Below are 142,023 nucleotides of genomic sequence, written 5' to 3'. Positions count from 1 at the left end.
TGGCAGGAGATGGAGGGAGATGGGGGGAGATGGGACGGAGGGCCAGACAGATATAATGACAGGGCCAATTGCATTGTGTAGGACCTCCGAGGGTCAAGTGGGGTCTGAGGGTACCACGGAAACGCCATGGATACACCACAGATACAGGGGCTTTGAGGGCATTAGGCAGGAATTACACAATGGGGTCAAGTGACCAAGGGAGGGGGAGTGGAGGAGGTGCACAACCACCTTGGGACCTGGCCCCCTCATCATCAGCCTGTGAGATGAGAGTGACATGGGATGACACCTAAAGAGGGGGAGGAGAGAGGTAGTAGGGAACCAAATCCCCCCCCCTATCCTTTCACTCCTGCTTAAACACTTCACCTGCTGATAGGTGCCGTTGACCCTTTCTAAATCTCATCATCGCGGATTGACGGCGGGGGAGATGGCGTGGGATTTTCTGTAACAGCTATGTCCCCTCTGACTCTCAGTCTCTTTTCTCCACCAAGATGCGTTTGTTCTCTCATTAGTATACAGACGCATATCCATTTATTTATCTATCTATCTAATGGTCGGTCCGGATGGGATGTCGCTGAAGATGGCAATACTCACTGCCTGATCCCCCCTTGGCTCTCCAGCAGATACAGTCCCTCTGCGCCTCCCAATGATTGATCAATTTGCCATGTTTGTTAAGATGGCTTTGCTCTCTAATTCGGCTAGCGATGCCTGCTCCTGCCTGCTCTGCTACACCTGTTCCATGGAGCCGTCGGATCCTGTTGGATCCCCAGGCCTGGCGACTGGAGCTCAGGGATACCGATAATGGAGCGGCCAGCGGGTCCTGACCTCCAGGCTGGCCAATGGAGTCCATAGATCTGGGGTTAAGTCATCTGGCCTGGCTCGCCCGGCTCGCTCCCCTCCACACCATAATTACTGGACAGACGGCCATAACTTTACTTTATTTTTTTCTTTCTCTGACATCAAACGTAAATCTTTCTCTGATTTCCTCCCCTCGTTACCCTTTAGGCTCTTACACACAACCTCTGCTCATAAACCCAAGAGAACAAAGCTATCTCACAAAAGCTATTACATGTTCAATAGCTTTGAACAAAATTATCTGTCAAAAAAACATATTACATGACCACGTATTTATTATTTATTATGAGAAGCGATTCCTGTAAATAGTAGGAACCTGGGCATCTGTTATAGTGCTATGTATTCCTATGTCTTCCTATTGTCTACATGTTTGAAGATCCTGATGAAAACAGATTCTGTTAGCCTACACTTGATGTTGACATACAACACAACATACAACACTCTAACAACAGAAAGCAGGGCCTTTGCATTCAAACCAGAGAGATCCCAACACAAACACCTTGTCGGGTCTGAAAGGTTGATTCTGACTGCCAAACACACACACACACACACACACACACACACACACACACACAGACATGCATATGTAACTAACTAATCCGAGGCAGATGCAAAACAACCTCGGACAGATCTCTCGATCCGCAGAGGAGAGAGACAGGCGACAGAGAGAAAGATAGAAGGAATGAGGGAGAGTGGGAAGGAAAGGTGTAGAATGGGATCTGTCAGTAGAGGACCTCCACAGAACAACAATAACTGTAGTGGCAGGCTGATGAGTCAGTGTCTGTTTAAATGGCAGGCTGTCAGGCCTGGGTCTGCAGCCACATCAGACCTGTCAGAGCCCCCAGGAGAGATTAACCACCTGACCCTTTCATCCCTAACATTGCTCCACCAGAGACGCTTCTGTCACTAACTCCGCCATTCTGCTTTCCAAGGTGCCAGAAAGGCCAAGCGCAGCCACATCTCAGTGTGGTTTATTGATTTCTGACCCGGCGCTTAATAGTTTTCCCAGCCCTCCATGAATGGCTTTTGTAAGCAATAGGGTTTGTACATCTCCCAGATCAATACCTTTTATACTTACAATAAAATTGAAACGGCTTCTTGTGAGGAGCTGCAGCACCCGGCATTTGTCATCCTTCTGCGTCATTATCTGAATTAAAACATTTATTTCTGATTAAGAGTGTGTCCTATCTCATTAATTTTTCCCTTTCCAATACGAGGGGAATGGAATGGTATTGATTTTTGTACTTTTTACACGTCTCCACTACTGGCTAGATAATTGAGAAGTTAGCCAGAATAAATGAAGTTTCTAGTCTAGCAGAGCAGCCAATACCTTGGAAATGGGAGGTGTTTTTGTGGGAGCACAGCTTTAATTTTGCAGCGGCAGAAGACAGAGGGACTGAACAAATTGGATTAAGGCTGGGGACAGGGACCAGGGGGTTTGGGGGCTGGGGGGCGCATGGTAGTGGGGTGGGTCCCAAGGCTATATATGCCCCCCTCGACATCACAGTAATAAGACAGTGTTAAAGAACTAAAAGGCTGGTGATGATAAGTCGGCCCCCTGAAGCAGCTTATTGTTGGGAAAGAATTGAAACATGGTAATCAATTGCTGAACTAGACCTTTCAGCAGAGTGGCAATTGATTAAATTAAGCATGATCAAATTAATGAGATTCGATTAAGCTGTGATTCTCGTTTTCTAATGCAGGCAACAACCAGTTTAGTTGTGCATATTTCGTTACGAATAATAAAACCATTTCGTTTAAAAAACAGATAGGATAGACAATTTGCACATTTTTTATTTCATTACTAGAAACAGAGAAGATAATGAAGATATTGTAAATATGTAATAATCATATAATACACAAAGTAGTTTGTAAATCCATTGCAAAGTCTTAATGACTTGTGTCTTGCAGGCAGTGGAAAAGAAGTGGACCTCTGACTTGAAGTTCCATGTAATTCTATACTTTACCAGCATGTCCAGTGTTACTGTATGGTCTGAGGAGAGGCTTTGTGGTCATCTCCAGTTTGCGTAGCATAGCAGTGGTGATATGAGGGACTGTGTCCCAAATGGCACCCTATTCCCTGTATAGTGCACTACTGTTGACCAGGGAACGATAGGGCTCTATATAGGTAGTAGGGTGCCATTTGTGACGGACCATGGGTGGTGGGAGGGGTGACTGAACACAGCTACTAGAGCTACAGGACCTCACTAACACTGAAGAGGTCTGACACTGCTAGAGCCTGCACTGGGACCACAGGACCTCACTAACACTGAAGAGGTCTGACACTGCTAGAGCCTGCACAGGGACTACAGGACCTCACTAACACTGAAGAGGCCTGACCCTGCTAGAGCCTGCACTGGGACCACAGGACATCACTAACACTGAAGAGGCCTGACCCTGCTAGAGCCTGCACTGGGACCACAGGACCTCACTAACACTGAAGAGGCCTGACACTGCTAGAGCCTGCACTGGGACCACAGGGCCTCACTAACACTGAAGAGGTCTGACACTGCTAGAGCCTGCACTGGGACCACAGGACCTCACTAACACTGAAGAGGCCTGACACTGCTAGAGCCTGCACTGGGACCACAGGACCTCACTAACACTGAAGAGGCCTGACACTGCTAGAGCCTGCACTGGGACCACAGGACCTCACTAACACTGAAGAGGCCTGACACTGCTAGAGCCTGCACTGGGACCACAGGACCTCACTAACACTGAAGAGGCCTGACACTGCTAGAGCCTGCACTGGGACCACAGGACCTCACTAACACTGAAGAGGTCTGACACTGCTAGAGCCTGCACTGGGACCACAGGACCTCACTAACACTGAAGAGGCCTGACACTGCTAGAGCCTGCACTGGGACCACAGGACCTCACTAACACTGAAGAGGCCTGACACTGCTAGAGCCTGCACTGGGACCACAGGACCTCACTAACACTGAAGAGGTCTGATGCTGCTAGAGCCTGCACTGGGACTACAGGACCTCACTAACACTGAAGAGGTCTGATGCTGCTAGAGCCTGCACTGGGACCACAGGACCTCACTAACACTAAAGAGGTCTGATGCTGCTAGAGCCTGTACTGGGACTACAGGACATCACTAACACTGAAGAGGTCTGATGCTGATAGAGCCTGCACTGGGACCACAGGACCTCACTAACACTGAAGAGGCCTGACGCTGCTAGAGCCTGCACTGGGACCACAGGGCCTCACTAACACTGAAGAGGTCTGATGCTGATAGAGCCTGCACTGGGACCACAGGACCTCACTAACACTGAAGAGGCCTGACACTGCTAGAGCCTGCACTGGGACCACAGGACCTCACTAACACTGAAGAGGTCTGATGCTGATAGAGCCTGCACTGGGACCACAGGGCCTCACTAACACGGAAGAGGTCTGATGCTGCTAGAGCCTGCACTGGGACCACAGGACCTCACTAACACTGAAGAGGCCTGACAGTGCTAGAGCCTGCACTGGGACCACAGGACCTCACTAACACTGAAGAGGCCTGATGCTGCTAGAGCCTGCACTAGGACCACAGGACCTCACTAACACTGAAGAGGCCTGACACTGCTAGAGCCTGCACTGGGACTACAGGGCCTCACTAACACTGAAGAGGTCTGATGCTGATAGAGCCTGCACTGGGACCACAGGGCCTCACTAACACTGAAGAGGTCTGATGCTGATAGAGCCTGCACTGGGACAACAGGACCTCACTAACACTGAAGAGGCCTGACGCTGCTAGAGCCTGCACTGGGACCACAGGACCTCACTAACACTGAAGAGGTCTGATGCTAATAGAGCCTGCACTGGGACCACAGGGCCTCACTAACACTGAAGAGGTCTGATGCTGATAGAGCCTGCACTGGGACCACAGGACCTCACTAACACTGAAGAGGTCTGATGCTGATAGAGCCTGCACTGGGACCACAGGACCTCACTAACACTGAAGAGGTCTGATGCTGATAGAGCCTGCACTGGGACCACAGGGCCTCACTAACACTGAAGAGGTCTGATGCTGATAGAGCCTGCACTGGCACCACAGGACCTCACTAACACTGAAGAGGTCTGACACTGCTAGAGCCTGCACTGGGACCACAGGACCTCACTAACACTGAAGAGGCCTGACGCTGCTAGAGCCTGCACTGGGATTACAGGACCTCACTAACACTGAAGAGGCCTGACACTGCTAGAGCCTGCACTGGGACTACAGGACCTCACTAACACTGAAGAGGCCTGACACTGCTAGAGCCTGCACTGGGACCACAGGACCTCACTAACACTGAAGAGGCCTGACACTGCTAGAGCCTGCACTGGGACCACAGGACCTCACTAACACTGAAGAGGCCTGACACTGCTAGAGCCTGCACTGGGACTACAGGACCTCACTAACACTGAAGAGGTCTGATGCTGCTAGAGCCTGCACTGGCACCACAGGACCTCACTAACACTGAAGAGGTCTGACACTGCTAGAGCCTGCACTGGGACCACAGGGCCTCACTAACACTGAAGAGGCCTGTCGCTGCTAAGCCTGCACTGGGACCACAGGACCTGACTAACACTGAAGAGGCCTGACGCTGCTAGATCCTGTACTGGGACCACAGGACCTCACTAACACTGAAGAGGCCTGATGCTGCTAGAGCCTGCACTGGGACCACAGGACCTCACTAACACTGAAGAGGTCTGATGCTGCTAGAGCCTGTACTGGGACTACAGGACCTCACTAACACTGAAGAGGTCTGATGCTGATAGAGCCTGCACTGGGACCACAGGGCCTCACTAACACTGAAGAGGTCTGATGCTGATAGAGCCTGCACTGGGACCACAGGACCTCACTAACACTGAAGAGGTCTGATGCTGATAGAGCCTGCACTGGGACCACAGGGCCTCACTAACACTGAAGAGGTCTGATGCTGATAGAGCCTGCACTGGCACCACAGGACCTCACTAACACTGAAGAGGTCTGACACTGCTAGAGCCTGCACTGGGACCACAGGACCTCACTAACACTGAAGAGGCCTGACACTGCTAGAGCCTGCACTGGGACTACAGGACCTCACTAACACTGAAGAGGCATGACACTGCTAGAGCCTGCACTGGGACCACAGGACCTCACTAACACTGAAGAGGTCTGATGCTGCTAGAGCCTGCACTGGGACTACATGACCTCACTAACATTGAAGAGATCTGATGCTGCTAGAGCCTGCACTGGGACTACAGGACCTCACTAACACTGAAGAGGTCTGATGCTGATAGAGCCTGCACTGGGACTACAGGACCTCACTAACACTGAAGAGGTCTGATGCTGATAGAGCCTGCACTGGGACCACAGGACCTCACTAACACTGAAGAGGTCTGATGCTGATAGAGCCTGAACTGGGACTACAGGACCTCACTAACACTGAAGAGGTCTGATGCTGATAGAGCCTGCACTGGGACCACAGGACCTCACTAACACTGAAGAGGTCTGACACTGCTAGAGCCTGCACTGGGACCACAGGACCTCACTAACACTGAAGAGGCCTGACACTGCTAGAGCCTGCACTGGGACCACAGGACCTCACTAACACTGAAGAGGCCTGACACTGCTAGAGCCTGCACTGGGACCACAGGACCTCACTAACACTGAAAAGGTCTGATGCTGCTAGAGCCTGCACTGGGACTACAGGACCTCACTAACACTGAAGAGGTCTGATGCTGCTAGAGCCTGCACTGGGACCACAGGACCTCACTAACACTGAAGAGGTCTGATGCTGCTAGAGCCTGTACTGGGACTACAGGACCTCACTAACACTGAAGAGGTCTGATGCTGATAGAGCCTGCACTGGGACCACAGGACCTCACTAACACTGAAGAGGCCTGACGCTGCTAGAGCCTGCACTGGGACCACAGGGCCTCACTAACACTGAAGAGGTCTGATGCTGATAGAGCCTGCACTGGGACCACAGGACCTCACTAACACTGAAGAGGCCTGACACTGCTAGAGCCTGCACTGGGACCACAGGACCTCACTAACACTGAAGAGGTCTGATGCTGATAGAGCCTGCACTGGGACCACAGGACCTCACTAACACTGAAGAGGTCTGATGCTGATAGAGCCTGCACTGGGACCACAGGGCCTCACTAACACGGAAGAGGTCTGATGCTGCTAGAGCCTGCACTGGGACCACAGGACCTCACTAACACTGAAGAGGCCTGACAGTGCTAGAGCCTGCACTGGGACCACAGGACCTCACTAACACTGAAGAGGCCTGACGCTGCTAGAGCCTGCACTGGGACCACAGGCCCTCACTAACACTGAAGAGGCCTGACACTGCTAGAGCCTGCACTGGGACTACAGGGCCTCACTAACACTGAAGAGGTCTGATGCTGATAGAGCCTGCACTGGGACCACAGGGCCTCACTAACACTGAAGAGGTCTGATGCTGATAGAGCCTGCACTGGGACAACAGGACCTCACTAACACTGAAGAGGCCTGACGCTGCTAGAGCCTGCACTGGGACCACAGGACCTCACTAACACTGAAGAGGTCTGATGCTGATAGAGCCTGCACTGGGACCACAGGGCCTCACTAACACTGAAGAGGTCTGATGCTGATAGAGCCTGCACTGGGACCACAGGACCTCACTAACACTGAAGAGGTCTGATGCTGATAGAGCCTGCACTGGGACCACAGGACCTCACTAACACTGAAGAGGTCTGATGCTGATAGAGCCTGCACTGGGACCACAGGGCCTCACTAACACTGAAGAGGTCTGATGCTGATAGAGCCTGCACTGGCACCACAGGACCTCACTAACACTGAAGAGGTCTGACACTGCTAGAGCCTGCACTGGGACCACAGGACCTCACTAACACTGAAGAGGCCTGACGCTGCTAGAGCCTGCACTGGGACTACAGGACCTCACTAACACTGAAGAGGCCTGACACTGCTAGAGCCTGCACTGGGACTACAGGACCTCACTAACACTGAAGAGGCCTGACACTGCTAGAGCCTGCACTGGGACCACAGTACCTCACTAACACTGAAGAGGCCTGACACTGCTAGAGCCTGCACTGGGACCACAGGACCTCACTAACACTGAAGAGGCCTGACACTGCTAGAGCCTGCACTGGGACTACAGGACCTCACTAACACTGAAGAGGTCTGATGCTGCTAGAGCCTGCACTGGCACCACAGGACCTCACTAACACTGAAGAGGTCTGACACTGCTAGAGCCTGCACTGGGACCACAGGGCCTCACTAACACTGAAGAGGCCTGTCGCTGCTAAAGCCTGCACTGGGACCACAGGACCTCACTAACACTGAAGAGGCCTGACGCTGCTAGATCCTGTACTGGGACCACAGGACCTCACTAACACTGAAGAGGCCTGATGCTGCTAGAGCCTGCACTGGGACCACAGGACCTCACTAACACTGAAGAGGTCTGATGCTGCTAGAGCCTGTACTGGGACTACAGGACCTCACTAACACTGAAGAGGTCTGATGCTGATAGAGCCTGCACTGGGACCACAGGGCCTCACTAACACTGAAGAGGTCTGATGCTGATAGAGCCTGCACTGGGACCACAGGACCTCACTAACACTGAAGAGGTCTGATGCTGATAGAGCCTGAACTGGGACCACAGGGCCTCACTAACACTGAAGAGGTCTGATGCTGATAGAGCCTGCACTGGCACCACAGGACCTCACTAACACTGAAGAGGTCTGACACTGCTAGAGCCTGCACTGGGACCACAGGACCTCACTAACACTGAAGAGGCCTGACACTGCTAGAGCCTGCACTGGGACTACAGGACCTCACTAACACTGAAGAGGCCTGACACTGCTAGAGCCTGCACTGGGACCACAGGACCTCACTAACACTGAAGAGGTCTGATGCTGCTAGAGCCTGCACTGGGACTACATGACCTCACTAACATTGAAGAGATCTGATGCTGCTAGAGCCTGCACTGGGACTACAGGACCTCACTAACACTGAAGAGGTCTGATGCTGATAGAGCCTGCACTGGGACTACAGGACCTCACTAACACTGAAGAGGTCTGATGCTGATAGAGCCTGCACTGGGACCACAGGACCTCACTAACACTGAAGAGGTCTGATGCTGATAGAGCCTGAACTGGGACTACAGGACCTCACTAACACTGAAGAGGTCTGATGCTGATAGAGCCTGCACTGGGACCACAGGACCTCACTAACACTGAAGAGGCCTGAAGCTGCTAGAGCCTGCACTGGGACCACAGGGCCTCACTAACACTGAAGAGGTCTGATGCTGATAGAGCCTGCACTGGGACCACAGGACCTCACTAACACTAAAGAGGTCTGATGCTGATAGAGCCTGCACTGGGACCACAGGACCTCACTAACACTGAAGAGTCTGATGCTGATAGAGCCTGCACTGGGACCACATGGCCTCACTTACACGGAAGAGGTCTGATGCTGCTAGAGCCTGCACTGGGACCACAGGACCTCACTAACACGGAAGAGGCCTGACACTGCTAGAGCCTGCACTGGGACCACAGGACCTCACTAACACTGAAGAGGTCTGATGCTGATAGAGCCTGCACTGGGACCACAGGGCCTCACTAACACTGAAGATGTCTGATGCTGATAGAGCCTGCACTGGGACCACATGACCTCACTAACACTGAAGAGGCCTGACGCTGCTAGAGCCTGCACTGGGACCACAGGACGTCACTAACACTGAAGAGGTCTGATGCTGATAGAGCCTGCACTGGGACCACAGGGCCTCACTAACATTGAAGAGGTCTGATGCTGATAGAGCCTGCACTGGGACCACAGGACCTCACTAACACTGAAGAGGTCTGATGCTGATAGAGCCTGCACTGGGACCACAGGGCCTCACTAACACTGAAGAGGTCTGATGCTGCTAGAGCCTGTACTGGGACTACAGGACCTCACTAACACTGAAGAGGTCTGACACTGCTAGAGCCTGCACTGGGACCACAGGACCTCACTAACACTGAAGAGGCCTGACACTGCTAGAGCCTGCACTGGGACCACAGGACCCCACTAACACTGAAGAGGTCTGATGCTGCTAGAGCCTGCACTGGGACCACAGGACCTCACTAACACTGAAGACGTCTGATGCTGATAGAGCCTGCACTGGGACCACAGGACCTCACTAACACTGAAGAGGTCTGATGCTGATAGATTCTTCACTGGCACCACAGGACCTCACTAACACTGAAGAGGTCTGACACTGCTAGAGCCTGCACTGGGACCACAGGGCCTCACTAACAATGAAGAGGCCTGACGCTGCTAGAGCCTGCACTGGGACCACAGGACCTCACTAACACTGAAGAGGTCTGATGCTGATAGAGCCTGCACTGGGACCACAGGGCCTCACTAACACTGAAGATGTCTGATGCTGATAGAGCCTGCACTGGGACCACATGACCTCACTAACACTGCAGAGGCCTGACGCTGCTAGAGCCTGCACTGGGACCACAGGACGTCACTAACACTGAAGAGGTCTGATGCTGATAGAGCCTGCACTGGGACCACAGGGCCTCACTAACATTGAAGAGGTCTGATGCTGATAGAGCCTGCACTGGGACCACAGGACCTCACTAACACTGAAGAGGTCTGATGCTGATAGAGCCTGCACTGGGACCACAGGGCCTCACTAACACTGAAGAGGTCTGATGCTGCTAGAGCCTGTACTGGGACTACAGGACCTCACTAACACTGAAGAGGTCTGACACTGCTAGAGCCTGCACTGGGACCACAGGACCTCACTAACACTGAAGAGGCCTGACACTGCTAGAGCCTGCACTGGGACCACAGGACCCCACTAACACTGAAGAGGTCTGATGCTGCTAGATTCTGCACTGGGACCACAGGACCTCACTAACACTGAAGAGGTCTGATGCTGATAGAGCCTGCACTGGGACCACAGGACCTCACTAACACTGAAGAGGTCTGATGCTGATAGATTCTTCACTGGCACCACAGGACCTCACTAACACTGAAGAGGTCTGACGCTGCTAGAGCCTGCACTGGGACCACAGGACCTCACTAACACTGAAGAGGCCTGACGCTGCTAGATCCTGCACTGGGACCACAGGACCTCACTAACACTGAAGAGGTCTGATGCTGCTAGAGCCTGCACTGGGACCACAGGACCTCACTAACACTGAAGAGGTCTGATGCTGCTAGAGCCTGTACTGGGACTACAGGACCTCACTAACACTGAAGGGGTCTGATGCTGATAGAGCCTGCACTGGCACCACAGGACCTCACTAACACTGAAGAGGTCTGACACTGCTAGAGCCTGCACTGGGACCACAGGACCTCACTAAAACTGAAGAGGCCTGACACTGCTAGAGCCTGCACTGGGACTACAGGACCTCACTAACACTGAAGAGGCCTGACACTGCTAGAGCCTGCACTGGGACCACAGGACCTCACTAACACTGAAGAGGCCTGACACTGCTAGAGCCTGCACTGGGACCACAGGACCTCACTAACACTGAAGAGGCCTGACACTGCTAGAGCCTGCACTGGGACTACAGGACCTCACTAACACTGAAGAGGTCTGATGCTGATTGAGCCTGCACTGGCACCACAGGACCTCACTAACACTGAAGAGGTCTGACACTGCTAGAGCCTGCACTGGGACCACAGGGTCTCACTAACACTGAAGAGGCCTGACGCTGCTAGAGCCTGCACTGGGACCACAGGACCTCACTAACACTGAAGATGCCTGACGCTGCTAGATCCTGCACTGGGACCACAGGACCTCACTAACACTGAAGAGGCCTGATGCTGCTAGAGCCTGCACTGGGACCACAGGACCTCACTAACACTGAAGAGGTCTGATGCTGCTAGAGCCTGTACTGGGACTACAGGACCTCACTAACACTGAAGAGGTCTGATGCTGCTAGAGCCTGCACTGGGACCACAGGGCCTCACTAACACTGAAGAGGTCTGATGCTGATAGAGCCTGCACTGGGACCACAGGGCCTCACTAACACTGAAGAGGTCTGATGCTGATAGAGCCTGCACTGGGACCACAGGACCTCACTAACACTGAAGAGGTCTGATGCTGATAGAGCCTGCACTGGGACCACAGGGCCTCACTAACACTGAAGAGGTCTGATGCTGATAGAGCCTGCACTGGTATACAGGACCTCACTAACACTGAAGAGGCCTGACACTGATAGAGCCTGCACTGGGACCACAGGACCTCACTAACACTGAAGAGGTCTGATGTTGCTAGAGCCTGTACTGGGACTACAGGACCTCACTAACACTGAAGAGGTCTGATGCTGATAGAGCCTGCACTGGGACCACAGGACCTCACTAACACTGAAGAGGCCTGACGCTGCTAGAGCCTGCACTGGGACCACAGGGCCTCACTAACACTGAAGAGGTCTGATGCTGATAGAGCCTGCACTGGGACCACAGGACCTCACTAACACTGAAGAGGTCTGATGCTGTTAGAGCCTGCACTGGGACCACAGGACCTCACTAACACTGAAGAGGTCTGATGCTGATAGAGCCTGCACTGGGACCACAGGGCCTCACTAACATGGAAGAGGTCTGATGCTGCTAGAGCCTGCACTGGGACCAAAGGACCTCACTAACACTGAAGAGGCCTGACACTGCTAGAGCCTGCACTGGGACCACAGGACCTCACTAACACTGAAGAGGCCTGATGCTGCTAGAGCCTGCACTGGGACCACAGGACCTCACTAACACTGAAGAGGCCTGACAGTGCTAAAGCCTGCACTGGGACTACAGGGCCTCACTAACACTGAAGAGGTCTGATGCTGATAGAGCCTGCACTGGGACCACAGGGCCTCACTAACACTGAAGAGGTCTGATGCTGATAGAGCCTGCACTGGGACAACAGGACCTCACTAACACTGAAGAGGCCTGACGCTGCTAGAGCCTGCACTGGGACCACAGGACCTCACTAACACTGAAGAGGTCTGATGCTGATAGAGCCTGCACTGGGACCACAGGGCCTCACTAACACTGAAGAGGTCTGATGCTGATAGAGCCTGCACTGGGACCACAGGACCTCACTAACACTGAAGAGGTCTGATGCTGATAGAGCCTGCACTGGGACCACAGGGCCTCACTAACACTGAAGAGGTCTGATGCTGATAGAGCCTGCACTGGCACCACAGGACCTCACTAACACTGAAGAGGTCTGACACTGCTAGAGCCTGCACTGGGACCACAGGACCTCACTAACACTGAAGAGGTCTGATGCTGCTAGAGCCTGTACTGGGACTACAGGACCTCACTAACACTGAAGGGGTCTGATGCTGATAGAGCCTGCACTGGCACCACAGGACCTCACTAACACTGAAGAGGTCTGACACTGCTAGAGCCTGCACTGGGACCACAGGACCTCACTAAAACTGAAGAGGCCTGACACTGCTAGAGCCTGCACTGGGACTACAGGACCTCACTAACACTGAAGAGGCCTGACACTGCTAGAGCCTGCACTGGGACCACAGGACCTCACTAACACTGAAGAGGCCTGACACTGCTAGAGCCTGCACTGGGACCACAGGACCTCACTAACACTGAAGAGGCCTGACACTGCTAGAGCCTGCACTGGGACTACAGGACCTCACTAACACTGAAGAGGTCTGATGCTGATTGAGCCTGCACTGGCACCACAGGACCTCACTAACACTGAAGAGGTCTGACACTGCTAGAGCCTGCACTGGGACCACAGGGTCTCACTAACACTGAAGAGGCCTGACGCTGCTAGAGCCTGCACTGGGACCACAGGACCTCACTAACACTGAAGATGCCTGACGCTGCTAGATCCTGCACTGGGACCACAGGACCTCACTAACACTGAAGAGGCCTGATGCTGCTAGAGCCTGCACTGGGACCACAGGACCTCACTAACACTGAAGAGGTCTGATGCTGCTAGAGCCTGTACTGGGACTACAGGACCTCACTAACACTGAAGAGGTCTGATGCTGCTAGAGCCTGCAATGGGACCACAGGGCCTCACTAACACTGAAGAGGTCTGATGCTGATAGAGCCTGCACTGGGACCACAGGGCCTCACTAACACTGAAGAGGTCTGATGCTGATAGAGCCTGCACTGGGACCACAGGGCCTCACTAACACTGAAGAGGTCTGATGCTGATAGAGCCTGCACTGGGACCACAGGACCTCACTAACACTGAAGAGGTCTGATGCTGATAGAGCCTGCACTGGGACCACAGGACCTCACTAACACTGAAGAGGTCTGATGCTGATAGAGCCTGCACTGGTATACAGGACCTCACTAACACTGAAGAGGCCTGACACTGATAGAGCCTGCACTGGGACCACAGGACCTCACTAACACTGAAGAGGTCTGATGTTGCTAGAGCCTGTACTGGGACTACAGGACCTCACTAACACTGAAGAGGTCTGATGCTGATAGAGCCTGCACTGGGACCACAGGACCTCACTAACACTGAAGAGGCCTGACGCTGCTAGAGCCTGCACTGGGACCACAGGGCCTCACTAACACTGAAGAGGTCTGATGCTGATAGAGCCTGCACTGGGACCACAGGACCTCACTAACACTGAAGAGGTCTGATGCTGTTAGAGCCTGCACTGGGACCACAGGACCTCACTAACACTGAAGAGGTCTGATGCTGATAGAGCCTGCACTGGGACCACAGGGCCTCACTAACATGGAAGAGGTCTGATGCTGCTAGAGCCTGCACTGGGACCAAAGGACCTCACTAACACTGAAGAGGCCTGACACTGCTAGAGCCTGCACTGGGACCACAGGACCTCACTAACACTGAAGAGGCCTGATGCTGCTAGAGCCTGCACTGGGACCACAGGACCTCACTAACACTGAAGAGGCCTGACAGTGCTAAAGCCTGCACTGGGACTACAGGGCCTCACTAACACTGAAGAGGTCTGATGCTGATAGAGCCTGCACTGGGACCACAGGGCCTCACTAACACTGAAGAGGTCTGATGCTGATAGAGCCTGCACTGGGACAACAGGACCTCACTAACACTGAAGAGGCCTGACGCTGCTAGAGCCTGCACTGGGACCACAGGACCTCACTAACACTGAAGAGGTCTGATGCTGATAGAGCCTGCACTGGGACCACAGGGCCTCACTAACACTGAAGAGGTCTGATGCTGATAGAGCCTGCACTGGGACCACAGGACCTCACTAACACTGAAGAGGTCTGATGCTGATAGAGCCTGCACTGGGACCACAGGGCCTCACTAACACTGAAGAGGTCTGATGCTGATAGAGCCTGCACTGGCACCACAGGACCTCACTAACACTGAAGAGGTCTGACACCGCTAGAGCCTGCACTGGGACCACAGGACCTCACTAACACTGAAGAGGTCTGATGCTGATAGAGCCTGCACTGGGACCACAGGGCCTCACTAACATGGAAGAGGTCTGACACCGCTAGAGCCTGCACTGGGACCACAGGACCTCACTAACACTGAAGAGGTCTGATGCTGCTAGAGCCTGCACTGGGACCAAAGGACCTCACTAACACTGAAGAGGCCTGACACTGCTAGAGCCTGCACTGGGACCACAGGACCTCACTAACACTGAAGAGGCCTGATGCTGCTAGAGCCTGCACTGGGACCACAGGACCTCACTAACACTGAAGAGGCCTGACAGTGCTAAAGCCTGCACTGGGACTACAGGGCCTCACTAACACTGAAGAGGTCTGATGCTGATAGAGCCTGCACTGGGACCACAGGGCCTCACTAACACTGAAGAGGTCTGATGCTGATAGAGCCTGCACTGGGACAACAGGACCTCACTAACACTGAAGAGGCCTGACGCTGCTAGAGCCTGCACTGGGACCACAGGACCTCACTAACACTGAAGAGGTCTGATGCTGATAGAGCCTGCACTGGGACCACAGGGCCTCACTAACACTGAAGAGGTATGATGCTGATAGAGCCTGCACTGGGACCACAGGACCTCACTAACACTGAAGAGGTCTGATGCTGATAGAGCCTGCACTGGGACCACAGGGCCTCACTAACACTGAAGAGGTCTGATGCTGATAGAGCCTGCACTGGCACCACAGGACCTCACTAACACTGAAGAGGTCTGACACCGCTAGAGCCTGCACTGGGACCACAGGACCTCACTAACACTGAAGAGGCCTGACCCTGCTAGAGCCTGCACTGTGACCACAGGACCTCACTAACACTGAAGAGTCTGACACTGCTAGAGCCTGCACTGGGACTACAGGACCTCACTAACACTGAAGAGGCCTGACAGTGCTAGAGCCTGCACTGGGACCACAGGACCTCACTAACACTTAAGAGGCCTGACACTGCTAGAGCCTGCACTGGGACTACAGGACCTCACTAACACTGAAGAGGTCTGATGCTGCTAGAGCCTGCACTGGGACCACAGGACCTCACTAACACTGAAGAGGTCTGATGCTGATAGAGCCTGCACTGGCACCACAGGACCTCACTAACACTGAAGAGGTCTGACACTGCTAGAGCCTGCACTGGGACCACAGGGCCTCACTAACACTGAAGAGGCCTGACGCTGCTAGAGCCTGCACTGGGACCACAGGACCTCACTAACACTGAAGAGGCCTGACGCTGCTAGATCCTGCACTGGGACCACAGGCCCTCACTAACACTGAAGAGGCCTGATGCTGCTAGAGCCTGCACTGGGACCACAGGACCTCGCTAACACTGAAGAGGTCTGATGCTGCTAGAGCCTGTACTGGGACTACAGGACCTCACTAACACTGAAGAGGTCTGATGCTGATAGAGCCTGCACTGGGACCACAGGGCCTCACTAACACTGAAGAGGTCTGATGCTGATAGAGCCTGCACTGGGACCACAGGACCTCACTAACACTGAAGAGGTCTGATGCTGATAGAGCCTGCACTGGGACCACAGGGCCTCACTAACACTGAAGAGGTCTGATGCTGATAGAGCCTGCACTGGCACCACAGGACCTCACTAACACTGAAGAGGTCTGACACTGCTAGAGCCTGCACTGGGACCACAGGGCCTCACTAACACTGAAGAGGCCTGACGCTGCTAGAGCCTGCACTGGGACTACAGGACCTCACTAACACTGAAGAGGCCTGACACTGCTAGAGCCTGCACTGGGACCACAGGACCTCACTAACACTGAAGAGGCCTGACACTGCTAGAGCCTGCACTGGGACCACAGGACCTCACTAACACTGAAGAGGCCTGACACTGCTAGAGCCTGCACTGGGACTACAGGACCTTACTAACACTGAAGAGGTCTGATGCTGCTAGAGCCTGCACTGGGACCACAGGACCTCACTAACACTGAAGAGGTCTGATGCTGATAGAGCCTGCACTGGGACCACAGGACCTCACTAACACTGAAGAGGTCTGATGCTGCTAGAGCCTGCACTGGGACCACAGGGCCTCACTAACACTGAAGAGGTCTGATGCTGCTAGAGCCTGCACTGGGACCACAGGACCTCACTAACACTGAAGAGGTCTGATGCTGCTAGAGCCTGTACTGGGACTACAGGACCTCACTAACACTGAAGAGGTCTGATGCTGATAGAGCCTGCACTGGGACCACAGGACCTCACTAACACTGAAGAGGCCTGATGCTGCTAGAGCCTGCACTGGGACCACAGGACCTCGCTAACACTGAAGAGGTCTGATGCTGCTAGAGCCTGCACTGAGACTGAGAGGAAATGTTGTCCAACTTCGAGAGGGCATCTTCCACCCCTCCACCCCTCCATCCTCCACCCCTCACCCGCTCACCCCTCCATCCTCCACCCCTCTGCCCCCCCAACCCAAATCTCCCTATCTCTCCACCCCTTTATCCATCCGCCCCTCTTTCCTTCCACCACTCCTCTCCTCCACCCCTCCATTCCTCCATCCCTCCACCTCATCCCTCTACACTGGACAGATGGACGTGTAGCTGATAGGCCGTGGAGTTGGAATGGGGCACCTGCCAAGCCCCTGCAGCGGAACAACCTTGACAGAACACTAATTCAACCTGCAGAACACCAACCCCATGAACTACACAGGAGACAGTATGTCCACCACGAGAGAAAGGGAGGGAAGGTGGTGGGGGGTGGAGGGAGGGAGACGTGAGGTGAGAAAGTTTGGGTACATAATAGATAAAGAGAGATTAGAGAGAAAAGGTGAGAAGGCGAGTGGGGATAGAAGAGAGAAAGTTAAGGCAAAGAGAGAGAGAGAGAGAGAGAGAGAGAGAGAGAGAGAGAGAGAGAGAGAGAGAGAGAGAGAGAGAGACACAGAGAGAGAGAGAGAGAGAGAGAGAGAGAGAGAGAGAGAGAGAGAGAGAGAGAGAGAGAGAGAGAGAGAGAAGAAAGAAAGAGAAGAGAGAGAGCGAGAGAGAGAGAGAGAGAGAGAGAGAGAGGAGAGAGAGAGAGAGAGAGAGAGAGAGAGAGAGAGAGAGAGAGAGAGAGAGAGAGAGAGAGCAGAGAGAGAGAGAGAGAGAGAGAGAGAGAGAGAGATAGAGAGAGGGAGGGAGATATATATAGATAAATAGATATAAAGAGAAGAACAGGGAGAGAGAGTGAAATAGTGAGGTAACAGAGGGGGGACAGCAGTGTCTGATGATTAGAGGAACATAATGCTTGATTGGTTGAAAAAGTGTGTTGCATCTCCGATAGCCACCAACCCAGTTTATGTAAATCACAGTGATGTGTAAAGAGGATTTAGTATGGCTGTATTTCAGAGGCTGTAACAGAAACGTATGAGATGAAATCTAAATCTAAGTTGTAACTGATGACATTTTAAAATACACTTCATGTATTCAAACTATTTATGATTTAATTGAGTAAGTAATGAAGTATAGAAAAGCAAAAACAGTCAAAAACATAAAATAATGGAAAATACTGTTTAAATGTTTTTTTAAATCACAACATTTGTTAGATAGGAAGAAGAGATTTTATGTATATTTTTACACCACAACACATCTTTCCATTTGTTCATCTGTATAAACGGACTCACGGTCTGGCCTCAGAGTTCAATGAACAGCTTAATTTGCAGTTGCATTTTAATGCCCAGAGTAATCTAAGGAGGGATGCAAAAAGGTTGGCTACATTCATCACAAACAGCAGTGTAACATAAGTGAAAAATTACAGGATTCCCAATGACCTTCCAAACAATCAAGCCTGGTAATTGCATTAATTCATTACCTAGGCCAGAGATGGAGGGATACAGAGATGACCCTTTAGCAAACCAAAATGTTTGGAGATGGGAACAAAGAGGGAAATGCCGATAGGGCTGTTGGAAGATTTCTAACACATAGAAGAGTTCAGTGTGGAACTGTCATTATTTTTTATCACAAAACAAACTATGCTTCTATAATATGTCATAGTGCGGGTGGAGGCTAGATGGCTATCTGGGTGGGTAGGGATATATAGCCATAGAAGATCCTACTAAATTATATGCATTCTAATTTCCTATTCTATGGGTATAGCAGTGAGTGAGGAGGGATCAGTGTGGAATCATTCCTCTTATTATGAACCACATCATCTATGATGTCTCTGCTGGTTCATCAAATTGAAGTGTCATTATACAGAATGTCAGTCTGAATTAATAAAGACACTGGCTTTCCGATGTCTTTACATGCCCACCCATAGTTGTATAGCTTGTTTCTCAATCCTGTAGCCCTTTCCTGCAGTCAATGACCTAAAGCAACCTCTTTGGCCTCATGGGTGGAATGTTATTAATATTTTTCATAATTTCATAATTTATAAAGTTTATTTTTTTTACGACGGAAATTCAGTGTTTCTATACCAAACGGTTTTGTTATATTTCAGTCTTCTGTGATGCATATAAAGTGTAATATTGGGATGCAAACTCAAAATTGAATACATTTTATATCTGACATGGTACAGGTGTCTTCTTTTTTTAAGCCCATAACCATGTGTGTGAGGTGCATACTTTTGTTTCAAAGTAGATTTGTTTAAGACTACCAAGAAACACTCTGTGTGACCCTGATTTAGACCACTGCAGTAAAAGGTTTTAAACATGCATTGTTTAACCACACATACGTAGCCTGCATATTGATTGAACATGTCTATATATTTAATATTCCAGAGGATGGTGCATATGCCCCTTTTTCCTATTATGTAGATACAGGTGTCTTTTCCTAAATATTTTTGACTGTGTTTGAGTGTCACTTGCTGGGAATGATGTTCTCATAGTTCAGTTTACTAGGCCAGTAATAAGATCACCTGTGGTATAACAAAATTAATATAACACATCATATTACCTCACAGCCAGGCCTGGAGAGAGAGAACACATCACATCACATTACCTCACAGCCAGGCCTGGAGAGAGAGAACACATCACATCACATCTCCTCACAGCCAGGCCTGGAGAGAGAGAACACATCACATCACATCTCCTCACAGCCAGGCCTGGAGAGAGAGAACACATCACATCACATCTCCTCACTACCAGACCTGGAGAGAGAGAACACATCACATCACATCTCCTCACAGCCAGGCCTGGAGAGAGAGAACACATCACATCACATCTCCTCACAGCCAGGCCTGGAGAGAGAGAACACATCACATCACATCTCCTCACAGCCAGGCCTGGAGAGAGAGAACACATCACATCACATCTCCTCACAGCCAGGCCTGGAGAGAGAGAACACATCACATCACATCTCCTCACAGCCAGGCCTGGAGAGAGAGAACACATCACATCACATCTCCTCACAGCCAGGCCTGGAGAGAGAGAACACATCACATCACATCTCCTCACTGCCAGGCCTGGAGAGAGAGACACATCACATCACATCTCCTCACAGCCAGGCCTGGAGAGAGAGAACACATCACATCACATCTCCTCACAGCCAGGCCTGGAGAGAGAGAACACATCACATCACATCTCCTCACAGCCAGGCCTGGAGAGAGAGAACACATCACATCACATCTCCTCACAGCCAGGCCTGGAGAGAGAGAACACATCACATCACATCTCCTCACAGCCAGGCCTGGAGAGAGAGAACACATCACATCACATCTCCTCACAGCCAGGCCTGGAGAGAGAGAACACATCACATCACATCTCCTCACTGCCAGGCCTGGAGAGAGAGAACACATCACATCACATCTCCTCACAGCCAGGCCTGGAGAGAGAGAACACATCACATCACATCTCCTCACAGCCAGGCCTGGAGAGAGAGAACACATCACATCACATCTCCTCACAGCCAGGCCTGGAGAGAGAGAACACATCACATCACATCTCCTCACTGCCAGGCCTGGAGAGAGAGAACACATCACATCACATCTCCTCACTGCCAGGCCTGGAGAGAGAGAACACATCACATCACATTACCTCACAGCGAGGCCTGGAGAGAGAGAACCCATCAGACCCACTGTCTTTTCTCTGCTACACGTTAGAGCTTGACATCTTGGCGGTCCGTAAATGGCTTTTCCACGGACGGGTGGATAGGATTGTGTGTGTGTGTGTGTGTTTGGCATATAGGCATGTCCATTCCCTCCCTATTTGTATTCTGTCCTGTCGGCCTCAGGTGCCATTATTCCATGTTCCACAGAGAAGTTATAGTTATCTGGAAACCTATCAGGTGGGCTGGACAACATATTGAGTTGATGTTTGGTGCTGTTTAAAGACAGTTAGTAGTGATGGAGTCAAAGTGAGTGAGGCTCTCTGGGAGCTGAGATCTGGTGCTCTCTCAGGTAGTGAGGGAGTCAAAGTGAGTGAGGCTCTCTGGGAGCTGAGATATGGTGCTCTCTCAGGTAGTGAGGGAGTCAAAGTGAGTGAGGCTCTCTGGGAGCTGAGATCTGGTGCTCTCTCAGGCCACCGGAGTAGCTGACTGAATGTGGAATAACACACAGAGAGAAAGCATTTGCATGGACGCACCCTTGCACGCGCGCACACACACACACACACACGCACGCACACCCTATCCTACAACCAGTTATCCCCATTCAGCCCCAACCCTATAGAAACACCCTAGGTCTCAGCCAGAGGTCTAATAACCAAAATCCCCTCCATCAGCCCTGTCTGAATCACTAGGAACATATTGAACTATGAGAGAGAACGATGACCTGAACTTCATATCTCCGCCTAATCAATCCCACTGACAAGTTGGCAAACTTCTAAATCCTTCTGGAACCAGTTAAGGCAAAGCAAGTTGTAAAGCCGTTTGTCATGAAATTGAGGTTATTACCTCTTTTCTATTCCAAATGGTCCCTACCTGGACCGAATGTGCCTGGTGGAAATGTCTCCATATGAAATGTCTTCTCATCTTTAACTGTCTTTTAAATCCATCTATATTTTCTATTACTCTGCTCAGAGAACCAAAACATTATCATCATAGCTCCTCGCTAGTGTGCACACATTCACCAGCCAGTTTATTAGGTACACCACCCCGTTCACGAAAATGGATCGCTCTTACAGACAATGGCAGTGGCTTGCTATATAAAGCAGGCAGACAGGCATCGAGGCATTCAGTTACTGTTCGATTGAAAGTTAGAATGGGCAAAACGAGTGACCTAAATGACTTTGAGCGTGGTATGATCGTCGGTGCCAGGCACGCCGTAGCCAGTATCTCAAAAACGGCCACCCTCTTGGGCTTTTCACAAATGACAGTGTCTAGGGTTTCCCAAAAATGTTGCAACAAACATCCAGTCAGCGGCAGTCCTGTGGGCGAAAACAGCTTGTTGATGAGTGAGGTCGAAGGAGAATGGCAAGAATCGTGCAAGCTAACAGGCGGGCCACAAACAGACATATAACGGCGCAGTACAACAGTGGTGTGCAGAACGGCATCTCGGAACAACTCATCGATCCTTGTCATGGAAGGGCTATTGCAGGGCTATTGCTGCAGACAACCACACCGGGTTCCACTTCTATCAGCTAAAAACAAGAAGAAGCGGCTCCAGTGGGCACACGATCACCAACACTGGACAACTGAGGAGTCGAAAAACATCTCCTGGTCCGCCGAATCACGGTTCCTGTTGCGTCATGCTGATGGCAGAGTTAGGATTTGGTGTAAGCAGCCTGAGTCCATGGACCCATCCTGCCTGGTGTCAAGGGACAGGCTGATGGTGGTGGTCTACCGCGGTCCAATCTGCAGCAACTTCGTGTTGCCATGGCGTCAGCATGGACCAAGATCCCTATGGAACATTTCCGACTTTTAGAATCCATGCCCGAATAATTCAGGCTGTTCTGGAGGCAAAGGGGGTCCGACCCGGTACTAGATGGGTGTACCTAATATACATATCAAACATGCTCATAATGTCAACACATAGGCTGATGGAGTAGTTCAGTACCATATTCATTTGAGGAGTCCTTGGCGGTCTTTGGAGGAAACTAGACAAAACTGCATGGAAACAAACAAATACCTAGAAACAAGCCTTCACTGTTTTGAAGTGTGTGTTTTTACCTGACTTGTATGCAGGTGGTGTTTGGGGATCAATGGTGGGCTGTTGAAGTCCACTGTATCGATAACTCACTCACTCATACAGACACAACACACTTCTCAGACAGAAACACTGGATCAATAACTCGATATCCCTTGCGTCAGGCCCGTGGCGTGGTGCGGTGCCATGCCCCCTGAGTGAGTAGCGTAGACGGAGGGAGCAGGCTGGCAGTAAAGGACAGGAGGACAGAGAGAAAAGAGGGGCCTGGCCTGCTGATGGCCCGTCACACCCTTCAATAGCTCAGCCCCCTGTCACACTGTCCTGCTCTGAGGGGACAGACAGACAGGCAGACAGACAGGCTGGAGGAGGAGGAGGAGAGAAAGGAGACAATGATGGCCATGTATGACCCAGGAGCTGGGGCTGGCACCGTCAGCTATTACCGTCTATCTACTATCTAACACCCAACCCTCACCCCTCCCCCCCATCGTCAGAATTCTGCCGACTCCACGGTAACGCTGGCTGATCCTTGACGACCCCACCCCAAACCCCCGTGGGTCCTGCCACGCGCCCCTCCAGGCCTGCGTTATTGACCCAAGCTGTCACCCCTGACCCCCCTCAGCACCGGCCGATCTATGGAAGAGCCACAGGTTCAAATGATTTTCCTCCCCTCCCGCCGCCCTGTTTTCACAGTGAGCTGATTGCTAATGACAACATAAGAAAGGGCATAATGGAGATTCCACAAACAATTTGCACCTCAGATTTGCAAACCTAAATATCTGCAGAAGTTCCAATGTTGTTGATGATTCTTGGATCTGTGTGTTGTTATGTTTAAGCTGGACTTGGGATCAGTGATGTGTTGGTGTGGGTAAAGATTGTACTTAAACCAACACAATTCAGAGACCAAAAATGTTCCTTTATGGGCCTTGAGACTTGCAGCAGTTTTTACTAGGAAACATAATAATTGAATTATTAAAGAAAGAGCAAACTGTTTTTTTTTTTTGTAATGAGATTCTTTGAGATAAATAAAGGACTTTATACCAACAAATTTGATAAGGAACAGTGGAGGCTGGTGGGAGGAGCTATAGGAGGACGGGCTCATTGTAATGGCTGGAATGGAAGGAATGGAACCGTATCAAACATATGGAAACCACATGTTTAACTCCGTTCTATTTATTCCATTCCAGCCATTACAATGAGCCCGTCCTCCTATAGCTCCTCCCACCAGCCTGCTCTGAGAAGGAAGCATATACAGTTCATATGTACAAAAACAACCACTGTTCAACACAAAACCCTTCCTCTGGCTTTTCCCCTCATCCCAGCATGATTAATGTTCAAGTTAGTATCTCGTGTTAAAGCGCCTATCCACTAACATCCTGCCAAATATCCCAAAGTATCCCCATAACACCCCTCTGATGCTCCTCCAATACAGCCCTGATAATACCTGTATGCTGCGCTAGATAGATATATGAATTTATATGGCATGGAAATAACATAACAGCAAATTGCCAAAACAACTTTATAAATCAGTCCTCCTAGGCTCTCGTTGCTGCGGCTCCAAGGTGCCTGGTGATGATGATGATGATAGGCTGAGGGAAGGTGGCATCCATCGCCGCGACGACGCCATACATAAGTCGTCAGGGAAATGGGCTCGGCTCGAGGCCGGCAGGTGCGGCGGGCCCCACGAGCAGCGTGTGTGTCCCCCCACTTCTCTTTCTCCCGCATCTAATGGAAATACCGGGTGGGTTCAAACCCATCCCAGCATCCCACCATTTCCCATCCCCTTCCTCCACAGTCCTCCTCGTTCTCAATTTAGAAAACCGAAAATCTACCATTAATCAAAAGTTACAAACAGACTTTGCCGTGTCATAACTCTTGGGATGGCTTTTCCCTTGATTGATTCCTATACACACATACTGTCGGATTACCATAATGTGTTCTTGTGGCGAAGTGCAGATGGGGGTGGAGGGAGGGAGGGAGAGGGGCGTTCGGGGGGAGACGGAGGAAGGGTGTGGAGCAGAACGCGCGCAGGGAGGGAAGTAAATAACAAATGGTCTGGCCTCCACCTCATCGGGAGTGATTTCAATCCAATGTTCCATCATAGCAACTGGAGAAGAGAGTGTTTGGGGTTTGGGCTATCAATTACAGATATGTAGGCAGGCAGACACTATCATTTGGCTGATTGTCACCAGTCCACAGCAGTGACACCAGGAAGTGATCCATCAGTCTATTTCCTGTGACAGGAGAAGGATGACAAGGTGTCGTCGAGGCCCCCCCACCCCCATACCAAGCTCTTTAACATGCTTGGGGACACAGGTTCTAATGCAGACGTTTAACCTTTCTTCTTCCAGCCATTTGTCTTTCTGCTCTTTGAGTCTGGGTAGATTGATGTATTTTGACAGGGAAAAAACAGAAGTTTCTGCTGTTGATTAAACTCACTTTGGGTGTGCACAGGGTTTGTCTGCTCAGTGTTTACTTCCTGTTTACCCCGTTAGTTAGGCAAAGGAACATCTTTTAAATATGCTTGGTGATATTAAATTAGTGTCACAAAGTATTGTCTAAGTAGACACCTGGAACAATGGTATCTGAGATAGCACTCAAAACCCATCTCAAACTACAACCAATGACACAACCTGTAACACTTCAACACAAACATATATAATGTAATCATTCCATACAAAATAATGATTACACAACGTACATGTTCATACGTTGAGGAACAGAGGATGTCTTTATAGTAGGTACACTTCTTTAAAGGTCAAGTCTCAGACAGCAACCCATCCATTTTCTCAGTAACTTGGATAATAATAAAGGAAAATATGCAGTCAATAGGTAACTGCCAAAATAAAGGGTGTTGGGCCCCCACGAGCCAGAACAGCGTCAATGCACCTTGGCATAGATTCTACAAGTGTCTGGAACTCTATCGGAGGAACGAGACACCATTATTCCACGAGAAATTCCATCATTTGGTGTTTTGTTGATGGTGGTGGAAAACGCTGTCTCAGTCACCGCTCCAGAATCTCCCATAAGTGTTCAATTGGGTTGAGATCTGGTGACTGAGACTGAGATGCCACACACACACACACACACACACACACACACACACACACACACACACACACACACACACACACACACACACACACACACACATACCCTTTAGACCCCCTTTTCCCCTTTGAGACCCCTCTTTCAAAGTCACTGAGATCTTCTAGCCATGGTAGCCAAAATAATGTGTGCACCTGCTTTCAATATACTTTGTATCCCTCATTTACTCACGTGTTTCCTTTATTTTGGCAGTTATCTGTACATGTATTATCATCATGAGACAAGACAACACATATTACTGAGTGACCTTCTGTAATCCTGTATCAAAAAATTGTCTGGACTTCGCTAAAGACCCATAGATCTCTACATTACTCCCTTTTTGTTTACACGGACCTACTTTACAAGGCCCTTGTTTTTCTGGGTGATTTGAGATGTTTTATTTGTGCTTCCCATGACTGTGTTTTTGTATTTTGATATATATATTTTGTGTATAATGTGTTGTTTATTTATGTTGTATTATACAGGGTGCATTTGAAAAAGAGACCTAGGTCTCAATATGTCTACCCTGTTAAAATAAAGGTTCAATCAAAATAAAAAATAAAAAATTGCTGATTTTATGCTGCCAAACATCATGACACACATCAAACATTGACGGAAAGACAAAAAGAGCAACATACATGTATTTCCTCCTACAGTCAGGGCTGGAACTGGAAAAATCCTAGGGATCATAATATCTACATGTCAAAATAATTTCACTTTGGGACCATTGCCACGTGTTCTCCCCCAATGTCATCCCTGTCTACATGATCCCTCAGGTCATTCTTCCATAAAGATGCCCACTGAACCTGGCCTTCCCTTGTTGTACAATAACCACAGATAACACAGAGAGAGTCAACTTTAGTCCTCTCATTGCAATCTCCGCCGTGAGCAGTGACTCTATCAATCTGGAGGAGTAGGGGAAGATTAGGCAATCTGGTGCCCAGGGAGACCTCATCAGTCTGGGGCTCGTTTAGTGTCTGACCAACCCGGCCTGGAGCCCGGGTCTGGCTCTGTGGCAAATTGATGCTTAATGCTGCACTGCTTAACATTATCACCCTCATCTGTAAACACAGTCATCCATCACCCGGCCCACACGGCAGCCCCCCTCTTATCCAAACAGATAAAGAAGGTGTATGCGCTTATAATTTGCTCATCTCTAGGAAAAGGAATAATAATAATCTCTACTTGATGAACAGTCAGCTCTCTCTCTCTCTCCCTCCCTCTACTACTCTCTCTCTCTCTCTCTCTCTCTCTCTCTCTCTCTCTCTCTCTCTCTCTCTCTCTCTCTCTCTCTCTCTCTCTCCTTCCCTCTACTACTACTCTCTCTCTCTCTCCCTCCCTCCCTCTACTACTCTCTCTCTCTCTCTCTCTCTCTCTCTCTCTCTCTCTCTCTCTCTCTCTCTCTCTCTCTCTCTCTCCCTCCTCCCTCCCTCCTCCCTCCCTCCCTCCTCCCTCCCTCCCTCCCTCGCCCCTCTCTCTCTCCAGTCATAATGTGCTGGTGTATGGTATATTAATGAAACAGCCTAATTTGACACCTTACCGCGGTTTAATGGATTAAAAGGCTGTGCCGCAATCCGTCTGGCCAGCACAAATAAACCAGCCAGCATAAATATTGTAATTCCTACCTGTGATAAGGATCATGTTACCGCCTCTCGTCTGCCTGATAATAATATTAACCTGCTGATGCCTCGCAGATTGAAAAAATCTGATGATGATGAGAGGGGGGTGGGGATAAGGGGAGGGAGTATGGGAGGTTGTGGCGCGAGCCTGTAGAGTGTGCATGTGTGTGTATCTACGCCTACAAGGTGTGGGTATGAACTGCAGATGAGACTAGTTGGCCCGTCGGACGAGCACTGATCTGGCAGAACAATCTAAGCAAATGGTAGTAGGTATGACATACCCTGGTAAACTACTGTTTCTGGATCTTCATCATCATCATCATCATGCGCCACCGTTTATTTCTGATGAGGTTAGAATTGTGGAAAAAGACGACAAGGTGGCCAGCTTGATGCAAAAACCTTTTTGAAGAATTTACAAAATTAATTACAAAAATACATACAAAAGTTGGAGCAGATCAGTTTATAGAATGATAATACAGATGGATTACTGAGGTTAGAGTCGGCCCTCCATCCAGGAGCAGGTGACAGCCACAGTAAGGCCCTCAGACAGTCAGTAGATTAGACACAGTCACACAAGGAGCTTAACTCCTTTGGTCAGTCCTGATAACAGCAAGGCATTGTGGTCCCAGCTGAGGTTGTTTCCAGAGATGGTATAGACCAGGGGTGTCAAAAGAATTTTGCCCCGGGGGCCGCATTCGGTCTTCAACGGCCAAGATTTGCTAAAGATAGTCTATCCATTGTTTGGGGAATTTTCTATGCTCCCTGACTGTCTAGTTTTAATTTCGTTGATTATTAGCGAGCTGGACACAGTCAAGAAACTGTATGAATGTAGGTCCATTATCATTTCTACACAGTCACGATTTCGTTTGAGTCATTTTGAAGTAGTTTTCCCTCTTTCATTTTTTACTCAAACCACCCACGGGCCGGATTGGACGTATGTTTGACACCCCTGGTTTAGAAAGACAGAGATAGTGGTCTTAGATAGGGATCTTAGATAGGGATCTTCTACAGGTTTATGAATGAATGGAAAGCCTTCTTACATTTACATTTACATTTACGTCATTTAGCAGACGCTCTTATCCAGAGCGACTTACAGGAGCAATTAGGGTTAAGTGCCTTGCTCAAGGGCACATCGACAGATTTTTCACCTAGTCGGCTCGGGGATTAGAACCTGCGACCTTTCGGTTACTGGCACAACGCTCTTAACCACTAAGCTACCTGCCGCTCTCCTTCTTGAGAGAGGATTGTGGGGGATCAGGGAGGGAGGCAGTCTGACCATGCAATATGCTCTATGGTTCTCTATAAATAGGGGGGTGAGTTTGCCGAAAGCCTCATAGCACGCATTATTGTCATAATCAATATAAATCAAATGATATTGGGTATCTACAACATTATGCTGACAAAGTGGGCTTTGCTTCCTCCAATATATTTACATAATGTACATAATCATATAAGACCGAACCCACAGCGTGTACTGTAGCATATGCTTTAGTCTACTCTACTGTACTGTATTGGGTCCTTGAGTGGCACTGCATCACAGTGCTAGAGGCATCACTACAGACCCGGGTTCGATCCCGGACTGTATCACAACCGGCCGTGATCGGGAGTCCTATAGGGCAGTGCACAATTGGCCGGGTCAGGGCAGGTTTTGGACGGGGTAGGCGGTCATTGTAAATAAGAATTTGTTCTTAACTGACTTGCCTAGTCAAATAAAAATAAAATAAGTAACTGTACCACTTATCTGTCCAAATGGTGTTAACATGCAATATATATATATATATATATATATATATATAAAGATGCTTATAGCAGTATATTGCTGATCACAAGATCTTGCATCTCCCTAACAGGGGAAGGAGTAAACCCATAGACATTGTTCAGTCCTCTGGTGGACTGTCTAATGTAACAGATCTACACTACCAGTCAAGAGTTTGGACACACCTACTCATTCAAGGGGTTTTCTTTATTTTTACTATTTTTTACATTGTAGAATAATAGTGAAGATATCAAAACTATGAAACAACACATATTGAATCATGTAGTAACCAACTTCAAATAGCCACCCTTTGCCTTGATGACAGCTTTGCACACTCTTGGCATTCTCTCAACCAGCTTCATGAGGTAGTCACCTGGAATGCATTTCAATTAACAGGTGTGCCTTCTTAAAAGTTAATTTGTGGAATTTCTTTCCTTCTTAATGCGTTTGAGCCAATCAGTTGTGTTGTGACAAGGTAGGGGGGGTATACAGAAGATAGCCCTATTTGGTAAAAGACCAAGTCCATATTATGGCAAGAACAGCTCAAATAAGCAAAGAGAAACTACAGTCCATCATTACTTTAAGACATGAAGGTCAGTCAATACGGAAAATATCAAGAACTTTGAAAGTTTCTTCAAGTGCAGTCACAAAAACCATCAAGCGTTATGATGAAACTGGCTCTCATGAGGACCGCCACAGGAATGGAAGACCCAGAGTTACCTCTTCTGCAGAGGATAAGTTCATTAGAGTTACCAGCCTCAGAAATTGCAGCCCAAATAAATGCTTCACAGGGTTCAAGTAACAGACACATCTCAACATCAACTGTTCAGAGGATACTGTGTGAATCAGGCCTTCATGGTTGAATTGCTGCAAAGAAACCACTACTAAAGGACACCAATAAGAAGAAGAGACTTGCTTGGGCCAAGAAACACGAGCAATGGACATTAGACCGGTGGAAATGTGTCCTTTGGTCTGGAGTCCAAATTTGAGATTTTTGGTTCCAACCGCCGTGCCTTTGTTAGACGCGGTGTGGGTGAAAGGATGATCTCCACATGTGTATTTCCCACCGTAAAGCACGGAGAAGGAGGTGTGATGGTGTGGGGGTGCTTTGCTGGTGACACTGTCTGTGATTTATTTAGAATTCAAGGTACACTTAACCAGCATGGCTACCATAGCATTCTGCAGCGATACGCCATCCATTTACATTTTACATTTTAGTCATTTAGCAGACGCTCATATCCAGAGCAACTTACCATCCCATCTGGTTTGGGCTTAGTGGGACTATCATTTGTTTTTCAACAGGACAATGACCCAACACACCTCCAGGCTGTGTAAGGGCTATTTTACCAAGAAGGAGAGTGATGGAGTGCTGCATCAGATGACCTGGCCTCCACAATCCCCCGACCTCAACCCAATTGAGATGGTTTGGGATGAGTCGGACGGCAGAGTGAAGGAAAAGCAGCCAACAAGTGCTCAGCATATGTGGGAACTCCTTCAAGACTGTTGGAAAAGCATTCCAGGTGAAGCTGGTTGAGAGAATGCCAAGAGTGTGCAAAGCTGTAATCAAGGCAAAGGGTGACTATTTGAAGAATCTCAAATATAAAATATATTTGGATTTGTTTAATACTTTTTTGGTTACTACATGATTCCATATGTGTTATTTCATAGTTTTGATGTCTTCACTATTATTCTACAATGTAGAAAATAGTAAAAATAAAGAAAAACCCTTGAATGAGTAGGTGTGTCCAAACTGTATGTCTACAGCCCGATGCTCTCTGAATAGCAAACAATCGCATTTGTAATGTAAATGGACGTATTCTTCTCGAAATTGAATTGTTTTCTTAATTGTTTCCTTTGTACTAAGAAGTCAATAAAACAGATTCTGTCTAAAGAGCAGTGGAAGTGCCAATGACCCCTCTGCTCAGCAGTAACATTAGGGCCTGCCAGAATTGAAAATACAGGGTCAATCACATTATCTCTGCTAACACCAACATTTTCTTTCTGATGAACAAGACAATTTGATTCTGGAATTTTAAAAAAAATACTTTAAAAAATAATACTTTTTAAAGTCCGATGGTATGCATGCATTATCATATAACTTGAGAAGCTATTTTGTTACTGCATTTGTAAAAATGCATGCAAAGATATATCTATGTTCTGTAATCTCATTGTTTTAAACTCAATATATAAAATATACCATTAAGATACTTTGTATATTACTGAACTGCAAATTATAGATGTAGAATAATGTGAGAATAGCCATTAGACTTTTTTTCCAAAATAAAGAAGCATAATTATGGTTTCTTAATGCATTGCTCTTTATAATATAGTTATCACCACCAAAAGACGAAAACAGAAAGATAAGATTGGAAAGAAACCTAATTGCCTTTCAAACCTTTGGTGGGACGTCCCCCACATTAACAATCTGCCTGTGGTTAAATCTGTGCATGATGAAAATCTATTTTATAAATATGTATGCAGCCAAGTCACAACATAATAGAGGACTTTAGTGGAAAACAGAAGGCTTGCTGGCTGGCTGCTTTCTGAGGGATGGGGAGTAGAGAAGAGCCCTGCAGAAAAGAATGTTCCCTAGAAATTGCTTTAATTAATAGCACATTTTACATAATGATTACACTGTAATTGCACCGACTGGCAGAGTGTCATTAAATATATCCTTGCTCTTTTACAACACCCTCTGGCTAAAAATAATGAGTTACATTGGAAATCACTATGCAACAGGTCCATAAATAACATTTAAACCCATACAAGGAAAGTACTTATAAATAATAAATATTTGCCTTTTGTAATTGAACAAAAAATGACTGGCTCTTTTTTCTCTGCCTCCCATCCCTGCCAAGCTGGCTTTGTCCTGTTATAGGCTAGTGGGGGAAAGGAGATTTTTCTTTTTTTTTCCTGCCTTGTAAGTACTGAATAATTTATTTGCTAGCTAGTAGTCAACACTGTCAACATGGGGTGGTTAAAATATACCTGTGTCCAGATAGATGCGTTGGCAGGCCGGGAAGTGATTATTCCCTGCTTCCAGATATTTTGTTGGATGCAGTCCCTGTATACACTGCAGTAAATCACTGCCTTCCAATTACACAGTTCCATAAAACAAGGCTCCTATTCAAATCAGGCCCCAAAACAGAGACAGCGACAGCGCCTGCCTGCCTGGGTACTGTTACTCAGGGGGGTGAGACGGGGGCGGGCGGGGTAGGGGGGCTACAGGTGAGGGAGGGGTGGAGGGGAGGGAAGGGAGGTGTGAAGATTTGTTTCTTGTTTATTGCTTGTGCCATTTTATTATAAAGTGGCTTGGGTTCAGGTTGGTCTAACTTGGTGGAAGGTTAGTTTGAGGTTCAGTTGGTGGCTATTTAAATATTTATGTTGGTCCTATGGCATAAGTACATTTAATTTTGTTCCAGAGGTCACTTTGAGAAATCCAATCAAAAATGTTTATCACTATAGAATCAAAACTGGAGAGAGGAGAACATGGAATTATGTATACACCTTTTGGAGGCTTGGTTGGAAGGGATCTTGAGGGGTCCTTGGAAGTGGAGACCCTTGGAGGCCCTGTTAACTTCTTGCTGTATCCGTTTGGAGCACAGAGACAGACAGAGTATGGATTCCCTGGCCATATCTCTACATTCAATTATCTCTGGATCCACAGGATTTGTAATGTGATTCCAGACATGACTCCATTCCCTATCTGACCTCCATGACACACTGCGTGTGTGCATACATGTGTGGCTGATGGTAAAGACCCTTACTCCTCTTCCCCCCTCTCTCACCCATCCCTTCATCTCCCACTCCTCTCTTCCCCACATCCTCCTCTTCTCATCCTCAGTGAACCAGCACCACGCTATCTACTGATGAATGTCTACTGGGGTGTCATCACACATGCAGATTCCCCTGCATGACATTCACTTTTGATCAGCTACCCGGTCGACGTGGCATGCTGCGGAACCGCGGCAGATAGAAAACACTCAGGTTTCTCTCCCTCTCTGCCGCTCGCCACCCTGCCTCAGAGTTTATTAAATACCCCCCTCACACCTCCGTATCCCCACATCACTCTAGCCCACCAACCATCCCGCCAACCAACGCCACCGGCGGATTGCATTTATGCAGAATGCATCAATAACCAGAAAAACTAAAAGGCCTTGTCAGGGACGGGGAGTTGTCACAGGCATGGGCGAATGATTCTCCACCGGCGCTCATCTGAGCTGCAATCAGCCTATAATCTGGGTATGCATCAGGCGCTGACATGGACATTTCCTGCTCCTCCGGTCTCATTCTCCGAGGCAGTAATCACGGTGAGAGGCGCTCAACCTCGCCAAAATGTATAAATAATTTTCATTCAAACATATTAACAGTCAAAATACGGGAATCCATCATGGCGGAGTATGGGGAGAGGCTTCTTAAGAAGCAATCAGGGCCTCGGCGTGTGTTCTTTGTCTTTGGCGGCTGAGAGACAAGGCGCAGATTACTATCAGCCAACCCTGTTCTGCATAATGGCCTCCCCCCTCTGTGCTTTTAAACTTTCCTGCCAATCCATTACGTTTACCAAGCAGCCTGCTGGGCGGGCTCACAGCTCCCCTGGTTTCTTCCTTTAATCTCATGCTTCCTTGGGAATGGGAAGGAGATCTGGACGAGGGTTTATATACCTTTTTATGAAGGCAGGCATGTGTGCCTCTATCCATCTTCCACCAACTAGCAGACACGTTTATGTTTCATGGACGGGTTATGTCCCGCCATCTTAAAGAGCAAAAACGTGCCTTTTTTACCTCATTGGGAAGAAGGGTTGTTGGAGATGTTGGGGGGATGGCTGGTTCCCTAAGACCAGCGACAGACCTTAGGCTTGACCAACAGCAGTGGACTCAAATTTAATACATCTTATAGAAACAAACTACAATTGCTGAAAATACATTTGCATTTTTTCAAAATTATTATCATCTTGTGTGTTTATCTGAGATCAGACATTAATCTCAGAAATGTTTAATTAATATTGTAGATTGATCATGCTAGAATCATTTCAGGGAACCTGTGACAACACAATGGCCATGCACACCCAGGCTTCCTATTGCCACTGAAATTGGTTTGTTGGCGGAGTGTGTCATCAGATCCGCACAAATACATAAAAAGATGCAAAATGACATAATCCAGTCATCCAACCATCTTACTAAAGTACATCAAAATATCATTTATTTTTTTCAAGCAGAGGAGAAAAGGATGTTAACGCTATCTATTCACAGGAGGTAAATATTAAGGCAGTTTCAGCCTGGAAGCCACCCAGGCTTGTCAGGACAAGGGCTGGGGTTTTATGTCACATCGTTTATCTGCAGTTTATATTTTCTAGAACCTTTGGAAAATATACACGCTGTAAAAACAACCACCTCTTGTCCGCGGCGTAACTAGGAAACGCCAATGTTTTTGTAACAGTCACAGCGTTCTAATGATCCACACACACATTTATTTTTTTAATTTCCGATTGAAATACCTTTTTCATAAATAACACAGATAACACTTAGAGAGATATCCATATGGAAAGGTAGGAGTAAATGGAACAATGGAAAGATTTGGGTAAATGACAAAAACCCACTGAGGGATGCCCTCTCTCTGTCTGCCATAAAGCACACTGAGGCAAAGCAACACCCATGGATCACAACCCTTTTCATTACAGTTTAACAGGCACCACACTTTCCATTTCTCACCTCAACGAAAACTTTGACGTAAAGTTCCATAATAAAAAGAATAATAATGGTTCTCACCATGGCCACAGGTTAATGGTTTGGATCTTAGATGGGGCTGAATGGATGACAGTGGAGGGAAGTAGCCAGAGGCCTGGTGGTCCTGTAGAGGTGGGTTAAGAGTATACTGTAATCTATAGTAGGCCTGTAAAAAATAGTTTTAAAAATCTGAATTAGTAAATGTTCGACATGGTGACCATCAGATCATAATGCAGTCACACTGTTGACCATTCTACAACAGGCTATGTAGAAATAAACAGAGTGAACACACACAAATACTGAGGCACAAAAATCGCTGACACCGTGTGAGTGTGTGCATGCTGTGAGAGTGTTTATTAAATTGCAAATCTGGGCAGCAAATTGAAAAACACTTGCTTTTGTCATCTCTGTTTTTTCCACTCCACCCCACCTTCCTCCCATCTCTCCCCCCATCTCTCCCCCCCATCTCTCCCCTGGCCTTTCCTAGTATGAGGGCACACAGCAGGAATTATAGCTAAGTGAAGTGCAGTGGCAAAGCCCTGGAGATTCATAGACAGTAGAAATGATAAAGTCCAGTCCAGGAGAAGCGCTACCGGTGCAATAACAGCCAGAGAGGGTCACAATAAAGTTTAGTTTAATGACAAGAACAAATAACTTGAACATTTGGCTGGGGCGCTGAACCCTTGCTCTGGGATCGCATCTGATATATCAGCGGGCAACTGGCCGTGACTGCCGGGCGATTGTGCTGCTCGCCACAGAGGCTTGGACCGTGGTGATACATGTGGGCCGGGTGGCAGGTGTCCATTTTATAGAGTTATTCAGTTGGAAATGCTGCTGGAGTGGACACTGGATGTTGGCTGGGCCATGGAGGGTGGAGGGGGCCTGGCTACATTATTGTTACTGCACAGCTCACATCTCCCAGGCTCTGGCCCTGTCCACACGTTCCCCGTTGGACCTCTGGTTGTTCAGCACCACTGCAGTACAGTGAAGTGCAGCTAGTCTAGTATGCTAAATGCTAGCAGGCTAGCAGATGAGGTTAACGTCTCTGAGGTGATAACCAACCTGCTGTGCTAGCATGCTAATGGCTAGTCTCTGAGATGCAGCTAAGCTAGTGCGCTAGCAGGCTCATAGCTAGTCTCTGAGGTGATAACCAACCTGCTGTGGATAGTGGGGCCTGGCTAGCATCCTGGAGGCTGGGTCACTTTGCTGCTAATCGTTGGTTAAATGACAGAGACCCAGAGAAAAATGACAGGGGTCCAGCTGTTGGTCACTGTTCCCTGGTCTGGTCTGTGTGTCTACAGAGTTAGAACCATTTAGACAAGCCTCATGTAACAACATGGCCAATTTGATGTTTTCACCCTGAATCATCTAGTATAGTCATCACCTGGTCACATTACCAGTGATGACTAAGTCTGAATCTGAACCGTAGATATACAACTAGAGGATTTATCTCTACGGTCTGAACATCCTTGCTTAAGCAGGATCACACATGATCATGTATGAGAAAAAAAAAATGGGACGTAACAATATTCAATTTGCACTGATACCCATTTATCATACCTCTTCTGTCAGCCTACTTAACTATAGTGAGTGACGATGTCTGCCTGGCCATGGCCTACGGTGTCGCTGATGGGCTGAGGGATGGAGTGTTGGCCAGCTGGTCCCTGGGTGGTGCAGTAAGGATCAGTGGCTCAGTGTTGTAAGGACCAGCGGGAGAGACGTCCACTGGGAGATGGACGATGGTGTGGCGCACCGGATAGTTTTCCCACGTATCAATCACCACGTCGTTGAGTGATAGATACCTCGATGAGCATCAGTTTGCTTGAACATTTTGGTTTAACAATATTGTGTTGTCCAGGAAATTGACAACACAATTCAGAATGGACATCCATAGACAGTGAAATAAGCAATGATAAAACCTTTGTATAATTTCTTTGAACTCTGCACTACAGACAGCAACCACCCACCAGACTCTCTACTTTCTGCGCTGCTAGTTGTTGCCACGTTTTCAGTTTACACAGGCTAAAAGAGCCCATTTAGGCTGGCCTTTGTTGAATGTGGCCCTCAATGCAGATCAATTTGAAGGGCCATTATCCAAGGAGAATGTCAGAGACAAAAGGAAGACAGCTAGTGACAAATGATCCACCCCATAATAGGGTATAAGACACACTTACCATGCTAACAACATGGCGGAGCAGAATGGACCCCACCCCCCGTGGAAAACAAACAATGTGCTTCCTGTTAATCATCGTTGATACGTGTCATCATAATCTGTTAATGAATGGCTATCCAGACCGCCCTGCGGACATCAACATGACAATGCAACATGCTGCAGCGCAAATCCACTGAGAGATAAATTAGAGCATATTTCAATTTCTAAATGGTAATGGACGCAAAATAATAAACGGATTGTGTCATGATCATCCTGTCCTCTGGAGGACTAGAAAAATAATGGCGGCTGTAGGAAATGGCGCCAAGTGGGGTGATGAGGAAGATGGTGGTGATGGTCTGGATAACCTTGCAGGTACACTGTTGTGCTAATTCTGGACAGGTTGGGATAATGTTGGGCCCTGGGGGAATTCTCTGCACTGATTGGTGATTAGAGATATAATTAACAGCAGCTTTGACACGGCCCCTGTCCCCCCTTCCTCCCCCTTCCTACTCTCCCAGTCTCCCCTGTGTCCCCCACCTCCCCTAAAAGCCCTCAAGGCCCCTTCTCATCGGTCTTTATGGCTCTTCACCCCATTATCCCACAACAAAAGGGGGCTTCGCCACACAAACCCCAACCAGCTGCCTGCCTGCCTGCCAGCCTGCCTGACTCCCTGCTACTGGCTACCGCCGCGGCCCGGGAATACACTGGTGCTCTCCAGTGACAATAAAAAGAAACTTGAGTTTAAACAAAAAAAGTTACACCATATTTGCTCAGACTAACTATGATGAAAAGCAATGAAGACAAGGGCTCCTCATGTAGGTATCAATATAAATATTACTGGAAGGTCAATTAATATGTAAATTAACTCCTCCATTTAATTAGCTATTTAACTATTTTCCGAAGCATGAACATATTAAATCATGCTTAAAGACCCCTCTAACTAGGCTCCTGACAATAGTGCCAGGGAGTCGCGGGCTCATAAACTACCGGCTTGACCTATAAAGAGCCGCGAGTCTGCTAATTCCATCTCAGGCTAATTTTATGACTTGTATAAAATAACCATAGTGCTTTGTGGCTGTGAAGAGGACGTGGGTGATAAAACTAGAGCCGGGGAAAGCATCAGAAATCTCATCTTTACTAGTGTCCTCATTTATTATTCTATTATTCTTTGCAGGGTACCGGGCTCCCATGAAAGACAAATGACCTTATTATATTAAATAATTTGTGAGGATATTAACAGTTAATCACACATAAACAGCATTTAAAAGGTATTGATTTCCCAGCAGCTCTCAACAGCTTGTTAAATTTATGTCCGATAACATGATAATAGATAATCAGAAGAATTCTTCTCGTCAACCTAGGAGACAAAGGAAAGATATTATGGGTGTTACCTGCCGTGACCTCACCCACTGATGACCTCTGTCTCAACAGGTTCATGACCTTGACCATTCCCAACACCCACAGAGAGAGATAAACAATGTGGACAACACGCCTACATCTGTATCATACCATATTACTCATCATGCAATGCTATTTCACATGTTCATATGGATTAAAACTGCTTTTGTCACCAAATGACATCGCGATATTATAAATAGTAGAAAATGCCTTATTGTCAAAGGTAGGAGAAGACATTATATACCTATAGGCACAATCTCTTTTGTTCACTGTAGCTGATCTGTGATCCTCTGTAGCTCAGCTGGTAGAGCACGGCGCTTGTAACGCCAAGGTAGTGGGTTCGAACCCCGGGACCACTCATACACAAAAATGTATGCACGCATGACTGTAAGTCGCTTTGGATAAAAGCGTCTGCTAAATGGCTTATTATTATTCACACTATCTGACTAGCAGTTTTTACAGTTGAAGTCGGAAGTTTACATACACCTTAGCCAAATACATTTAAACTCAGTTTTTCACAATTCCTGACATTTAATCCTAGTAAAAATTCCCTGTCTTAGGTCAGTTAGGATCACCACTTTATTTTAAGAATGTGAAATGTCAGAATAATAGTAGAGAGAATGATTCATTTCAGCTTTTATTTCTTTCATCACATTCCCAGTGGGTCAGAAGTTTACATACACTCAATTAGTATTTGGTAGCATTGCCTTTAAATTGTTTAACTTGGGTCAAACTTTTTGGGTAGCCTTCCACAAGTTTCCAACAATAAGTTGGGTGAATTTTGGCCCATTCCTCCTGACAGAGCTGGTGTAACTGAGTCAGGTTTGTAGGCCTCCTTGCTCGCACACACTTTTTCAGTTCTGCCCACAAATGTTCTATAGGATTGAGGTCAGGGCTTTGTGATGGCCACTCCAATACCTTGACTTTGTTGTCCTTAAGCCATTTTTCCACAACTTTGGAAGTATGCTTGGGGTCATTGTCCATTTGGAAGACCCATTTGCGACCAAGCTTTAACTTCCTGATTGATGTCTTGAGATGTTGCTTCAATATATCCACATAATTTTCCTTCCTCATGATGCCATCTATTTTATGAAGTGCACCAGTCCCTCCTGCAGCAAAGCACCCCCACAGCATGATGCTGCCACCCCCGTGCTTCACGGTTGGGATGGTGTTCTTCGGCTTAAAAACGACCCCCTTTTTCCTCCAAACATAACAATGGTCATTATGGCCAAACAGTTCTATTTTTGTTTCATCAGACCAGAGGACATTTCTCCAAAAAGTACGATCTTTGTCCCCATGTGCAGTTTCAAACCGTAGTCTGGCTTTTTTTTATGGCGGTTTTGGAGCAGTGGCTTCTTCCTTGCTGAGCGGCCTTTCAGGTTATGTCGATATAGGACTCGTTTTACTGTGGATATAGATACTTTTGTACATGTTTCCTCCAGCATCTTCACAAGGTCATTTGCTGTTGTTCTGGGATTGATTTGCACTTTTCTCACCAAAGTACGTTCATCTCTAGGAGACAGAACGCGTCTCCTTCCTGAGCGGTATGACGGCTGCGTGGTCCCATGGTGTTTATACTTGCGTACTATTGTTTGTACAGATGAACGTGGTACCTTCAGGCGTTTGGAAATTACTCCCAAGAATGAAACAGACTTGTGGAGGTCTACAATTTGTTTTTTGAGGTCTTAGCTGATTTCTTTTGATTTTCCCATGATGTCAAGCAAAGCGGCACTGAGTTTGAAGGTAGGCCTTGAAATACATCCACAGGTACACCTCCAATTGACTCAAATGATGTCAATTAGCCTATCAGAAGCTTCTAAAGCCATGACATCATTTTCTGGAATTTTCATAGCTGTTTAAAGGCACAGTCAACTTAGTGTATGTAAACTTCTGACCCACTGGAATTGTGATTCGGTGAATTATAAGTGAAATAATCTGTCTGTAAACAATTGTTGAAAAAATGACTTGTGTCATGCACAAAGTAGATGTCCTAACCGACTTGCCAACACTATAGTTTGTTAACAAGACATTTGTGGAGTGGTTGAAAAACGAGTTTTAATGACTCCAACCTAAGTGTATGTAAACTTCCGACTTCAACTGTAGTTGAGTCAATGGAGAAAAGAGGGCACAACAAAATTTGGGTGAAAAACTGATACCTATAGTTGGGTTTTTGACACCTCAGGTGAATCATCACACTTTATTTGCAACTATGGACAGCCATATTGTAATCAACCCGAGGAATTAACTTCAAATCACATTTTATTTGTCACATACACGTGTTTAGCAGATGTTATTGCTTGCGTGTGTAGCGAAAATGCTTGTGCTTCTAGCTCTGACAGTGCAGTAATATCTAACAAGTAATATCAAACAATTTCACAACATATACCCAATACATACAAATCTAAGTAAGCAATGGAATTAAGAATATATACATATATAGACAAGCAATGGCAGAGCGGCATGGACTAAGCTTCAGTAGAATATTATAGAATGCAGTATATACATATGAGATAAGTAATGCAAGATATGTAAACATTATTAAAGTGACTAGTGTTCCATTTCTTAAAGCGGCCAGTGATTTCAATAGGCAGCAGGCGCCTCTAATGTGCTAGTGATGGCTATTTAACAGTCTGATGGCCTTGAGATAGAAGCTGTTTTTCAGTCTTTCGGTCCCAGCTTTGATGCACCTGTACTGACCTCGCCTTCTGGATGATAGCGGGGTGAACAGGCAGTGGCTCGGGTGGTTGATGTCCTTGATTATCTTTTTGTCCTTCCTATGACATCGGGTGCTATAGGTGTCCTGGAGGGCGGGTAGTTTTCCCCCGGTAATGCGTTCGGCAGACCGCACCACCCTCTGGAAAGCCCTTCGGTTGCTGTTGGGAAGCTGGCTTGCCACAATAATACCTTTGCAGCAGGTAGCAGAGGATAGAGGCATGCAAATCTATCTTGGTGTCCCTCTGGGGCCAAGGCAGAGGAGAGCACAGGGAGAGAAAATGAAGCCGTGGTGCTCCAAACACTCTCTCCTCTCTCTCTGGGACCTGAGTTAATTTCAGAGAGGAGAGGATAATATAAGATTCAGGCTAGGCCTCTCTATCCTCTATCCTATCTATCCCCCGTTTCGACGCGCTGTGGCTCATAATATGGTATCAGAGATGGATATGTGAGAGGATAGACTCACACTTAACGCCTGACACAGGTCCAGATGATTCAGTATGACAGGCTTTTATTATCCTGTGCTTCCTATTTCAATTCCATCTCGTTGGGGTGGGAAAAAAAGGTGAATTTTCTCTGGATGAATACAGTTGATTTATTATGCATCCAGACGTATAGGCTATCCAGGTAATTATTATCATCCCTGTGTGTTCTGACAGGTGTGTTGAGTAAGGTATTATGTAGGGTAGGCCTATATGATATCAGGGTTAGGGTTAGTTAGGGTTACACTGAGTATACCAAACATTAGGAACACCTTCCTAATATTGAGTTGAATCCTTTTTCCCTCAGAACAGCCTCAATTCGTCGGGCATGCACTCTACAAGGTGTCGAAAGCGTTCCACAGGGATGCTGGCCCATGTTGAATCTAATGCTTCAAGTTGACTGGATGTCCTTTGGGTGGTGGACCATTCTTGATACACACAGGAAACTGTAAGAGCATGAAAAACTCAGCAGTGTTGCAGTTCTTGACACAAATCAGTGCGCCTGGCACCTACTACTATACCCCGTTCAAATGCATTTAAATATTTTGTCTTGCCCATTCACCCTCTGAATGGCACACCTACACAATCCATGTCTCAATTGTCTCAACGCCTAAAAATCCTTCTTTAACCTGTCTCTTCCCCTTCATCTACACTGATTGAAGTGGATTTAACAGGTGACATCAATATGGGCTTTCACCTGGATTCACCTGGTCAGTCTATGTCATGGAAAGAGCAGGTGTTCTTAATGTTTTGTATACTCAGTGTAGACTGACAGGGTGTAAACTCACACACCCGCTGTGTTCAGTAATGTAAAATATAGGAATTCTCTATGCAAAATACCAATGCAAAAAATATTTTTTTAAACAAGCAAAACAGGCACCATTCTAGTTTCTCTCGCCAGACTGCTGTGCGTAGAGACAAGCTCAGTACTAAAGTGATTTTCAGGTGTATCATTTTATTGTAGGATGAAGGGCTGGAATCCCATACATCCCATTTGCCAGTTATTAGGAGATTGCCATACAGTAAATCAATACAGGGTGGACGCTAGAGTAATTCAATTAGAGACCAACAGCATAGACCCTGGTTTCATAGTCTTCTTCCAGAGCCATGAAGAGAGAGAAGCTCAGCTAACCCCAGCTAAATGAACATGACTGAGTTTGGTACTCTGGTCCTCTCGGCTTGTTATTACAAGATGGCTTATAAACAGTGCCTGTAACGGTACAGTTCAGATCTGTCCGAGGAGATCTGATGAACATTTTAGGCATTTTATATAGCTAAGATTTCAGTCAATGCAGTTGAGTCTGATCTTCCTGCAGTGTAGCTTCTTTGTCCGGTGTGTGGTAGAAATCTTCAGTGTCTATAGTTCTGACCTCTATCAGAGGGAAAAGGAGAGATGGAGGTTCAGGGAGTCCAAGCAGTGATGATGGGGTGGGTGGTGAGGGTGGTGGATGTGCTTCGATGTGTGTGCTCTGGTGTTGGGAGAAAGGGACCAAACGGTATTGATTCTGATACTGTCTCATTTTTGTAAGCGGCCAGCGTTTCACACTGTGTTTGGGCACCTTTTTGATGGCCCCCGACAGGCCTGCTGATGCTACCTGGGAAAATTTGACAGGCCGGACGAGGCTGGGGGAAAGGAGGGAGGGGAGGGAGAAAAGGGGGGAGAGAAGGGGGTGGAGGCAGGAGGCAGGAGGCTCTGCTCAGCACCAGTGACTATCCTATCCTTTCGCCTCCTCCTCCTCCCTCAGCCTCCTGGAATCAATTCTGTGTGTTTACAGACCATTTACCTGTACCATCACTGGTGTCAATCCCATAAATACCCCCAGATATATAATGGTTGAATTAACATAATGGTTCAAACAAGGCTCCGACTACAAGCACCAAGGAAATGTCAACATGTTCTCTTCACTAAGGTAATTAGAGACCATTACTATGGCAGGCTTGGCTGGAAACATCATCAAGGTTAACATCAACATCCACAACAGTTTTTTTTACCACTAAGTCTCTAATAGTTGAGCCATAGAAATGTAAATGTTACAGAAGCACTAGCAGGGTTTCTTCCAGGTGAAACTCTAATCAGCCCACTTATTCAGCGTTCACAGGTAAATGGCAAGTTTATTTCTACCACTGTGGCTTTAACTGGCCAGACGAATACTCAGTGAGCTGGTCAGATAGAGAGCGTTTAGACTAAGGGTGCATCCAAAATGGCACCCTGTGTCCTATATAGTGCACTACTTTTGACTAGAGCCGTATAGGCTCTGATAGGGAATAGGGATCTGGTCAAAAGTAGTGTAGTATATAGGGGATAGGGTGCCATTTCAGATGCAGACTAAACCATTTAAACAGAAGGACAAGCCAGGAAACACACCACTGGCTACTACATGGAACACATGGATGTTTAGTAGGACATGATGCAATTTAGGTTAATTCCCATCACCAAGTTAATGAATTTAATGAATTACTGAACGCACGCTTAAACTGGTCAATTGAGTATTTGTGTAATTATATATTTCAAATGGGTTAAATGGTTTCACAGCTGAGCCTATTCTCATTTGAGAAAGCAAAATAAAGAAACACTATGTAGCCTACCATTGCTTACACTGGCAAATATATGATTGTCAAATAAATCAATTGAAATGGAATAGCATACTTACAATAATATATATCTCTATAACGTGTGTAACATGTGTTGAGTAGAATACGTTTGGGGAAAAACACACAAGTGCATTGTCTCAGGCGTCGAAGGGCAACAATGCAGGATTTACAAGAAAGTTTGAGTTACACGAACATAGCACCAGCCTGATTCCAACATATAAAAACTGAGCTACACTGGTGATGGTGTTGGGTAAAGGCCTTGGAAGTATTGCCTCAAAACTGCATATGCAAGCAAGGCCAAGAGACAATGGTACATGACCACACATCATCCTATCCCTTAAATAATGGCTATAGCTGTGCACAGGCCAGATTGGATAGGATCTCTTGCTCATTCGGAGGTTACTGTGTACATCCCAAAGGCCATGGCTTTTCAGTCCAGAGTTTTTCAACCTTCATCAAGGTGCTGATTTGACCAGACCACTACTGTAGTTTTCTTCTGAGGGAGCAGGGAGCACGAGCTAAGCAAATATACTGTATAGCAATAGTTGTATAGCGAGTATAAATTATTCCTCTGTACAGTGTTGAAAAGCATGCAGAACTCCATTACTAAGTGGCTACGATGCAATTACCAAAGTACTATGTAACAACATGTTTTTACTAGTGTAACTACAGTGTTACTACACAATTATAAGAGCAACTTAAAGTGTTGCCGAAAATTCATTTCTGAAAATTCAATTTCCATTCAGCAGTAGTATCCAGTAATAAGCCTGACTAAATCCTGTTTGTCCATAGAGAGCCAGGCTGGCCTGGCCGCAGGCCACAATCCTCACGTCTGCATCAGAACCGCCCGACTGCCTGCCCTTCCAACGCCAGATGATAAGTCACCTAGCCAGGCCATATTGATTGGGCTCCTAGAGCCTTACAGAAAGGAGAGGAGCTCCCTGAGTGATTGTGTTTTACAGAGAACATTATCACTCCACTCAATGACAGAGTGGCGAGAGAGAGAGAGAGGCCCAGCCGGACGGCAGAGGTTCTTTGCTTGCCCAGGAAATGGAGAGACCACCAGCTACGGCGGGAGGGAGTATATGACTTGACTCAGTGAAGCGCTCAGTCCAATTTGAAAGCCAAATTGTGGGGCTTTTAGAACATAAAGAGACGGCTACAGATTCTCCGGTGATTTTTCTCGCGTTGGTCTGGTCTTGACCAGATTTACAATACTATTACTATTTCTATTCATTGCGTTTTCTTCTATACATTTATAATAGCGCTGAAATGAATTACACTGTAGCCTACTGAACGTGTTTAGAATTTCATATTCAACTCCGTAGAGAAAAAACCTATGCCATTGTAACATCAGGTTTGATCTTATTCAGTGTTTTCATCTACAGTGGGATAGGCTTGTTGAAGATGACTGTCACAGGGACTTGGCTGTGTATAGAAGTGGGATCTTAATTTGATCATCATTATTTTGTTGCTGAGAATGAAAAATTGTAGTGTATTCAAGGTTTAAAAAGGCTTCTAAAGTTTATAATTTCCACTATAAAATGTCAGACTTAATTTGCCCTGAGGAAATATTGATCAACACCTACAAAACATGTCCATTAATTATAATCCACATAATAATTCAGATTTCCTGTTGCTGCAGGATACTTTTCCTGCTGTAGAAAACTGGCACAAATTAAGATCCTACATCCTACAGTGATCTGAGGCAGCATCTTTGTTGCACTTAAAACAGCAGATGTGTCCGTTATGGCAATTGAAATAACTTTTACAGTTTTATCTTGGTCTATTTGAGATGAGACTATATGAGATCTATGCAGGAGCCCAGGTCCTGTATTGTTTTATCAGTTCTGTCTGTTGATTAAATCTGGACCCTTCTGCCAAGAGATCCTAGTGATCCTAGTGAATGCCGTAATCCTCAATTGGAGATGATCTCGACGGCTAAAAAATGACCTCGTCGACGTTGCATGCAGGCGAATGAAAGCACTCTCCTTCCCTCTTTCCTCTCTCTCTGTAATATTTTCCAGTCAAGCTGTGCTCTCCATAGATAGTACTAACCTGGTAATCAGTGAAGGTATCAGAGCTCTAATAGACTCACACAACAGCTTCTCTTTACAGCCAGGTGCAATCTGGGGCCGCCGCGCTTAACAAGGAATTAAATATTTTTCCATGCTGCTGCCGGCACTTTAATTGATTGATGCAAAACATTTAAAAAATAAAAACCTGCCCGCCTGGCTTGTGCAGCGTAGAGCTGCTTCCCGGGCACCGTCGGCCCCACAGAGAGAGAAGGGCCCTCGATTGGAAGTGGCAGTTCGCATTCTCTGCATCAGCCGGCCCTGTCATCTGGCCCGGGATGTGTGTGTGTGTGTGTAAGGCCTGCCACTTCACACGAGAGCGGCGTCTGAAAGACACATGTACTCTAAATCAGGGAATCAATAGAACACTTAATGAACAATTAGGAGAACAGCTGTAGGGCTGTCAAAGGCCCATCTGTATACAGCTCAGAGAGAGGAAGGGTGAGGGGGGAGGGGGGGAGAAGGAGAGAAGGGAAGAGAGGGGAGAGAGAGAGGTGGGGAGGGGAGAGAGAGAGGAGAGGGGGAAGAGAACGGAAAGTGGGGAGAAGGGGGAGAGAGGGGAGAGGAGCGATGGGGAGAGAAGGAGAGAGGGGAGAAGGGGGAGAGAGGGGAAAGGAGCGATGGGGAGAGGAGAGAGAGCAGAAGGGGGAGAGAGGGGAGAGGAGAGATGGGGAGAGAAGGAGAGGGGGGATATAGGGAGAGCGAGAGAGAGGAGAGAGAGAGCGAGAGGGAGGGAGGGAGGGAGGGAGGGAGGGAGAGAGGGTGAGGGGAGAGTGGGGGAGAAAGAGAGAGGGGGGAGAGAAGGGAGAGAGAGGGAGAGGAGAGATGGGGGAGATAAGGGAGAGGAGAGATGGGGAGAGAGGGGAGAGGAGAGAGAGGGGAGAGAGGAGAGCTGGGGGAGAGAAGGGGAGAGAGGGGAGAGGAGAGAGGGGGAGAGAGGAGAGCTGGGGGAGAGAGGAGAGCTGGGGGAGAGAAGGGGAGAAAGGAGAGCTGGGGGAGAGAAGAGGAGAGAGATAGGGGAGAGAGGGGGGAGAGAGGAGAGCTGGGGGGAGAGAAGGGGAGAGAGAAGGGGAGAGAGGGGGAGAGAGGGGGAGAGAGGAGAGATGGGGGAGAGAAGGGGAGAGAGGAGAGCTGGGGGAGAGAAGGGGAGAGAGGGGAGAGGAGAGGGGGAGAGAGGGGGAGAGAGGAGAGAAGAGAGAGGGGGAGAGAGGGGGAGAGAGGAGAGCTGGGGGAGAGAAGGGGAGAGAGGAGAGCTGGGGGAGAGAAGGGGAGAGAGGAGAGCTGGGGGAGAGAAGAGGAGAGCTGGGGGAGAGAAGGGGAGAGAGGGTAGAGGAGAGATGGGGAGAGAAGGGAGAGAGATAGGGGAGAGAGGGGAGAGAGGGGGAGAGAGGAGAGCTGGGGGAGAGAGCAGGAGAGAGAAAGGGAAAGGGTAGAGGGTGTAGTCCCATAACACTGGGGCTATTGCTTCAGGACATATCCCTCCTCCTCCTCCTATCTTTCCCATAACAGCCATGCCTATTTAGCCAGCCGAGCCTCCCTCCATCTCCCTCCCCTCACCTCACATTAGAGAGAGGCCAGTAAAAATATGGAAATGGCTCAAGACATCCTTCAGGCTTCATGTCAGGGTGGAGGATCGATAAATTTGACAATCCATGGCATTTAATTAAAATGGCTGCCGGAAGCGAGGCAGTTTGTTTTTTTGTGCCGACTCGGCCCGTCGTTTATAGCTTAAATGAATACATAAGTGTATTCATAATCACCATTACATTAAATCCTCCTTACTCTTTTAAATAGGGTGGCGGACCATGGTTTCACCCCCGCCAGTTCCTACCTGCCAACCACCACGGACAGAAAATTAATATCTTCACCTCTATCTACCCCTCCACAGTGACTTTTAACGTATTATGCATAAAGAGATATCCCTCCACCTCAAGCACTGACAAATGAGCGTTGGCGACAGTGAGCTCTCTGATTCGCTTGTCACTGACAGTGGCGACCTGAGCTGCCAATCAGGTGGACAAGTAGTCAACAGTAAACGTACACAGAGGTGTTGGATCGGTTCGGCCTTCATGTGTGTAGTCTGTATAGCCGACATTTACTTGTGGAGTTGAATAGGACCACTGGCGTATGACTGACACATATTATGGTTAACTAAGCACCATGTAGAGTTTGGATGGTAGGATGGACAGAGTCTTGTAATTGACCTTGGACACCCTCCGTCGTGCTTTATTAAAACTTCATTTAAAGAAGAACAACCTTCTGGTGGAGGAGGGATGAAGACTCTCTCTCTCTCTCTCTCTCTCTCTCTCTCTCTCTCTCTCTCTCTCTCTCTCTCTCTCTCTCTCTCTCTCTCTCTCTCTCTCTCTCTCTCTCTCTCTCTCCCCGGCTGTAATGGATTAGATGGGAATCCATTATGCATTTCAGCCAGAGAAAAAGTAGGGCCTGAGACCTGCTTAAAAATATATTTTTAGTACCGAAAATTAATGTGTTCACACAAGCCACTGAATCATTTTAAATGTTCTTTTTTAGTATATTAGGTATATGTGTTGAGAAGACCTATATTTCAACGGAGTGTGGGGACCTAGTCTTAGAATAATGGGCACATTAATACATTAATGATTTTATCCAATGTGCTATCTGTGTTTTGAAGTTGTTATGGTATTCTTTTAGAACACACACACACACACAGTGTCTTCACTATGCTGTTGTTGTGACACTCTTCTCACCTCCTCATCAGAGTGGTGTAATGTGTGATCTTGTCACTACGCTATGTAAATAACAAACTCTTTGGCCCTAACTCCACGGGCGGATGCACACCAATAGCCACCAGAGACATTCCACTGTCCTGACATTTTCTTCCCTGACCTCCAGTCTCGCTCCGCTCCTCTGACCTCCTCTTTTAATATTTATCTTGGACAATGGTCCACTCATTGGTAAAAGTGTTTAGAAATCCAAGCGATTACCAGGCATATAATTTTTTATAATTCACATTTCTGGGGTATTAAAAAAGGTTAGATTGCACCATCAGGTTGAGTCTTTAACGGGTGCAGGTGCTGATTAAGTTGATTCACTGAGGCAATTACAGCCGGATCCCCTTTAATTAGTCTGGCTTTATGGCGTCTCTCTGTAGCACCAGGATCATGGAGCAGCTAGGTAGACCCTCCAGCCGCAGGAGGATAGTTGTGAGTGAGTGAGTGAATGAGTGTGTGTGGTCTTGCCTGTGTGCTTGCAGATCTGCAAGACACACATACACAAGTACTTACGCATGCAATCACACACAATTCTATTCACATACACACGTGAATGTATATGCATACCCACATTCTCAAACACATACACACGTGAATGTATATGCATACCCACATTCTCAAACACATACATGCACACATACACTCAACAGCATTGATTTACACAAATTCACAAACATACTCTCACAAACAAGCAGGTACCCATACAGCTTGCTGTCTATAAGGAGACGCGGTACTAAATGGACATGTATGTAGAGTGAGCAGGACTATGAAAAGCTTGTACGGGTGTGGCAGAGACTGATGCACCGACATGGCAAGGAGAGATAAGGCTAGTGGTTGAGGGAACCATGTGTAATATACTCACTCACTCACACACACACACACACACACACACACAGCACATAAAGTCTCACAGGCGCACAAAGTTTCTTATCACACACACTTGCCACCCCTCTCAACACAGAAGTGCAGGAGAACTGAGTCGACAGCTACATAGCAGGTAATATCCCGCACCTTCAGCCCCGGTGAGGTGCTGGCTCCTTTCTTCTCAGGCTGCGGATGCATCTGGTTAGTAAAAGCTGACAGATGGCTGGCCAGGACTGAGAGGAGATGGGAATGAGGCATTTTGGTGTTCCCCCACATCACCCGGGAGACGTGGGAATGCTGGAGCGCTCCCAATTCGCCTGAGATTCCCTGTCACCGGGAATGGAAATCGAAACCGGCACACACATCCGTTATCTAAATGTTAACTCCAGTGCCCTCCGTGTTGTCACAGCCAGGCAAGGTTAGCCAACACCGACTAGGAGGTTTTTCTTTGGGTTCCTGCCATGGCAGCGCTCAACAGAAAGAGGGGACACGGACACCTCCCATTCCCAACACAAAGACCCATTGTAGTGGAAATTGACCACATCTTAACTATTTCATTTAAATTCTTCAGAGTTTCCTTCAGGTCTTTGCTGGACATCTTTAGGCGACACCCCAAAGATCCCAAATGATCTTAGTGGGTGTTGATGCATTGCTGCATAGGGCCAGCAGAGACATGAGGCATACAACACCTCAGCACTCCTCAGGAGCCCAAAGAACTGAGACAGGATAGGACGGGACAGGACAGACAGTCAGGACAGGATGGGGGAGGAGAGAGAGACAGGACAGGATGGGACAGGACAGGATGGGACAGGACAAAACGGGACAGGGTAGGGTAGCACAGGATTGAACAGGACAGAACGGGCCAGGATGGGACAGGACAGAACAGGCCAGGATGGGACAGAACAGGCCAGGACGGAAGGGGACAAGGTAGGGCAGGACAAGACAGGGGTGAGAAGAGGGGACAGATGCGGATGTGGACAGACTTTGAACGGAGACGTCCGTGCACCAGGCAGTATTTATGTTCTGACGACTGCTAGAGCGAATATATTTAGCCTGCTAGACTTATCACGCCAAGATGAGATTTCAAAGTGGTGGAGGTACCTGTTTGAAGAAGCACTGCATTCCATTCCACAGAGGTGGATGAGGGAGGGGCGAGGGCCAGAGGTGGATAAGGGAGGGGCGAGGGCCGGGCGTAAATGTAACACCGCTGAACCTGGTGTAGGGACAGGGACGGTTTGGGAGGGGACGGGTCCAGACACCTGAGAGGAGGACTTCACACTAACACTGCATGTCAGTGTGTACATAGGTCACAATCCATGAATGAACACACACATACAAACACACAAGCATGCACACACACAGTGCATACACACACACTAAAGCTTACCGTATGCTTCACAGTCGAAACAGTTTGCACATATATTATGACATTTTGTGACGATTTTGTTAGTTTTGGTGTTCTGCAGGGTTTTTTTCAGGCTGTTCGTGCTCAATACATTTTTTCTTGAGGTGAGTCGATGTTCGGTAGCCGAAGTCTACGCCCCTTCGTCGGTGATTGGTCAACAGCATTACTCCTAGGAGTGGGAACTATGGACGGGATTCTTCAATGAAGTGCTTGTTTTCATTCAACGAGAGGCGACTAGTTTTCATGCACATTTTTTCACTTGAGAAATACTGCACCAAACATCTTAGCTTAGATAGATGTAAAATTGAACGAATAAGGCCTCCTTATAAAAACGTCAAAATTAATTACAGATTTCTTGATTTATCTAAGATCAGGGCTCTCCAACCCTGTTCCTGGAGAGCTACCCTCCTGTAGGTTTTCACTCCAAGGCTCCAACTCCTGTTGAACTAACCTGAATCAGTTTATCAACCAGCTAAGTATTGGAATCAGGTGTGCTAGATTAGGGTTGGAGTGAAAACCTACAGGACGGTAGCTCTCCAGGAACAGGGTTGGAGAGCCCTGTCTTAGATTGATTCTGACTATTTTGAGGAAGTGTATACTGGCTATGTTGTTGCTAAGGTTTCTCAAGAGGGACAAACAGTAATATTTTCAAGCAAAGGTATGCGAGCACAGACAAACCTACAGTGCCTTCAGAAAGTATTCACACCCCTTGACTTTTTTCATATTTTGTTGTGTTACAAGATGGGATTAAAATGGATTTAATTTTCATTTTTTTGTCAACGATTTACACAAAATACTCTGTAATGTCAAAGTGGAAGGAAAATTGTAACATTTGTAAAAAAAATAATATATGAAAAACAAAACACTAATATATTTAGATTACATTTACGTAGACACTCTTATCCAGAGCGACTTACAGGAACAATTAGGGTTAAGTGCCTTGCTCAAGGGCACACCGACAGATTTTTCACCTAGTCGGCTCGGGGATTAGAACCAGCGACCTTTCAGTTACTGGCACAACACTCTTAACCACTAAGCTACCTACCTGAGTCAATATGTGTTAGAATCACCTTTGGGAGTGATTACAGCTGTGAGTCTTTCTGGGTAAGTTGCTAAGAGCTTTGCACACCTGGATTGTACAATATTTGCACATTATTCTATTTTAAATTCTTCAAGCTCTGTCAACTTGGTTGTTGATCATTGCTAGACAGTGATTTTCAGGTCTTGCCATAGATTCTCAAGCCGATTTAAGTCAAAACTGTAAATAGGCCACTCAGGAACATGTGCCCCCTACCATCCATCATGTTGTGCTCTGGGCTGCAGCAGACCTGGCTGGGTATACACAGCTCTGAGTTCATGAAGATGGCCAATACCCAAATTAAACAGCTCTCTACATTATAAATGCAACATGTTTAATGGCACTGCAAGATCAAAGGTTATGCTGCACCGCAATGATATGAGGGTTTAACAAGTGCACAATTAAAGAAGGCTAATGTCAAACATCTACAGTAGAACAGTGGAATGTAACAGGGTTGGATTTACTATCATGTTTTGTGTGAATGTAATTTTTTGACACATTGTATTGAAGGGTCTTGCTCTAGCCCTCAGAGACTCTGTAGGCCTAGTCCCAAGAACTTGCGTGCTGCCGATTCTGCCAAAACCCTGCTTCATTCCATTCCCGCGCATTACACGACAAGTCGCCCAAGGGCTGCGTGACCAGCGACACAAGCCATTTCCTCCTGTGAATGACACAAAAATAAAATCTTTATTGAGCGTCTGTCTGTGAGCTCCAAACTCTGGGACAGAAGGATGCCTCTCATGGAGTCCCTTTCATGTGAGGAATGTGCTCGGCTGGGCAGATTAGATTTTCTGGAATCCACAAAGTCAACGACACTATTGGCAGCTGTGCTCTGTTAAACAGGAGGGCATGGTTGTGGGGGGTTAGAGTGTGTGTGTGTGGCTTTGTACAGCCGCTGCATGCCTACTTACTGCATTTCCCCCGAGCCCATCCATGACTCATTAATCAAATATTCATACATCCCTGTAAATACATGGTGAACACAGCAGTCCCTTACAGCACACAGTAGCCAGCCCCGTGCCCCCCAGCTAAACACTCTTTCATGTTCACCTGGGGCCTGACAAAAATCCACAAATTCTACCCTTCATAACATTCCCCCTCCCATGTCATTCCTCTCCACAGCCACAGCACCAAAACATTGCTGCATATTTGATAAATTGATGTCCATCTCTCCGTCCACACAGCCAGCCTGTTCGGCCCTAAACACAGCCTGTTATGTACTGATCAGACACATCCTCTAAAATGATGCTATTATGTCCTCTGCCAGCTCTCTGGTTCCCTTCTCTCTCTCTCAGTGAATGGACATGAGAACAGATCCCTGATTCTTCCTCTCGGTCTCTCTTTCCATCCTCACCCCTACCCTGGCATCCTCTCAGAAACTGGAACCCCCGACCCCCTAACCCAAGGCCAAGCTCCTCACAATACAATAATTTGTATTGTACGTGAAAACATGTACAGCATGGCTCAAACGATGGGGGCACAAGAAATATTACCCATGGCAACAGTGCGTCGTTGCACACAAGGATATTTTATTTTCCTCTGCGGGCGGACACAATCCCAGCCTGTGTCAGAGGGTCACATTTTTCCCGCCGGCTGGTTAATGGGCTGTAGAGATGGCTAGCACATACGATTAGTTTTAATCTAGTACATTTGACTGGGTAATAAACAGGATTTCAACACATGACACGTTTTGTATTATGCATTGCAAGATGAGACAAAACAAAAATATTTGTTTTTCCCATAGCTCTCTCTCTCTTTAATGCTTGTAAAGAGGTGTACAGATCAGATGAGAAAATCTAAAAGGTTTTATGACTTTATTCTACTTTGCTGCACAGCAGTGTGAGAATCAATATTGTGATAAAGAGCTGAATTTTGTGAACATTTGGCAACACGGGTAGAATGTAGCTGTCTTTATGCCTTTACAGTTCAGGGGCTGATCTAGAAACAGTCACACATAATCGTACAACATTTCAATTACATTCAACCCACATAACAAATTGTGGATTCTACAAATGTCACCATTTAAATGAGATGATTCAATTACCGCAATTAACTTAGTATGTGGTTATAGTGTATTTAAAGTTTGTAACTAGTGTAATTATTGTGAAAGTACAAAGAGAAGCAAGGTATTGTACCGGTCCCCTCTATAGATGGGTTTGACTGTGACATTGGAAAACCATTCCATTTAGACATTTAATTTGCTTTGAAATAAATAAATAACTGTTATGAACCAAAGTAATGTATCTTCTTGAAATGATTTGGCAACATAAAACTTTTCCCCCTAATGTAAATGTGGTCTCGAAATCACAAGAGTGTAACCCTAGAACATATTTTACCATTAAAACCTCCAGTACTTTTGGAGTATTGCTAAATACTTCTAATTACAGTATGTGAACGGCACTCTCCTATAGCACTTCACTTTGTTATAAGGCCCAGCTACAGAACCACAGTGATATCCTCACACATATCCTATGATGACTACCATCTACTAAAGTGCAGCAATGATTTCCTTACAAGGCAAATGTGTGTTATATTTGGCTGAGAGTTAGTCTTCCAATAAGCCAAGGCACCCAATTCTCCATCGGTATCAATAACGCAGTGTATAAGATACAGTACAGCGCATAACCCTCATTACAACCTCATACCCCTTACAGACCCATGGTATGTTTGTTTGATATTTTGCCCTATGTTACTGATTTCCATGGAACAGTCAAAACTAACAGCAACTATCTACAGTATAGGATAATTATAATATTTTTAGGTTTTGCGTATTAAGTCATGAATGCTGGTGTGAGGAAAATGTAATACTGGCTATGTATCTTCATAATTGTGTAATAGATACCAGATCCATGTCTGGGATGGGGTTGTGAGAGGTCCAGTTTGCAGAGTCCTGGCCTTGGATAAGCCTGTTTCAGTCTGTCTGGTAAAGTCACTTCGCCAGTCGTTGAAAAGTCTCAGACCATGACCTTTGACCTTGGCGTCGGCCTTCAGAGCAGCACGAAGTCTCCAGCTGTAGCGGCCGCTCTCTGTGGGTCACGGATAAATGGCCATTCCCTCTTCTCCGGGGTCAACTCTGCCGAAAGGTTGTAATCTTTTCCGTGACCTTGCATGAAAGTGAATGCTGGGTATTTCTCCTTCGCTGATGGCAGCAACACCTGATACACAGACAAACACAGACATAAAGAAAGTTATATAAAAGTCTAAAAAGTTTAATTGAGTTAAGATGCGAGCATCCTGCATGAAAGCAATAGACAGTTGTAGAGCAGGGACAAGGGACAGGAGAAGGGAGGGGGAAACTGCCTCAGATTTACAGCTAAATAGTGCCACCTGGTGGCCAGTTCATTGAACTTCTCTTAGACATACAACATACTGTATATATGTATAATAAGGTCATTATAGCAGACACTTTTATCTACAGTTAACACGTATATCCTTTCCTCTCACTCACATTCTATGCTTTCATATTGGGGTATTAATGATATCTGATGACAATTATTAAGAAATAAACTAAGATGATTTTGACCAAATCGTAACGGCTTTAGTTCACCCACCTTGGACAGTTCGTGGCTGATTGTCTGGTAGTCCTGGACACTTCTAGAGTAGAAGCCTATGGTACAACTGGGGTCCATCTTACTGAAAGGCATCTTCTTTGGCGACGGGCAATGATACGACTAAAAATACAAAACACAAATTGACAGCAATTGTTATTATTACTGCTTATCTAAAAGAAATCGATGGTTTAATTGATCGTGATAATACAGTAAAGTATTGAATATATAAGTATGAAATAGGTAGGAAAGTTTATGAATATAAAATGTTATGTTTTATGAATGCAATGAAATTCTAATTCATCTGTTGTCACACTCACAGACTGGTGAAAATAAAAATATAGCTCTGTTTCTGGTCTCTTGTCCCATTGTGTGCTGGCTCTACAGGCAAGTATCAGGAAAAGTTCCAACGCAGTAGTCAATGATAAATGCAGGTTTTTATGTGTTCTACTGCTGAAATATTCAGGATCATAGTATCTGAGCCTCTCTATATTCCCCATACTTCTCCTCCACAGCAGCCTCACATATCTGAGTAGCAAATAAATCAGCAGCCAGGGACTCAGTAATTGAACGGAGGCTGCTTTAGGATTCATACCCTTAAGTACTAACAGAAACTATTAAATTCCCATTACTGAGCCCCAGTCAGCTCAGTGTGATTTCCCATTACCTGAAGAGGGAAATGGTTAGTGCTGACATCCACAAAAGACTGACAGTAATGAGGGTCCATGTAAATCAAGCTGTCATCTGCAAGGACAAAACAAAAGACAAGTTATTCAAAAACATCTGATTATTACAAACGCTACCACACCGACAAGCGACGACGTACTCCTTCCCCCCCAATTTCTATGCAGAGTAACTCAAAAAGTCATTTTGCTAGGCTACTGTTAGCATTCTTACAGTCAAATACGCCTCCTGTTTTTTAATATCGACCAGGGTGGATTAAACTCTGCATAATCGAATGCTGTTGTACAAGCACATTTTTTACCCCCGGCCGCAGAAAGGGGGCTGTCATTAAATTTTTGTGTGGGGAAATTACTTTTACAAACACGCAATTATATTCGTCCATTTGCATATGATGTATGCAGGCCAGAGTGGCGTCTTGGCAGGGAGAATGTATGGCTTGTCATTTAGACATCATCCGGCACTGTATTTCAAATCGGTCAAATGTAAATGTGTAAATATTGACTGCCAAGATGTACCACTGAAGGTTCCTCCCGTCCGCTGAAGGTGATGGAGAGTGGCTCACTCTGGGGCCCCACTGGATGGATGAGAATGAAACGATATGCATAATGTCTCCTATGGAAATCAATTACGGACACAACTTGGAAGGTTTACCCATTGTGATAAATGAGTAGGGCTTTGATGGGTCAGAGAAAATAAAATAAGTGCTGTTTCTCCCACACACGCACCTCTCCTATACTCTCCTCTCTCCTCACAAACACGAATGCATTAACTTTGTCTCTTCATACAGAGAAGAGAAGAGAGAGGGGACAGTAGGGTAAATTATCTCCACTTCCCTCTAGTCTTTAGTCCTCTGGTTGGTTGCTGGGTAAAACACTAACCTTGAAAGCCAACGAAGTAGCAGGCCTGTTTGGGCTTGCCCCCGATGATGCCGATACAGTACTCCAGACTCAATATGCTCTGAGGAGGATGGAGGATGGAGACCAGGGGACACACGATCAAATACTCAGCCATATAGAACAGGTTTATGTACTGCTGTAAGAAATACTGTCTACGGTCAGATCTAAGTTAACTAATCATGAGCAGCTGTGCTGGTAAAGCCTTTTGTTTTATGTCAATATCAAATAATGTCTGGGTAACAATTAAGTACCTTACGGTAATTGTTTTAAATTAAAATGGTAAAAATGGGCACAAAAATAGCGTTTTCTCAAGCAATAATTTTGCTATGACTGTCTGGGAAAACTGAAAAATTAGCTGTTATTAGCAGAGAGGTTTGGAACTCTATTAACTAATTTACCACCTGGCCAAAACTCCTCCCACCAAAACAGGCTGAAATTTCAGGCGGTCTTCTCAAATAGCTCTTACACTAAAAGTGATGATCATAATTTTCACACTTTCACAGTATTATTCCAACCTCATTGTGGAAATATATATAAAACACAGGACAAACGTTTTTGACTGCACTGGGCGTTTAAGACAAAATAAATTAAAGAAATTCGCACACTATATGTACTTCCAACTATTTAATGGGGAAACTTCATCACCAACGTTTGCAACGCAGTGAAGAAAAAAATAAAACTCTGAAAAAGGCATTGCTGAAGCGTTGGTGATGAAGTTTACCCATTCAATCTATTTGAAACTTTTTATTTTCATCCACTTTATTCTCCGTTACTCTTCAAACCTTTCAGGGTGTGCGTCTGCTCATGCTTTTTATAGGACACTTCCCTGCAGACACAACTTTTCATCTGAATTCGGAATGCAAATATAGTACTGTATCTGTATTTTCCCTAACACACAGGCTCTCTGATTAGGCTACAGATCCCTTTTTCTGTCTGATATCACATTGTGCTAGTAAGTGTATGTGTTTTCTGTACATTCACAACTCCCTTTAGTTTAATTAGTGCTTTTCAAACCACAACTCACTCATTTCTACATTCTAGACAGGATCATCCTAAAAGGGTTATGCTATTGTTTTTCCCACCTTGACAAAGTTGAAGTACTCTGGGTTGGTCTTCTCTCCCCCCAGCCGGACTGGGATGAGAATGATGACCGCCCGGCTGTCCGTAAGGGGCGGGGCATCGGCTCCCCCAGCCACACACGACTGGTGGCTATCGATGACATCAGCACTGTACACTATGGGGGATCAATACCAGAGGTCAGACAGGGGTCAAACGTCTGCCTGGTCATCTGCCTGCCTCTAAACCCTGCAATTACAAATTGAAGGACATTTGCAATGATCATGAATGTTCTTACTATAAAGTGAATATTTCTAAACAGACGCAGTTGAGTGTTATTACACAGGTAGGCTATAGAGCAACTTCTGCTCTCTCACCCAGGTCTCCAATCATAAGAGTGTGTCTGCATTCTGTACAGTAGTGAGAGTGTAATCCACTGCTGCTGTCCACATCACTCATTCTTATAGTGCCCTATTATTTTACCAGCACTGATCTCCTCTAGATCCTGCAGCTCTCATCTTAACATTCTCCTCTCTCTCACACAACCAGTCCCAATCACTCGCTGTTGAGAAGAATGACCATTCAAAATCCAGGTTATTGGATGGAGGAGGATTTAGGATGGGAGGGTTGGAGGAGGAGGTTAGCCTCCTGTCACCTCTCTCCTGGACAGCTCTCTCTCTCTACCTATCCTCTCTCTACCTATCCTCTCTCTAGCCTCCTCTCTTTATCCTCCCCCTCCCCCTCTCTCTCTCCTCCCTCTATCCTCTTTATCCTCTCTCTCTATATATCCTCTATCTATCCATCTATGCTATCGCTATCCTCCCTCACTCTCTATCCTCTCTCTTTATCATCTCTCTCCTCCCTCTATCCTCCATCTCTTTCTTTCCTCCCCCCCTCTCTCTCTCTCCTCCCTCTCTCTCTCTCCCTCTTTATCCTCCCTCTCTCTCCCTCTCAAAATCCCTCTCTCCCACTAAAATCCCTCTCTCTTCCTCTAAAATCCCTCTCTCTCCCTCTAAAATCCCTCTCTCTTCCACTAAAATCCCTCTCTCTTCCTCTAAAATCCCTCTCTCTCCCTCTAAAATCCCTCTCTCTCCCTCTAAAATCCCTCTCTCTCCCTCTAAAATCCCTCTCTCTATCCTCCCTCTCTCTATCTCTAAAATCCCCCCCTCTCTCTCTCTCCCTCTATCCTCCCCCTCTATCCTCCCCCTCTCTCCATCTATCCTCTCCCTCCATCCTCCCTCTCTATATTCCAGCTCTATATCCACTGTCCTTCTACATTGTGTTTCTCTGTGTTTCTCCTGATGACATGCCCAGACCCTGGGCCCAGAGGAGGTTCATCTGTCATACCTGCACAGTCCTGGGAAACATAAGCAGTTATGCCCGACAGCCCAGGGTCTGTTGCCTCCTCTACAGCTTTTCTGAGTGAGAAAGAGAGGGAAAGAGAGAGAAAGAGAGAGAAAGAGAGGGAAAGAGAGGGAAAGAGAGAGAAATATTGTTATTTGGTGGCCACCAAGAATGGTTGAAACAGCATTAATATAACCCTAGAACCAGACCCACCTCAGGATGTGTGCCACCACAGCAGGGCCATACCAGTCCCCTGCCCGTTTCCCAGACACCAGGCCTAACCCCACCAGCCTGTGGATACCCAGCTGTGCCTGGGGGCTGTCCCCAAGCCAGGACACCAGGGTGCGGTGGTAGACCTCCCTCAGGTGGGTGTCAGCCTCCTCCGCTCCCCCAGGGGCCCCCAGAGCATGAAGCATTGGCCCTGGGTCCGAGGGCCTCTCCCCCTGCAGTGAGGCCTCCAGGCCAGCCACCAGACGCTTGGCTGCACTGGTGGTCCAGGTCTCTGTGTCCAGAGGCTGGAGAGCCAACGCCTCCGACCATGTCCAGTCTGAGGCACACAGACAGAGGAGGAGGGTCAAAGGGATTTTTTAACACCTGGTATATATCCCAACCAGAAACCATGGATTACAGGCAACATCCGCACCGAGCTAAAGGCTAGAGCTGCCGCTTTCAAGGAGTGGGACACTAATCCGGAAGGTTATAAGAAATCCCACTATGCCCTCAGATGAACCATCAAACAGGCAAAGTGTCAATACAGAACTAAGATTAAATACTACTACACCGGCTCTGACACTCGTCGGATGTGGCAGGGCTTGCAAACTATTACGGACTACAAAGGGAAAGCCAGCCGCGAGCTGCCCAGTGACGCGAGCCTACCAGACGAGCTAAATGACTTTTATGCTCGCTTTGAGGCAAGCAACACTGAAGCATGCATGAGAGCACCAGCTGTTCCGGACGACTGTGTGATCACGCTCTCCGTAGCCGATGTGAGCAAGACCTTTAAACAAGCCAACATTCACAAGGCTGCGGGGCCAGACGGATTACCAGGACGTGTACTCAGAGCATGCACGGACCAACTGACAAGTGTCTTCACTGACATGTTCAAACTCTCCCTGACCGAGTCTGTAATACCTTAATGTTTCTGGTAGACCACCATAGTCCCTATGCCCAAGAAAGCGAAGGTAACCTGCCTAAATGACTACCGACCCGTAGTACTCACGTCGGTAGCCATGAAGTGCTTTGAAAGGCTGATCATGGCTCACATCAACACCATCATCCCGGAAACCCTAGACCCACTCCAATTCGCATACCGCCCCAACAGATCCACAGATGGCGCAATCTCAAATCGCACTCCACACTGACCTCTCCCACCTGGACAAAAGGAACACCTATGTGAGAATGCTGTTCATTGACTACAGCTCAGCGTTCAATACCATAGTGCCCACAAAGCTCATCACTAAGCTAATGACCCTGGGACTAAACACCTCACTCTGTAACTGGATCCTGGACTTCCTGATGGGTGCCACCAGGTAGTAAGGGTAGGCAACAACATCTGCCAGGCTGATCCTCAACACTGGGGCCCCTTAGGGGTGCATGCTTAGTCCCCTCCTGTACTCCCTGTTCATCCACGACTGCGTGGCCAAGCACGACTCCAACACCATCAATAAGTTTGCTGATGACACAACAGTGGTAGGCCTGATCACTGACAATGATGAGACAGCCTATAGGGAGAAGGTCAGAGACCTGGCAGTGTGGTGCCAGGACAACAACCTCTCCCTCAATGTCAGCAAAACAAAGGAGCTGATCGTGGACAACAGGAAAAGGAGAGCCGAACAGGCCCCCATTAACATCGACGGGGCTGTAGTGGAGCAGGTCGAGAGTTAAGTTCCTTGGTGTCCACATCACCAACAAACTATCATGGTCCAAACACACCAAGACAGTTGTGAAGAGGGCACGACAATACCTTTTCCCCCTCAGGAGACTGAAAAGATTTGGCATGGGTCCCCAGATCCTCAAAAAGTTATACAGCTGCACCATCAAGAGCATCCTGACCAGTTGCATCACCGCCTGGTATGGCAACTGTTCGGCATCCGACCGTAAGGCGCTACAGAGGGTAGTGCATATGGCCCAGTACATCACTGGGGCCAAGCTTCCTGCCATCCAGGACCTATATACTAGGCAGTGTCAGAGAAAGGCCCAAAAAATTGTCAAAGACTCCAGTCACCCAAGTCATGGACTGTTCTCTCTGCTACTGCACGGCAAGCGGTACCGGAGCGCCAATTCTAGGTCCAAAAGGCTCCTTAACAGCTTATACCCCCAAGCCATAAGACTACTGAAAAATTAATAAAAATGGCCACCGGGACTATTTACATTGACCCCTCCCTTTGTTTTTATACTGCTGCTCCTCGCTCGCTGTTTATTATCTATGTTACTTTACCCCTACCTACATGTACAAATTACCTCGACTAACTTGTATCCACGCACATTAACTCGGTACCGGCACCCCCTGTATATAGCCTCGTTATTGCTATTTTATTATGTTACTTTTTATTTTATTTTTTACTTTATTTTATTTAGTAAATATTTTCTTAACTCTATTTCTTGGACTGCATTGTTGGTTAAGGGATTTAAGTAAGCATTTCACTGTAAGGGCTGTATTCGGCGCATGTGACAAATAATATTAGATCAGATGTATATATTTTCCACTTTGTTAGTTGAACACTCTGCTATTGAAGGAAATACTTTTAATTATAAAACATTTGTATGCGGCACGTATTATGTTCTGCAAATATGCCAATATCTTGAGAAAACAAAATGTAGGCTACATTCAGCACAAGAAAAGTTAAAGCTACAGCAAATGGTACTGGCATTCTGGCTCTCAGCTCGACTGTGGAAATGATCAAACTGAAAATATTTGGCCTGTCGTCTATGACAACGCCTCAGACACTGAACCACATTCTCCAGACCAAAGACTCTTAGAATAGAGTCTTTCAGAACTCAGGAAATAAAGTTTTGGCTTAAATCTTCTGCTATAACAGATTGTCCAGTTTGACTTTAAATAAGAGAATGAGAAAACCCTATGGTATAATAGTCCAATTATAGGCCTCTCAGTATGTCCAGTATTTCACTTTTACAGTGTTTTAGCCCTACAAACAGGGTGGGCACATGGGGTGTCGAGGGTGTGAGTGGCCAATGCCATAAAGGAGACGGACTAGGGCACCAGGCATTAACATAATGACCTTGCAGAGTGAATGAAAGAAGTGAAATTGATCAATAAATATCTTTAAGTGGCCATTAGTCATTTTATAGCTTAAAAGATGTATTTAATGACATACTGTATTTCACATTCAGTGGAAGAACAAGTTAAGGCTTAAATATTGTTTTCTAAATGGCTGCATTAAAATGGTAGTAAATGAGTTTCCTATTCTTTAGTGTGAATCTCAAGAGATCCTACTCTGAAGAACAGAGAAAGCATTTCAATGATGAAACTCATTAAATTATGAAATTCTCTGATTTTGTTTGACAAAGTACCCACAAGGAATGAGGAACCTCAGACTTTCCCTTTTTTTGTAAGAGATATAAGGTCATACTATAGACTTGGATTGCATTCATTAGGGCACGCAACAGAAAATGTGTTTATTTTTTAATTTTTTTGCAATGGAAAACTAAAATAAGTATTTCTTACTGGACAAGTACAGGGGTGTACTCATTAGTGCACAATGTAGCAAACCGTAGCAAGAACGCAACTGTTTAAACTGTAGCAATATAAATTCTTATTGGACAATTTCAGGTTAGTCCCTCACCGTTTCAACCCGTTTTCTTCCTTTTGGTTCCTAGTGAGTATACCCCTGGTAGTCCCTCCCCATTTCAAAAGGTTTTCTTCCATTTAGTGCCTAATGAACACGACCCTGGCCCACTGCCATCCCACTGACCTCTGCCCAGGAAGTGTAGTATGAGGGCCTGAGCCAGCATCATTTGTCCTGCCCTCAGCATGCAACCCCAGCCACAGTCAGAGGTTAGGGTGGAGCCTGGCAGGGCAGGGAACTCCTCTCTGTAGGTCAACCACACACGGGACGCAAAGTCCCTCCGGAAGGCATCCACGTCACCCCCTGTGGCGGGGGATGCATCACAGGCCTCAGTGCTGCAGCTCTCTGTTGGGCTATCCTCATCTGAGAATGAGAGGAGACGACTGATCAATGAAATCACATTCAAATCAGATCAATCACTTAAATCACATACTGAAAAGGATCCGGTGAGTATGAGTCTATTCGGAAAAGGAACACAGCAATGCAGACCGAAAATCAGTGTGTGTGTTACCTTACCTTCAGCCTTAAAATGGTAGCATTTCCCCAGAAGGAACACTGGGGAATTTCTGCTAAAGTAGGTTTTTGACTTCAAAGCCCAACCTAAAGATCAGAACGAAATAGTTAGTTAGTCATAGGGTGGGTAGTTGTGAATGAACTCTGTAGCTCAGTTGGTAGATCATGGATAAAATAATATGCTAAATGGCATATATTATTACGCTGAACAAAAATATAAAAACGGAACATGCAATAATTTCAAAGATTTTACTGAGTTACAGTTCATATAAGGAAATACAGATGTGCATCTGATGGTCAGACACCTTTAAAAAAAGGTAGGGGCGTGGATCAGAAAACCAGTCAGTATCTGGTGTGACCACCATTTGCCTCATGCAGCACGACACATTTCCTTCGCATATAGAGTTGATCAGGCTGTTGATTGTGGGCCTCAGGATCTCGTCAAGGTATCTCTGTGCATTCAAATTGCCACTGATATAATGCAATTGTGTTTCGTTGTCTGTAGCTTATGCCTGCCCATACCATAATCCCACCTCCACCATGGGGCACTCTGTTCACAATGTTGACATCAGCAAACCACTCGCCCACATGACACCATACATGTGGTCTGTGGTTGTGAGGTCGGTTGGACGTACTGTCAAATTCTCTAAAACGACGTTGGAGGCGGCTTATGGTAGAGAAATGAACATTCAATTCTCTGGCAACAGCTATGGTGGACATTCCAATTGCACCCTCCCTTAAAACTTGAGGCATCTGTGGTATTGTGTTGTGTCACAAAACTGCACATTTTAGTGTCCTTTTATTGTCCCCAGCACAAGGTGTACCTGTGTAATGATCATGCTGTTTTCGTGATATGCCACACCTGTCAGGTGGATGGATTATCTTGTCAAATGAGAAGTGCTCACTATCAGGGATGTAAACAAATTTGTGCACAACATTTGAGAGAAATAAGCTTTTTGTGCATATGGAAAATGTATGGGATATTTTATTTCAGCTCATAAAACATGGGATCAACACTATACATGTTGCGTTTATATTTTTGTTCAGTGTATATTATAACTACTGCTTGACAACACTGACATTTAAGGAACACAGATAGTATTTCTAGGGTCAGACAGAGGATCCGTGTAAAAAGGATATGGAGTATGAACACATGCTTGAGAAACTGCAGAGTCAGCCACAGTTGATTCTTATCACAATAATCACACATGCTCTGGGACCACCCATACACAAAAATGTATGCACGCATGACTGTAAGTCGCTTTGGATAAAAGCGTCTGCTAAATGGCATATTATATTATATTATTATTATTATTATTATTATAATTATCACATCTATCATGTGCTGAAGTGAATGACAACTCAGCTGACAGCTGTTACATCTTACAAAGCCTGTTTTAAATGGCCGTGGTCAATTACATTAGAAGGATTGAGACAACGACGTGTAGAGGATAACAGTAGCCTAAAGGGGTCTGGAATAACCATTACGATGCACTTACTGTACTTCACATTGTGCCATGCTGACAAGAACTTTGTCTTCAATTTCTCCACCTCATCAGTCCCTTTATTCTCCATTTTGACCACCAGGAAATTGAACTCATCCCAGCGTAGTTAACAACCGCACTGTCTTCCTGAAATGCTTCATTTGAATGGACAAGACATTCATTTTGTCATTTTAGTTAAAGACAAAGGCTTGAATCGAAACGGTAACGTTAGTGTTGCCGACTAGCAGTTTACAAACCTTGAACCCCCAGCTAGCTAACTAGTTAACTAACTAGCTAGCTAATCTCTACCCCATCCAACTCCTTGTGGAAGTGTCATGGCAAACATGTTTGGATTACAATGAAAGCAATGGAGTTGGCCAAAGCAAAGCGCAAACAGTTAGCTAGCTAACGTTAGCGAGCTAATTTACACATTGTTTAACTAGCTAGCAGTCACGCTAATAATTTAACTTTGCTTTTAGTCTCCGGTATAACAACATAGATCCGAGACTCGTTCGAAGAAATGTATACATGTAAAATAATTTAACAAAAAAGTTGGCATTTCAGTTTGATACTTACTGTGTATCTAGCTAGAAAACCAGCTCCCAGTGTTTACATTTTGAGGAAGCAAAACCACAAGCCAAGCACGCGACTCTCGCGGTGTTTGCTTCATTCTGCAACGTAAATGGTTCTGCGCGGCCACAGGCACAGAATCGCTTTTACATTTACATTCATTTTTACATTTTAGTCATTTAGCAGACGCTCTTATCCAGAGCGACTTACAGTTAGTGAGTGCATACATTTTTTCATACTGGCCCCCCGTGGGAATTCATTCATTCAATTAAGTTGTTGGTGATGACCTAATTTTTTAATTGATCCATTACTTCAATCAATCCACTCAATTCAATTCAAATCAATCAATTCACTTTTAGGGTGGCAAAACATTACATTTCCATAAATGCTTTATAGTCAGATAGTGTATTGGGACTTGCATGATATTCAATAATCCAGTGAGGTTGTGATAAACTATTTGAAAAAAATGTAATTTTATTCAACATTAAATATGTGCTAAATGGCATTATGAAACTTGTATTCATTAAGTTTTTGGTGTCATGGAACAACACTGTCTGACCCGTGGCAGGGTGTGTTCGTATGCTCCTGCTTTATGAGGTTTACGGTAGCTATTCAGTCTCTTTTTTCCAGCAGCTGAGAGTAGTGGAAAGCCTGGGAATCCAAGCACATCAGCGGCTACAGCTATGGCTGAGCGCCGCGCCTTCGCCCAAAAAATCAGCAGGTAAGGGAGTTACTTCTAACTTTAACAGTGATTGCACTGACAGAGTCCCCCGTTCAAGCTACGCTGTTTTCAATCTTTAAAAACCTATCGTCCTCTGCGCTCCATTTCAAGGCAAAGCCATTCGCAATTAAGGCCCAGCCAGCTAGCATCCATCCAAGCTAGCTGTCGTTAGCCATATCAAAAAGATGCCCCAGTGTCAGTCGTAGACTCGCCCATAGAGAACAGGGGTCTGTTTTTCGCAATGTTATTTTTTGTCTCGTGCGGTTGCATTCATACCGGTTTGAAATTTACGTTTGACATATATCGTACTATCAAACCCAACCATTATATTTATTTACAAGGATTTAGCTAAATATTCATTGGACTGCGTGTAGAAAATCCGTAGTAACGTTAGACAGCTGAGTTACTTTGGTGGCTACGGCTGGGTGGATGCCACTGACACATCGACGAGACTTCATTGACACGGTAGCAAACAGTACAGTACCTAAAATCGTCATGGAGAGCGTTAGTTAGTTTACCTGTAAAAGCCCAAACATTATCAAAGCTATATCTGCCCCAGTTCAATGTATGCATTCAGATCTAATACGTCTATTGAAACGAACAAAGGGCTTTGTGTCAATTTCAGTTGCTTGCTGTGCATGCCAGTGGAATTAAAGCTGGATGTAAAACAATGGAGTGGAAAATGGGTCATATCTCACATGTAAAGAAAGAGTTTGTTATATCATAAAAAATAGCCAAGGAGTAACCAATCGCAACATCCAACTGTTGATTGTAATTGTCAAACTGAAACTGCCAAAACATTATAAAGTAGTTAGCGAGATTATGTTGCCCAAATCACACTTAAACCGTATGTGGTAGATCATGTGAATAAGATGCCTTTAAGCCGTATTTAGTCCACCCATCAAACGTTTTACAGTACAGCAGTCTGTGCCAGGAGGCAAATTATAAGCCTATTCATAATGGTAATTGTGGCTGTGGGGTTGGTTTCAGTTTAGGAGTGACTAGTGTCTGCAGTATTTTGACATTTGCCAAGCCGTAAGTGTAAAAAGGAGGTTATGAAGCAGTTGTTGTCAACATAAAGTACATAGGCCTACCAAGAATGTCTGCACAAATAAAGAAGAGAGAAACAAATAAGTGATGTATGGACATAACCCTTCTATAGAGAATAATCACACACACACACGTCTTACTATACTTGAGGACTTTTTGTGGACCAACAATTGATTCCCATTCCAAATCCTATTTTCCCTTACCCTAACCTTAACTCTAAACCTAACCCCTAAGCCTAAAATAGCCATTTTACAAGTGAGGACCAGAGAAATGTACTCACTTCTCTGAATTTTAGTTGGGTTACTAGACTTCTGGTACTCACAAGTATAGTAAAATGTGTAGACACAAACACACACACACGGTTGATCTCAGACCTCCATGTTTGAGGAAGGAGCACCACCACCCCCAAAGGATTATGGTTTATCTTTGAGGGTTTTTGGAAAGCTCTGCCTTCAGTTTATTCACATCAGATCAGATGGATAAAGCAATGTGATGACATCTCCTGGTATTATTTAGAAATTACTGACAGAATGAGACTGTAAGAATAGCAGGTATTTTATCCATCATGTCTTCTGTTGTTGGTGTGAGTCTGGCTGTCTTTGTATTAGTAGGACTGGGGGAGTATGGCTCTGTTCTGCATATCGTCTGATCTGAACAAAAGCATTTCTGTTAAGTATTTTCTTCCCAAATGTCATCTCAGAAAGTCTAAACCTTTTGGAAGACTTTAGAGACAGTGGGGCCTGTTCAAAATCCCTTTCATCTTTGGAGTTGAGACTGAGGTTCAGTTCTTTCTCCTGAAGTCAGGCCAAAACAATGTCTGACTTGTGTTTTGCATTTAAACCTACAATATGTAACGTTTTGAGCGACCCAACCAAATTCACGTAGAAATGTGTTGTATAGATATCTAATTCTCATTGAAAGAAAGTCTAAAAAGCGGTTGATCTGTTCTATGAGCTCTTTCAATGCTTCCCGTTAAGTTTAGTTTGCTTTACTTTCAGTTTTATATTACTTTCAACTTTCAGTTTTGCATTACTTTTAATTACAGATCTATAACTCATATTTCTATGTGAATTTGGTCGGGTCATCCAAAAAGTTACATATTGCAGCTTTAAGTGTGTCAGGTGACCTTGTGTTCCTCCAGTGTTCCAAATATGCACTGCAGAGAGTGGTTATCTTAGTGCGATGAACAAAAAGGAGCGTGCTAGCCTTAATCACGTTGTCTGTTCCTCCTGTCCTGAGCAGTGACCAGGCAGGCTAAATAAAGGTCCTGAATATAAGCTCCAGCAGCAGAACAGTGCTATGTATTGTAGCTGGTTCAGTGCATCTGCCTGTTATCCAGGTGACAGCACTGCAGTAGCCACCGGTGGATCTAGGCCTAGGCCTAGCCTACATCATGTCTTTCCTGAGTTGGAAAGTTATATGCTTTATTTCCACTTGCCTGAGATTCAGAAATTCATCCCTCCGTCCATCTCTTCAAGTTCCCCTCACATGACATTTTTATAATTTAATTGTTTGTGCCTCCCTCCCTGGGTTAGTGCTGCGTAGTTGTTTTGTTCAAGGTTCAAGGGTACGGAGGGGTTTTGATGGTGGCTGTGATTTAAAGGGACACCGAGTGGTGCAGTCAGTCAGCAGCAGTTGCCTAGCCAAGCGCTTTGTGTTGCTGACGGAGGTCCAGGGAATTGTATTTGTTCTCTCTCCTCTGTGGTGTGATAGAGTGCCGTGTCAGAGGGGGCAGTAAGGCCACCAGCAGGGCCAGGGAGAGAGCGAGCCCTGAGCCACAGCAGGGACCATAATAGTCATGTTTGGCCCACAACAGAACTGCTGGCCTTGACTGTACTGTACCTGACCTGCAGAGTGACCAGACCACTGCAGTAAATGGCCTTCTCTATTAACGTATTCCGCTTACACACTGCCTTGTCTTTCGCTTGCCCTTTTCAAACCCAAGTGTATGAGATGGCTTTACCGTAAGCAGCCTGGAGGCATCGTCTATGACTGTGTTGTGTGTGTATATAAGCAAAACCTAGATCAAATAGATACAAAATATAGCCTCAAGCTATAGGCTTACATGTTTTATCTGAGTCTGTTAGCTGTTTTGCATGATGTAACACGACAGCTTGATATTCACTGCTAAGCTTCTCTCTCTCTCCTCCCTGCAGAACTGTTGCAGCCGAGGTAAGAAAACAGATCGCTGGTCAGTATGGGGGCTCCCCACAGCTCCTCAAGAACCTCAACGTGGGTGCTGCCGCCAGCAACACCGTAAGTACCTACCCACAATGCATCTGGGTGTTCGGGGAGAGGTGAAGAGGGAGGGAAATAGGGTTGGAGTGTATCTGCTAACAATTAAGGTCCATTCTTCACACCCTCTCACCCCTACTATAGTGTGGTCAGGGACTATACTGCCTGGCCCCTCCCACCAGTAAGTGTTTGCTGAGCCATTGACTTTTAGCGACCTTTAGCGCCCTAATGGCGTCCTCTCCCTAGTCCGACTACCGCTGACCTGAAGGAGCAAATACCCATCCTTAATTAGGCTAAAGCTGACTGTTTAATTAAACTGTGAACGGATTGTGTTTGTGTTCTAAATTCCCCCCAAAAGCTTTAACTGAACTTAGTGAGGAATTAGACTCCCCCTGGGTGCTTTGTTTTTAGAAATAGACAGAAGCAAGCCTATAAAGCCATTAGACTATGCCTGAGGTGGTTTGCTAGCCAAGACTTGCTTTTCCAGTTACTTCAGAGTTGTGAGCATTTCCTCAGTGATCCAAAGTGTCTGTCTGCCAATATAAAAGATAAGGTTCCCTGAGAATTTGATTTGTTTTAAAAAGGTTCTCGGGCTAGAACATGTCTCGTAACATGCATCAAGCCACAGGATTTGCTGACAGCTAAGTGTTGATATTTCTTTGCTAGTAATCCAGCTGGACTTCTTGGGGACAATTCTTTTTGGCAGCTAACCCAGTTTTTAATAGGTAGGCCTATTAAGAAAGTATTTGATTTGGCACTCACTCACACAGCCTTTCCTCTCTGTTTCCAGGTTCCTCTCACAGAGGCAGTGGAGCCGGTAGACTTTGAGGAGTACCTCATCACCCATCCCCCCATCATCGAGTCGGGCCCCCTGAGGGACCTCATCGATTTCCCCCCGGATGACATCGAGGTGGTCTACACCCCCAGAGAGTGTCGTACCGTGGGACAGGTGGTGCCTGAGGAAGGGTAGGTGCTGCTGGGGACGGCTCGACTGGTTGGATTAGAGTTGGTACTGAGGAACATCAATCAAATCAATCAATAAAATGTATTTATAAAGCCCTTTTTACATACAGTTGTCACAAATTTATTTTCAGTAGAAAGCGAAAGGGAAACAAAAAGTACAGTGTACTGCAAATGCTCATAACCCCTTAAATCAAAACCCTAACCAAACTGTGGAAAAACCCACTGTACCCCTCCACATCTGTCAACCTGCTGGAGCTTGATGGGGAGATACCATCATCACGAAGGCTGGGGAAAGCCCCATACAGAACCAGTAGAGACTGTATTATCAGTAGAGACGTTGTCAGAGCCCTCTAGGCTGTAGAAGTAGGCCTACAGTGCCTTGCAAAAGTATTCATCCCCCTTGGCGTTTTTCCTATTTTGTTGCATTACAACCTGTAATTTAAATGGATTTTTATTTGGATTTCATGTGATGGACATACACAAAATAGTCCAAATTGGTGAAGTGAAATGAAAAAAATAACTAGTTTCAAAGAATTCTAAAAAATAAATAACGGTAAAGTGGCATATATATATATATATTCACCCCCTTTGCTATGAAGCCCCTAAATAAGATCTGGTGCAACCAATTACCTTCAGAAGTCACATAATTAGTTAAATAAAGTCCACCTGTGTGCAATCTAAGTGTCACATGATCTCAGTATATATAAACCTGTTCTGAAAGACCCAGAGTCTGCAACACCACTAAGCAAGGGGCACCACCGAGCAAGCGGCACCATGAAGACCAAGGAGCTCTCCAAACAGGTCAGGGACAAAGTTGTGGAGAAGTACAGATCAGGGTTGGGTTATAAGAAAATATCCTAAACTTTGAACATCCCATGGAGCACCCTTTTTAAATTCATTATAAAAAAAATGGAAAGAATATGGCACTACAACAAACCTACCAAGAGAGGCCGCCCACCAAAACTCACGGACCAGGCAAGGTGGACATTAATCAGAGAGGCAACAAAGAGACCAAAGATAACCTGAAGGAGCTGCAAAGCTCCACAGTGGAGATTGGAGTATCTGTCCATAGGACCACTTTAAGCCATACACTCCACAGAGCTGGGCTTTACGGAAGAGTGGCCAGAAAAAGCCATTACTTAAAGAAAAAAATAAGCAAACACGTTTGGTGTTCGCCAAAAGGCATTTGGGAGACTCCCCAAACATATGGAAGAAGGTACTCTGGTCAGATGAGACAAATTTAGCTTTTTGGCCATCAAAGAAAACGTTATGTCTGGCGCAAACCCAACACCTCTCATCACCCGAGAACACCATCCCCACAGTGAAGCATGGTGGTGGCAGCATCATGCTGGGGGGATGTTTTTCATCGGCAGGGACTGGGAAACTGGTCAGAATTGAAGGAATGATGGATGGCGCTAAATACAGGGAAATTCTTGAGGGGGAACCTGTTTCAGTCTTCCAGAGATTTGAGACTGGGACGGAGGTTCACCTTCCAGCAGGACAATGACCCTAAGCATACTGCTGAAGCAACACTTGAGTGGTTTAAGGGGAAACATTTAAATATCTTGGAATGGCCTAGTCAAAGCCCAGACCTCAATCCAATTGAGAATCTGTGGTATGACTTAAAGATAGCTGTACACCAGCGGAACCCATCCAACTTGAAGGAGCTGGAGCAGTTTTGCCTTGAAGAATGGGCAAAAATCCCAGTGGCTAGATGTGCCAATCTTTATAGAGACATACCCCAAGAGACTTTCAGCTGTAATTGCTGCAAAGGGTGGCTCTACAAGTATTGACTTTGGGGGGGTGAATAGTTATGCACGCTCAAGTTCTGTTTTTTTGTCTTATTTCTTGTTTGTTTCACAATAAAAAATATGTTGCATCTTCAAAGTGGTAGGCATGTTGTGTAAATCAAATGATACAAACCCCCAAAAAATCCATTTCAATTCCAGGTTGTAAGGCAAGAAAATAGGAAAAATGTCCTAGGGGGGTGAATACTTTCGCAATCCACTGTACATCAGGTCTAACTCTAGTACAGCAAGCTGGATGTTTCTCCTCATATCCCTCTAACCTGATTACACAAATTGATTTACCAAATGAATAAAGCAAATAACTGATCTGTTTTTGGCGTGTGTCACATAGATGCGGTAAAGAGGTCTATCGAACTCGACCAAAACAATGGAATTGCCATGGAAACGTGTGGGGGAAATATCCCTAGTCGCCTCATTGCCCCTCAGCAAAATGGGCCTGCCTTTAGGCTATTGTTTGTGTATTTCACACTATGTTGAGGTACCAATCGGAGTATAATGCTTGTATGGATGTCAACACCAACACATTTATGTCATCGTTACCAATCAACTGCATTACAGTTAGAAATGACTACCACCTGGGGCCTCCAGAGTGGGCATCACTACAGACCCAGGTTCGATCCCGGGCTGTATCACAACTGGACGTGATCGGGAGTCCCATATGGCGGCGCACAATTGGCCCAGCGTCGTCCAGGTTAGGGGAGGGTTTGGCTGGGGGGTCTTTACTTGGCTCATCGTGCTCTAGCGTCTCCTTGTGGCGAGCCGGGCGCCTGCAGGCTGACCTCGGTCGTCAGTTGAACTGTGTTTCCTCTGACACATTGGTGCGGCTGGCTTCTGGGTTAAGCGAGCAGGTGTTAAGAAGCGCGGTTTGGCGGGTCATGTTTCGGAGGACGCATTACTCAACCTTTGCCTCCCGAGCCCGTTGGGGAGTTGCAGCGATGAGAAAAGATCGATATTGGGGAGAAAAAGGGGTAAAATTTAAAAAAGACTACCACCACGAATTTCAGTGTGCTAGCAATGCTAACCAGCTTATACGAACGGGACTTAGCATTTAGCAGTCACTTCTTCTAAACCTGAAAAGGGACCACTTCTACATGTTATGAAGCAAAAATAGCCAAATATATCAAAATCGGACTGCGCCAATCTGGTCAGTGGAACGTCTGTGTTCCATTGACTCCTTTACCACATCTATAGAATTGCCTCTCACTTGATAGGCTAGTAGAGATAAGATGTCTGTGGCTCATGCTGCTACCATATAAATAGAAAGAATAGAACGGGCGTCGGGAAAAGTAAATGATGGTATAATGGGTAGACTGGCGGCCATTGCAAGTGTACTCATAGAGGCAAAGCAGGAAGTAAAAGCAGGAAGTGTACCCATCAATCTGCAATATGATTTGTTGAATAAACTCAGCTGACATTAAAAAAATACATTCCATTGCATGAGCAACATCATTTTAGCATAATTTTCAATGAACATTCTACATTACCATGGAAATTATTGCATCACAATACCAGGCAGCCCATGAGTACCCATGAGTTTACCAGTCAAATTGCCAGGGTTTGAGGTTGCAAGCCAGTTTTATTCATTCTATTACTACAGCTGTTACTGCTACCATCCTCCATACAGACAGGACATTTGCTTCTAGTGATTTATTAGCACTATTGATTTGATACTGTCTGCTGATGGTGTCTGAGAGCTGCAGCCTGGGATCTGGTTAGATAGAAATGGATTGTCTAAACAGACATGAACTGACAGAATTGAATATTTGTCAAGTAAAATAGGTCATCGTGTTTGCTTTATTGATTGCATTTCTATCTGAACGTTTAACCTCAATGAATACACCCATGGTGTTGAAACTGTGACTGTGAAATGCTGTGTCTCTTTGTGTTCCAGGGACAATGACGCCCACGTCAGAGACTGTGTCAGGTCCTACACTGAGGACTGGGCCATCGTCAACAGAAAGTAAGGCTCCTCTCTCTGTTATTTAAGGAGCTTTTCCTTTTATAAGACCAATTCATTCAACCTTAACACCCCCAATGTAACACTTTATATATATATATATTTTTTTAACACATAGCAGCTAGCAACTAGTTATTTACCTTAACACTCACATTCTGTTCTGCTTATTTCAACAGATACCATAAGCTTGGTACAGGGTTTAACCCTAATACCCTGGACAGGCAGAAGGAGAGGCAGAAAGGCCTGCCCAAACAGGTGTTTGAGGCCGATGAGATGCCAGACGTTAGCACTTACCAGGACGACCAGGTAACCCATAGCAACGGGGCAGTCAACCAGGTAACCCATAGCAACGGGGCAGTTGACCAGGTAACCCATAGCAACTTGGCGGTCGACCTGGTAACCCATAGCAACAGGGCAGTCGACCAGGTAACCCATAGCAACGTGGCGTTCATCTTACGCTTCATCTTTTGTGGTATGTTTAGTCCCTGACCTGTGTTTTTCTGTCGTCTTCCAGGATGATCTGAAGCGTAGGTCCATGTCCATTGACGACACCCCGCGTGGCAGCTGGGCCTGTAGTATCTTTGACCTGAAGAACTCTGTCCCCGACGCCGTCCTGCCCCACCTGCTTGACCGGGCCCCCAACGAGGAGATAGACCGGCACAACGAGGAGCACCGCAAGTCCCACCGCCACCGCGAGCTCTTCGCCCTGCACCCCGCCCTCGATGAGGTATATACACAGAGAGACCCACACCGTCCTCTAGATAGTGCCTTTAGAAGTGTCAGGCCAGCTGTTGCTTTGGCATAGTGCATGTCTGTCTCATTACATTGTGTCATCATCCATGGTTATGCTTTCACCATAGTTACGTCTAATATGGATTTCTAAAGCGATGAAATGTCATGAAGCAGGTGCCACTGATTTCACACTTTGAATGTGAAAATAAATGTTTTCCTGAGATACAGGGCTCCTGCACAGTACATTCCAAGAACTGTTATTATGTTCATGGTTTTCCTATAACTATTATTTGTATGTGCGTCCTCAGGAGGAACCAATAGAGCGCCACTGTGTGCCTGACGTCCCTAAAGAACACTTTGGCCAGAGGCTACTCGTCAAGTGCTTGTCCTTGAAGTAAGTGGAGGACACACACAGCCTTTACAAAGCCTTTTAACTGTCTTTTTAACTGCCTTCTGCTGACCCAATCCTTTTTCCCCTTGAAGATTTGAGATCGAAATCGAGCCCATATTCGCCTGTTTGGCCTTATATGATGTAAAGGAAAAGAGAAAGGTAAGCTGTTGTTTTCCTCAATGCCACTTGGCCCTGAGTTGTTGGGTCAGTCTCTGAAAAACCATTAAAAGTCCATGTGAACTAAATGACTGGGCTATAAAAGTGTATGTATTGGACCTGTTCTCCTTGTGTGAATACTCTATAAATCATACCATATATCTATATGAGTGACTCTCCACTCAATCGTTTCTCATTCCCAACAAACACTAGAGGGTAGCAGTAACCGTTGTTAAAAAAAGTCAAAAATTTCTGCCCTCGAATTGCCTACTCTTCCATGTGAGTTCTCAGTCAATTTACAGTAAAGAAACAATAAAAATTTTGTCTTTTTTTTAAGATATGGTATTGGTAATAGATTGAGAAATAAGTTGCACTATCAGAACCATACTTCAGGACCAGCAGACAGTATGGTTGTTAATATTAGTCTGCTGTCTTTTACAGTATTTTAGTATAATGCTCACGTGTCTGTCGCCATCAGATATCGGAGAACTTCTTCTTTGACCTGAATTCAGAGCAGACTAAAGGGATGCTGCGCCCCCACATCCAGGCAGCAGCAATTTCTACTCTGGCACGCTCCGCCATTTTCTCCATCACGTACCCCTCCCAGGACGTCTTCCTCGTCATACAGGTAAGTCAGTGTCAATCATCACAGGGTCTCAACTGTCAATACACTTTACAAATAAATTGAGATAAAATCAAAATGGAGAAAACAGTCACACACATGACTTCCTCTCCCATGGGATCAGCATCACCTCTGTCTGTCTGTGGGATTAGTGACTGATAACCTCTCTCCTGTCTTGGGGACAGTGACTGATAACCTCTCTCCTGTCTTGGGGACAGTGACTGATAACCTTTCTCCTGTCTTGGGGACAGTGACTGATAACCTCTCTCCTGTCTTGGGGACAGTGACTGATAACCACTCTCCTGTCTTGGGGACAGTGACTGATAACTTCTCCTTTGTTGTTTGTCCCAAGCTGGAGAAGGTGTTGCAGCAGGGAGACATAGGAGAGTGTGCAGAACCGTACATGGTCTTCAAAGAGTCTGATGCAGCCAAAGTAAGATAATTCGCAACCTGATGGTCAAATGAACAATAGACTCACATTAGTGGTAGATGATGTTGATGGGTAGATCTCCAAACAGATGGAGGTAGATTTCTCTATTGTATTGATTCTCTCTTTCTATATATAGAACAAAGAGAAGTTGGACAAGTTGCGGAGCCAGTCAGAGCAGTTCTGCACGCGTCTGGGTCGGTACCGGATGCCCTTCGCCTGGACAGCCATCCACCTGATGAACATCGTGAACAGCGCCGGCAGTCTGGAGAGAGACACTGAGCTGGAGATGGGACTGCCAGGTGAGAACAATAAAGTTGGACTGAGTGGTATTGAATTGAACTACACAGAGGCAGGCCAATGCTGGGACTACTGTCTACTCAGTTCAACTTTTGATCAACTGTTGACCCCCCCCCCAGAGAGGAAAGGTTCGTGGTCTGAGAGGAGGAACTCGAGCATCGGTGGACGGCGCTCATTAGAGAGAACCACCAGTGGAGATGAATCATGTAGCCTGACCAGCTTCAGACCTGCTACCCTCACCGTCACCAATTTCTTCAAACAGGTCAATACTGACACTTCACGTCTACACACACACACCCCACATTTTCTTCCCGACTGAGCCACACTGTCATGACACACCTCCATACACACACCACACTCTGCTACTCGCCTCACAAACTGAACTGACTTTTGTTTTAGTGTGTTAATTTGTGTTTGTTTGACAGGAGGGAGACCGACTGAGTGACGAGGACCTGTATAAATTCCTGGCTGACATGAGGAGGCCGTCTTCAGTGCTGAGGAGACTGAGGCCCATCACAGGTACACTAACACCACCACCATCAGTATTTCAGCAAAGATATTCTGATTTATATTGTCATATACATTTATTATTATAAGGGAATTATAAATGGAGTTTAAGGGACTTTGTAGTCCCTCCAGACAGACTTAAATCTGAGCTAGCCAAAGACTGACTCTGGCATGAGACACTGGTTTTAGTTGAGGTCTGTGTGTTGATGATGTCGTGTCTATGCTGTCTTGTTCCTCCAGCCCAGCTGAAGATCGACATATCCCCGGCCCCAGAGAACCCCCACTACTGCTTGACCCCTGACCTCCAGCAGGTCAAGCCCTACCCAGACAGCAGGGTTCGCCCCACCAGAGAGATACTGGAGTTCCCCCCCAGGGATGTCTACGTACCCAACACCACCTACAGGTAATGAAACAATACCACTTACATTACATTACCCAACACCACCTACAGGTAATGAAACAAAACCACTTACGTTACCCAACACTACCTACAGGTAATGAAACAAAACCACTTACGTTACCCAACACCACCTACAGGTAATGAAACAAAACCACTTACGTTACCCAACACCACCTACTGGTAATGAAACAAAACCACTTACGTTACCCAACACCACCTACAGGTAATTACATTTACATTTTAGTCATTTAGCAGACGCTCTTATCCAGAGCGACTTACATATTTTTTTTATACCGGCCCCCCGTGGGAATCGAACCCACAACCCTGGCGTTGCAAACGCCATGCTCTATCAACTGAGCTACATCCCTGCCGGCCATTCCCTCCCCTACCCTGGACGACACTGGGCCAATTGTGCGCCGCCCATGAGTCTCCCGGTCGCGGCCGGCTGCGACAGAGCCTGGATTCGAACCAGGATCTAGTGGCACAGTTAGCACTGCGATGCAGTGCCTTAGACCACTGCGCCACTCAGGATTACACTTACGTGACCCAACACCACCTACAGGTAATGAAACAATACCACTTACGTTACCCAACACCACCTACAGGTAATGAAACAATACCACTTACGTTACCCAACACCACCTACAGGTAATGAAACAAAACCACTTACGTTACCCAACACCACCTACAGGTAATGAAACAATACCACTTACGTTACCCAACACCACCTACAGGTAATGAAACAATACCACTTACATTACCCAACACCACCTACCGGTAATGAAACAATACCACTTACATTACCCAACGCCACCTACAGGTAATGAAACAATACCACTTACATTACCTAGCATTACACAACACTACCTACAGCTGAGGTAACACAACTCTACCAATAACATAACCCACTGAACACCACTGCAAGAGAACATGATGACATGCATAGATATGTCTATTAAGCTCTATTCCAATACCACCTACAGGGCATTGACGTTGTTTCCTGACAGGTTGATGTCATTCCTAGTCCTTCAGGGTAATGTGACACAAAGAGAGTCCTGTTTTTGAGATGGTGTATTTCCACCTGCCTGTTCTGATCAAACAGCGGAGCCTGGAGGGCAACTCCGATGAACCGAAGGGTCTTTCTCCCTTCCACTCTCGCTGTCCTCTGAGCCATGGGGATAACACTACTGTAAGAACAGCAACACAATATACAGGCCTCCCTGACACTATGTAACATCACCCCATGTCCCGTGTGACTGCCTGCCTCACTGACTGACTACTGCACACGACCTTGTGTTGAGTGACCTCCTGAGCCCTGCTGCTATTTTATTCAAGGTCAAAGGGAGAGAGAAGGCTCTTATCGGAGGAGAGCGAGAGAGCGACTTTATGACATGGAAGGATGGAGAGAGGGAAAGAAAGAGAGAGGGGGCCCTTACCAGAGGCTGTTGACATGCTCTTCACCTGACATTGGGCCAGGGTTTCCTTTAGCCGGCTTTTAGCCGATTTAAAAATAAAATGAAAAGCCAATAAATACAGTGGGGAAAAAAGTATTTAGTCAGCCACCAATTGTGCAAGTCCACCATTTTCCATCATAATTTGCAAATAAATTCCTTAAAAATCCTACAATGTGATTTTTTGGATTTTTATTTCTCATTTTGTCTGTCATAGTTGACGTGTACCTATGATGAAAATTACAGGCCTCTCTCATCTTTTTAAGTGGGAGAACTTGCACAATTGGTGGCTGACTAAATACTTATTTTCCCCACTGTACAACTGTCGCCGGCCAATATGACCGGCCTTCCTAGCTGAGATCCTGACTGCTTTAGTAGTGACTCTGCTTTAGTAGTGACTCTGCTTTAGTAGTGACTCTGCTATAATAGTGACTCTGCTATAATAGTGACTCTGCTTTAGTAGTGACTCTGCTTTAGTAGTGACTCTGCAACTATCTGGTTAATGATGGAGTACAAACGCTGTGAGCTCTGGAGTTTATTTTCAAATGTACATTTACATGCTTGTTGATTGGATAAGCAGTAGATCTGGGTACAGTAGCCAACGCACAGTGTGGTCCCTGTATGTTGGGCCCTCAGTTGCGTAAGACCGTTAATGCAAATGATGACTGTTTCAGGAGTGTTGTCAAGTCATTGTGGGCCGATCAGACTCTGCTGTTGAGTTTATAGTTGGGCTGGGAATTGCCATGGACCTCATGATAGGATATTATCACGATACTTAGGTGCCGATGCGATATGTATTGCGATTATCACGATCCTATATGTATAGCGATTCGATACTGTGGTTTAATTGCGGTTCACCTTATGTAGGCTGCAGAGAGATGAGAGAGCCATGAGAAAACAAGTTTTGATCAGTCATGGAAATTAAAGTGCTGGGGGAAAAATGGGCTCCCTATTTAAAAGTAAGATGGAGAACAAGCCATGAAGGAAAAATAATGGAGTTTTGGTGCAGGTACAGCCAACTAGCAAAAAAAAAATATTGCGATGTTGTGAAAACGATAAGATTTCGTAAAAAATATTCCGATATGTAACTGTATCTATTATTTTTTTTTTCTTCCCATCTCTAGTTTAAAGGCCAGAGAGGGGTGTGAGGTCTGCATGATCAACCACAAGTCATAAGTCAGAGTTCCATTGTACAGTATTAGTTAACCTGCAAAGATATCATTAAGATCAACAGCCCAGTTTGTTTTCTTCCTTTGAACAGAATACAAAGGACAGACTTGGAGTATTTGTGTTTTGAGTATGTTGATTTTATTTGTCTTTATAAATATGGTATTATAAAGTATTAGTAGTAAGAAACATAAAATATGTAACAGCCGTTTAAATGCAGTAGAAAGGTGACTGAGTAGACAGGAGACGAGGAGTCAATATGACCCAATGATATGATCAATGGAAATAACTAAGCTTGCAGCACATTTAATACAGCATTATGAAAATTGTTTTAAATACAGTATAAAGTTCAAAAGACCGTGAAAACACTCATATCCTACTTTGGAAGACCTATGCATCATGTTGATCTTGGTCTAATTACTTGTGGATATTTAGTACATTCAGCAATACAACACAGAGCGATACATGCTTAGATAGTAGGGCTGTTAGGATTATGCCGTTGTCACATGCACTTAATTCATTATACCAAAGCAGAGTGGTGTGTCGGTTATATATTGCTTTGTAATCTTTTTTTTTCATCCGTCAGTTGAAAATAACTTTTCAGTGCTGTTATTGTGATATGGCCCAGACCAGAAAGTGTTGAATCATCTGACATTCCATCCTGACCAAACAAAAACGTGTCGGTTAGGAACCCAGACCACCCCTCCCAGGTGTTACCCAACTTTATTGGCGTTTCTTGAACAAATTTGTGAGGTCACTGACCGGCTGACTGCGGTTGTTGCATCACTCTGACGAATCGTCTTCTATTCTCTGACATAGATACGAATTGGTAGTTTTTTCTGCTGCCAACAACCCAGCTGCACTATCTGTTGTTACCATGACAACAATGTGTAACTGGGAGGGTGGGGTGGTCAATTTTAATGTTCTGGGCGAGGGGGGCATATCTGTCACCATGCCAACGAGTTGTAATGGAAGGAATAGAAGGGTTAGTGGAAACTTGAGGCGAGGGGGACGGGTTCAGGCGGGTCGTATGGAGATCTTGGTGGTCTTGAGGGAGTAGGAGGTGCCCAGAGGTTTCCATTGGATCCCTTTCCTCCTCATGGAACGACCCTTTGACCTCAGCCACATGTACCTGCCGTTCAGGTTGGTGTCACCACAGGCGTTGAACCACCAGCCACCTGCAAGGAATGGGGAAAAGAGTGTTAAATTCTATAACAAGTGTAGAACCCATAGTCACCCATCTCTGTGCTGTCTGCTTGGAAATGTATTTAACAGCTGTATGGTACCAGACAGTACAGTGTACCTGTATCAAGTGTGTAGTCAGTACCTGGAGTTGCATCAGGTGTGTGGTATATACCTGTGCCTGGAGTGTAGTAGTCAGTAGACCCACCTGTGTAGTTTTTGGCACAGTTTGAGTCCTGGTGGTTGTAGTTGTCTCGGTCCATGGTGGAGAACATCATGCTGGTGTGGTTGCCCATGGCGTCAGGCAGGTCACCTGACAGGTGGGTGAGGTGGAGGGTGTAGTGGGTCTGGGGGCCCTCCAGGGTGAACTGGTACTCTACTGACCTCCTCTCCTCCTTCCAGTCCTCCAGCTCAATACGCAGGATAGAGTCACCCTGACCAGCCAGGCTGTGGATCTTTATCAGGCCCAGCCAGAACTCTCCTACAATAACACAGATAACACACACAATGTTAGACACTCCGAACTCTCCTCTACAACTCACAGGAAACACACACACACCGTTGTGGAATGTTCACAGGGCTATAACAGACAGTCAACAAGCACTGAGGCTGTTCTTTGGAAACATACAGATAACAGACACCAACATTCTGTCATCAACTGGCAATCGATCTAAAGCTTTAATGGACAATAAAGTTCTGACTTTCTGATGCTGTACTTTGTTTTCATTGGCTTCAGCTGTTTCTGTATGCCATGGCCCATGACTCCACAGGAGGTTGGTGGCACCTTAATTGTGGAGGACGATCTCTTGGTAATGTCTGGAGCCCGATAAGTGGAATGGTATCAAATTAGACTTCTGTGTGTGTTGTGAATTGTTAGATATTACTGCACTGTTGGAGCTAGAAACACAAGCATTTCGCTACACCCGCAATAACATCTGCTAAACGTGTATGTGACCAATAAGATTTGATTTGAAATACATCAAACATGGTTTCCATTTGTTTGATGCCATTCCATTCGCTCCGTTCCAGACATTATTATGAGCCGTCCTCCCCTCAGCAGCCTCCACTGCCTGACTCGTGGTAAATAGTGTGAAAACAAGTTCCGACACTCGATACTCTTTTCCCCTAGCCTCTGGCTGTAGTCATGGGTGTGATGACATCATTAGCTAGTAGCAGCGACAGAAACTGACATGGAACAATTGATAGGCTAAAGGACCTGTGGCTCTGTTGGAATGCAGTAGTAGTGTAGGTCTATGGGCTGGGGTCCAAGCCTGGCTGGTGGAAGGGAAGTGCTGCAGGTGCTTTGTCTAGTCAGACAATAGAGGAAGTCAATCTGTCAACGGGACCTGATAATCTACAATGACTGTTTTCTGTCAGCCGTTCCTTCAGGAAGTACTTAAGAGCGGTGGAGGGAGTGGTTGTATTGGCTCTTTGTAGACCGGAAACTATAAAGGATTATTAAGGAAACTGGGATAATCAGGTATAGGCGTCTCTTTTTCTCTCTCTTTCTCTTATAACAGGACGTTTAACTCTGAATTTAGTTGAATTGAGTCATAAAGACATAACTTATCTTTTTCTTGTAATGTATTGAGCTGTATTAATGGTCTCTACATCACTGATAGAAAGAAATAGACCAAACTCACTTTCCAGATCCCCAAATCCGTTCTCGTACTTCTCCCATGTCTGGTCAAAATCCACGGACCCCTCCTCCCTGCGCTGGATGACTGTTGAACCTCCTCCTGTAGACGGGAGATGTGGTCAATACATGGAGAGGCAGAGGATCACAACAACAACAAAGTCCAGTTCCTTTCTCTAGACTGATTAGGGAAAGATGATGGCACTTATATCCTTCTGATAGCCTGTATGACCATTCTTCCTATAGAGGAGATTGTTTAGTCCGGTCTTTATTTAGACTGTCCATTGAAGGGATTTAGCCGATGTAGCACAGGGAAATAGCTTGACACATGGAATCTCTGAATTGTTTGGCTGTTCAGTCAGTTACCTTTTTAAAGACAATGTAGGCTAATTACTTTAAATAAAGTGTTGTCTTACCGGAGGTCAGTTCACAGTACACACTGAAAGGCTCAGACTGATTTGGCTTGATGGGGTACACCCCGCTGTTCCTCTCTCCTCTGTTAAAAAGATCACTGCAGTCCACGGGTAGGTCTGTGTCCTCACCAGTGGAGTTGCCTGTCAGGTACTCAAACATGTCTGGGTTCTCTGAGTCGGAACCCATTGCTTTGTCAGTCGTGTCTTGGAAATGATTGATGCTGATCTGGAATAGCAAGCAAACAAATCGTTATGGTGTTGTCTTGTTAAATATTTTTTTGTGTCCTTTCTATACACTGATTGGACAGGGATAAAATCTAACTCTAGTTTTCAGTAAATGGCCATTACCTTTGGTCTACTGTATAGAAGTGGAGAAGCTCTAAGCAGCAGAGATGTGTACCTTTTCCTCCAGAGTCTTGATCTTAGTTTTCTGGTGGTTGAGCTGATGGTGCTGCTCCCTCACGGCTTTCAGCAGGTCAGTGATGGTCGTCTCCTGAGCCTCAATCACGTCCTGAAACGGACCAGTTGACACTGTCTTGTTAATTCTCACATTAAAGGACATTTTCCAATAACTTGAAGTTGAAAGCATTATTACTCATTAAAACGGTATGTTTTCATTAGGCTAATAACTGAAACTTGCAACATTTAGTAGGAAGGAACTTTAAACGTGCTGAAATATGTTGAATACATGCGGCAGAAACACATCTTATTCTAAAACAAAGACATTTCACATTGAAACAAAATAAATTATACATCTTATTATTGATTAGGAAGAGTGACTGACAGCAGCGTACCTTGAGTGACTTGATCTCACTGAGCTGCTCTTTCGGCATCATGCTCTCAGACAGTCCCTTCAGCTTCTCCTCCAACCCCCCTACTTGACTCTGCAGCAGGCTCCTCTCCTGCAGAATACTATTGATCTTGGTGTTGATCTCCAGTGACAAGTTCCGGATCTCCTCGTTGTTGGCCTTCAGGAACGTGGTGGTCTTCTTTAGCTCCTCCTCTTCCTCCTTGATCTCTGAGGTGACCACGGAGAGCTGATAGAAGGAGCGGTCAAAGTTGGTCAGCTTCTGGAAGATTTCGTTAATCTGGGCCTTTGTCTTGTGGACGAACTCCCTGAGGCTCTGACCCAGCTGGAGCAAACCGTTGGCCAGGAGACGGACATCGTCCAGCATAGCGAAACGGGACTTGGCCTCGGCTGGAGGCTGCGTCTGGGGCTGGAGTTGAGAGGGTACGGTGGGATAGACCCTGGAGGAGTCCCGAGGAGCTGCCTGGGCTACAGACAGAACCACCAGGACCAGGAACAAGAGGCAGATGAGCTTCATTGTTAAATATCTCTGTGTGCAAGAAGACAACAAGAAGTGGTCTCTCTCTATTGCTTTCACTCTCTTCTTCCTCTGTTCTGACCTACTCTGTCTGGACTTCTCACTCAGTCTCTCCCTCTACCTCTCTCTCCCTCCCCCTCTCTGTCTCTCTCTGCTGGAAAGATGTCAGAGCAGCAGGCAGGTCTGTGTTATATACCCCCGTCCAGCAAGGGGAGGGGAGATTAGTTGATCATTAAGCCCTGTTATGCTTGAGCTACTGTGCCCCCTGAAATCCCATTGGGAGCCCCCTCAGACCCCACCCTCCAAGAACAAACAAATCATGCAGTGAGTGAACAGCAAATACACCCCTTCAGCACAACAGCACCCCCCTCCCCTTCCTTCCCTCTTTACCTCCCAAATCCCCCTCCACTCCCACCCTACTCCCATCTGCACTACTCTGCTTTAGCTGACCAGCAGAAAGCCAACAATGGAAGGCCATCAGTTTTGATGGATCATTCATCCCAATCAATCTCAGATCTCACCTCATAGCAGCCACACCTCACCGTGATTGATAATACAGCATCCAGTTGATGTCTCTGGGTTTGATTTAACATCCTGCTGAATCAGCCCGGCATTACTCTCCCTGGGGCTCTTGCCGGGTCTAGATGAGGTGTACTGAATGTACTGGTGGATTGATGTCATCATTGCTATGGGTTTTGCTGTAGTTTGCATTGGGGGGGGTGAAATGTGCTAAGTTTGAAAATGTATGAACTCATCATCTTGGTTATTATTGTTTCATCATTCTATTCTGATTTAATGTAGTCTAGTCTTTCCGATCTCTCTCTGAACATCTAGTGACTTCTACTGAAAAGAACAGGAGGAAAGGTACTGACTTCCCTGCACCTTTTTCAAGCACTCTTTGGTATACAGTGTGTCCGCTCGTAAAATCTATTTTAATGGGAACTCTTAGTCAGTGGTTTGTTCTTGGCTGTTTGTTCGAAAACCACTTTACCATTACTGTACATCCACTAATGATGATTACGAAGGTGGTTCTAAATTCATGTAGCCTTCTGTTGCTGTATTGAACTCCATTCTAGTTCTGTAATCTGACAGGCTGCGATCAGCGTTTCTCTTTGTGACCATCCTTTGTTCTTCCTACTTAGCCAAGATTATCTTAATGCTCTCAATAATCTGACTACGTTGAGCTTTTGGTCAAACTGTCTCGACAGCATGTTTCAATGTGGTTCAGTGACTCTAAATGATATTAGTCCTACTCTACTGTATATGCTATTGGGTGGTAGATGGAGAGAGTGGCGGGTCTCTAGCAACTTTGGCCTTTTTAGTTTGATTAAAAGTTTCAAATGAAACACCAGAAGATAATGAGAAAATAGTATTGGACAGCAACTTCCCTTCAACAGAGTTACTAGCTGACACATTGTGGAGAGGTAGCTAGCTTCTCCTTTGTCAGAGCGAAGTTTTAGCATTTGTTTCCTGTAATGCATGACTAAACTCACCATGCCGTTAGACGCAGGTAACTCCAGTTCATAGCACAGCAGATACACTGGGCTATTTGCTCATGTGTAAAGAGTACAGAGACCCTTGGCTGCAATATGTCGTTAGTAAGAGTGAGTTTCTGAGCAAACACATTTCATATCTGATTCTGAGCTGTTTTATTAGCTTAAAGCTGGCTACATGATTCCCTACTCCCTATACAGTGCCTTCAGAAAGTATTCACACCCCTTGACTTTTTCCACATTTTGTTATTAATTTTTGTCAACTATCTACACAATATATTCTGTCAAAGTGGAAGAAAAATTCAAACATTTGTATTTTAAAAAATACAAAAAAACAGGAACAATTAAGCACTGATATATCTTGATTACATAAGTATTCAACCCCCTGTGTCAATGCATGTTAGAATCACCTTTGGCAGCGATTAAGGCTTTGTCTTTCTGGGTAAGTCTCTAAGAGCTTTCCACAACCTGGATTGTGTAACATCTTCCCATTTATTATTTTCAAAATTCTTCAAGCTCTGTCAAATTGGTTGTTGATCATTGCTAGACAACCATTTTCAGGTCTTGTCATAGATATTCAAGCAGATTTAAGTCAAAACTGTAACTCGGCCACTTAGGAACATTCACTGTCATCTTGTTAAGCAACTCCAGTGTAGATTTGCTCTTGTGATTTAGGTTATTGTCCTGCTGAAAGGTGAATTCATCTCCCAGTGTCTGGTGGACAGCAAACTGAACCATGTTTTTGCCTGTGCTTAGCACCATTAAGTTTATTTTTTTATCCTAAAACTCCCCTGTCCTTAACGATTACAAGCATACCCATAACATGATGCAGCCACCACTATGCTTAAAAATATGGAGAGTGGGACTCTTTTATTGGATTTGCCCTGAACATAACACATTACAACTCTTTGTATTCAGGACAAAAACGAATTGCTTTGCCACATTATTTGCAGGATTACTTTAGTACCTTGTTGCAAAAAGGATGCATGTTTTGGAATATTTGTATTCTGTACAGGCTTGCTTCCTTTTCACTCCGTCATGTAGGTTAGTGTTGTGGGGTAACTAAATCGTTGTAAATCCATCCTCGGTGTTATCCTATCACAGCCATTAAACTATAACTGTTTTAAAGTCACCATTGGCCTCATGATGAAATCCTTGAGCGGTTTCCTTCCTCTCCGGCAACTGAGTTAGGAAGGACGCCTGTGTCTTTTGTAGTGACTGGGTGTATTGATACACCATCCAAATTGTAATTAATAACTTCACCACGCTCAAAGGGATATTCAATGTCTGCTTTTTTATTTTTACCCATCTACCAATAGGTGCCCTTCTTTAGGAGGCATTGGAAACCTCCCTGGTCTTTGTGGTTGAATCTGTTTGAAGTTCACTGCTCGACTGAGGGACCTTACAGATAACTGTGTGTGGGGGGGTACAGAGATGAGGTAGTCATTCAAAAATCATGTTAAGCACTATTATTGCACACAGTGTGTCGATGCAACTTATGTGACTTGTTAACCAAATCTTTACTTACTGCCATACCAAAGTGGTTGAATACTTATTGACTCAAGACATTTCAGCTTTTCATTTTATATTAATTTGTAAACATTTAGAAAAACATACTTCCACTTTGACATTATGGGGTATTTTGTGTAGGCCACTGACAAAAATCTCAATTTAATACATTTTTAATTCAACCTGTAACACAACAAAATGTGGAAAAAGTAAAGGGGTGTGAATACTTTCTGAAGGCACTGTATGTTCTCCTTCCTACATCTGTGGGGAGCACAGACAGGGTCCAGTATTCACATTGGGACATGTAGCATGCCTACAGTATTCCCCTGTAGCTCAGTTGGTAGAGCATGGCGCTTGCAACGCCAGGGTTGTGGGTTCGTTTCCCACGGGGGGCCAGTATGAAAATGTATGCACTCACTAACTGTAAGTCGCTCTGGATAAGAGCATCTGCTAAATTACTAAAATGTAAATGAGACAAGTGCTGTCAATGTAAATGGTCCTGGCCTGCCCTGGTGGCCTCTTACTTTGACCTCTGGCCGACCTTTAGAATGAGCCCAGGGGGCTTTAACTTATTTACCCTAACATGTTCATGCCATGGGTCGGCAAACGGCAGGATGGGCCAGTTTGGGTGCAGGCTCTTGTTCCAGCCAAGCAGTAATACACCAAATTCATCCAATTCTAGGATCCAGTTAAATTATTGATTGAGGACTATGATTCATTAATTAGTTGATTTGATCCCTCATGCCATGATTCATAACTACTACTGCAGCTAGTAGCTGCTAATAATAACCTATTATGTGTAACTGCTGTGTGTTGTCAGGGGGCCCCAGCTCTTTCATCACTCTCTCCCTGCGTGGCATGCTGTGTGCCCTCCCTACAGGCTGTGTTTCGCCTGGCCTGCCTGGTGTCCAGGACTTGGCCTTAATCCCTCAGTCTATACACAGTAAACAATGTACTGCTCCCTTTGTGTATCCATAGGGGGATGAGGGTGGTGGGGTTGTGTACCCACTGGTAAGGGGAGGTGGTAGGGGTTAAAGGGGGGCTGTGTGGGGGTGTGTGGGGGTGGGACGCCCAGGGGTTTTGAAACAGTGCTTAGGCATGGTTTGGTAACATACACAGCTACTCTGAGTCAAGTCATTGATTAACCTGAGATTAATCTGTGGAGGCTGAAGGACCAATAGGAGAGAATTGACCCTGTTGCTGAAAAGGAAGCTGTGCCCGGTCAATAGGTGTTTGTAAGAATGGCTTCTGCCTGGGGGTTAATGCAATTACATCGTTCTAAAATCAGAATGGATGCCTCAATAAAGAACGATCAAGTTGGAACAAATGACTCCTTTTTGCCTTTATGCCATGGAGACGCGTGACCAGCTAGTAAGAAAGGGAACAAAGGGAGGGTCGAAGGGAGAGGAACTGAGAGAGAGTGGATTAGGGATTCCCACGGTTTGACTGTTGTCATCACAGCTGTGGTCCTTGGTGACCCTCTCATGCGGAGGGATCTACGTAACTGTGGTCAGGCCACTGCGCTGCGGCTCTCTCTGACTTTCTGTGGATGTCACCCTGGAAACCCTTCACTGTGTGTGTCCAGCTCGTTGACTGAAGCCCAGCTGACTTAGGACATATAGGCTACCTCAATATTGTCCAAGAGACACTAGAGACACTTTTCTTTGATGGAAAATATCTATGCAAATTTCATCTTTCATCGGTTGTTTACAGTTGTCAAAGTCAATGATGAACATTATATCTCTGAATTTGAACAGTGACAGTGACCATATTGAACATGATACAGTTGGCCATGGCATTGCCCCCAGCAGTGTGTACAGTAAGGCAAAACATGCTCCCCTGCACCCTGAAGCGGGTCATCCCAGCAGAGAATTTAGGTCAACTACAGTTTGTGTGGATCCAGAGTGATTGACAGAACTAGCCTTCCTTCTCCGCCAATCAGTGCCCTTGCTCACTCCAAACACTGACCTATTGATGACTGTGCAGATCAGATACTACTGTACGAGTGTTTTGTACCATGGTCAGCTATGATATGTACAGTACATTATATGATGGATGTATGTAATGTCCTAAGGAGAATGGTGAGGTGACAAGGTTGTGAAATTCACTCAAAGACCTGTCAAAGTTGCTGCTATGTGGGTTGAGCTCATGTGTTCCTGTTTGGTTTCATAATGGGAATGTGTGTGTCCCCCAGGAACCTGCTGTATGTGAATCCACACAGCCTGAACTTCGCCAACCGTCAAGGCTCCGCCCGAAACATCACAGTGAAAGTACAGTTTATGAACGGGGAGGACCCCAACAACGCTATGCCGGTAAGCAATGATGTATTGTACACATGTAGGTACGTACGCACTCACGCACACGCTCACTCACTCACTCACAAAGTGCTGACACAGCTTTCAGAGAATACTTAGAGTTATTAGGGTATTTTAGTACTTACCAGGTACTGCTGCACAATCCTAGACTGAATTCTTGGAAATGGATTGTAAAGCATAATGAATGGTGTTCAAGTATTTGAGTTCTGTTACTAAAGTATTGTACAAATCGTTTTAAGACCTGTAGACAAACAGAAGTCTGTCTACTATCCACTGCATACAAACCCTGTTCGCTGTACTTCCTCTGTTTCTTTCTCCCCCAGGTGATTTTTGGGAAGTCCAGCTGTGGAGACTACACCAGAGAGGCATACACTGCCGTGGTATATCATACCAGGTGAGGCTCTCAGACCCATCTTTCATTTTGTATGAAGTCTGCTTAGGGCCTTTCTTACAAGCGGATGAACTGGTATAGAGTGAGCTGATGTCTTAGCTGGTCTAACACACGCCGTTCATGCCTCCTTTTATGATGTTCTGAGGCGTTCTTAAGCATCAGTCTAAAAAAAGTGATCACATATTTGGAAAGGTTCCACCTTTGCACTTTGGATGTTTAGGCTACAATCCCCCCGTCCAGCCAAGCCAATAATGGAACTTTCCCATTGGGGAAAAGGTTGCTGCTGCTCCAGTCCTGCTCCTTCGCTCCAGAGGATGTTCCTACCCTTTATCCACAAACAAACAAACTATTTTGTCTTCTCCATGAGAAAAAGGCTTGCTGCTTCTTTCTTTGGACTTATTAGGATGTTGTTTATTGCTATAACCCTCTGCCCTAACCAACCATGTAATTTAGAGCCTGTTCTCATTCCTATACAGCCCTAACCAACCATGTAATTTAGAGCCTGTTCTCATTCCTATACAGCCCTAACTAACCATGTAATTTAGAGCCTGTTCTCATTCCTATACAGCCCTAACCAACCATGTAATTTAGAGCCTGTTCTCATTCCTATACAGCCCTAACCAACCATGTAATTTAGAGCCTGTTCTCATTCCTATACAGCCCTAACCAACCATGTAATTTAGAGCCTGTTCTCATTCCTATACAGCCCCTAACCAACCATGTAATTTAGAGCCTGTTCTCATTCCTATACAGCCCTAACCAACCATGTAATTTAGAGCCTGTTCTCATTCCTATACAGCCCTAACCAACCATGTAATTTAGAGCCTGTTCTCATTCCTATACAGCCCTAACCAACCATGTAATTTAGAGCCTGTTCTCATTCCTATACAGCCCTAACCAACCATGTAATTTAGAGCCTGTTCTCATTCCTATACAGCCCTAACCAACCATGTAATTTAGAGCCTGTTCTCATTCCTATACAGCCCTAACCAACCATGTAATTTAGAGCCTGTTCTCATTCCTATACAGCCCTAACCAACCATGTAATTTAGAGCCTGTTCTCATTCCTATACAGCCCTAACCAACCATGTAATTTAGAGCCTGTTCTCATTCCTATACAGCCCTAACCAACCATGTAATTTAGAGCCTGTTCTCATTCCTATACAGCCCTAACCAACCATGTAATTTAGAGCCTGTTCTCATTCCTATACAGCCCTAACCAACCATGTAATTTAGAGCCTGTTCTCATTCCTATACAGCCCTAACCAACCATGTAATTTAGAGCCTGTTCTCATTCCTATACAGCCCTAACCAACCATGTAATTTAGAGCCTGTTCTCATTCCTATACAGCCCTAACAACCATGTAATTTAGAGCCTGTTCTCATTCCTATACAGCCTTAAGCGACCATGACTCTGTCTGTAATGGTTGTGGTCTTTCTTAGGTCTTCTCAATCCTTCTTTAGATGTTTATTCCTGTACAGCCCTAACCCCTAAACCCCACTAACCATGTATATAATTTTATTCCTATAACCAACCATTAAATTCGGTCTCTGTTGTGTTTCCCATGCAGGTCCCCAGACTTCCATGATGAGGTGAAAATCAAGCTGCCGGCCTCTCTGACTGACCACCACCACGTTCTGTTCACCTTCTACCATGTCAGCTGCCAGCAGAAACAGAACACCCCCCTGGAGACCCCTGTGGGATACACGGTAACTACAGCAGACACACGTGCAAATGCATGTACACGCGTGTGCACGCACATATGCACAATGATATGCGTGCATGTCACAGACAGACACACACACACACATACACAGGTGTGTGCATGCGAACGCACGTACAAACGTAACGCACACACACACACACACCTCATACAAGCACACGTGTATGAAAATGAACATGCCTTTATTGTTTTTCCGGCCCTAATCATGTTTTTCTCTCCTTCCTCAGTGGATCCCCATGCTTCAGAATGGGCGTCTGCGTACAGGAAGCTTCTGTCTCCCTGTGTCTCTAGAGAAACCTCCCCAGTCCTACTCTGTCCTCTCCCCTGACGTTCCTCTACCAGGGATGAAATGGGTGGATAACCACAGAGGGGTGTTCAACGTTGAAGTGACGTCCGTTTCCACCGTCCACACACAGGTATAGCCCATCACAACCGTACATTTTTCTATTTATGTAGCAAAATGTTTTGCTACAGTGCCCTACTACTGAATATGACCCAACTCCTTTAAGCAAGAAAACCCCTATGCCGTCCAGTCTCTATTCACTACCAGGCATACGGGTGCAGTACATGTTTCACAGTGTACCGAAACAGCTGTACTTTTTCGATACTAGAACATGAAAAACCGGTGCGGTCCTAGAATTTGTTACTTTCGGTACTTCTGTTTAATTCCTCACGTCGTTTACTGATTGAGAGAGGATCAAGTCGGTCTACCAGCGCAGCCGATGTCCCTGCTCCGTGCCTGCTCCACTTAGCCATTTCTAGCACTAGCCTGTTCTGAGGAACCACTGCACTCACTGGGAGTCTGGGCTGCATCACCACTCATGCTGCACAGAAGTTAACACACTTGAATAATGCAACACGGCATGTAGAAATGTTCAAACTGTTAATTACAGTTCGCAAAACAATGAAAGAAGATACCGGTAGCTTCCAGCTTTGTAGGCTAACTTTCCTGGATAGCTTACAGCTGAAACTAACATCAGTTCACTACCCTAGTACCTTGTTTGTGATAATATGCAAACCATAACGCAAAATATTGCTGATTTCGAAGTTGATTGTCACCAAATAGTTTTCATTCACTTCATCTTCCCTACCTCATGTCTCTCCCAGTCAAGACCTTCTCTGCTCAAGCCTCGAACTGACTGTGTGTGAATGATGTCATGGGGCTTAGAGACCGCGCACACACTTATAAAATAAGAGAGTGCTTCATGAATGCAAATGTTGTTGATCAGTACAATAAAATTAGAAGCCCCATGAAATCAGCCAAAACAATCTCAATAACTCAATGCATTCACACACTCCTATTGAATATGCACTCACCTGTACTGTGAATAGGCTTAGGCTACATCTTGATTTAATCAGTTTATTAATAGACTAGTGATTTATCTTTCAAATAAATTATTACCATTATGTTGTTAATGGTAAAAAAACGAAGTCAAATTGATTGTATAATTTTATTCATTAATGCATAGATTCAAAAATCTAAAATTTCAAATGCATAGTTTCTGTGCATAGATTCTGAGACTTTGGCTAATACGCCATATTTCTTTGCAGTGGTGTCGTTTTGGTATTGAGTATCGTGATACTAAACCTGGTATCAGTATCGAAGTAAAAATTATGGTATGGTGACAACTAGGGCTGTTGCGGTGACCGTATTAACGCCACACCGGCAGTCATGACTGCAGTAAAATTCTACGTGACCGTTGAGTCACGGTAATCTCCTCTTATGCACTCTGGACATTTGTTGGTAGAACCCAACTCACCAACGACCATCAGGTCGCTAATGGCCTGGGTTCTGTTGTCCCTCTAACCACTCTGACGCCATTGCAAATGCAATTGAAAATCCATCAGACTTATCAGTATCCTGCTTTTAATACTCACCTCACTGTGATTGATCAATTAGAAGAAAAAAGATCAACAACAGGTTGAAACTGAGTGGAAAACATGGTTGTTGTGGATGTTGTTTCAAAGCCTAACACAACGAAGTGGACAGCTCTTTCTAAGCTGAGGATTAATTCAAAACACCCATATGCATATTAGAGTTTCTGCGTCGGCATATGCCAAAAGTATGTGGACACCTGCTCATCGAACATGAGCTTGTGTGGCCTACCACTTCGGAACTGAGCCGTTGTTGCTCCTAGACATTTCCGCTTCACAAGAACAGCACTTAGTTGACCAGGGCAGCTCTAGCAGGGCAGAAATTTGACGAACTGACTTGTTGGAAAGGTGGCATCCTATGACTGTGCTACGTTGAAAGTCACTGAGCTCTTCAGTAAGGCCATTCTACTGCCAATGTTTGTCTATGGAGATTGCATGGCGGTGTGCTTGAATTTATACACGTGGCAGCAACGAGTGTGGCTGAAAAAGCCAAATCCACTAATTTGAACAAATTCAGAATAGCCTAGCAATAGGTCATTTTTAATAATGGCAGACACATTGCCTTTAGCTCCAGAATGTCTCACCACCGTGAATTTCTTTCTCCCCCCCTCTCTCCTTCATTCCTTTCTCCAGCGTGCAGAGAGAGGGGCTGTCAACAGTTTAATGAAATATGTTTCTTTGTGAAAACATGTTACTATTGATGTTCCCGAACAGATTTCACTTGGTTTCCCAAATCAAGCACTGGGTAGCTGCAGGAACAGGTTTGGAGAGCCCATGGCAGAATATCACCTGTCACTGCAGCGAAATTACCAGAGTAGCCTACCAACATGAGTGAAAAAACGTACCGGGGTGAAAGTTGCCTCCATTTGCTATTCCAGTGCATATGGATGACATGTACAGTGGGGGAAAAAAGTATTTAGTCAGCCACCAATTGTGCAAGTTCTCCCACTTAAAAAGATGAGAGAGGCCTGTAATTTTCATCATAGGTACACATCAACTATGACAGACAAATTGAGAATTTTTTTCCAGAAAATCACATTGTAGGATTTTTAATGAATTTATTTGCAAATTATGGTGGAAAATAAGTATTTGGTCACCTACAAACAAGCAAGATTTCTGGCTCTCACAGACCTGTAACTTCTTCTTTAAGAGGCTCCTCTGTCCTCCACTTGTTACCTGTATTAATGGCACCTGTTTGAACTTGTTATCAGTATAAAAGACACCTGTCCACAACCTCAAACAGTCACACTCCAAACTCCACTATGGCCAAGACCAAAGAGCTGTCAAAGGACACCAGAAACAAAATTGTAGACCTGCACCAGGCTGGGAAGACTGAATCTGCAATAGGTAAGCAGCTTGGTTTGAAGAAATCAACTATGGGAGCAATTATTAGGAAATGGAAGACATATAAGACCACTGATAATCTCCCTCGATCTGGGGCTCCATGCAAGATCTCACCCCGTGGGGTCAAAATGATCACAAGAACGGTGAGCAAAAATCCCAGAACCACACGGGGGGACCTAGTGAATGACCTGCAGAAAGCTGGGACCAAAGTAACAAAGCCTACCATCAGTAACACACTACGCCGCCAGGGACTCAAATCCTGCAGTGCCAGACGTGTCCCCCTGCTTAAGCCAGTACATGTCCAGGCCCGTCTGAAGTTTGCTAGATCTTTGGAGGGAGTTGAAAGTCTGTGTTGCCCAGCGACAGCCCCAAAACATCACTGCTCTAGAGGAGATCTGCATGGAGGAATGGGCCAAAATACCAGCAACAGTGTGTGAAAACCTTGTGAAGACTTACAGAAAACGTTTGACCTGTGTCATTGCCAACAAAGGGTATATAACAAAGTATTGAGAAACTTTTGTTATTGACCAAATACTTATTTTCCACCATAATTTGCAAATAAATTCATAAAAAATCCTACAATGTGATTTTCTGGAAAGAAAATCTCATTTTGTCTGTCATAGTTGACGTGTACCTATGATGAAAATTACAGGCCTCTCTCATCTTTTTAAGTGGGAGAACTTGCACAATTGGTGGCTGACTAAATACTTTTTTCCCCCACTGAATTTTTTGTCTTGCCCCTGTTCTTGGCCATTTTGAAAATGGGCCATTCTAAATTGAAACTAATTTAACATATTAGTAAAGACGAGATTAAATTGAGAATAGTCTGATTAGTGAAAATATGATCACTTGATGTGCAGCCCGAGGCAAGGAACAGAGCGCAAGCATTTTATTTTTTCAATAGCCTATTTATCTTTTGATTTCTAAGGTTTGTATCATTCACAACTAAAGTTGCCAAATAACTCTAAATCTAGTGTATATGACCTGTTTCAAATGAAGGTTTTATTTTAATTTTGGGGGTGGGGGTGTGTTTACCAGGGAAGACCTATTGAGACCTAGGTCTCTTTTTCAATAGAAATGAATGGTAAATCAATGTATTGTGTCATTTTGGAGTCACTTTTATTGTAAATAAGTATAAAATATGTTTCTTAACACTTCTACATTAATGTTGATGCTACCATGATTACGGATAATCCTGAATGAATCGTTAATAATGATGTGTGAGAAAGTTAGACGCACAAATATCATACCCCCATGGAATGATCACCTCTCACCATTACAATAAAAGGGGAGGTTAGTCTTTTTTGGGGGGTATGAAATTTGTGCATATGTAACTTTCTCACTAATCATTGTTCACGATTCATTCAGGATTATCCGTAATCATGCTATTCTTAATTACAATAAAAGTGACTCCAAAATGACACAGTACATTATTTACCATTCATTTCTTCTGGGCATAAAGTAATCTGAAACACAACCAAAACAAGCAGCAAATGCATCCAACAAATATGCAGAGTCACAAGCTAGATGTAGTCATTGCATGCTATGAAAATACCCTCAAATTAAAGCTGACAGTCTGCACTTTAACCTCGTAGTCATTGTTTCATTTCAAATCCAAGTCTAAATAATTACTGATTGCACTGTATCTGTGTTAGATATCAGACCATCAGGGACAGACAGACCGAATACCTCAGCATGGGAAGAGTAATGTGTCCCTCCCTCAGTTCATTAGTGGTTGAACTTCACTGGTGTTATTTAGTAGAGCCCACTCCATCTCTGTTCTGTTGGCTGTCGAGGAGAGGGAGGGGAGATTGGGGGGAGGGGGAGAGGAGTGGAGAGGGGGGGGGGGGGAGAGGAGTGGGTTGAAGAGGGTGAGTGTTTTCCCAGGAGCTTAGCCTGGTGCTAATGTGATCATAAATCACTGGGTCTATGTGGATGAGACTGAGCTGAGCTCAACTCTACTATAGTCTCTACACATGGGCTCGAACCACAGAGCACACAATTACAGCACTTTCATTGTGTAGTGGGGGCTTGCATTTCTTTCCTTTTTATCAAAACTTGATTTTCTTTGTGTCCTTTCTTTCCTCTCCTTTTCCTCTCTCTCTCTCCCTCCCTCTTTCATCGCTCCATCTCTCCTCCCTCCATCTCTCCTCCCTCCCTCCCTCTCGCTCTCACTCCTCGCTCTCTCTCCTCGATCTCTCCTCTCTCTCTCTCCTCCCTCCCTCTCTCCTCCCTCCCTCTCTCTCTCTCCCCCCCTCCATCAGGACCAGTACCTGGATAAGTTCTTTGCATTGGTGCATGCCCTGGATGAGCACATGTTCCCTGTGCGGATCGGAGACGTGCGCATCATGGAGAACAACCTGGAGGCGGAGCTAAAGTCCAGCATCGCAGCACTAAACTCCTCCCAGCTGGAGCCCATCGTCCGATTCCTCCACCTCCTATTGGACAAGCTGGTGGTGCTGGTGGTGCGGCCGCCCGTCATCGCAGGACAGATAGGTATACTATCCCCCTTAACCTACGCCTAGCTGTACAACTTAGGCCTCATGTCAACTATAATACAACCCTCCAATAATTCCAACAAATAACATTAAAAGGAAAAAAAGGTTACCCTAAAAATGTAAAAACCCCAAATGTCCAAACTGTGTTTGTAAGCAAGCCTATCGCACTGTATTCTAAACTGTACCAAACAGCAAGGGATTGCTGCCACTGACTGTACTGTCTCTTACTACAATGTACTGTACTGTCTAGTCCTAAGTATGTGTGTTCCTATGTGTCTGTAGTGAACCTGGGCCAGGCCTCGTTCGAGGTGATGGCCTCCGTAGTGAACCGGCTCCATAAGTACCTAGACACCAGTCAGGACATGCACGGCAGAAACAGCCTGCTCTCCTCTTATATATACTACGTCTTCAGACTGCCCAACATGGACCCCAACTCCCCCTCACCAGGTACACTGTCTGTTCTGGTTTACTGTCTGTTTTACTTCTGTTAAATTCATTACATCCAGGTGATAAAGACCATTGGCTACATCAGGTGACTTTACGAAAATAGGAGCAGCAAGTTTTCTCACCCTCCGTCCCTGACTTCTGTAGTTTTGTTCCATGTGTGTTTTTGTCTCAGGTCCTGGAGGGCTGGGTGGTTCAGTCCACTATGCCACCATGGCCAGATCAGCCCAGCGACCAGCTAGCCTAAACCTCAACCGCTCCCGTAGCCTTAGCAACAGTAACCCGGACATCTCCGGAACACCCACCTCCCCTGATGATGAGGTCCGCTCCATCATTGGCAGTAAGGTTAGAGACCTGGCCTACATTATGTTGTGTTTCTCAGTACTTTTAGGGTACAGTCAGTCCTTTATGCATCTGTGGTTTAGACCTCTACTTTCAATGAGAAACTATCTGAATTATACTACAGTAATCCCTCGTTTATCGCGGGGGTTACGTTCCGAAAATGACCCGCGATAAGTGAAATCCGCGAAATAGAAAACTTTTTTTTTTTTTTACAATTAGCAACTATTACATGTATACAAATACAGTGACTCACGTGTAGGCCGTTTCACTGCTCTTCAGACTGGGCCGCTGCATCCTGACTGCGCTCTGCAGTGTTCTCTTCTTCTGAAGCCCGCGGTGCAGGTGTGTTTGTTCGGGGAGAAGAACATAGTGATAGGCAGCTGTTGTCGCTCTTTTTTCTTCTTTGCAAAAGATCCTTGTACACCGACATGCCACCATCGATTACGTTGGAGAACTGTAACGAACGGCTCATCAAAGGGTCCCATTTCATTAGGAGATGTTCGAAATTACAAGATAATTTGGCCAACTTAATGTAAATTTGCCAAGCTGTTTTATGTACGTACACATAACTGCACGAGACGACAAAATGATAGCACAATTCGTAGCATGTTTTGATACAAGAAGCGGGAGTGAGTTTTTAGCGAATCAGAATGCAGAGCACAATGCACCAAAAAAATAAAATGCATTATGAAAATCCGCGAAATAGCGAATCCGCGATAAGTGAACCGCGAAGTGGCGAGGATCACTGTATATGGAAAATATTTTAGCATGGATTTGTATGTTTGCTAACTTCAAAGATGATTGGATTGGAAAGCCCCACTATTTCTGGCTCCACATAAGCGGTCACTGTACCCTATGAACCGGAGAGCAGTGTTTCTCAACTGTATGACATGCCAACCCTATAGCTGATTGACAAACATCAGCAGGAACACCTTATCTCTGTAACCCCTGTATCACCAACCTGACACACAGCAGAGGAAGGCCAACCTCAGTCAAGCAGTCTTCATCGCTCTGTTAGCAGAGCAATATCCAGGGGTAGCAGGGCTCCAGACCGTTTAGTCGCATTTTGCGACCCTTTGATTTGGCTGTGGAGTAACATTTTAATTGGTCGCACTGGTGCGAGTTGCACATTCTACCTGGTCACTTCAATTCAATTTTTTTGGGCTGATAAAACCATGATTTGATCAAACAGGAAAGTGCGTTATCCTCATGATTCCTGTAATGAAACTGTCTGCCCTGCCGCTGTGCCTGTTTCACTGGGGCCTGCTGCTATAGGTCTAATGAGTCCCTCACACTCTCTCTCCCCCTCGTGCACCCCTAAACATGCATTCTGATTGTATAACATTTCCAAATGCAATTGCGGGGGGGAAAAACACAACTTTAGAAGCAACTGCTGTTGTCCATGTTCAAGAGAGGAGGGTCTCGGCTTTCTGTAGGTATCATTTTGATTTCTCAGCTCTCAATATTGAGCTCAAAGCACACTGTTTTACAATCAAGATATCTGAAATGGCTTCGGAGTACGGAGTACGCAAAATGCGCATTGGCCATCGCATCATCGCGAGTGCACTATTATACCTAGGCTTACTACCGATGCAACGTTTTTTTGGGGGGGGGACTTTAAATGTACTGTTCGATTAATACATGGCTGCTAACGGTATGTGTTATATTTAGAGTTAGTGATTTAGCTAATGTGTTTTGAGTTTCCACTTTCTCAGGTGGTGAATTATCACCAATGGAAGTATGCCTGTATGTAATATTAGTGCACATAAAGATGAAGGCAAATTCATGGAGCCCTATTTTGACAGTAGAATATAACAAAAATAGCCAAATTCTCAAACCAAAAATCATGACAATCACTGGATTAGGTTGCATATCAAAATATCTTGAATCATGCATTCCTTCTTGGACATGTTAGATGTAACAACTTATTTAATATTATCTCAGTAGTCTATAACTAAATAAAGCACTTTGAAAGACAAAATATTTTTGGGTGCGACCAAATCATGGGCTGGTGCCACCACCTGAAAAAGTTAGTGGCACCAATGAGACCAGGGGAGAACGTTAGTCTGGAGCCCCGGGTAGCCAAGTGAGACCATGGGAAAACGTTAGTCTGGAGCCCCGGGTAGCCAAGTGAGACCAGGGGAAAACGTTAGTCTGGAGCCCCGGGTAGCCAAGTGAGACCAGGGGAAAACGTTAGTCTGGAGCCCCGGGTAGCCAAGTGAGACCAGGGGAAAACGTTAGTCTGGAGCCCCGGGTAGCCAAGTGTATTGCAGTTCAACTTTGTAAATGAGTTAATAACGTGGACTTGTTTCTCTAATACAGACATATAATCATACAATGATTCGGTACCATGATCAAATGACTTGTTGATTTGACCCCAAAAGTACTTGACAGATGAGTGAGTGACGGACACTCCTTCTGTCTTTCTGAATGGTCTGGTCTAACGTGATGCTTGGGATGGATGCTGCCCCCATAGAAATGGAATTACCACCGATCATGGCACATAAACTTGAATGGGGATGCACGCTCTAGTCATTACTTTAAATCTATTTCTATGGTTTCCCTGTCTGATGCTGCTACTAAACTGAACCGGTATAGATTGTCATGATGGCATACGCTATCTAATCTGTTCATGCATTGCTGTTTTCATGAATCGGTGTTGTAATGAAATGATTTGGGATCTTTAACAAGCTAACTGTATTATTCCTCATTGCTGCTTACGGTTAGATCCTCTTAACCTTTAAACCTCTATGCTGTTCTCTCCTCCCCTGTGCTGCTCCGTCCTCTCGCTCGTTGTTCCCTTGCTCCTGCCTGCCATGTGCCCTTTGACCTGCGACCCCTGACCTCTCAGGGTCTAGACCGCTCCAACTCCTGGGTGCACACCATGGGGTGTAAGAGTACCCCCTGGGGATCCAGCCCTGTCTCTGCCTCTGACACTGACACCATGCAGGTGCTTCAACAACAACAACTCTCTTCTCTACCCCCCTAAGAAATAACACTCACTGTCACTCCCACTCCCTGCCCTTCTTAACTCCAACCTTCACCACCCCTCACGCCCTACCCTTCTTAACTCCAACCTTCAACACCCCTCACTCCCTACCATTCTTAACTCCAACCTTCACCACCCCTCACTCCCTGCCCTTCTTAACTCCAACCTTCACCACCCCTCACTCCCTGCCCTTCTTAACTCCAACCTTCACCACCCCTCACGCCCTACCCTTCTTAACTCCAACCTTCACCACCCCTCACTCCCTACCATTCTTAACTCCAACCTTCACCACCCCTCACTCCCTGCCCTTCTTAACTCCAACCTTCACCACCCCTCACTCCCTGCCCTTCTTAACCCCAACCTTCACCACCCCTCACTCCCTGCCCTTCTTAACTCCAACCTTCACCACCCCTCACTCCCTGCCCTTCTTAACTCCAACCTTCACCACCCCTCACGCCCTACCCTTCTTAACTCCAACCTTCACCACCCCTCACTCCCTACCATTCTTAACTCCAACCTTCACCACCCCTCACTCCCTGCCCTTCTTAACTCCAACCTTCACCACCCCTCACTCCCTGCCCTTCTTAACTCCAACCTTCACCACCCCTCACTCCCTGCCCTTCTTAACTCCAACCTTCACCACCCCTCACTCCCTACCCTTCTTAACCCCAACCGCCACCACCCCTCACTCCCTACCCTTCTTAACCTCAACCTTCACCACCCCTCACTCCCTACCCTTCTTAACTCCAACCGCCACCACCCCCAACTCCCTACCCTTCTTAACCCCAACCGCCACCACCACTCGCCTACACGTTCCACCAGACTTAGGAAGTCACATGAACCCTGCCTCCATGAACCCTAAACCACAATCTTTAGTTCTCTCACTTGTCACCTTTCTAGTTTTTACACCTCTCTGTCCAGTTGGCTGGAGAAGAAACATCAATGCCCACTCTGAAGTTGTAGAGTTGTTAGTAACCACTTGAAGTCATGTCAAACAAGTGCAGAGCCCCCCCCCCCTCATTTCTCAGTCAAACAAGTGCAGAATGGCCCACCCCACTCATTTCACACCACTTTTTAATACACCCAGTGCAGGAGAGGTGTTGCAGCGAACCTGAGTGGCGCAGTGGTCTAAGGCACTGCATCGCAGTGCTAACTGTGCCACTAGAGATCCTGGTTCGAATCCAGGCTCTGTCGCAGCCGGCCGCGACCGGGAGACTCATGGGCGGCGCACAATTGGCCCAGCGTCGTCCAGGGTAGGGGAGGGAATGGCCGGCAGGGATGTAGTTCAGTTGATAGAGCATGGCGTTTGCAACGCCAGGGTTGTGGGTTCGTTTCCCACGGGGGGCCAGTATAAAAAAATATGTATTCACTAACTGTAAGTCGCTCTGGATAAGAGCGTCTGCTAAATGACTTAAATGTAAAAAATGTAAGACCCACCTCTAGCCAAGACCCACCTCTAGCCAAGACCCACCTCTAGCCAAGACCCACCTCTAGCCAAGACCCACCTCTAGCCAAGACCCACCTCTAGCCAAGACCCACCTCTAGCCAAGACCCACCTCTAGCCAAGACCCACCTGTACACGTGGCTCAATTTTAAATGGTTTATTTTCTCATACTTTTTTTTTTTAATTGGCGGTTCAGAGGCTAGCACCACTAACTTCATTTCCCAGTTTTAATTTACTGACTTCATCCTCTCATTCCCTGTCCTGTTTCCTCTTCTTCACCATGATCATTTAAACCAATGCATGACCTGCTGCTGCTACTAATCTCATTCACCACGTGGGTTGGCCATGATGTGGGATACTGCTGCATGTGGTGGTGTGGTGGGTGGGTCTGCGTGTGTGTGGTTGAGTGTGTATGTGGTTTTGTGTGTGTGTGTATAGGGCTAGGTGATGTATCAAATTAATTTGATTAATTCAAATGTATGTATTTGCGTGATATTCCAAATGCCTGTTTCGCAATAATCATTTTTATATACAGTGGGGGAAAAAAGTATTTAGTCAGCCACCAATTGTGCAAGTTCTCCCACTTAAAAAGATGAGAGAGGCCTGTAATTTTCATCATAGGTACACGTCAACTATGACAGACAAAATGAGGGAAAAAAAATCCAGAAAATCACATTGTAGGATTTTTTATGAATTTATTTGCAAATTATGGTGGAAAATAAGTATTTGGTCAATAACAAAAGTTTCTCAATACTTTGTTATATACCCTTTGTTGTCAATGACACAGGTCAAATGTTTTCTGTAAGTCTTCAAGGTTTTCACACACTGTTGCTGATATTTTGGCCCATTCATCCATGCAGATATCCTCTAGAGCAGTGATGTTTTGGGGCTGTCGCTGGGCAACACAGACTTTCAACTCCCTCCAAAGATTTTCTATGGGGTTGAGATCTGGAGACTGGCTAGGCCACTCCAAGACCTTGAAATGCTTCTTACAAAGCCACTCCTTCGTTGCCCGGGCGGTGTGTTTGGGATCATTGTCATGCTGAAAGACCCAGCCACGTTTCATCTTCAATGCCCTTGCTGATGGAAGGAGGTTTTCACTCAAAATCTCACGATACATGGCCCCATTCATTCTTTCCTTTACACGGATCAGTCGTCCTGGTCCCTTTGCAGAAAAACAGCCCCAAAGCATGATGTTTCCACCCCCATGCTTCACAGTAGGTATGGTGTTCTTTGGATGCAACTCAGCATTCTTTGTCCTCCAAACACGACGAGTTGAGTTTTTACCAAAAAGTTCTATTTTGGTTTCATCTGACCATATGACATTCTCCCAATCCTCTTCTGGATCATCCAAATGCACTCTAGCAAACTTCAGACGGGCCTGGACATGTACTGGCTTAAGCAGGGGGACACGTCTGGCACTGCAGGATTTTTTTGTCCCTGGCGGCGTAGTGTGTTACTGATGGTAGGCTTTGTTACTTTGGTCCCAGCTCTCTGCAGGTCATTCACTAGGTCCCCCGTGTGGTTCTGGGATTTTTGCTCACCGTTCTTGTGATCATTTTGACCCCACGGGGTGAGATCTTGCGTGGAGCCCCAGATCGAGGGAGATTATCAGTGGTCTTGTATGTCTTCCATTTCCTAATAATTGCTCCCACAGTTGATTTCTTCAAACCAAGCTGCTTACCTATTGCAGATTCAGTCTTCCCAGCCTGGTGCAGGTCTACAATTTTGTTTCTGGTGTCCTTTGACAGCTCTTTGGTCTTGGCCATAGTGGAGTTTGGAGTGTGACTGTTTGAGGTTGTGGACAGGTGTCTTTTATACTGATAACAAGTTAAAACAGGTGCCATTAATACAGGTAGCGAGTGGAGGACAGAGGAGGCTCTTAAAGAAGAAGTTACAGGTCTGTGAGAGCCAGAAATCTTGCTTGTTTGTAGGTGACCAAATACTTATTTTCCACCATAATTTGCAAATAAATTCATTAAAAATCCTACAATGTGATTTTCTGGATTTTTTTTCCTCAATGTGTCTGTCATAGTTGACGTGTACCTATGATGAAAATTACAGGCCTCTCTCATCTTTTTAAGTGGGAGAACTTGCACAATTGGTGGCTGACTAAATACTTTTTTTCCCCACTGTATGTATATATGTATGTATATATATATATATATATATATATATATATATATATATATATACACAGTGTATATATTATTATTTAATTTGTTTGTCCGCTTGTTCTCATGTTGTCTTTTTGGTCATGTTTCCTTTGCTCCTTCTGTGCTGTGTGCACTGACCGCAGGCTCAGACAAGCAGTTTCAACTCACTATTTGCATTTGAGGTTTGGTCCAACAGAATCGTTCACATGGACACCGAAACACATTAAGACATTCTTTTACTGTAATACAGGTGAAGTTAACCTTTCTAACGATACCCTTTTTATGTCTCAACTCCTCAAATTGCGCGCAGAGCAGACACTACTAAAACAGGAGTATCAATTACCATTGATTCTGGAAAATTAATGGTCAGTTTGTCGTACCGCTAGCAGCATTTTAGCCAAAGACTGTTATACTAGCTGTCAAGTCTGTGTTTTATAAATGTACAATAAGCATAAAACACAATTATATAAAGAATTGACAACTCTTTCTCATTCTGAGAAATAAGATATGCCACTTGATTTCAACATCTGAACAAAGTGGACAGCTAGCATGCTGTTCAAACAATTGGAGATGGACAGAAAGGTTTGTTCATAACAATTCAACTGTTTTATCTTGTTAGCTAGCAAATAGATCCAAGTTGGCTAAACTTTAAATATAACAGATTAGCTGGCTAGTCACTAGCACGTGGGCTTGTGCTTGAGAGATTGTTTATGAGACCTGTGTTAATTTTCTATAATGCCTGCTACAAGAAGTTAGTTATTATTAGTGAATGTGCATTATGCATGGTTCTGGTTACAGTTGTAACACAAAAGGGCATGTTCATAGACCGACCTGAAAGCAGATCAGTGATTATTGCAAAAAAGCAGGTTAAACTATTTTGATGAAATGATTAAATTATTAGTGGGTCTTATGGTTGTGCAAGGCTTATATTTAGCCTAGGTAGGCGCCCTGAATTCATTAGATTACTGCTGCCTGTTTTAAATGCAGTGTATTTGACCTTTTTAATTGTGCAACAAAGCTTATTTAGAGAAAACAATTACGAAATCTAGATATATATTGTGAATCGCCCATAAATTAGAAAAAATCTAGATGATTTTTAGGCCATATCGTCCGGTCCTAAGTGTGTGGGTGTGTGTATATGTGAGTGTGTGTATGTGTGTGTGTGTGGGGGGGTGGTGTATGTGGTTGTCTAATTTCTTTGTCTGCTTGGGCACTTTCTGTCTTCATCTTTTTTTCCTGTCTTGGTGTTGTCGTCATTGGTTGTCATAAAGGGTATTTTGTGGTTCTAGTCATGGCCAAACATTCAGTAAAATTAATTTAACTGAGGTAAGTTTCTTTTTTTCAGGTTGATACTGTCTACAAACTGCATATCTAGGGACATAGGGGCAGTTTCTGTGTAAAATATATCAACTTAGGTGTGTAAGAAGAAAGTAAAAAATGAGGGAACTCTAGCATTCTGTACTTCTCCATTGGTAACTCTAAGTGGAACTGTAATTAAGGTTGTATGATGAGGGCTGTTTTGTGTATTTGTGATTTTTGTGTGTGTGTGTGAGAGAGCAGACACATCTCCTTGCTACATCCCTAGCCTCTTGCCCCTCAATAACCTGTTGTTGTTGTCGCCATCCCATCCATCCCACCCATAGGCCATGGAGCGCTGTGGCAACCGCATGTCTTCGCACACTGAGAGCGCCAGTTTCTTGCAAACTTTAACAGGACGGTTACCCACCAAAAAGGTACCAGCCGCTGTCTACACCGGGGGAGGAGCCATACGGAGCCCCCTCACCTTATTCGCCTGTTTTATGCGTATGTCTGTGAATGTGTGCCTCTTGAACGGATGGTGTATTTGGTGATTGTTGGGAGTGTGTAAATGTCCCGCCTCTTGGCTGTGAGTTGAAGTGTGATGTTGACAGTATTGCACAGGAAGTGTGTGACGTACCAGGCACTAACTGTAGCACTCTTACCCTTGTTCAGGTAAACGGCACTCACTTGATGTTTCTATTTTAATGAAGCCTCCATTTTCAGTGTTACCACCAGACACAGACACACCAAGTGGAGTGTTGAGTTTTTTTAGAGTAAATATGACATATGCAAGATAAGATTAGGGGTTCCCTAACCGTCTTACACTCAAAAGCTGGCTGCAAGAGTTAATTTACACACTCTCAATATTGACTATATAATTGTAGTCATTATATAGTACTGATATTATAGATATCATCATAAAGGGGCAAAGGTTTAGGAACCCCTGTATTGAGATTGATTGTATACTTTGGCACATTCTATAGTGTATATATAATGCTAGATGGTGATGCAGATAGAATGTCTCGGTGCTCTGTTGTAAGATAGACCACCTGCCTGGGTAAAGGTGTTCTTGATTTAGCTTGGCACTTGGTCCATTGTACCGACCAACTAAATCCGGGCCAGGTTGAACCAGGTCTGATGTTCTGTACTACACGTGTCTGACTGTCTGGTCCGTGTGTCTCTGTGTCTCAGTTGTTCCATGAGGAGCTGGCCCTACAGTGGGTGGTGAGCAGTGGCAGCGTCCGGGAGGGAGCTCTCCAACAGGCCTGGTTCTTCTTCGAGCTCATGGTAAGACAAGACAACACTACACATAGCTGCTGCATCACTGGTGCCTGTTTCACACTGCAAAGCCATACTGCTGTGGCCTGGTTACATATCCACAATAGTTGCTGGAGCGGTGTTGGAAATGACAATGTGAAAAGTAAATATCCAGGTAAAGACAGTATGGTTCAGGTTGGCAGGATAGTGTGACAAGGGTACACAGTCGTGCTTTTCATCCTGGCCCCATGACTGCGATTCCCACTACATGGCCAAGCTGCAAAGTAAAACATTGGCTTTATCGGAAACATTTATGAAAACAAAAATTAGCTTCTTAATTTAAAGTTAGGGTTAGGCATAGGGGTGTAACGATTCGTTTTAACAACGATTCGATTTGTATCACGATTCGTGGTTGTCGATACGATTCAAGGACGATATTGGTTCATTTAGAACGATACGATCCGAAACGATTCAGTGACTTGAAATCGATTCAGTAACCTTTTAGCCAAAAATTCAACCAGTGTGACTGAAATAAATACCTGGATACTGGACAGTGCAGGTGAAGTTTCCTAGATTCCTGTTTCTTGTAAGGACCGCAATGGTGGCTTGATAATTTCTCGCTCGTCGGCTTCTCCTCTGTCGTCCGCCATGCTATGTTTTGTTGTCTTTGCGCCTTTGCGCTGCTGCTGCGGATAGGCAGACTGAATTGAGTAATGTTTAAAGCCTTTATCATTAAAAGTGCTAAGAAAAAACATCCATATAAAGTCTGACGTGCTTAAATCCAATGGGTTATTTCCTAGTATCGATACAATCGATTTATTACATTTTAAAACGATGTTAGATTGATATATGTTGTCCAAAAGGCCAACTCGCCGAGCACAGATCGATGTAGTTGGATCATAGGAATATAAATCGATACATCGATGTAGTAGATGGATCGTTACACCCCTAGTTAGGCATAAGGTTAGCAGTGTGGTTAGGGTTAGAATTCAAATAAGATTTTAAGAAGAGATTGTAGAACTAGGTGGGGCTTCCGACTTTGCAACTTGGCCAGATAGTGAGGACCAATGACTACTACTACGTGTTGGGCCCTGTCTCACCTTGATGACCTCACACCCCCAGGTGAAGAGCATCATCCATCACCTGTACTTCACCGACCGGCTGGAGTCGCCCAGGAAGAACCGTTTCCCCGAGCGCTTCATGGATGACATCACAGCCCTGGTCAGCACCATCGCTGGGGACATTGTCTCACGCTTTCAGAAGGTAGGAGTGAAAATTGTTAAACGTTATTGTCATCGAGACACACAGGGACAATACAGGTGGGGCCTACATAAACACAGCAGTTTCTAATGCCACTAACCACACAGATACTGCCAATACAGTGAATGGTCTGAAGGGACCTTTTCTGGTTCTAAGTAAACCAGAGTGGGCAGTGCTCTGTAGACTCAAACCTGACATCTGACTAGGGCTGTTACGGTGACTGTATTACCGCCACACGGGCGGTCACGAGTCAATGAAGCAGTCAAATTCCACGTGACCGTTTAGTCATGGTAATTAGGCTTCTCCAAGCTCTGATGCTGCTGGTCATTAGTAGCCTAGCAAACTTGCTAACTGCCTCAGCACTCTATTGTCCCTCTAATCACTGACATCAATGCAAATGTATCGAAAATCTAATCAAACACTTCATGAGAGCCCCATGAGCTCATGTTGCACAACATTTCCATAGGATTTGCAATTGCGCGAGAAAACAGAGTGATGGCCTCTACTAAAAAGAGGAGGATCCCATCAGCTTTCTATAGGCTAGGCCTACTATATTTATTTCTCAACTTTCCTAATATTATGCACATTGCTTATATTTACAACAGGAGTATAGCCTACCTGGCTGGCATGAAAATGAACCACAAGAAAAGTGTCCTCCATTCGCAACTTAAGTGCATAGATTACATGTCTTTTTTTCCCGCTGCCCCTGTTTTTCGATATAGGTGCATGATAATGGTCCATTCCTAAATCAAAATAAATTTCACACACAGTGACAGTCAAAAGTTTGAACACACCTTCAAGGGGTTTTCTTTATTTTTACTATTTTCTACATTGTAGTATAATAGTGAAGACATAAAAACTATGAAATAACACATATGGAATCATGTAGTAACCAAAAAAGTGTTAAACAAATCAAAATATATTTTATATTTGAGATTCTTCAAATAGCCACCCTTTGCCTTGATGACAGCTTTGCACACTCATGGCATTCTCTCAACCAGCTTCACCTGGAATGCTTTTCCAACAGTCTTGAAGGAGTTACCACATATGCTGAGCACTTGTTGGCTGCTTTTCCTTCACTGCCGTCCGACTCATCCCAAACCATCTCAATTGGGTTGAGGTCGGGGGATTGTGAAGGCCAGGTCATCTGATGCAGCACTCCCATCATCACTCTCCTTCTTGGTAAAATAGCCCTTACACAGCCTGGAGGTGTGTTGGGTCATCGTCCTGTTGAAAAACAAATGATAGTCCCACTAAGTGCAGACCAGATGGGATGGTGTATCGCTGCTGAATGCTGTGGTATAAATAAAACACAGACCGTGTCACCAGCAAAGCACCCCCACACCATAACACCTCCTCCTCCATGCTTTACGGTGGGAACTACACATGCTGAGATCATCCGTTCACCCACACCGCGTCTCACAAAGACACAGCGGTTGGAACCAAAAATCTCAAATTTGGACTCCAGACCAAAGGACAAATTTCCACCGGTCTAATGTCCATTGCTCATGTTTCTTGTCCCAAGCAAGTCTCTTCTTATTGGTGTCCTTTAGAAGTGGTTTATTTGCAGCAATTCGACCATAAAGGCCTGATTCACACAGTCCCCTCTGAACAGTTGATGTTGAGATGTGTCTGTGACTTGAACTCTGAAGCATTTATTTGGGCTGCAATTTCTGAGGCTGGTAACTCTAATGAACTTATCCTCTGCTGCAGAGGTAACTGGGTCTTCCATTCCTGTGGCGGTCCTCATGAGAGCCAGTTTCATAATAGCGCTTGATGGTTTTTGCGACTGCACTTGAAGAAACGTGATGACAGAAGAAAAGTTCTTGAAATTTTCCGTATTGACTGACCTTCATGTCTTAAAGTAATTATTGGCTGTCGTTTCTCTTTGCTTATTTGAGCTGTTCTTGCCATAATATGGACTTGGTCTTTTACCAAATAGGGCTATCTCCTGTATACCACCACTACCTTGTCACAACACAACTGATTGGCTCAAACGCATTAAGAAGGAAAGAAATTCCACAAATTAACTTTTAAGAAGGCACACCTGTTAATTGAAATGCATTCCAGGTGACTACCTCATGAAGCTGGTTGAGAGAATGCCAAGAGTGTGCAAAGCTGTCATCAAGGCAAAGGGTGGCTATTTGAAAAATCTCATATGTTATCATTTGTTGAACTCATTTTTTGGTTACTACATGATTCCATATGTGTTATTTAATGTCTTCACTATTACTCTACAATGTAAAAATAAAGAAAACCCCTTGAATTAGTAGGTGTGTCCAAACTTTTGACTGGTAGTGTATTATTTAGTATATCTAAAGATTAAATCAAGAATAGTCTGATGGGTGACTATTAGCTTATCACTTGTGAATTATTTATCACTTGTGAATAATGCCCAGCATAAGAAACAAATACTTTTTCTAATCATAGTCGCACACCTCATGTAGCCTAGCCCATAGGCATATATGTTTCAATAAGGTTTGTATCACAACTAAAGTGGCCAAATAACTTCCTAAAATTAAGCACATGAATCCGCTTTACAACGGGTGTAGAGCCTAACTGGCATACATAAGCAGCTCGTTGGTTTCAAGTTTGGGGAAGATAATTTCCACAATAAAAATGTGCCTTTATAATAAAAGCATCACATGCATAATTGCATTTGCGTTCACTTTTGATAATGGTGTTTTCTGCTAATGGAACATTCGCGCTTATAGCCTACTACCATGTGATTCGAAGCGCGCAGCACTCAGGGAAAAGGGCACAATGGCCACTGGCCGCAAAAGGCATGGATCTTTTTTAGGGTGCATTACGGCCACACAAAGGGGATGCCGCCATGAAATTCTAGGCATTATCAAGTGCTTGTCAAATTGTGAATGAGTGACTGATGTAGTGTGCACAGCCTGCGCAAAAAACAAAGCAGAGATCATGCCTTTTCAAGCGACTTTTTTCAAATCATCATTAGTCGCATCATGCAGCCTTACAATGTATTAAAAATCAAAACATATAGCCCAGCGTTTGTAGAACAAGTAAAGTTACATGAATAACTCTAAATTAAGCATATAGGAGTACCTGTTTCTTTGTTAACCGCTCAACACAGAATAGTCGCATGTGCGCACTCCCTCAAATCTTTTGGCGAAAATATCCTTTCTATTTTATTCAGCTATGTTCAATTGTATTCTTCATACTGTAAAATAATGCCACGGAATTCTAAGCAAATCTTGTCTGCTAAATGAACTAGTGTGTCCCACAGCCATTTGGCATAGCCAGATCAGGACCTAACGTAAGGACAACTCATTTAGAGTATGCTATTCTGTTCTTCTGAAATTGACTACAATGTGATGGTGTAGGCTATATTACAAAATGTAGATGTTCCAAAGGTCTGCATCAGTGGCTTGTAGGCTATGTGTGGAAGCCAGGAGATGCTAAATGTGTTTATGTTAATTAACGGTAAATTACCGTGAGACCGACAGTTATTTGCTTGACAATCACCGGCTGACAAGATTTTGTGACCGCCACAGCCCTACCTCTGACCCTGTGTTTGTGACCGCCACAGCCCTACCTCTGACCCTGTGTTTGTGACCGCCACAGCCCTACCTCTGACCCTGTGTTTGTGACCGCCACAGCCCTACCTCTGACCCTGTGTTTGTGACCGCCACAGCCCTACCTCTGACCCTGTGTTTGTGACCGCCACAGCCCTACCTCTGACCCTGTGTTTGTGACCGCCACAGCCCTACCTCTGACCCTGTGTTTGTGACCGCCACAGCCCTACCTCTGACCCTGTGTTTGTGACCGCCACAGCCCTACCTCTGACCCTGTGTTTGTGACCGCCACAGCCCTACCTCTGACCCTGTGTTTGTGACCGCCACAGCCCTACCTCTGACCCTGTGTTTGTGACCGCCACAGCCCTACCTCTGACCCTGTGTTTGTGACCGCCACAGCCCTACCTCTGACCCTGTGTTTGTGACCGCCACAGCCCTACCTCTGACCCTGTGTTTGTGACCGCCACAGCCCTACCTCTGACCCTGTGTTTGTGACCGCCACAGCCCTACCTCTGACCCCGTGTTTCTGTCCAATCAGGACCTGGAGCTGGTGGAGCGCCTAAACACCAGCCTGGCCTTCTTCCTGAATGACCTGCTGTCTGTCATGGACCGAGGCTTCGTCTTCTCCCTCATAAAGACCTACTGGAAACAGGTACTGGGAGTGGGAGCCAACCGCTTTAGCACCCCAACAGCACCTCAATGACAACATCCCTGCAGAATCTGCTTTCATTTGAAAGACTTTTGATGAAACCACTATGATAGATGACAGAATTTGTGTACATGATTTCAGCCTTGACACTACAGTACTCTATCCTGCTCTTTGCCCATTGGGTATCACTTACCTGACTTGGAGTAAAGGGCCTCAACAGTGCCTTTCCATCTAACCATGTTTTGGGCAGTTTTCTAGACATCATTCCATGTGTCTCCCCAGGTGTCCGCTAAGCTGTACATGCTACAGAACCCCACTCTGGAGTCTCTGAGACTGGACTTACTGAGGATCGTCTGCAGCCACGAGCACTACGTTACCCTTAACCTGCCCTGCAGCCTGCTCACGCCCCCCGCCTCGCCGTCTCCCAGTGTGTCCTCCGCGACCTCGCAGGTCAGATATGCACAGTACATACACACTGGACAGACACAGACTCACCGGCTACACAAACACAGAGGATCACACACACACTGGACACACACATCCACATCCTGGATGAGTAAGAGATGTGTGGAAAACGTATCTGAATCATCCCCCACTCGTCTTTCTTTCCCGACCTCTTTCCATCTCCACAGAGCTCAGGCTTCTCCACCCATGCGCAGGACCAGAAGATAGCCAATATGTTTGAGCTGTCTGTCCCCTTCAGAGAGCAGCACTACCTGGCTGGACTGGTGCTGGCTGAACTGGCTGTCATCCTGGACCCAGAGGCCGAAGGGTCAGTACCCATACACACACAATTTTGCACGCATGACTGTAAGTCGCTTTGGATAAAAGCGTCTGCTAAATGGCATATTATTATTATTTACACTGTGTTAATGTCTTTGTGACAGAGAGAGATTGTCATTTGGCCCCCATGTCCGTTTCTGTCTCTCTCGACCTTCTCAGCGCTAAGGGGTCTGTATAATGTGTTACTGTGTTTGTGTGAGACGGGTTAGGTCATTGGACCCCTCTGTCTTTCTTGACCCTTTCAAGGCTGATGGTCAGTACATGAAGGGTGTTTTCACAAATAGTCCTCTTTAAAAGAAAGGATATCAGTCCTCTTTAAAGTGAACTCTGGGGTAAAGAAAGAAGCGTAACAGCTCAGTTCTTTGTGTTCACACTGCCCTTACCTTGGAATGAGGACGCAACTGTTTTGCCAGTTAATTTCACCTATTTTGTGGTCTGAGTCCTCTTTGCATTCACATTGCTATGTTCAGAAAGGAACCAAGATCTTTTTCCAACATTCACTCAATGCATTGTGGATTTTAAGAAAGTGCAGGACAAGCCATTTCATCAGAATGTGTTATCGGACAGCTAGATATACCATATGCCAACCTACATTTTGGAAGCTAATAGATTACAATTATTGTGTATCATCTTTGAACTAAATGCGATCAGAAGATACTATTAACATGTAAATATTATTGGAAACAGAATAAATAGCAGAAGAATAACTGCAAATTAAATAATGCTGTAACTGAAAATTGTACACCCAATGTAGGCTACTGCCCCTTTAAGAGCTAGAATTGTTTTTGTACCCTGTGTTGTGATTCTCACCAAACATGTTTTCATCTTCTCTCACTGTTCAAACCCCTATAGATCACATATTGCAATCAAATAATCTGAACTAAAAACTCCACACATATTTTGGAATTTCTGTGCATCCTTGACAATCGCTAATCAATATCCAAAAACTGCACAAACCGGAACCGGGCCGCGGAATTCAAGTGAACCGAACTCAGACCACCTCTCGAGATGGTCTGTTCGCTTTGGGGGCTCTTTTGAGGGGTCTGAGTTCCTTTGGAGTGTTCACACTAGGGCTGTTATGGTAACCGTATTACAGCCACACCGGCAGTCAAATTCCACGTGACCTTTTAGTCATGGTAATTAGGCTTCTCCAAGCTCTGATGCTGCTGATGGTCATTAGTAGCCTACCAGACTTGCTAACTGCCTGGTACTCAGCACTCGATTGTCCCTCTAATCACTGACATCAATCTAATCATCACTTCATGAGAGCCCATGAGCTCATGTTGCGCAACATTTCTATAGGCTATGCAATTGCGAGAGAAAACAGAGTGATGGCCTCTACTAAAAAGAGGAGGATCCCATCAGCTTTCTATAGGCTAGGCCTACTATATTTATTTCTCAACTTTACTAATATTAAGCACATTGCTTCTCTTTAAAACAGGAGTATAGCCTTCCTGGCTGGCATGAAAATGAACCACGCGATAAGTGTCATCCATTCGCTATTTAAGTGCATAGATTACATGTATTTTTCCCCCCTGCCCATGTTTTGAGACCGGTGCATGATAATGGTCCATTCTAAATCAAAACAAATTTCACACATATACAGTTGAAGTCGGAAGTTTACATACACCTTAGCCAAATACATTTAAACTCAGTTTTTCACAATTCCTGACATTTAATCCTGGTAAAAATTCCCTGTCGTAGGTCAGTTAGGTTCACCACTTTATTTTAAGAATGTGAAATGTCAGAATAATAGTAGAGCGAATGATTTATTTCAGCTTTTATTTCTTTCATCACATTCCCAGTGGGTCAGAAGTTTACATACACTCAATTAGTATTGGGTAGCGTTGCCTTTAAATTGTTTAACTTGGGTCAAACGTTTCGGGTAGCCTTCCACAAGCTTCCCACAATAAGTTGGGTGAATTTTGGCCCATTCCTCCTGATAGAGCTGGTGTAACTGAGTCAGGTTTGTAGGCCTCCTTGCTCGCACACACTTTCAAATCTGGCTTTTTATGGCGGTTTTGGAGCAGTGGCTTCTTCCTTGCTGAGCGGCCTTTCAGGTTATGTCGATATAGGACTCGTTTTACTGTGGATATAGATACTTTTCTACCTGTTTCCTCCAGCATCTTCACAAGGTCATTTGCTGTTGTTCTGGGATTGATTTGCACTTTTCGCACCAAAGTACGTTCATCTCTAGGAGACATAACGCGTCTCCTTCCTGAGCGGTATGACGGCTGCGTGGTCCCATGGTGTTTATACTTGCGTACTATTGTTTGTACAGATGAACGTGGTACCTTCAGGCGTTTGGAAATTTCTCCCAAGGATGAACCAGACTTGTGGAAGTCTCCAATTTATTTTCTGAGGTCTTGGCTGATTTCTTTTGATTTTCCCATGATGTCAAGCAAAGAGGCACTGAGTTTGAAGGTAGACCTTGAAATACATCCACAGGTACACCTCCAATTGACTCAAATGATGTCAATTAGCCTATCAGAAGCTTCTAAAGCCATGACATCATTTTCTGGAATTTTCCAATATGTTTAAAGGCACAGTCAACTTAGTGTATGTAAACTTCTGACCCACTGCAATTGTGATACAGTAAACAATTGTTGGAAAAATGTACTGTCATGCACAAAGTAGATGTCCTAACCGACTAGCCAAATCTATAGTTTGTTAACAAGAAATTTGTGGAGTGGTTGAAAAACGAGTTTTAATGACTCCAACCTAAGTGTATGTAAGTGTAAGGCCCTGTGTAACTCAGTTGGTAGAGCATGGCGCTTGCAACGCAAGGGTTGTGGGTTTGTTTCCCACGTGGGGCAAGTATGAAAAATTTATGCACTCACTAACTGTAAGTCGCTCTGGATAAGAGCGTCTGCTAAATGACTAAAATGTAAACTTCGACTTCAACTGTATATTATTTAGTAAATGTAAAAACAAGATTAAATCAAGAATAGTCTGATGGGTGACAATATTAGTTTATCACTTGTGAATGATGCCAAGCTTGTGTGCAGTAAGGCAAGAAACAGCGCATGCCTCTTTTTTTTTTTTGCGACTTTTTCAAATCATAGTCACACAATTTTTTTACATTTTAGTCATTTAGCAGACGCTCTTATTACATTTTTTTACATTTTAGTCATTTAGCAGACGCTCTTATCCAGAGCGACTTACAGTTAGTGAATACATTTTATTTTTTTATACTGGCCCCCCGAGGGAATCGAACCCACAACCCTGGCATTGCAAACGCCATGCTCTATCAACTGAGCTACATCCCTGCCGGCCATTCCCTCCCCTACCCTGGACGACGCTGGGCCAATTGTGCGCCGCCCCATGGGTCTCCCGGTCGCGGCCGGCTACGACAGAGCCTGGATTCGAACCAGGATATCTAGTGGCACAGCTAGCACTGCGATGCAGTGCCTTAGACCACTGCGCCACTCCAGAGCGACTTACAGTTAGTGAGTGCATACATTTTTCATACTCATGTAGCCTAGCCCATAGGCCTATATGTTTTGATAAGGTTTGTATCACAAATAACTTCTTAAAATGAAGCACATGAATCCGCTTTACAACGGGTGTAGAGCCTAACTGGCAGACATACACAGCGCTGAGTTTCAATTTTGGGGAAGATAATTTTCAACATAAAAATGAACCTTTATAATAAAAGCATTACATGCATAATCATCAATTCAATTTGTGGTCACTTTTGAGAATGGAACATTTGCACTTATAGCTTACTGCCGTGTGTGCATTGCTGCGCTTATAATGTGAAGAAATAGCCTAATTGTTGATCAACATTTTAAGCTAAACGTTCTGATCTGTTGTGTCAGCCTCATTGTACTTCTATGAGCATTGCACATATTTTTTGATGCTAGTGGTTGTATTGAGTTGGGATTTATCGCGTCCCACAACTGTCCCAGACTACTATATTTATTTCTCGCACAGAATAGAATAGGTTGACTTTTGTACTATGGGGATAGTAGATTGACATAGGCTAGTGCTTTTGCTGTTCGTTAGGCCTACTCATCTTGTTGGCTGACAAAGTAAATGTGGACAGTTCTTCCAATATCTTCAATATGCGCCTTGGAATTGGATAAGGACTTGCGCAGCTGATCTGATGTGTCTGTCTTTACTTGTAGCCTGTGAGAAAGACCCGGTCACATGACGGAGAGCCATGTGAGTGAGAGTTGCTTCGGAGCATGCAGCCGGGAGAAGGGAATTATAATTCTTATATTCACCCCAAGGGCCCAATGGCCGCTGGCCGCAAAAGGCATGGATTTTATTAGTGGGCATTACGGCCACACAAAGGGAATGCCGCCGGAAAGTTCAAGGCATTATCAAGTGCTTGTCAAATTGTGAATGAGAGACTGATTAGTAAAAAAAATTAAAATATGTATGCATTCACTAACTGTAAGTCGCTCTGGATAAATAAGCGTCTGCTAAATGAAAAAAAAGTTTTTAAAAAGGATTAAGTGTGTACAGCCTGCGCAAAAAACTAAGCAGAGCTCATGCCTTTCATACAACTTTTTTCAAATCATCATTAGTCGCATCATGCAGCCTTAGAATGTATAAAAAATCTAAACATGAAGCCCATCACAACTAAAGTTAGATAAATAACGTGTAGCTCAGTTGGTAGAGCATGGCATTTGCAACGCCAGGGTTGTGTCACTTAACTGTAAGTCGCTCTGGATAAGAGCGTCTGCTAAAATGACTAAAGAAAATAAATGAAAAACCCTCTAGATTAAGCATATAGGAGTACTTGTGTCTTTGTTAACCGTTCAACACAGAATAGGTGCTCACTCCCTTAATGTCAGGAGAAAATATCCTTTCTATTTTATTCAGCTATGTTCAATTGTATTCTTCATACTATGAAATAATATAAAATAATGCCACGGAATGCTAAGGAAATCTTGTCTGCTAAATGAACTAGTGTAGCCCACAGCCATTTGGCATAGCCAGATCAGGACCTAACATAAGGACAACTCAGAGTATACTATTCTGTTCTTCTCAAATTGACTACATTGTGATGGTGTAGGCTATATTACATGGATTTATTCGATTTTTTTTATTTTCTATGTAGAAGTTCCAAAGGTCTGCATCAGTGGCTTGTTGGCTATGCGTGGAAGCCAGGAGATGCTAAATGTGTTTATGTTAATTAACGGTAAATTACCGTGAGACCGGCAGTTATTTGCTTGACAATCACCGGCTGACGAAATTTCATGACCACCACAACCCTAGTTCACACTGCACAAAAAAATAAGCGAAGCGCACAAAAATTGGCTGAAAGGGACTGTTATTGAGACAGGTTCTTTTAACCCCTCTCTCTCCTTCCCTCTCTCTATACTGTAGGATGTTTGGCTTACATAAAAAGGTGGTCAGTGTGGTACATAACCTGCTGTCCAGCCATGACTCTGACCCCCGCTACGCTGACCCCGAGGTCAAGGCCCGCGTTGCCATGCTCTACCTGCCACTCATCGGCATCATCATGGAAACGCTTCCCCAGCTTCACGACTTCACAGGTAAGTGTACATTCTAAATGTAGTCCTCCAGGGTTAGGCAGTAGCTATGTGGATTTAGTCCAGACTTTAATGGTCTGTGTGGTTAATATTTAAAGGAAGATGAAATGGCTTTAGAAATCAATGGAAATCACACTGGTTCAGGTGCTGCTCAGGAAAAGCACATTGGAAAAAAGTAAACAATGTCTGCGACTCTAAAGTTTTAGTCCCAACAGTGATTTGTTTTGTGCTGGTTGATCCTGATTGGTTCCCCCCCCCACCCCCCTCTAGAGTCCCATAACCAGTGGGGTCGTCCCGGCGGGGCTCAGGGGGCTCCGGGTGGGGCCGGGGGGGACGAGTCTGGAGAGGATGGCAACAGCATGATCAGTCAGACCGTTGCCATGGCAATAGCGGGGACATCCGCTCCGATATCTCGTCCCAGCAGCTTCCTGCTCAACCCACAGGTAACTTCCACTTCCTGCTCAACCCACAGGTAACTTCCACTTCCTGTTCAACCCACAGGTAACTTCCACTTCCTGTTCTCTTTCTCCATCATCCCTCTCTTTGTCCCTCTCTCTTCTTCCTGAGTCTCTCTCCTTCTCCCTCTTTATTTTCTCTGTTTTGCTCACCTCTTTTCCCTTTCTCTCTCTCGCTCTCTCCCTCCCAGGCCAGTCGTCAGCATGGCACCTTCTCAGCAGAGTCCAGTCGCAGCCTGTTGATCTGTCTGTTGTGGGTTCTGAAGAATGCAGATGAGTGTGTCCTACAGAAGTGGTTCTCTGACCTGTCTGTCTCCCAGCTCAACCGTCTGCTGGACATGCTCTACCTCTGTGTCTCCTGCTTCGAGTACAAGGTAACGTTGCACCTGGAGCACAAAAAAAGGATGCATGTTGTACTTTGTTTAGATCATTTGCATTAGTAGTGTAATGCCTCAATTCAGTAGAAGCACGTCAAGTGTATTGCCTCACCGACAGTCCTTTATTTCATTCCTGGATAAGACTGGATGGAAAGAAACGACTTTCAAATGGTTCTTTTGAATTTGTACTTCTATGAGTATGTTCTATGAGTTGGTCTTCAAATCTGAGAGCTTTCCTTATTTTTACAGGTTTCCTACTCTTTACTCTGTACTACTCCACATGCAGTGTTCCACCTACTCTTATATAATTTCTAATCCATTTTACCTCTCTTGGTGTGGTGCAGTAACCCTGTAACTTTTCTCCATCCTCATCATGGAAAAAGGCCCATGTTGTGTTCACCATGCAGGGGAAGAAGGCCTTTGAGCGCATGAACAGCCTGACCTTCAAGAAGTCCAAGGACATGAAGGTCAAGCTGGAGGAGGCCATACTGGGGAGCATCGGGGCGCGCCAGGAGATGGTCCGCCGCAGCAGGGGACAGCTAGGTACACTAGGTAACACGGAGTGCACACACACGTTGGGAAAAGGGATCTAAAAATGACCATTCAATCTTTCTCTCCTTTAACTTATCTTGCCCTTTCCCTCCCTCCCTCCCTCCCTCCCTCCCTCCCTCCCTCTCCTGTAGAGAGGAGTCCATCAGGCAGTGCCTTTGGCAGCCAGGAGAACCTGCGCTGGAGGAAAGACATGACACACTGGCGCCAGAACAGCGAGAGGATGGACAAGTATGCTTACCTTTTTACTGTGTGTGTGTGTGAGAGTTTGAGAAAAGTGTGAGTGTTTAGGCTGCTATCGGCCAGCATCATGTAATCAAAGGCAAGACGTCACAATACACTATGATAATCGTTTCTGCACAAGATAATGCATACCTCGCCATCTCACAGTCCACTCAGGCCCTATAGTGGGCTTCTTAAAAGAAACGAGAATCTAATTGAAATGAACAAGCCCACACTGAGAGAGCATATGTTTTGGAGTCCTGATCCTACAACAGAACAATGCATGCTGATGGATCCTATCCTATTGTATTTGGGTGATGATTGTCAGACACCTGTGCCTTTTTCCTCGGTCTCTGTGTGATTCTATCTGTGCTGTTAACTCATTCCTCCATATGTTCTCTGCTGTGTCTCTGTGTAGGAGCCACAGATCACTCAGGTATTGTATTGAATGGTGTCAACCTGGAGTCAGTGTGCTGCAGTGCTTTGAGTTCCTCCTGCTGCTTCAGTGACCCGAATCCTGACCCATTACCTCCGAACCCTGACCCCTGACCTCTCCTGTAACGGTGCTTGGGGTGTTTGTCTGTCTGGTGCCTGCAGTTGGCCTGCTGTGCTTTTAACCAGTGTGCTTCTCCTTTGGGTCCTGACTGATGTGTGTCTGTCTTCCCTATTCTGGGGTTAGATGGGTGAAATCAATGTGATTCTGACGCAGCTGGTAGGGTTAGTGAAGTTGTTCTCTTCTCAATGATTTGATGATTAGTATCTGTGACAATTCACACAGTAGAAAAAGGTAGACGATTGTACAGCATGTGTACTTTCCCTTATTAGAATGAAGTCTCTTCTGAAACAGTTCGACCGCTGTTTGTAACACTGACGTCATTAGTCAACTAAGATGCAGATACTACAACACTACCTAGAAGGACCCTCCAGCCTTACCCCTCTCCATCCCCCGGTGCCCCCCGGCCCTAACCCCCTTCTACCCTTACCCCTCTGCTGCCTAGCTCTCTCCCCCCGGTGGGGCAAGGGATGGAGGTGCGTTTGGGTCCCTGGTCCCCTGCTCTCCTCTGTGTGCTAGCTATGCCATTTCATGCAGTGTGTAGCTACCGTGTTTTGTGGACTCTGTGGTGAACCGTGTGAGTACCGTGTACTGTGCAGGTTTAGAGACAGTGTCCTACTACGCAACCCAGGGAGTCGAACCAAAACCCAAATCCAGGAGCCTTTAGTTGTTAGGTGTGTAACTCCTCATCAACAACAACTGTAACAACATAATCATAACCCCCCCCACCACCACCATCCTACTCCTCAACCCCTCCATCCATCCATCTATCCATACCAAGTCCCCTACAGTACTTTGCACATGGAAGACCTTCTTTCTGTGTGCAATGGCTTGAATGTGACTGACTGGCATGATGAGTGCTGTGGCATTCAAGGGGACCTCATGAATACGGAGCTGGCTGGCGGCCATTTTGGAGTGTGTCTGACCATCTGTCACTTCCTGTTTCCTGTGACAGGACCAGAGCGGAGCTGGAGCACGAAGCACTTATTGATGGTAACCTGGCAACCGAGGCCAACCTGATTATTCTGGACACTCTGGAGATCATCGTTCAGGTAGAAAGACACACACACAACATTCAGGTTGGACAATTGAGACAAATGTAGCTTCTGGGGACAATTGATTGATTGATGTATTATAATATGTGTATCTGCTGTCCGTCTGTATAGACGGTGTCTGTGACGGAGTCTAAGGAGAGTATCCTGGGTGGAGTGTTGAAGGTGCTCCTCCACAGTATGGCCTGTAACCAGAGTGCCGTCTACCTTCAACACTGCTTCGCTACACAGAGAGCTCTCGTCTCAAAGGTCAGATAAGTATATGTGTACGATCATGTAGTTATTCTTCGAGGGGTTGCAATTTTATGGGATTTTGTGAAATCATTTTGTACAATGTCTGCATACTGTAATTGTAATGTCTGTTTTTATATCTTTGTCTGTCCTGTATCATCCATTTCTCTGTGCGTACATGTGTAGTTCCCGGAGCTGCTGTTTGAGGAGGAGACAGAGCAGTGTGCTGACCTCTGTCTGCGTCTACTGAGGAACTGTAGCAGCAGTATCGGCACCATCAGGGCCCATGCCTCCGCTTCACTCTACCTGCTCATGAGGCAGAACTTTGAGATCGGCAACGTGAGTACAACATCAGGACAACACATAGCAAACACGGATACATAGAGTACTGTCTACCTGCCAGCTACGTTGCTATTTTCAATACAACTATTGATTCTCCACATGGGTTCCTTTTCAGGACATGTTAATGTACCTTTAGGTGTTCCATGTTCTCACTCCTACTGTCCCTGGTCCTTCTGTAGAATTTTGCGCGTGTCAAGATGCAGGTGACCATGTCCCTGTCCTCCCTGGTTGGAACGTCTCAGAACTTCAACGAGGAGTTCCTCCGACGTTCCCTGAAGACCATCCTGACCTACGGAGAGGAAGACCTGGAACTCCGGGAGACCACCTTCCCTGATCAGGTAACGCCACGGAGATATACTGGAGATCAATAGATCACTGACTTACTGACATTAAGCCTTTTGTTATTGTAGTACAAAACATTAGAACTACTTGTACAATATATTAAAGTACTACTTGTACAATATATTAAAGTACTACTTGTTCAATATATTAAAGTACTACTTGTCCAATATATTAAAGTACTACTCGTTCAATATACAACACAATGAAAATGTGTCAGACCTCCCAGAAAATGGATGATATGATAGGAAGTACCTTATCCAATCATGTGAGATGATGACACCTTGTTAAACACGCTTCATGTCTTAATCTGTATTTCAGGTCCAGGACCTGGTGTTCAACCTGCACATGATCCTGTCTGATACAGTCAAGATGAAGGAGCACCAGGAGGACCCAGAGATGCTCATAGACCTCATGTACAGGTATGGAAGACACACACACACACACACACACACACACACACACAGTGAGCTTTCCTTGAGTGTGTTGCTGTGTCTTTGTCCAGGATCGCTAAGGGTTACCAGACGTCTCCAGACCTGCGTCTGACGTGGCTGCAGAACATGGCGGGTAAACACTCTGAGAGGACCAATCACGCGGAGGCAGCCCAGTGTCTGGTGCACAGCGCCGCTCTGGTGGCAGAATACCTCAGCATGCTGGAGGACCGCAAGTACCTGCCGGTCGGCTGTGTCACCTTCCAGGTGAGGCCATGGGAGAGGTCTATTTTAGAACTGTGTAGATGTGGGTACTTTGTTTGGACCAGGCAGTCATCCTCAAACCTGCTCCTGGGGAGACGTAGTACTGCATGTTTTGTCCTAGCTTAGTGCCATCACAACTGACTCAACTAATGAATTGATATACAGAGTAACATGTTCTAAAGAAAATGAATACCATGATGAACCCATTACAGTATTATGTCCATGTCTAAATAACTTGTCTCTCTGCATCAGAACATCTCTTCCAACGTGCTGGAGGAGTCAGCGGTGTCTGATGACGTGGTGTCTCCCGATGAAGAGGGTATCTGCTCGGGGAAATACTTCACAGAGGCTGGTCTGGTGGGGCTGCTGGATCAGGCTGCTTCCTCCTTCTCCATGGTGAGTAGCTGCATATGGATGATTCAGGATGGGCAGATTATCAAGCCTACATTTGGATCACATTACAAACCTGCTGACAAATTCACACGTTTCTTTCACTCCCAGTCAAGTATTTAACCTCCAGACTCCACCAATCCCAGTATTTAACTCTAAAGCTGTGCAGTGTGCATAATACTAAACTCCCCCCTCCCAGGCTGGTATGTACGAGGCGGTGAACGAGGTGTACAAGGTCCTGATCCCCATCCACGAGGCCAGCCGGGACGCCAAGAAGCTGGCCACCATACATGGTAAACTACAGGAAGCCTTTGGCAAAATCGTGCACCAGGTAAATCCACATGCTTTTTCCATCTCCTGTATATACTGTAGGTATAGAGAACAGACAGGACTGTTACGTGCCCAGCAGACACTGTTACGTCAATGTGGAGGTTGTGTAGGACTGCCTGTCTATCTGGGATTCTGGGACCGTGTGTTTCAGACATAGAAACAGGACTTTGTCATGTACTGTGACTCCTGTACCGTGTGTGTTAAGCTCAAGGACCCACCAGTACAAGGACCCATTGTCTGTGGGTGGCATGCTGAAACTAACATGCCAAATACGTACACTTCCAGACAGACGCACGGTCACAAAACCCACTCACACACATTCGTACTCTCACACACATTGTTTATTATCACAAAGAATCACTGCACCGTTTTATAGAGGTCTCATAGACCCACAGACAAACATGAATTCACGCCACACTTCAGATACAGTCATTTAAACCCACACACTGCTCAATTTGTTCATATGCACACATAAACACACAATTACCAATGACCTGAACTGCTTTGCATGAAAACAATGATTTGCTGTTTTTCCCCAATGGAACTTTTATTTCCCCCTGGGAATTCAGAAAGAGGACCTGCCTACCCTGTCCTATAGATAGCTTTAAAGTGGCTATTCATTTAAATACAGTCTGCATGGGGTGACTATAGCAGTACAGCATGGCCTGTCCTAGAGGGGGGCCGCACTGTACCAACGTGACTAAACATGTGTTTTCATATTGTCCTGTGTTCTCTTTGTCACCACAGAGCACTGGCTGGGAGGTAGGTCGGTCGCTTAGTCATGGTTCCTGCTTGGCCCGCTCATTTACTTTCTGTCTACTTCATATGTATTATTTGCTAGTCCTGAGCCGTTATTGCTCTCGGCTGCACTGTTACTTTATACTGTACCATCCATTAACATCTACCTGCCTGGACTGGATGCTGTCCATCTGTCCCTCCGTCCATTCAACCAACTGTGGGACTGCTGATGCCATGTTACAGGCAGCAACCCCCCACACTTCTCTCCTCATTCTCCTCTTTCTCTCTTTCTGTGGAAGAGGAGATTGTTTTTTAATGCGACTGTTTTGGCAGGCCATGCATGGGAGCCCCAGTGTGACACTAATGACAAGTGTTGGTGAATGAATGCTTCACCTGTCTGCACCCCTGCCTTGTCAGACCATCTCTCTCATCAACGACAAACTGGTCATCTGCTCGCTCGCCTGTTGTCACAACTCATCTCATCTCCAGCCACAGGGTTCGATTTTAGTGCAAAGGATACACTCCCCAGGTTGTTCTCTAAAAACACACTCACACAAACAAATGAACCACAAAATAACAAACTATTTTTCTAAACTTGCATTTGCCGTATGCAGTTCCAACTGGATCCACATTTATTGAAGAGATAGAACATTTCTTCAAGAGGGTGCAAGTCAAAGTAATCTGGATTGTTTAATTTGTCCGACCCTTGATTTTGATGAGTTAATTTTTCTCCCTTTTTATTTGAAAAAGACAAACTAAATCGACCCCTGAGTTCTCTCGTTCATACGGCTGGTCTTCTGTTAACTGGTATTAACCTGGTCTGTTGCATGATAAGGATAGAGCACTCCTCCCTATTCTTCACAGAGGAAACTAAAGCACTGGGAGTACAGCCCCCTGAATAGTGTGTTTCTAGGGGCTGTGGAACTCACCACTTCACTACGCCTGCCTTTCTCTCTCTTCACTTCCTTTTGCTTCACTCTCTTTTCCTTGCATGTTTTGGATCCTCCACGTTGAGTTTGTGTTCTTTCTCAAAGTCAAAAGGAATGATATGTTTTTCCATTGGTGGTTGCTGTCAATTCTTTTTGTCTTGGTTTATGTTGTTGTTTCTGTTAGTTTCTCTAGTGAAGTACCTGAATCCTGATTTAAAATGTATTCTGTTTTCTCCTTTTGATTTCCCCGTTTGCCATGCCGACCCTTCCTTCCCACTTTACTTATTGTGTGTTGTGGTAAGTTCCTAGTCTGAGGGTTACTTAATTTCTGTTACATTTGAAAGGGGAACGTAATACAATGAACAATGCACTGACAAGGGCTGAGCCAAATGGCAGCGCAACTGATCACAAAAAAATATATACATTGTATTTCACTGTATACCTATACAGTATGTTGTGCTACTGTAAGGCTGTGTAAATAATTGTGCAATACACCATATAAGAGCAGTATTGGGAGCCTGAACCCTTCAGCCTTGAGTTGACCTGGTTTGGCTCAGTCCTGGCAGGTTTCTGTACACTTGATGCCACGTATATCCTCCAACCTCCCCCTCCTCTTCACACACCTGCCGCACGCACGCACACACACACACACACACCACACACACAACACACACACAACACGCACACACACACACAACACGCACACACACACACAACACGCACACACACACACACAACACGCACACACACACAACACACACACACAACACACACACCTATTTCCTTCCCACGGCTGTACTCCTTCCTGATCCTGAACAGCAGAGCTCTGTCTGCTAGACACGTGACTCCTGTTCCTTCCTTTTTCGCTCGCGCTTTGTGGATTTCTCTGTCCATCATCACCATCCCTGGCCTTCTATATGGTGTCATTCAGTTAGGCTTCTGCCTTAGCTGCTCTCAATGGCCTCTCACTCCCCTTCCATCTCTCTGTAAGCCTCCTCAAGGCATTGAGCTCAACCTGCCTCTGCTATTCTATGTCTCTCTCACGTGGATGATATGGATGTACTTCATGTTTACAACCTGAGCTTCTGTTCTGGTTCTACCTCTTGAATGCCCATTTTGATCACCAATCTCTGTCTATGCTGTCTCCATATTATAAACCACTTCTCAACAAAGTCTCTTTACTCTTTGGTAAAACACCTGGTTCCATCCTGAAGCATCATGGGTTAGTTATTCTAGTGCAGAATCAGGATTACCCAGGAGCTTTTCTGAGGGCACCAGATGGGCTCTGGGCCATGGGGACCTTAGATTGTGACACTCTTTACACACGTGTACATACACATACACACACACAGTTTCTGGGTCATTGCACATACTCCAATCTGATCAGCAATAACATCACTGGTCAACAAGGTTATAAATAGTACCTCTGAAGGTTGTTGATCAATTCAAACATGTATATCAGTATCTATTATGCTGAAGTTTGTATGTTTGTTTTATATTTGGTGTTGCAATTGAAGTGTTTGCTGATGATGAGAGAACTTAACCTCTATGGTTGAACTTGAACTCTGGTTTCCCTGAGTTGGATGGATTCCAACTAATGTATCAATAGTCTGGCTCTGACATAATCAGACTCTGTCACCACAGAGTTACTACCGTGTTTCATCCTTACAGTTCCGATGACATTCTGTGTAAAAGCAACATGTTTCGGCCATGTACTATGTATGCGCTCGTATTACATCTGCACAGAGTAAAACATGTTTTCTGTCTCACAGGATGGGAAGAGAATGTTTGGTACTTACTTCAGAGTCGGATTGTACGGCTCTAAATTCGGGGACTTGGATGAGCAGGAGTTTGTATACAAAGAGCCTGCCATCACCAAGCTAGCTGAGATCTCACACCGACTCGAGGTAGATGGCAGTTTGGAGGAGTGTGTCTTTAGGAATGGTCTCTTCTTTGTGAAATGGTGATGCTCTGCGTGTGTCCTGTGCTGTGTTGACTTTGTGTTCTGTGTGTTTGTTCTCTTAGGGGTTTTATGGCGAGCGCTATGGAGAAGACCAGGTGGAAGTCATTAAGGACTCCAATCCCGTGGACAAGTGCAAACAGGACCCAAATAAGGTGTGTGTTTGTGTGTTTGGATAAGGTTGGGGAGAGGGTTTGTGGATAAAGATATGATTCCAAATAATCACTTAATTGAATACAAATTGAATCAAAGCATGATCAAATAAATAGCCTTTTTGGTTATTAGAAGGTTATTGGTTATTAATTGGTTATGTGTATTTTAGTTAGTGTTGGTAAAGCATCATGTTAACCAGGCGTCACTGCTGTGTGTCCAGGCTTATGTCCAAATCACGTACGTGGAGCCGTACTTCGACACATACGAGATGAAGGACCGCATCACGTACTTTGACAAGAACTACAACCTGCGGCGGTTTGTCTACTGCACGCCGTTCACACTGGACGGGCGGGCGCACGGGGATCTGCACGATCAGTTCAAACGCAAAACCATCCTGACCACATCCCACGCCTTTCCCTACATTAAGACCCGTATCAACATCATCCACAAAGAGGAGGTGAGGCCCTAGGGTTTCATCTGACTGGCATGCAGCACCACAGGCAACACATCACTAGTACATGACCTCTACAACCTAACTCCTAGAGGGATCATCCACAGGTCAAACTACTCTCTTTTAGAGAAATCAACATATACAGACACACATTCATAAGACACACAGCACACACTTCTTTGTTTCTATACGTTCTATATAATCAGTGTTTCTAATTGTCTGATGTTCTCTCTCTGGTCCTGTTAGATCATCTCCATGCCCATCGAGGTGGCCATAGAGGATATGCAGAAGAAGACCCAAGAGCTGGCCTTCGCTACCCACCAGGACCCGTCTGATGCCAAGATGCTGCAGATGGTGCTGCAGGGGTCAGTTGGGACTACCGTCAACCAGGGACCTCTGGAGGTGGCACAGGTGTTCCTGTCAGAGATCCCCAGTGATCCTAAACTCTACAGACACCACAACAAACTACGCCTCTGCTTCAAAGACTTCACCAAGAGGTAAATGACACTGTTATTTTACAGTTAGTTGGAGTTTTTAAAGTAAGATTATGGACGCCCAATTTCCTGGGCATGAATGAATGTCAAATAAAAGAATGCATTAATTTCGATCCGAATGTGCAAATTGTCCAAATAGATACGCAAGGTAGATGGATTATTTTAAATATGGTATTGGACCATAAACAGATATGGCTCATTAACCTTTACGGACCAAATAATGATGATCCACAATTCTTTGACAATATATATAATAAATTATCAAGCCTGCAAGCAACTCAAGACAATATTATTATGGTGGGGGATTATAATACTGTTTTAAATAGCTCAATGGACCGAAAAGGAAATCACACCACAAACAATCACCCACATGCTCTTAAGGAAATTGTGAATGTCATGGATACATTAGAACTAGTAGATATATGGAGGCTTAAATATGCTGATCTAGTGAGATATACATGGCGGAGACTGAATCAAGCTAGTCGTCTTGACTTCTTTCTTATCTCATTCTCGTTGGCACCAAAAGTAAAAAAAAGTGTTGATAGGGGACAGAATGCGGTCGGACCGTCATATAATAGGCATATACATTACTCTGACTGAATTTCCACGTGGGCGAGGATATTGGAAATTTAATCAAAGCCTATTAGATGATAATTTATTTATAATTAGAACAAAGAAATTTATAACTGACTTTTTCCAACATAACATAGGTACAGCGAATCCCCTCATTGTATGGGACACCTTTAAATGTGCCTTTAGAGGCCATGCAATTCAGTACTCATCTCGAAAACAAAAGCAATTTAGGTCAAAAGAGTTTATACTAAGAAAGGAAATAGAAAGTCTAACAGAACAGATAGATGGCAATAAAAACTGTAACATAGAGGCTCAGAATAAATTAGAGGAAAAACAAAAAGAAATGGAAAAACTTATTCAAGAAAGATCAAGTGTAATATATTATAAAAATAAAGCAAACTGGATGGAATATGGGAAAAATGCACCAAATTATTTTTTAATCTTCAACATAGGAATGCTACCAAAAAGAACTTAATGAAACTGGTTACAATTGACGGAGTCACCCATAATTCACCTAATGATATTTTGAAGGAAGAAACAAAGTATTTTAAGCATATGTTTTCTTTTCAGTCGCCTCCATCTCCTCTAACTGAAGCTAATTGTAGAGATTTTTTTCCTATTGATAATGTCAAATTAACAGCCACACAGAAAGACTCATGTGAAGGTGAAATTACAGAGGAGGAACTTCTGGATGCAATTAAAGACTTTAAGTCCGGGAAAACTCCAGGGTTGGATGGCATACCAATCGAGGTATACCAAACCTTTTTTGATATACTAAGAGGACCGTTATTAGCATGTTTTAACCACTCCTATGTAAATGGTAGATTATCTGACACTCAAGAAGAAGGTCTGATCTCATTATTACTGAAACAGGATACAAGTGGAAAATATAAAGATCCAGTCCATTTACAAAATTGGAGGCCCCTTACACTTCAGTGTTGTGATGCAAAAATCCTAGCAAAATGTATAGCGCATAGAATTAAAAAAGGTATTGTCGGATATTATTCATTCTAATCAGACAGGTTTTTTACATGGAAGATACATTGGAGATAATATAAGGCAAGTATTGGAAACAATAGAACACTATGGAAAATATGGGAAACCAGGCCTGCTATTCATAGCAGACTTCGAAAAGGCATTTGATAAAGTTCGACTGGAATTTATATATAAATGCCTGGAGCATTTCAATTTTGGAGAATCTCTTATAAAATGGGTCAAAATCATGTATAGTAACCCTAGGTGTAAAATAGTAAATAATGGCTATTTCTCAGAAAGTTTCAAACTGTCAAGAGGAGTGAAACAAGGTTGTCCACTATCGGCATATCTATTTATTGTGGCCATCGAGATGTTAGCTATTAAAATCAGATCCAATAATAATATCAGAGGATTAGAAATACAGGGCTTAAAAACAAAGGTGTCATTGTACGCAGATGATTCATGTTTTCTTTTAGATCCACAACTAGAATCCCTCCACAGCCTCATAGAGGATCTAGATACATTTTCTAACCTCTCTGGATTAAAACCAAATTATGACAAATGTACTATATTACGTATTGGATCACTAAAAAATACAATTTTTACATTACCATGTAGTTTACCAATAAAATGGTCTGATGGTGATGTGGATATACTCGGAATACATATCCCAAAGGAAATAAATGATCTCACTTCAATAAATTTTAATAGAAAGTTAGCAAAAATAGATAAGATCTTACTACCATGGAAAGGAAAATACCTGTCAATTTGTGGAAAAAATCACCCTGATTAACTCTTTAGTATTATCCCAGTTTACCTATTTGCTTATGGTCTTGCCTACGCCTAGCAAACAGTTTTTTAAATTATATGAGACAAATATTCAATTCTATTTGGAACGGCAAGCCAGACAAAATTAAAAGAGCATATTTATATAATGAATATGAATTCGGAGGACAGAAATTATTAAATATTAAAGCATTAGACCTATCACTAAAATCTTCAGTCATCCAAAAGTTATACTTAAATCCGAACTGGTTCTCAAGCAAATTAGTAAGATTGTCTCACCCACTGTTCAAGAAAGGCCTTTTTCCCTTTATTCAGATTACAACCTCTCACTTTCAGTTATTTGAAAAGGAAATAATCTCCCAAATGTCACTATTTCTAAAACAAGCCATAGAAAGTTGGTTGCAATTTCAATTTAATCCTCCAGAAACGACAGAACAAATAATGCAACAAATATTGTGGTTAAATTCAAATATACTAATTGACAAAAAAACCTTTATTTTTTGACAGAATGTTTAAAAAAGGTATAATCTTCGTAAATGATATCATCGGTAGGACTGGTGGAGTTATGTCGCACATGCAGCTAACAAAAACATATGGAAATGTCTGCTCTACCCAAAATTACAACCAAATAATTGCAGCCTTACCGCAAAAGTGGAAGAGGAAAGTTGAAGGGGGAGAAAGTAAGGAACTTGTCTGTCGGCCTTGCATTAAAGAACATAATTGGTTAAGGAAAACTGTGATAAATAAAAAAGTATATCAGTTTCACTTAAGGACCAAAGGATTGACAGCAGTCCCATATAGATTGCAAAATAGTTGGGAAGAGATCTTTGACGTACCGATCCCATGGCATAGTGTTTATGAACTGACACGCAAAACGACACCGGATTCAAAATTAGAATCTTTCAATTTAAATTATTATATAAAATTCTTGCTACCAATAGAATGTTATTTATATGGGGGATACAATCTTCCCAGCTCTGCAGAATTTGCTGTGAAGAGATAGAATCATTAGATCATTTGTTTTGGTTCTGTCCATTTGTAGCTTGTTTTTGGACACAGGTCCAGGAATGGCTAAAGGATTGCAATATTTACCTGGAACTAACCTTGCAGATAGCATTACTGGGTGATCTGAAAAGTCATAGTCAATCAATCAATAATATAATAATACTTTTAGCAAAAATGTTTATTTTTAATTCACAATCTGTAGAAGCAATGAGAATAGAAAGGTTCAGAACTTTTGTAAAACATCACAGTATGGTTGAAATATATATGGCAAATAGAAATCCTATATGGATGGTGTTAAGAGATAGATGGGAGGTATTGAATAGAGTTGAAGGATGGGACTAATAACAAATAACAACAAATAATAACAAAGATAGCTAATAATGTAAGCATACTGTGTCCATAATAAGTATATAGGTTGTATGTTGGGAGCTTTTGGGAAAGAGCACAGTTAGAAAGATATGGCATTTAGAAGCAAACCGGATGGACATCATGAAAATGATCGGAGAGGTTGAGAGTAGAAGAAGTTTAGGAGCAAAAAAATAAATATATATATATATATATATATATATAGATAGATAGATAGATAGATAGATAGATATAGAATTATTGTAAAATTAACTCTGTCTATAAGGTGTAGATAGTAAGTATAGACCGGAAGTAGAGGCCTGGGCGTTGTTGTTCACTAATTTACTCCAAGTAGGGAAAGGATGGTGGGGTTGAAAAGTAATAAAGGGGAATATATATATAAAAAATAAAAAAAACATGGGGGATTGGAAGTGATGCAGACAATTACATTGATAGAAGATACAATCTATCTGCAATATTAAGCTGATCCATCCCCCAAAAAAAAAAAAAAAAAAAGAATGCATGCAAAATTGCTTCTGCCAAGTTCCTTCGGACTTATGTGTAAGGCATGTTGAAGTGCAGTGCTCACGCCTCTCCTATCCTCCATCCCCAGGTGTGAAGATGCCCTGCGTAAAAACAAGAGTCTGATTGGTCCAGACCAGAAGGAGTACCAGAGGGAGTTGGAGAGGAACTACCATCGCCTGAAGGAGGCGCTACAACCACTCATCTGCAGAAAGATACCCCAGCTTTATAAACCTGTGCTGCAGGTCAACTCTCACAGGTGTGTGCGCATGTTCACGTGCACGTGTAGACAAGCAGGAACATACTCTTTCATTTTAGTGTTTTTATGATATGCATTTGGACATATATCTGATATTGCACGTGTTCGCTCTGACTGTTCATGCATCCCCCCCCACATAAATATGATATTTTGCTTGTGCTTCTGTTACATGCAGCAAACGGACAGCTTGACCAGGTAGTTTGGTATTCTCTGATTGGAACCTTCTCTGTAAAACTGTCTGCACTGGGTCTCTACAGGGTGGAAGGTTATATCCATGTCCAATCCGGTATGGCTTCCCCATATTTCACTAACTTTACACTGTGCTTTTTCCCCCCACAGAGATTCCTTCAGCAGAATGAGTCTCCGCAAGCTTGAACTTTGAAGATGAAGAGAAATTGAAGAATCACAACCTTAATTTATTCATGTGTAAATACTGAGAGTCAGTGTCTTCAGAAAGTCAGTGTTCCCCATAGCCAGCGGAAGGAAAGCTAAAGTGTTACTACGAACTCGGTACATCATTCCAGTGTCTTATTCGTTTACAGGCAGCCTGTTACGCAATCAGTGGGTTTAACAAAGTGGAACTTACTACGTACAATGTGTCAAATCTGTATACATATTTCATGTGTGCACTTTCTTTTTTCGTGTATCATTGCATTTTATGACTTTAAAGTTTATTATTTAATCCAAAATGAGAAAAAAAACTAGCAAAATATGTGCCACCACTCTTTGTCATAATGCTTTCTTTTTAGTTAAGATACATTTGTTTAAAGTTAAGGAAATGTTTTAAACATCATGAATAGTTTTATGTCGTTTTTGTTTACTTTAAGTATTTTACTAAATCATTATTTTAATGTCCAATGGATGCACTGGTATTTTCTTTGTGATGGGGGATTTCAATGGAATATGGGTTTCCCAGTCAGGGAAAGATTTCCATGGTCATCTATAAACAAATTCAAGCATGTCACCTGAAATACAAAATGAGATCAGAGAGGGGCGACGCGAGAGGGATAACTGGGCCAAAGATTATGGATATGCTGACAAGATACTTGTCTCTCCGCCCTAACAATGGGGGGAGTCGTCCACAAAGCAGAACAGATGTCTGTCTAGCTCCTGCCTATCCTTTCTTTGGATTGGTGGATACATCTCTTTATTGTAATAGATTTTTTAAATATTTTATGAGGGTTGTTGACGTCAACCGCCTGTATTCAATGGAGAGAGATGCTATGCTACTAGCCTCATGTAATGAATATGCATTACCATTCCGATATCAGTAGCGGTGCGTGGGTAACATCACTGGGGAAGCCAAGCCAGAAAAAATGCCATATTACATGTGTTGTGATAATTGCGTTGTTTGCTCTGTAACCTGTTAGTTGATATACCTTGCGACCGTGATATATAGGCCTAAGGCCGAGACAATAAGAAGACACATTTGCAGAATAAATTCAACCACACCTTTGTTTCATCACAAAACCGGAGCGCAACCTCTGTCCGGTGAAGTCCACAAAGCATATAGCATGTAACAAACAGTTACATGACCTACAGCATGGTCAAGCAAGTTAAGGTTTCCGACATTTTCAGACCACTAAACAACTATTGATTTAGAACCACAGAGTTAACGCAAGTCGCAAAAGAAAACAGGAGCTGCCACCACTCTTCCAGCACCATTTCAGCTTCAATATTTCTACATCAAATCACCTATGCTTAGTCTAATACAGTGACAACTAAAAGATACCAAAAACAATTGTCCAATCAACATAAGCTAAATATGATGTGGGTGTCCATGGTTCTGATTTCTGTGTTCATTCAAGTAGAAAAAACATGTTGACTCACCCTACTTGTAGAAAAATGCCAATGCCATCCTCTTTCATGTTGACGATACGGTCTATCACTCTGTCATACAGTACACGCTTTTATTTTTTGTTGTCCTAGGCTACCTGGCTAAAATGCTTGCTCGCTAGCCTAACTTCCTTTCATGGGCAACGAGGACAACAAAACAACACAACGAGATGCAACAATTCAAGTTGTTTCTGTCAACGTATTGCTCTCGATGTGATGCGAGTGAAGTGTCAAATCCAAACTGGCTTCCCTTTACACTTTGTTTTGAGCTAACTCAGCCTCAAGGGAGGCCAAATGCTCGCTGGCTTCTCTTGAATTTAATGCTATGGGCGGCAACAATGTCATACTCTTTTTGACCAGACAGAATCAGATAGATGGCCTACACATACAGAGGAAGAGGGGCGTTGTTTCGCTCGCTCTGATGCTTTCTCTGGTGAGATACATTCAGCCTCTTGCGAATTGAAGGAAAATTATGAAACCGAGAGACGAAAGATACATTATTTTACAGTGCATTCGCAAAGTATTCAGACCCCTTGACTTTTTCCACATTTTGTTATGTTACAGCCTTATTCTAAAATAGATGAAATTGTTTTTTTTATTCTCATCAATCTACACACAATACCCCATGATGACAAAGCAAAACCAGGTTTAGAAAGTTTTGCACATTTATTAAAAATAAAAATAAACATCACTTACATAAGTATTCATACCCTTTACTCAGTACTTTGAAGCATTTTTGACAGCGATTACAGCCTCGAGTCTTCTTGGGTATGACGCTACAAGCTTGGCACGCCTGTATTTCGGGAGTTTCTCCCATTCTTCTCTGCAGATCCTCTCAAGCTCTGTCAGGTTGGATGGGGAGCGTCGCTGCACAGCTATTTTCAGGTCTCTCCAGAGATGTTCAATTGGGTTCAAGTCCGGGCTCTGGCTGGGCCACTCAAGGACATTCAAAGACTTGTCCCTAAGCCACTCCTGCGTTGTCCTGTTGGAAGGTGAACCTTTGCCCCAGTCTGAGGTCCTGAGAGCTCTGGAGCAGGTTTTCATCAAGGATCTCTCTGTAATTTGCTCCGTTTATCTTTCCCTCGATCCTGACTAGTCTCCCAGTTCCTGCTGCTGAAAAACATCCCCACAGCATGATGCTGCCACCACCACGCTTCACCGTAGGGATGGTATTGGCTAGGTGATGAGCGGTGCCTGGGTTCCTCCAGATGTGACACTTGGCATTCAGGCCAAAGAGTTCAATCTTGGTTTCATCAGACCATGGGAATCTTTTTCTCATGGTTTGAGAGTCCTTTAGGTGCCTTTTGGCAAACTCCAAGCAGGCTGTCATGTGCCTTTTACTGAGGAGTGGCTTCCGTCTGGCCACTCTACCATAAAGGTATGATTGGTGGAGTGCTGCACAGATGGTGACCTTCTGGAAGGTTCTCCCATCTCCACAGAGGAACTCTGGAGTACTCCCTGACCAAGGCCCTTCTCCCCGATTGCTCAGTTTGGCCGGGCGGCCAGCTCTAGGAAGAGTTTTGGTGGTTCCAAACTTCATCCATTTTAAGAATGATGGAGGCCAGTGTTCTTGGGGACCTTCAATGCTGCAGAAATGTTTTGGTACCCTTCCCCAGATCTGTGCCTCGACACAATCCTGTCTCGGCACTCTACGGACAATTCCTTCGACCTCATGGCTTGGTTTTTGCTCTGACATGCACTGTCAACTGTGGGACCTTACAGTGGGGGAAAAAAGTATTTAGTCAGCCACCAATTGTGCAAGTTCTCCCACTTAAAAAGATGAGAGAGGCCTGTAATTTTCATCATAGGTACACGTCAACTATGACAGACAAATTGAGAAAAAAATATCCAGAAAATCACATTGTAGGGTTTTTAATGAATTTATTTGCAAATTATGGTGGAAAATAAGTATTTGGTCACCTACAAACAAGCAAGATTTCTGTCTCTCACAGACCTGTAACTTCTTCTTTAAGAGGCTCCTCTGTCCTCCACTCGTTACCTGTATTAATGGCACCTGTTTGAACTTGTTATCAGTATAAAAGACACCTGTCCACAACCTCAAACAGTCACACTCCAAACTCCACTATGGCCAAGACCAAAGAGCTGTCAAAGGACACCAGAAACAAAATTGTAGACCTGCACCAGGCTGGGATGACTGAATCTGCAATAGGTAAGCAGCTTGGTTTGAAGAAATTGTAGTGTCTGAGGGATTATGACTTCGCTAATGTTTTCAAAGTGGAACCTGAGAGGATGTTTATTCAGTTTTAGGGGGAGCAGTTTTAGAGGGACACCCCATAGAACAGAGGAAGTATGTTGTGTGGAGACAGGTGATTGGTCAGTATGGGAAACCACCCATATCCTGGTAAAGATTATAAGTACTGGTTTGAGACAAAGAAGATCAGAACAGACATATTATTTTGGGACACTGTTCTCCAGATGCTGCAGACGTCTGTAAACTTATGCTGAAATCTTGTGATATAAATAAAACGTATAATCAAAGTACAGTATAAGCGGACTCCTTGGTTTCACAGCATAATTAGCAACGTTTACTCGACACAACAAAATCAACTGTGGGAGCAATTATTAGGAAATGGAAAACATACAAGACCACTGATAATCTCCCTCGATCTGGGGCTCCACGCAAGATCTCACCCTGTGGGGTCAAAATGATCACAAGAACGGTGAGCAAAAATCCCAGAACCACACGGGGGGACCTAGTGAATGACCTGCAGAGAGCTGGGACCAAAGTAACAAAGCCTACCATCAGTAACACACTACGCCGCCAGGGACTCAAATCCTGCAGTGCCAGACGTGTCCCCCTGCTTAAGCCAGTACATGTCCAGGCCCGTCTGAAGTTTGCTAGAGTGCATTTGGATGATCCAGAAGAGGATTGGGAGAATGTCATATGGTCAGATGAAACCAAAATATAACTTTTTGGTAAAAACTCAACTCGTCGTGTTTGGAGGACAAAGAATGCTGAGTTGCATCCAAAGAACACCATACCTACTGTGAAGCATGGGGGTGGAAACATCATGCTTTGGGGCTGTTTTTCTGCAAAGGGACCAGGACGACTGATCCGTGTAAAGGAAAGAATGAATGGGGCCATGTATCGTGAGATTTTGAGTGAAAACCTCCTTCCATCAGCAAGGGCATTGAAGATGAAACGTGGCTGGGTCTTTCAGCATGACAATGATCCCAAACACACCGCCCGGGCAACGAAGGAGTGGCTTCGTAAGAAGCATTTCAATGTCCTGGAGTGGCCTAGCCAGTCTCCAGATCTCAACCCCATAGAAAATCTTTGGAGGGTGTTGAAAGTCTGTGTTGCCCAGCGACAGCCCCAAAACAAAGCCTCATAGCACAGGGTCTGAATACTTATATAAGGTATTTTTTGTAAAAAGATTAAACATTTGCAAAAATGTCTAACCTGTTTTCACTGTCATTATGGGGTATTGTGCGTAGATTGAGGTAAAATATTTTTTAAATCCATTTTAGAATAAGGCTGTAACAAAATGTTGAAAAAATTCAAGGGGTCTGAATACTTCCTGAATTCACTGTATGTTTATTTTATTTTTTGTAAAATTTTGTGGGGAAGCCTGGCTTCCCTTGGCATCAACAAGCCAATGGGGGGGCAGTATGAAAAATAATAATAATGTATGCACTCACTAACTGTAAGTCGCTCTGGATAAGAGCGTTGCCAGAAGTCCTACTTACATCCGTACATTCGTTACAATTTAAGCATTGCGAAACTTATATTAGATCACATAAACCTCATGCAAATAAGCCATTACATTTTTTGGGGGACCAAATTCGACACACTCATTGACCTCCATACGAAAACTCCTTGCTTGGTGGGCAAAACAATGAAAATACGCCACGTGCTGGAGGGAGACAGATTTGGGCCTCCCTCTTCCTCTGACTGGGCCCTAAATCAGTCTGGTTGTCCCTAGTTACCACAGCCACAAAGTCATAAGCCCCGCCTATTTCTACAATTTATCTTCATAAAATGTGATTTTAAACCTAAACTTAACCACACTGCTAACCTTATGCCTAACCTTAATTTAAGACCAAAAAGCTAATTTTAGTTTTCATTATTTTTGGGGGTGACTGTGCTGGTGGGAACCAGTGGAAACCGTTCTGCCTGTTCACACGCGTTTCTGCCCTCTCATTGGCTAGAATGGCCCCACCTGATCTTTCCTCCTCCACAATGCCTTACATTTTTGAAGACATGTATTTTTATTGTTAGAGCGGCCACTGGAGTATCTGGTCATTGTAATGTATAATCTGTGACGAGAAGCAATGCCACCAAATATCTTTTAAAATTAACCAAGATAGATAATAGCCCGTGGTTTCAAATTGAAACAAATTAGTCA

The 142,023-nt window shown here is 44.9% G+C and overlaps 3 protein-coding genes across 19 annotated transcripts; 1 reads left to right on the top strand and 2 right to left on the bottom strand.

Annotated features, from left to right (window-relative positions):
• Positions 1-54,727: 54,727 nt before the first annotated feature.
• On the bottom strand, positions 54,728-66,918 carry atg4c (autophagy related 4C, cysteine peptidase). Its single transcript, XM_041840071.1, has 11 exons — positions 66,838-66,918; positions 66,277-66,416; positions 64,781-64,864; positions 64,391-64,627; positions 60,672-61,005; positions 60,462-60,532; positions 59,141-59,292; positions 58,041-58,119; positions 57,146-57,222; positions 56,482-56,601; positions 54,728-56,085 (listed from the first exon to the last, which is right to left on the bottom strand). Exons 2-11 carry the CDS (start codon positions 66,350-66,352, stop codon positions 55,918-55,920), a joined length of 1,398 nt encoding a protein of 465 aa, XP_041696005.1. The 5' UTR covers positions 66,353-66,416; positions 66,838-66,918; the 3' UTR covers positions 54,728-55,917.
• A 551-nt stretch (positions 66,919-67,469) lies between these two features.
• dock7 (dedicator of cytokinesis 7) lies at positions 67,470-136,675 on the top strand. 17 transcript variants are annotated; one of them, XM_041840056.2, is made up of 51 exons: positions 67,470-67,552; positions 70,759-70,858; positions 71,628-71,803; positions 75,500-75,568; positions 75,742-75,871; positions 76,080-76,292; positions 76,606-76,691; positions 76,781-76,847; positions 77,323-77,472; positions 77,819-77,899; positions 78,033-78,195; positions 78,313-78,455; positions 78,619-78,712; positions 78,941-79,103; positions 91,471-91,588; positions 91,915-91,985; positions 93,554-93,692; positions 93,934-94,122; positions 99,190-99,421; positions 99,706-99,870; positions 100,043-100,212; positions 103,061-103,159; positions 108,442-108,531; positions 109,289-109,384; positions 110,477-110,617; positions 114,692-114,805; positions 115,085-115,252; positions 115,435-115,574; positions 120,926-121,095; positions 121,363-121,535; positions 121,739-121,921; positions 122,308-122,476; positions 122,608-122,704; positions 123,114-123,131; positions 123,848-123,922; positions 124,204-124,300; positions 124,415-124,549; positions 124,718-124,870; positions 125,053-125,211; positions 125,534-125,634; positions 125,718-125,910; positions 126,160-126,303; positions 126,497-126,628; positions 127,375-127,389; positions 130,076-130,201; positions 130,320-130,409; positions 130,628-130,864; positions 131,105-131,355; positions 135,650-135,817; positions 135,993-136,012; positions 136,157-136,675. In XM_041840056.2, exons 1-50 carry the CDS (start codon positions 67,515-67,517, stop codon positions 136,006-136,008), a joined length of 6,507 nt encoding a protein of 2,168 aa, XP_041695990.2. In that variant the 5' UTR covers positions 67,470-67,514; the 3' UTR covers positions 136,009-136,012; positions 136,157-136,675. The 17 variants fall into 17 exon arrangements, with proteins under 17 accessions (XP_041695990.2, XP_041695989.2, XP_041695988.2 ...); XM_041840055.2 differs by lacking the exon at positions 135,993-136,012 and having other exon boundaries at positions 122,332-122,476; XM_041840054.2 differs by lacking the exon at positions 135,993-136,012 and having other exon boundaries at positions 122,308-122,467.
• angptl3 (angiopoietin-like 3) lies at positions 81,835-86,422 on the bottom strand. The gene is made up of 6 exons (XM_041840070.2): positions 85,744-86,422; positions 85,350-85,460; positions 84,953-85,175; positions 84,544-84,639; positions 83,109-83,381; positions 81,835-82,896 (listed from the first exon to the last, which is right to left on the bottom strand). Exons 1-6 carry the CDS (start codon positions 86,272-86,274, stop codon positions 82,736-82,738), a joined length of 1,395 nt encoding a protein of 464 aa, XP_041696004.1. The 5' UTR covers positions 86,275-86,422; the 3' UTR covers positions 81,835-82,735.
• Positions 136,676-142,023: the final 5,348 nt, after the last annotated feature.

Source organism: Coregonus clupeaformis, chromosome 20 (genome assembly GCF_020615455.1).
Source record: "Coregonus clupeaformis isolate EN_2021a chromosome 20, ASM2061545v1, whole genome shotgun sequence".
NCBI lineage: Eukaryota > Metazoa > Chordata > Actinopteri > Salmoniformes > Salmonidae > Coregonus > Coregonus clupeaformis.
This window is presented reverse-complemented; position numbering and strand designations above follow the sequence as displayed.

Excerpts from the sequence above, each read along its gene's own strand:
- atg4c (XM_041840071.1), bottom strand. The coding sequence starts at position 66,352 with ATGGAGAATAAAGGGACTGATGAGGTGGAGAAATTGAAGACAAAGTTC. Across the intron at positions 57,223-58,040 it reads CTACTTCGTTGGCTTTCAAG|ATGACAGCTTGATTTACATG; the intron begins GTTAGTGTTTTA and ends TTGTCCTTGCAG. Across the intron at positions 56,602-57,145 it reads CTAACCATTTCCCTCTTCAG|TCGTATCATTGCCCGTCGCC; the intron begins GTAATGGGAAAT and ends TTGTATTTTTAG.
- dock7 (XM_041840052.2), top strand. The coding sequence starts at position 67,515 with ATGGCTGAGCGCCGCGCCTTCGCCCAAAAAATCAGCAG. Across the intron at positions 75,872-76,079 it reads GCACTTACCAGGACGACCAG|GATGATCTGAAGCGTAGGTC; the intron begins GTAACCCATAGC and ends GTCGTCTTCCAG. Across the intron at positions 135,818-136,156 it reads CTGCAGGTCAACTCTCACAG|AGATTCCTTCAGCAGAATGA; the intron begins GTGTGTGCGCAT and ends TTCCCCCCACAG.
- angptl3 (XM_041840070.2), bottom strand. The coding sequence starts at position 86,274 with ATGAAGCTCATCTGCCTCTTGTTCCTGGTCCTGGTGGTTCTGTCTGTA. Across the intron at positions 85,461-85,743 it reads GTGAGATCAAGTCACTCAAG|GACGTGATTGAGGCTCAGGA; the intron begins GTACGCTGCTGT and ends GGTCCGTTTCAG. Across the intron at positions 82,897-83,108 it reads CTGTGCCAAAAACTACACAG|GTGGCTGGTGGTTCAACGCC; the intron begins GTGGGTCTACTG and ends CATTCCTTGCAG.